This window comes from Nicotiana tabacum, chromosome 11 (assembly GCF_000715075.1).
Source record: "Nicotiana tabacum cultivar K326 chromosome 11, ASM71507v2, whole genome shotgun sequence".
Lineage (NCBI taxonomy): Eukaryota > Viridiplantae > Streptophyta > Magnoliopsida > Solanales > Solanaceae > Nicotiana > Nicotiana tabacum.
Genome location: NC_134090.1, coordinates 149,698,575 through 149,842,753, shown reverse-complemented (window position 1 = coordinate 149,842,753; position 144,179 = coordinate 149,698,575). Strand labels below are relative to the sequence as shown.

The 144,179-nt window shown below is 39.6% G+C and overlaps 3 protein-coding genes and 1 long non-coding RNA gene across 15 annotated transcripts; 1 reads left to right on the top strand and 3 right to left on the bottom strand.

The window, feature by feature from the left end:
• Window positions 1-21,053: 21,053 nt before the first annotated feature.
• LOC142166058 (uncharacterized) lies at window positions 21,054-22,834 on the bottom strand. Its single transcript, XM_075224470.1, has 5 exons — window positions 22,730-22,834; window positions 22,266-22,395; window positions 22,011-22,152; window positions 21,622-21,825; window positions 21,054-21,525 (listed from the first exon to the last, which is right to left on the bottom strand). Exons 1-5 carry the CDS (start codon window positions 22,832-22,834, stop codon window positions 21,054-21,056), a joined length of 1,053 nt encoding a protein of 350 aa, XP_075080571.1.
• Window positions 22,835-29,547: 6,713 nt separating this feature from the next.
• LOC142166395 (uncharacterized) lies at window positions 29,548-53,728 on the bottom strand. Of its 12 annotated transcripts, XM_075225555.1 has the most exons (7): window positions 53,353-53,726; window positions 32,054-32,209; window positions 31,861-31,983; window positions 31,520-31,798; window positions 31,327-31,437; window positions 30,034-30,161; window positions 29,548-29,940 (listed from the first exon to the last, which is right to left on the bottom strand). In XM_075225555.1, exons 3-7 carry the CDS (start codon window positions 31,942-31,944, stop codon window positions 29,817-29,819), a joined length of 726 nt encoding a protein of 241 aa, XP_075081656.1. In that variant the 5' UTR covers window positions 31,945-31,983; window positions 32,054-32,209; window positions 53,353-53,726; the 3' UTR covers window positions 29,548-29,816. The 12 variants fall into 12 exon arrangements, 9 of the variants coding, with proteins under 9 accessions (XP_075081656.1, XP_075081653.1, XP_075081650.1 ...); XM_075225552.1 differs by having other exon boundaries at window positions 29,548-30,161; window positions 32,054-32,240; XM_075225549.1 differs by having other exon boundaries at window positions 29,548-30,161.
• Window positions 53,729-68,441: 14,713 nt separating this feature from the next.
• On the bottom strand, window positions 68,442-73,709 carry LOC107777585 (uncharacterized). Its single transcript, XR_001646217.1, has 2 exons — window positions 73,363-73,709; window positions 68,442-68,981 (listed from the first exon to the last, which is right to left on the bottom strand). It is a non-coding gene; the product is annotated as an uncharacterized LOC107777585 (long non-coding RNA).
• Window positions 73,710-74,692: 983 nt separating this feature from the next.
• Window positions 74,693-75,193, top strand: LOC107777586 (SKP1-like protein 1). The gene has a single exon (XM_016597635.2). The coding sequence runs from the start codon at window positions 74,693-74,695 to the stop codon at window positions 75,191-75,193; it is 501 nt and encodes a 166-aa protein (XP_016453121.2).
• Window positions 75,194-144,179: the final 68,986 nt, after the last annotated feature.

Here is a 144,179-nt window from a genome sequence, read left to right as displayed (position 1 = left end):
AGGTCCAAACTTTGGCCATTGGGTGAGTTCTAATACAATATGTAGATCTTAGGTAAGTTGCCCACAAATATTCCCTCGTACAAAACTATTCATCACAAATGCGAATGAGCAGATGCGAACGCCAAGGAGAAAACTAGATGACAAATATTAGCTGTCCAAAAATAGAAGGAAATGGCCCGTAGCCAATCTGAAACACACCCAAGGAACCCGGGACCCCCTCTAAACACAAAAACAAGTTCAATAACATAACACGGACTCACTCGAGGTCTCAAATCACATCAAATCATGCCGAAACTAGGAATCGCACCACGAATCGAACTTATGAATTTCCAAATCTTGCAACTTCTAAAACTCGTGACGCAGCCTATCAAACTAACCTGGAATGACGTCAAATTTTACAGACAAGTCCCAAATTACATAATAGAACTACTTCAACTCTCGAAATTGCATTCCGACACCGATATCACAAAATTCAACTATGGGTCAAACTTCTCCATCTTTCTAACTTCAACTTTTCCAACTTTTGCCAAAATGCTTTAAATTACCCTACGGACCTCCAAATCCAGATGCGCGCCTAAGTCTAAAATCACCATACAAAGCTCAAGAAGTCCTTCAAATCTCATTCCGGAGCCGTTTACACAAAAGTCAAATTCCAGTCAACTCTTACCGCTTAAATTTCCAAAACCAAAATCTCTCTTCCAATTTGACTCCGAATCATCCGGTAATTGAATTTGACCAGCATGCAAATCAGTACACATAATATGAAGCTACTCAAGACCTTATGCCGCTGAAGGAACTCAAATTCTCAAAACGATCAACTGGATCATTACGTCCCCCCCCCTCTAAAACAAGCGTTTGTCCTCAAACATGCCAAGATTCGCCTTGAAGTCATCAAATCACTGAATGCACACTTCCAACATACACCTGCGGGTGATTCCATGCCATCCCAATCCACATAAACCTAACGACACTATCTCAACTGTGAATTAACCTTTCTATCAGCACAGATAAGCTTTATAGCCAAAATCCTCACCTTTTATTCATTTCCAAAAGGCCCGATTCGAAATCCATATCCGGTATGAGTCTCAATCAGCTTCAACAACTCATGCCTACACCCACAAGGTGCGACCACACAACATAACACACCATACATATGCCCATAATAACACTTCTGATCACAATAGCTACCCGAAATCAAACCTAGCACTGGCAATTAGCCTCACATCCATTAGAACTCCGTTTCAAACCTCCATAACACTCATAGCGATGCAAGGAACATGAATACCTCATAAATATACACCTGAATCAACAAGTCACAACTAACACCACCGGGTACACACCCCATAAGCTAAATCTCAACAAGCACAAACCAAAAATGACTGAATATGTAAAGAGAAATACATAAGAAAACTATCGGACTAGCCTGATAGGCACAACTCTCTATTAGTACTATTCTATGAATCAATTTACAAGGAAAATCAAAGTACATGAACAAATCACAAGGATCTCATCGTGATATAACTTTCCCGGGGTACATAACCCGGTTCGAATACATCAAATCACATGAATCACAAGGGTCCCACCCCCAACTTTGAATCACAAGTAATACATGAAACCAACTGGAACATTTCACTAGATAAATTCCGTCAACAAAATCACAACACATATTGGCTCCCACACTGGTGGAGCATAAAAATCACAGCTCATAACCAACATACTCAGGAATCACATCAAGCCTACCGTAATGGACAACATGACTTCAATACTAGTCTAGTAACTCTCAATAATGAATAAAAAAATGATAGACACGAGCTACCACTCATAGAATCTCCCAACAAGGAAAAACACATAAATAGAATACTAAGTCATGAACTCACCCATAGGTAGAGCAACAAATAGGGGAACTCACCCCGATAAACAGAACTGTAATGAAATACGGATGATGCTCCTCTACAACAAACTGAAAGCATACCTGTATGACATCATCTAGCGCAGCGGCCTTAAGCCTACTATATGAAACGCATCAACGGGTTGGGCCTCCCCCTCTTGGGAGCCCTCTACTCGCTTGAATACCCCTTTGTGACATATCTGCCCACAGTCTGGGACAATCTCTCACTATATGGCTGGTCTCTCCACACTCAAAGCAGCCTCTCTACTGACATGGATATAGAAACTATGCAGTACGTGTACACTAAGACCCATGAGCACCTAAAACACTGTACAAAGCCGGAAGTGCAAACAGAACTGGCTGACCCACAAAACCTCTACCATGTCGTACCCTGCCTCCAAAATAAGGACCAGTAAATCTCTCCGGTCAACGAGGCCTCCTCGCCTCCTTGTAGTCTATCTCCTGACCTCATATGCCCTTTCTCTCCTGGACCCTCCTATCCTCTCTCTCTTGTTCCTACATACCCTATATCCGGCGAGCAATACCTACTACCCGCTAAAACAAAACATCAGACTCCAACTCCCGAGCCATGCTAAAATGAATATCATGCCTGAGCCCTTCAATGAACCTATGGACTAGCTCCCTAACTGTAGCGACCAAAGCAGGGGCATGCATAGCCAATTCACTAAATCTAACGGCATACTCTAATATTGACATCGTGCCCTAGCGCAACTACTCAACTCCGCGCGCCATGCATCCCAAAGGGACTGAGGTACAAAATCTCTCAGGAACATCTCTGAAAACTGAACCAATGTAAGTGAAGCTGCATCGGCCGGGATACCCAACTCATACGCCCGCCACCACTGATAAGCCACTCCCTTTAGCTGGAACGTAGTAAAAACAACCCCACTCATCTCCACAATACCCATAGTGCGGAGAATGTGATGGCACTACTCTAGAAAACCCAGAACACTCTCTGAAACCAAACCACTGAATGTAGGAGGGTCCTACTTCTTGAACCTTGCAGGTCTAAGATGCTCTTCCTCAAATGCTGATGCCCTAACCACGGGCTGAATTGGAACCACAGAATGTGTCGCCATGACACCTAGAACCTGACCAATGTGAACTCGTTGCTATGGAGTGTGGGCGGCGGAAGTCTGAGCTCTTCCCCCGGTCTATGAAGTAGATGGTACAACCAGAATCAACCCCGCCTGAGCCAATGTACAAAACATGCTCAGGAACTGTGCTAAAATCTCCTGATGTCCGGGGGTAACAACAGGCACCTCCGGTACCTGTCCCCCAACTGGAGCTACTAGTGGCTCCTCAACTGCTACTCTGGTTGGTGCTCTAGCTGCGGTACGTGCTCCTCGTCGACCTCTGCCTCTGCCTCTAGTGACACCTGCTCCAGGAGCAGTGTCATAGGTAATTGCAACTCGCATCCTCACCATCTATAAGAGAATCGAACGATAAAGTTCAAACTTTAAGATCAATGAACTCGCTCAATAGGAACGAAGGAAGTGAAATTGTCCTAATAGTTCTGTAGCCTCTCGAAGATAAGTACATACGTCTCTGTACCTATCCGCAAGACTCTACTAAACTCGCTTATGACTCGTAGCACCTATGGACCAAGAGCTCTAATTTCAACTAGTCACGACCCAATTTCCCCTTCGTTGGGTATCGTGATGGCACCTAGTCTTAGTGACTAGGTAAGCCTAACATTTACGGAATAACAATAATAATAAATTGTCACGACCCAAACCGATGGGCCGCGATGGGTGCCCGAGTCCTACCTGTCAAACACCCCTAATAATGCGTCTAAGATATAAACCTGAATAACATCTGCTGAATGACAAAAGTAATATGTATGAAGGGAACCTGCCCAAAAAAAAGCATACGTATATATACGTGCAACATAAGTAGGGTCAGCCGACAAGGCTGCTATAAACAACTATGTACCTCAAAACTGGAAGTCGGCAAGGCCGCATACTATCCAACTAGACATATTGTCTACATACCTCTAATAGAAATATAACTGTACAAAGACAGGACAAAGCCATGTCATACCCATATATATACAAACATATCGCACCAAAATCAAAAGCAATTCCGGATCAAGTGGAGCATGCCAACTCTCGCAGATCAAGGATCTTAAGAAGGGAGACTCACCTTGCCTACCTGCACATGCAGGCATGAAACACATGCCCCGTGAAATAGGGCATAAGTGCGAAAAATGTATTGAGTATGTAAGTCATGAAAATCTATACGGAGAGACATAGATGAAACATGGAATAAAGAAATCCATCTATAAATCTGAATAACTTTATAAATCCTGAAACATTTATAATGTCATGCATATGCATATAAATGTCATGTAATGCATAGGTCTGTACGTACATAACATCATCAAGCCTCTGAGGGCATCCCATCATATCATCTCGGCCATTGTGGGTAAATGATCAACGTATACCAGCTGATCAGGTGGTGGTGCGTATATAACGCCATAACCTTTTCTCCATATCCCATATAAATAATATATATATATATGCGTATATAACGCCATCTAGTCATGGGTCAATGTGCATGTATAAATGCATGAAATGCATAAGAAATACGTCAATAAAATTTTCTCGGAATACCATAAAAATCAATATACCTTTCGGATAAACTTTATCAAATACGTATTTTTCCTGAGACCCATGAACAAGCTTCTGCTTTTTGAAATTCCTGAACAAAATTTGCTTCTGCTTCTTTGAAATTCATGAACGACATTTGCTTCTGCTTCGTTGAAGTTGTTTGAACGAATTTTAAGCCTCTATCCTTGAAACATTCAAACCAAGAAGGATAGGATATTACTTTAGGATAATGAACGTTTTTGGTTCTTCCTTTTTCCAATATGGAAATATAACAAGACTTGTTATAAGTCTTGTTTTATTAAATTCCCATTTATTCTTAGGTAGCCACCTAGGCATATATGATTAAGAGTCATTCTTAGTCTTGTGTCTTTATGCCACATTTTTGGGATGTAATTAATTAAGTTTTATCCACTTATTAGTTAACTGGGTAATGTCTCGTTCCCCAGTAATTAGCCAATTACCCGCATAATTTAAAAATTACCTCAAATTACTTAAAATTCTACTTATTTTTAATGTTCTTTATATATACTTTATACATTATACTATCATGGTCATATAAGGTACTAGTCCATAATTATCGGGTATTATAGCTCGACCCGTATTTTTTCCCTAAACTGGCCACCTTCAACGAAACTTATTTTCTTTAATTCGCGTATCTTTTATCCTTCATGGCACTTACTTATCGCTTGTTATAATTAGCATAACTACGTTAACCTCAAGATAATCTCATCCCCGAGTCTATTTCGATTAACTGAAGACAAAACTTTTAACTTACGAAAACTCGAGATGCAACATAAATAACATCTAACAGTCTTTGAAATAGAAATATCTACAAAATTTATAATTTCCAAAACCGGTAGTACAAGTCATAAGCTCTACAGAGTTCGCTACAACTTCTAAATACAACTGTTTGGAAATAAGTAAAAATAGCGTGAATACAAAATAGGAAGGTGACTCCAAAGCCTGCAAATGCAGCAACAGGTTTACCTTGAGTCTCCTGAGCAAGAATCCGCACAACTATTAATGATCAAACACTTGGATATGTACAAAAAAAATGTACAGAAGTGTAGTATGAGCATACCATAGCGGTGCCCAGTAAGCATCAAGACTAACCTCGGTAGAGTAGTGACGAGGAACAGTCAAGACACCCACTGGTCTAATAAACTTAACAAGTATAAGTATAGGGACGATAGAAAATGATATCTATGTAAAGACTACGCAATATGGCTAACAATACAGTAATTGCAATAAGAAAGGAAACAACAAGTATCAGTGAATACCATAAAAATGACATAGAAGAGTGAATGGAACACAACCTAAATCCAGAATCACATATACAACAAGGACAAATAATAACTCAGCAACTACAACTGCTTTCACATCATGTTTTATTCAACAAACTCCACAAGGTACCGAACATCGGACAAATCACAACTCACCGGTCTCAATACTTGAACCCTAACACTTGGCATCTTGTGCCCTCACAACACCTCATAACCACATTGACGACTCACTTGCCAATAAAGCCATTCTCACATAGGAGCCAAGTAACAAGGGTGTGCATCTATACTCAACAATATCAAGAAAACCTCTTATCCGATAAGAGTGCTTAACTACATGTATGCTTATGCAAGTGTCCTAACATAGTTCATACCAGCAAATAAACATAAGGAAAAGAACGGACAACACGTAGATTGTTTTCTCACAACTTTCACAAGATAAATCTCACACAGGTAAGTTTATAACTACACAAATATCAATAACAAGAATGCCCCCATGCCATCACAAATCATTATAAATCAATCCCTGACATAGCCTATTTTGTCTCGCCACGTGTTCAATAGTAAAGTAAATGCCCACCTTGTCTCGCCACATGTGCATAATAATGTTCCCACCTTGTCTCGCCATATGCGCAACTTACACACACACAAACACACACACACACATACACACACACACACACACACACACACACACACATATATATATATATATATATATATATATATATATATATATATATATATCGCCTTGTCACGTCGCATGTGCTGATATCAATAGTACCAACAGCACAGCAGAATCTTCATGCAACCTTGTAGCAACAACCGCATGGAAGAAACCTCATGCATCATAATGCATCATAACAAGTACAACAACAACAATGACGATAATACAAATTACGTTAAGTAAATCAACTCAAGAACTTCAAATCACAAAGAAACGATAGAACCAGTTCACAAGGAATAACCACAATAAAGAATGTTAGGCGTAAAGAGAACAACAAAACAAGGGAAAACTAATATGTAGCGACGATCCAACAGTATACAATTCAATAACAAGGAAGCTAACACGAGTCAAATAATTCCAAATAAAGACAATACAACTAAGATATATGATATCTAAACTTCTTTTAAGGTTGAGAAATTATGAAGGATATTCAACAATTCAATTAAGGATAAGCAGCAGAAAGATAATCATCACCTCAATTAATACTAAACAATTAAAGGATAAGGTAATAATAATTTCAAATAAAGAAAAAAGTTATGAAAAGATAGCATGACAACAGAAGAGGTAAAATCTTCAGTAAAGTCAGATAAGAGTCAAATATGCAATACGAGTGAATTCTAAAGCAATTAATTCTAATTAAAGCATGTAGAGGTGAAACTAGTAAATATGTCACGACTCTAAAACCGACCCGGTCGTGATGACACCTATCGTGAAACTAGGCCAGCCGACACAACTCCTGAATTAACCATTTAATCAAAAAACAATCATTTTAAGCCTTTAATTAATCAGATATCTTATAATGTAAAGCTAAATGAACAGTACATAATAAATACACAAGCCAGACATCGGGGTGTCACAAGTCACGAGCATCTACTAAGGTCTGAATACAATGAAGAGTCTAAAAATGTATTAAATACAGTCTAAGGAAGACAAGAGGGAGAAAAACAGTACTGAAAACTTCGAGCAACTATCTTGCTAACACCGATGACTCTGCCACTAAGCAATCAACACCTGATACTAGGTTCAGAAACACCTAGATAAGGTGCAGGGAGTAATGTGAGTACGCCAACTAAGTAAGTAATAAAAGTAAATGAAAGCTAAGCAGTAAGAAAACACGTAAACCACGTCATAACACTACAACAAATGTAGATCATTTCCAAAGCAGTACACAAATCATTTACTTCGTAAATCAAGCTCAATTTCAGTAAAAAGCTTTTAAAACAACTTTCAATGGTTTCAAACGAGTGATAAAATAGTGAGTAAAAATGATAGAAAACGTAAACAATACCTCGGCTAAAACATGTACCATAAACTGCCCCTCGGGCATAATATCAACAGAACCAGTCCCTAGGGCTACCTCTTAATCACTTAATCGGCCCCTCAGGCATAACATGAATCAAGAACCGCCCTTCACGCATCAATATAAATCAACAATAGTCCCTCGGGCAACAATATGAATCAACAACAGCCCCTCGGGCTACATCACATCACTCATACTAGGTACCTGCGCTCACTGGGGGTGTATAGACTCCGGGAGGGGCCCCTTACGGCCCAAGCGCAATAGCAAACCATCTCATGGCATAATCAAGCAGGCTCTCGGTATCATATCAAGCCACCTCGTGGCGTAACAAATCAGGCCCTCGGCCTCATAATCATGAATCAGTACAACATTACTACGGCGCGCAGCTCGATCCTACAGTATCCTCACAACCCAGGCCCTCGGCCCCACTCAGTCAGAAATCTCTCGAGCCACTCGGGCAACAGTAAAACATGATGGTCAGCCCAAAATATCATTTAAAATATAAAAACGGAGTAAATATGGCTGAGTTATGAAAACAGTAGAATACAACATGACTGAGTACAAATATGAAGTCAAATAAATAGTGAGGAATAATAGTAAAAATCCCCTAAGGGTCCAGAATAGTTGGCACGAAGCCAAATATGGCATTCAGCCTAAAATATGGTAATAATTTCCAAACACAATGATATCAAATAGTTTTCAATCAAATATGCAGTTTAATCGTCATACGGGACAGACTAAGTCACAATCCCCAATGGTGCACGACCCCACGCTCATCATCTAGCTTGTGTGTCACCTCAAAGTATCACAACGATGTGAAATCCGATCATACCCTCAGGACAAACATTTACAATCATTACTTACCTCAATTCGGTCCAAACTCTAGCGCGCGATGCCTTTTCCTCTTGACTCGGCCTCCGGATGCTCCAAATCTAACCAAAAACAGATTCATACCATCAAAATATGCCAAGGGAACAAAGCCCACTCGAAAATAACCAATTCAAACCAAGAATCCCGAAATTGACCAAACTCGGCCCCCGGGCCCACGCTTCAGAATCCGATAAAAATTACATCAATAAAATCCTTATCCTCTCACGAGTCTATACATATCAAAATCCGACATCAAATGCCCAAAAGAATTCTCAAACTTTTCTTATTTTTTTCCCCAATTTCCATTCTAATTTCTCAAATTAAATGATAAGAATCAAGACATAATCATGGGATTTAACCAAATTTGAGTGAAGAACACTTACCCTAATTGCTCCACTGAAAATCTCCTCAAATTCCACCTTCTCCCGAGCACTATAATGGTTTTTGTGATATTGGACTTAAACCCTCGATTTTGAACTTAAACATTCTGCCTAGATATTTTCTTCATCGCGAACGCGGCAGCTCCCTCGAGTTCGCGAAGCACAAAGCTTCACTGACCAAAATTCCTTCTACGCGAACGCGAGGAACCTCTGACGAACGAGATGCACAACTGACTCACCCCTTCACGAATGCGACCTCTACTACGTGAACGCATATAACAAATGTCTTGGGGTCCCAGCTATTTCACTTCCTTTATGTGAACGCAGCAAAACCCTCGCGAACGCGATGACCACTGACTTTAGCCCTTCGCGAACGCGGGACCACCTTCGTGAACGCAAAGGCCAACTCCATTGCCTCACATGCTAACCATTCGCCAACGCGGGACATCCATCGCGAACGCAAAGGTCAAAAATCTGCAACACCAATAGCAGTTTTCTACAACTTTTTCCAACATGAAATGATCTATTCAACCACCCGAAACTCACTCGATGCCCTCGGGACTGCAGCCAAACATGCCAACATATCCCATAACATCATTCAAACTTGTTACAACCTTCGGAACGCTCAAGACAACATCAAAACACCAAAATTACATCGGATTCAAGCCTAAGAATTGCCAAAAACTTCCAAATTCCACTTTCAATCAAAAGGTCTATCAAACCTTGTCTGAATGACCTGAAATTTTGCACACACATCACAAATGACACAATGGACCTACTGCAACTTCAGGAATTTCATTCCGACCCCTATATCAAAATCTCACCTACCAACCGGAAATCACCAAAATTTCAATTTCGCCAATTCAAGCCTAACTCTGCCTCGGACTTCCAAAACACATTCCGATCACGCTCCTAAGTCCCAAATCACCTAACGGAGCTAACTAATTCATAAAAACTCAAATCTGAGATCATATATTAATAAGTCAAAACTTGGTCAAACCTTTCAAATTTTAAGCTTCAAACTGAGAACTATTCATCCAAATACATTCCGATTACCTTGAAAGCCAAAACCGACGATTTACATAAGCCACAATACATCACACGGGGCTAATCATGCCCAAGAACTGGCAAGCAAAATTCAAAAGCTCAAAACGACTGGCCGGATCGTTACATCCTTCCCCGCTTAAACATATGTTCGTCCTTGAACGTGCCCATAGTTGTTCCGAAAACCATCAAATCGCTGTGTAACCTTACCATGCACATACCTAGGGGTGATCCCATGCCACCCTATATCATATAGGTCCGATAACACAATGTAACTATAATTTCACAATCCAACCTAGCCCATAAACCTTAGAAACATATTTCCACTTCTGAAATCATCTACAAGATCAGAATCTCACATCTATACTCTGAATAAGTCCGAACAAGCTGTAAGAAACCATATCTGCAACCTCGGATGTAATTACATGATATACCACATAACGCAAACACTTGTAGCGATAACTTTTTATCACAACAATTGCTCAAAACAACCGATTATCGATAATAAGCCTCTTATCAAATAAAGATTCATTCCCACACTTATGTATACTGCTAATGATAAATGAAACACGTAGAAAGTCATAACCATTTCTCAGATCAACCATTCGTGAATCCACTCCTTCTTTGGCAAGGACCATAGAAAATTTCTAAGCCGAACATCGATATTGCCCTTCCAACATGCAGAAACCGAATTCATTTGTATTCATTCTAGATTCAAACGATCTCATTTAATCCAACACAGCTACTCTGGTAACATGACACATCAATACAATCTAAAGCCACAAATCGTGCAATCCGCACACCAATAAGCAACAATCTGAACGTACTCAAATCTTGAAAAATGACTCAAATGAAAGAGATGTACCACAAGATCACCAGTACCACCACGACAAAATGTTGAGAACCCATCACACATCGTAGAAACAGAACACACGAATCCAACCTGAAGGGTCATAACTCCATATAATTTCTCTGCAATACGCGATCCTATCCAAATACTGATCCACATGAAACACCTCCAATCACTATGCTCAAAATCGACAACCACGTGCCATTTTATGTCTAGTACCCAAGAAAATCATCATAACCATGGCAAAGCAATTGACATAACATTACACAAACCCAAAAGGACACAACAGATACGCCATCCGCCGAGCAATACCTAATACTCTTCCTGCTCAAATTCCACTGAGAGACCCCAATAATAACCGCACCACATGTGCCTATAAAAAACAAATCCTAATACCTCGCTACATGGAAAGGTAACTCATAGATATCCCCAGATCACTAATAATCTCAATAACAATCAAATCAACACATCCCTCAACAATACAACTCGGAGTCAACCAAACCGACTCGATGTAGAACACACATCCATATTGGCTTACCAATGAATCCCTTATCAAGGAGTTCCTGAAGCTACTCCTTTAACTTTGCCGGTGCCATACGATACGGTGCCCGACACTAAATTAATACCACAATCAACAACCCTATCCGGCAACATACCGGCAATAGGAAACACATTCGGAAAATCCCTCACCATAGGAACTGAATCAATGGTAGGAGTATTTGCACTAACATCCATCACGAAGGCCAAATAAGAAAGACAACCCTTCCTAGCCATCCGCTGGGTCTTCCAAAAATGGAACCACCCTACTGGGAACATAATCCGTCGAACCTTGGCATTCAACCCGTGGCATTCCCGACATAGCCAATGTCACCATCTTAGCGTAACAATCTAGAATAGCACGAGATGGAAACAACCAGTCCATACCCAATATCACACCAAAATCTAGCATACTAAGCAACAAGGATCCACTCAAGTCTCCAAACCTCCAATAGTTACCATACAAGACCAATATACGCGGTTCACAACCACGACCTAACTTGTTTATGAGAACTCCCACTCTCCAATTCCATAAAGCACACGAATTACCATGTCCGATCCTAATTTCACCGTTTGAATATACAACATACCTCTAATAACCAATCATCCCATAAGGGTACTCCTGTAATTCTTCTATGCCACCTAGCAAACTCGAATATCAGCAGTCGATCTAACAAGAGAGCACTACAATACTAATAAAGTATCCTCAACTCAAACACATCGCCCTTTCTAAAATGTATACTCTCATCAAGCCACACCAATCAGTGATCTCATTTCTCTAGTCATCTGAAACTGTCCGTGCTACCCGAGAATTTGTGACCTTCCTTTCAAAACTGAACTGTGACCTTACACATGCCAATATCAATCCTACACAATATACCGCATATACTTACCCTCCTAGGATAACCGTAAGAACTTCATATCCATTCCGAGCCACAAGAAACTACATACTCAACTAGCCAAGAGCTTTACATTGACCCCATCTAGAAGAAAATCACCATACATCCCATGCTCCTCACGCTCGTAGAAAATATTCATCTCTAACCGTGGTAGAAACCATCAAGAACTCTCCGAATTCCATTTGCACAAAACTAAATTGTCACGATTTAATCCTTCTAACTCAACCAAGCTACACAGGCCACTAAAACCCAAGAGCATTGCTGCGAAACACCTGTAGAAACTTATTACCTCGTAAACACCCAAAAAGCTAATCATATCCTTACCGTGCCGATCCGGTCTACTACCAAGCTACCCTAGTTATCCAAGTTCCTTCTAAATTGCCTTCAAATTGATACTTCTCCTTGCCATAATATCGCAATTCCTCCACCCAGACCCACCAGACGAGACCCAAGCATAAAACCATACCGTCTAAGGCACATAAGCCGTTGAATACTCTCTTAAATATTTCCAAAAGCACCACATTCAAAATACCTACCCTGAAGAGACTTCCTGCGAATCCAAAGCAATTGCCTTCACCTTCCTGATACTGATATATAAAATCTCGTAATTGATATAGAAATGCCACAAGTCTTGACACTCTCCAATGCAGACCTCAGTTTCTAGCCAAATATACAACCTGAAAATCTCCAATTATTACATGTAAAATCTTAAACCCACTAGAACCAGTCTCGAGAGTCATCCACTCTACTCAAAACGCAATTAGACCTATCAAACGAACCGGACAACCTGTGTTCCATTAGCACTCTGACACCGCAGAATGTAACCTCACTCTAATGCAACCAAGAAACTTTCTGCTCTATGCACCGTACATCATTTACCAATAACAACTCAAGTCATTCCATGATTCTCATACACCCATAAAGCATAACATAACCTCTATTGAAATTTCCTTTGGTCGAGCCAACTTCGTTCTCAACCTCCGTAAGCTACAACGGATTCACCAGTACGCCTCAAACTAGAACCAACATAGCACATAACCATGCAGTCAACTAATCAATAGCAGACTCCCCCACTTGGCTTAAGGTCATAGATCAAAACACATAATAACTCATAATGCATATACTCTATTACTATCATAATACCATAGTGAGATTAAACTGAATCCTTCATAGGCTCGTGCAACACAGACCATCTAGTACTTCAAATCCTCTACAAATCTCGCATTTACCCTCGTGACAGTCAAGCCCACTTTCTAAGGTGACCCAAATTCAAATTGCATCACATATGTTTCACTGGTAAGAGAGATCTTCCAACAAACAACACAAGGATCACACAAACTTCAGAACACTCTGCAGGAGATAACCTACCTTCTTCGCCTCAAACTAACATCTCTTTACACCCTTCACGGTCATAAACATTATGCAGTCACTTAATCCTCCTAAGTCTGAACTCATAACACAACGTGAAATCTACTTCATTTCCCAGCTAGGCAACATGAAAAGATCCTTCAACATGCCCACAACTCGGGCCATACATCAACTCACGATGGAAATCAAGCACCAAATAGTTCTTACTAACCCCAAACAGACCCTTCTCATCTCATTCAAATTATATGAACACATCTCGCAGTCACATCATACTCATCACATAGTCATCCAGCCATCACTTCCACTAATAGGGACACTACCAAACATATAAATTCAAAAAGCATGTGCTCACACAATCAATGCCTCTGTGCTCAAGCTATAGGCAAAACCTGGCCTCAAGTTCTCCAGACTAGCCCAACATCAAAACACAGAGATCACACATGCCCCTCGATCAGGGAATCACAATCCATCGATGCACATAAGATACTAAGCACTCATGCGCACATACGAATGCATGGAAGGAATTCAAAGAGTTACATTTCAACCTGAATCAAGGACACAGGATAAGAATTCAAGAATGTGAAGTTTTTACTAAAGGTTATGCAGCCTCCCGAGGATAAGTACAGACATCTCCGTACTGATCCGCAAGACTCTACTAAACCTGCTCATGACTCATGAGACCTATGTAACCTAGGCTCTGATACCAACTTGTCACGACCCTAAAACTGACCCGGTCATGATGGCGCCTATCGTGAAACTAGGCCAGCCGACACAACTCCCGAATTAACCATGTAATCAATAACAATCATTTTAAGCCTTTAATTAATCAGATATCTCATAATGTAAGTCTAAATGAACAGTGCAAAATAAATACACAAGCCCAACATCGGGGTGTCACAAGTCACAAGCATCTACTAAGGTCTGAATACAATGAAGAGTCTAAAAATGTACTAAATACAGTCTAAGGAAGACAAGAGGGAGAAAAGCAGTACTGCAAACATCGGGCAACTACCTTGCTAACTCCGATGGCTCTGCCACTAAGCAATCAACACCCACTACCGGGTTCAGAAACACCTAGATCTGCATACAAGGTGCAGGGAGTAATGTGAGTACGCCAACTCAACAACAACAACAACCTAGTGAAATCCCACTAATACAAAAAAAATATGAACATGAAATCCAGAAGAAAGATGCAAATAAAAGCGATAGCTATTAAATACGTCATGCACTGAAATAGTAAGACACAACAATGACACTAACTATCTTAGGTAAAACCCCTACCAGACTAGTCTCGTAAAGGTATAAGTAAGGCAAGACTCAACTACCTCCTAGCCTACAACCTTAATACTCGACCTCCACAACTTCCAATCAAGTGTCATGTCCTAGGAAATTTGAAGCCTTGCCATATAATGTCTGATCACCTCTCCCCAATACTTCTTAGTCCACCCTCTACCTCTTCTCGTCCCCTCCACTTCTAGCCGCTCGCACCTCCTTACCAGAGCATCTGGACTTCTCCTCTGAACATGCCCGAATCATCTGAGCCTCGTTTCCCGCATCTTGTCCTCAATAGGAGCCACTTGCACCTTCTCCCGAATATCATCATTCCTAATCTTATCCATTCTAGTGTGCCCGCACATCCACCTCAGCATCCTTATTTATGCTACTCTCATTTTCTGGGTATGTGAGTTCTTAACAAGCCAACACTCAGCCCCAAACATCATTACCGGTCTAACCACCGCTTTATAGAACTTACCTTTGAGAATCGGTGACACTCTCTTGTCATACAAGACTCCAGATGCTAACCTCCACTTCATCCATCCTACCCCAATACGATGTGTGACATCCTCATCAATCTCCTCTCCCCCTTGGATAATCGACCTAAGGTACTTGAAGCTTCCTCTATTTGGGATGATCTTTGATTCAAGCCTCACATCCACGCCCACTTCCCCCGGCTCAACACTAAACTTACACTCCAGGTATTCCATCTTTGTCCTGCTCAACTTGAAACCCTTAGACTCAAGAGCTTGTCTCCAAACCTCTAGCCTCTCGTTAAGACCGGCTCACGACTCATCAATCAAAACTATGTCATCGGCATATAGCATGCACCATGGCACCTCCCCTTGAATATGGTGCATTAACGTGTCCATCACCAAGACGAATAAGAATGAACTGAGTACAGAACCTTGGTGTAACCCCATTACAATCGGAAAATGTTCAGAGTCTCCTCCTACTGTCCTAACCCGAGTCTTAGACCCATCATACATGTCCTTGAGTACGCCAACTCAGTAAGTAATAAAAGTAAATAAAAGTTGAGCAGTAAGAAAACACGTAAACCACGTCATAACACTACAACAAATGTAGATCATTTCCAAAGAAGTACACAAATTATTTACTTCGTAAATCAAGCTCACTTTTAGTAAAAATCTTTTAATACAACTTTCAATGATTTCAAACAAGTGATAAAACAGTGAGTAAAAATGATAGAAAACATAAACAGCCCCTCGGGAAAAACATGTACCATAAACCGCCCCTTGGGCATAATATCAACAGAACCAGCCCCTTGGGCCACCTCACAATCACTCGTAATTGGCCCCTCGGGCATAACATGAATCAAGAACCGCCCCTTGGTCAACAATATAAATCAACAATAGCACCTCGGGCAACAATATGAATCAATAAAAGCCCCTCGGGATACATCACATCACTCACACTGGGTACCCGCACTCACTGGGGGTGTATAGACTCCGAGGAGCCCCTTACGGCCCAAGCGCAATAGCAAGCCATCTCGTGGCATAATCAAACAGGCTCTCGGCCTCACATCAAGCCACCTCGTAGCGTAACAAATCAGGCCCTCGACCTCAAAATCATGAATCAGTACAATAGTACTGGGTCACGCAGCCCGATCCCACATTATCCTCACAACATAGGCCTTCAGTCTCACTTAGTCAGAAATCTCTCGAGCCACTCGGGAAACAGTAAAACATGATGCTCAGCCCCAAAATATTATTTAAAATATAAAAAATGGAGTAAATTTGGTGGAGTTATGAAAATAGTAGAATACAGCATGACTAAGTACAAATATGAAGTCAAACAAATAGTGAGGAATAGAAGTAAAAATCCCCTAAGGGTCCAGAACAGTTGGCACGAAGCCCAAATATGGCATTCAACCCAAACTATGGTAATAATTTCCAAACACAATGATAGCAAACATTTTTCAATCAAATACGCAGTTTAATAGTCATACGGGATGGACTAAGTCACAATCCCCAACGGTGCACAAACCCACGCTCTTCATCTAGCATGTGTGTCACCTCAAAGTAGCACAACGATGTGAAATCCGAGATTTCATGCCTTCAGGCAAACATTTACAATCATTACTTACCTCAATCCGATCCAAACTCTAGCCCACGATGCCTGTGCCTCTCGACTCGGCCTCCTGATGATCCAAATATAACCAAAAATAGATTCATACGATCAAAATATGCAAAGGAAACAAAGCCCACTCGAAAATAACCAATTCACACCAAGAATCCCGAAATTGACAAAACCCGACCCCTGGACCCACGTCTCGAAATCCGATAAACACATCAACAAAATCTTTATAGTCTCACGAGTCCATACATATCATAATCCGACATCAAATGTGCAAAAGAATTCTCAAACTTTTCTTTCATTTTTCCCCAATTTCTACTCTAATTTCTCAAATTAAATGATAAGAATCAAGACATAATCATGGGATTTAACCAAATTTGAATGAAGAACACTTACCCCAATTGCTCCACTGAAAATCTCCTCAAATTCATCTTCTCCCGAGCTCTCTAATGGTTTTTGTGATATTGGACTTAAACCCTCGATTTTGAACTTAAACATTCTGCCCAGATATTTTTTTCATCGTGAACGCGGCAGCTCCCTCGCGTTCGCGAAGCACAAAGCTTCACTGACCAAAATTCCTTCTATGCGAACACAAGGACCCTCTCGCGAATGCGATGCACAACTGACTCACCCCTTCTACCTCTACTACCCAAGCGCGTAGAACAAATGCCTTGGGGTCCCAGCTATTCCACTTCTTTTACGCGAACGCGATGACCATTGACCTCAGCCCTTCCCGAACACGGGACCACCTTTGAGAATGCGAAGGCCAACTCCACTGCCTCACATCCTAACCCTTCACGAACGCGGGACATCCATCACGAACGCGAAGCTCAAAAACCTACAACACCAACAACAGTTTTTCTACAAATTTTTCCAACATGAAATGATCCGTTCAACCAGCCAAAACTCACCCGAGGCACTCGGAACCTCAACCAAACATGCCAACATATCCCATAACATCATTCAAACTTGTTCCAACCTTCGGAAACACCAAAATTACATCGGATTCAAACCTAAGAATTCCAAACAACTTCCAAATTCCGCTTTCGATAAAAAGGTCTATCAAACCTTGTCCGAATGACCTAAAATTTTGCACACACATCACAAATGACACAACGGACCTACTCCAACTTCCGTAATTCCATTCTGACCCCTATATCAAAATCTCACTTATCGACCGGAAATCGCCAAAATTCTAATTTCGCCACTTCAAGCCCAACTCTACTCGGACATCCAAAACACATTCCGATCACACTCCTAAGTCCCAAATCACCTAACGAAGCTGAAAAATACATAAAATTTCAAATCTGAAATTATATACTAACAAGTCAAAACTTGGTCAAACCTTTCAAATTTTAAGCCTCAAACTGAGAACTGTTCTTCCAAATCCATTTCGATTACCCTGAAAACCAAAACCGGCGATCTAGATAAGTCATAATACATCACACGAGGCTAGTAATGCCCAAGAACTAGCGAGAAAAATGCAAAAGCTCAAAATGACTGGTCGCGTCGTTACAAAATAGGAACTCAATCATATCAAGAACAACTTGATACTCGATGAATATAAGGACCTAAGACCCCTAAAAGGCCAACTTTCCACAAATAATTCTGAGCACGCACTCGTCACCTTGCGTACGCGAAATACTATCAACATAGAAGACTCAAATCCTAAGGGGAACACCCCCACAAAAGGTTAGGCAAGATACTTACCTCAAAGAAGACAAACCGATACTCAAAAATATACTTCTCTGGTGAAATGACTTCCGGACGGCTCAAATTTGACAAAACAAACTTCAAAGCACAAATAAAACTCATAAGAAACTATACCAGATCATAAAGACTCAATCTTTATCAAAATATAAAAATCGACCCCAAAAACCGACCCCCTAGCCCGCACCTCGGAACCCGGAAAATTTTACAAAACCCGAATGCCTATTCTGATAAGAGTTCAACCATACCAAAATTATCAAATTCCAACACCATTTCGTCCATCAAATCATGATTTTTCATTTTGGAAATTTTCTTCAAAAACCACCATTTTCCTCAATTCAAAACACAAATTAAATGATAAAAATAAAGATAAAATCATGGGATGTATTAAATTCTAGGTGAAGAACAGTTACCCAATTGATTTTCTTGAATAACCCCCAAAGAATCGCTCAAACCTGAGCTCTACAAGTCAAGATATGATAAAATAGCCTAACCCTAGATTTGAAGATCTTATATTCTGCCAAGGTGTTTATGCATCGCGAACGCGGAAGAACAATCACATTCACAAAGAAGGAAAATGAAAGCTGCTCAGTTGTGCTTCGCGAACGCGACAACACATTTGCGAACGCGGAGAAGAAAAGTCTGATGGCCCAACGAGTTCCCTTCACAAATGCATGAAGTAGAACACGAACGTGAAGAGTGGAATGGCATAACATGCGACCGCGTGGCTTGAACGTGAATGCGATGAGGGAAAAGGATGGCTTCTGCGATCGTGGAATGAGGAATACGAACGCGAAGAATAAATATTCTCTACTCCAAAATTATTCATCACGAACGCGGAGGAGCAGACGCAAACGCGAAGGAGAAAACCAGATGACAAATATAAGCAGTCCAAAAATAGAATGAAATGGCTCGTAGCCCATCCGAAACACACCGGAGGCCCCCAGGATCCCATCTAAACAGACAAACAAGTTCCATAACCTAATACGGACTCGCTCGAGGTCTCAAATCACATCAAACAATGCCAAAACTACGAATCACACTACGAATCAAATTTATGAATTTTCAAATCTTCCAACTTCTAACTCACAAAAGTCAACTATGGGTCAAATTTCTCCATCTTCCAAACTTCAACTTTTCCAACCTCCGTTGAAATGCTTTGAATTAACCTATGGACCTCCCAAATCCGGACGCGTGCCTATGTTTGGAACAACCATACGAAGCCGTAGAAGTCCTCCAAATCTCATTCTGGAGTCGTTTACACAAAAGTCAAATTCTGGTCAACTCATACTATTTAAACTTCCAAAACTGAAATTTCTCTTCCAATTTGACTTCGAATCATGGTAACAAAATTTGACCACACACACAAATCAATACACATAATATAACTACTCAAGACCTTCTGCCACTGAACGGAATTCAAATTCCCAAAATGACCAGACGGGTCGTTGCACCTGCCTTGCCATCCATTCAACCTTTTGACAATATTGGTGACCATGGAGTCAAAATGAGAGAGTTTCTTCCACCCCACATACAAAGAGAATCCTAGTTAATTGAACGGAAAGTTTTTCTCCATGAAACCTGTTACCTCTATCATTCTATTAATTCTTTGTGCTCTAGCTTTACGATATGTGAGGAAGAAACTTTTATCATTGTTCACTTTTTACCCTGAAGCTTTTTCATAGTTGCGAATTTGTTTCATAATCAGCCTCACTGACTTGTTATTCCCTCCACTGAAGATCACTATATCATCTACATATTCTAAATAGTTAATTTTAGGGGCCCTTTGTTGCATGTAGAAAGGTGTGAAATCTGGATCAGAGTGAATCTGGTTAAGGGAGCTGGAAAGGACTTCAGCTGCTATTATGAATAGAGATGGGAAGAGAGGGTCCCCTTGTTTAAGTCCCTGAGATGAGGTTAAAAAGCCACTCCTGGTGCCATTGATGACTATTGAGTACCATACGACTGAGATTAGTCTCCAGATAATATCAGTCCATACCTATGCAAAGCCAAACTTTCTCATGACTACAGCCAAGAAAGACCAAGACAATCAATCATATGCTTTGTCCATATCTAGCTTAGTAACAATATTACCCCTCTATTATCTTTGCTTTTACCTTGAATGATCTCTTGAGCCAGCATCATGTTTCCAGTAATGAGCGTACCCTTCACAAAACTACTTTGATTATTAGAAATTAAGTTGGGTAAGAAGGTGTTGAGTCTACTAGCCAGTATTTTAGAAATGATCTTGGTGGTAAATTAGTCAAACTTATTGGTCTCAGTTTAGAGAAGTTGGATGGAGACTCAACCTTAGGAACAAGGACTAAGCAAGAGTGGGAGTAGAACTTGGTCAAATTTCTTCCATTAAAGAATGCCTGCACAAAAGCCATAATATCCTCTTTGATAACCTCCCAACAAGTCTGATAGAATACCCCATTGAAACCGTCTAGACTAGATGCACTTTGTGCACTGAGGTTGAAAACCACTTCTTTAACCTCATGGATGTCTGGAATATATGCCAAATAATCATTATCATCAGTTGAGATACAACTAGGAATGCAATACATCAAGGAGATATTCATGATAGGTGCCTCTAAGTCGAACAATCTTTCAAAGCATTTCACAGCCGCCTTGGCTATCTTTTCATCACCTTGAACCCATCGGTTCCTGTGATTTTTAATTCTTTATAAACAAAACCTTCTTCTTCTATTTCTAGGTACACTATGGAAATAGCTACTGTTATAATCCCATTCCTAAAAGCACTTGATCTGAGACTTTTCTCTTAGGAGGTTCTCTTGTACATATAGCCACTTTATATACTCTACATGAGCTTTGTTAAGTTCCTCTCTGCTATCTTCAGTGTTTTGATAGAGGTCCAATTCTTCTAGTTGTTGTACTTTAGCTTCCCAATTGTTGAATTGTTCATAAATATCCCCAATCTTTTCCCTCGACCCTTTACTCAGATATCTGTTTAAGTTTGAAGTTTGCTTTTCAGTCTCCACATGTCATTACTAAATACCTGCTTGTTCTATGAATTCTGAACCACCTCCTAAAAGTTTTGTTGATGTACCCAGAAGTTGAGGAACCTGAAGTATTTAATAGTATCATGTTGATCATTGTGACACTTCATGAGGAGGGGTCTATGGTCTCACCCGGTTCTCACTAAGTGTCTAACATAATTATGTTGAAACTTCTGAGTCCATTGATCGTTGACTAAGATCCTGTCGAGCCTTTTCCATATTCTCTTTCTTGGCCTTCTATTATTACTCCAAGTGTATCTAGCTCCCACATAGCCTACATCAATAAGACCACAAGCTTCCATTGTAGTGACGAAATCAAAGCTTTTGTAGGCTCTGTGAGGTCTACCACCCAACTTTCTTCTTGGTCCATTATCACATTAAAATCACCTCCAATGCACCATGGACCACTAACATCACTGCTAATGTTTTCCAAACTCTCCCATAGATCTTTCCTCTCTTTGGCAGAGCACTTTGCATAAATAACTGTGACATAAACATCTTCATTCATATCATTCCCCTTTATGCATAAAGTAATCTATTGTTCTTGGCTGGTAGCTACCTGAAAGATAATTCCAAAATCACCAAATTTGCCATTGTCATTTTCTAGGAAGTGTTGAAATCCCAAGAACCTTTTATATCCTTGTATTTAGTTGTTGTCTATGAAATGTTCAAAGATAACAACAAAATCACTTTTGTTAATGTTGACGAGATTTTTCAATCTGTGGATGGCCTTCTTAGACCTCACACCCTAAGGTTCCAAAATATTTCACTAATCATGGAACTTTTGGGTATCTTATCTTTTTTTTCCTTCCCTATGAGAGAAGGTGTATGTTGTTCTCTGGTTTTCTTGCCTTTGTTTTTCTCTCTGCTTCATCCTCTTCCATTTGTTGACCATGTGTCTTCTTCTTTTTCCATTTCCTCTTATGGGTTCTCAGAGTTGTCTCTTTTTGAGCCATTCTTTGAATCTAAGGATGTTGAGTTTATTTTTTTGTTGGCCTACACTCTCTTCTGACTTGTTTGTAGTTCCTTCTCTAGCTTTCTAATCACTGAATAAGTCCACGACCGATTCAATTGGAAGTTGGTTTCTCACCTTTGTGTCTGTACTGCTGGACTAGTAGTGAGAACATTCTTGATATATTTTCCTTTTCTTAAGCCTATCTTCTTCATTTTGCTCTCATCTATCATACATTTCATCTTGCTCATTTTCGTGTCTTGTGGGTTTTGAATTGTCACTATTCTCTCCTGATTCTGTAATTTCCTTTTTGTTCGTTGACATGTTGTTGCCTTTGCCTTTCTCCTAGGATAGAATAGTAGATTGTTGCTTAGTATGTGTCACGACCCTAAAACCGAACCCGGTCGTGATGGCGCCTCTCGTGAAGACATGGCCAACCGACACATTCCCAATTCATTTTTAAGCAATTAAGTAATAAAACTAAGTCTTAATCATAATCATAAATCCCAAAATAAGATAAATAATACAGTTTGTGGAAAAAGACATAGCCCGACATCGGGGTGTCACTAGTCATGACCATCTATAATAATACTACAAGTCTGAACGAGTCTACTCCACTATTACATAACTAAAATAGAAGGAAATAAGATAGAGGGATAACACTGGGCTGCGAATCGCCGTGTAGCTACTTAGTGAATCTCTAAAATCTGGTGGACAATTCTCAACCCTCGCAAGCAGGACCTGATGCGCCTGAATCTACACATGGGGCGCAGGGAGTAAAGTGAGTACTCCAACTTAGTGAGTAATAATAATAAATGCAGATTGAGTAATAAGAAACCACGTAAAGGCATATCAAGAGACTATAAAGAAGCAGTAAAGGCAGTAAAAGCAACGAAACAGTGAAAAATAGGTAAAATCACTTTAATTTAGTTAAAACTTCTTTGGAATGCCTTTTTAACAATTAAGCAAGTAAATGACATGCAATTAGGTAAGTAAACACATAAAGAACCTCCCCTCGGGCACAACACCAACAGAATCAGCCCCTCGGGTAACACATGGAACAATACCAGCCCCTCGGGCTATATCTTACATCACAATGGGTATCCGCGCTCACTGGGGGTAGACTCCTGGAGGGGCCTCTTACGGCTCAAGCGCAATATCAAGCCATCTCGTGGCATAATCACAAAGGCTCTCGGCCTCATATCAACAAGCCACCTCGTGGCGTATAAATTTTAGGCCCTCGGCCTCATAATCATAATCAGTGTTTCCTCACAACGTAGGCCCTTGCCCTTACTCAGTCAGAATCTCACAAGCCACTCGGGCAACAGTAAAACATGATGCTAAACATGATTGAGTTATGAAGAAAGTAGAATATAGCATGACTTAGTTCAAGTATAAAGTCAAAACACTGAGGAAAATATCAGTAAAAAATCCCTTAAGGGTTCAAATAGTTGGCACGAGGCCCAAGTATGGCATTCCGCCAAAAACATGATGATAGCAAACCGTTTTCAGTCAAATACGCGGTAAAATAATCATTCGGGATGGACTAAGTCATAATCCCCAACAGTGCACGACCCCACGCTCGTCATCTAGCGTGTGCATCACCTCAATATTGCACAATGATGTGCAAATCCGAGTTTCATACCCTCAGGACAATATTTACAATCATTACTCACCTCTACCCGGTCCAAATCTTTAGCTCGCGATGCCCTTGCCCTACGAAACGGCCTCTGAATGCTCCAAATCTAACCAAAATCAGTGCAAAACCATCAAAATATGCTAAGGGAACAAAGCTCACTCAAAAGAAATCAAATTACAACACAAATCCCGATATTGGCCAAACACCACCCCGGCCCACATCTCGAATTCCCATAGAAATTACATTAATGGGCTCCTTATCACTCCCCGATTTCATTCATATCAAAAACATCAAAATACAACCACAAACGACCCCTCAAATCCCAAATTTTATGTCTCCAAATACAAGCCCTAGTTCTTCAATATTAGGCTTAATTTCCACGATTAATTAGGTATAATTCACATTAGAATTGAGTATTAAGTCCATAAATCTTACCTCCAAGTGTTTCCCCTTGAATCCCTCTTCAAAAAGCTCCAAAATCGCCCAAAAATGGTGGAAGTTAACCCCAAAATCGCGGACAAGATGACTATTTAAACATTCTGCCCATGCCTCAATTCCTTCTTCGCGAACGCGATCAATGCCTTGCGTTCGCGAAGCACAATCTAACTTTAACCAAATTTCCTCTTACACGAACGCGTCCAGTTCCTCGCGAACGTGATGGTTCCTCAGCCTGACCTTCGTAAACGCGCTCCCCTTCTCGCGAACGCGATGAACAAATCAACCTCAAACCCAGCTGCCCCACTTCTTCTACGCAAACGCAGAGCCTCCCTCGCGAATGCGATGCACAACAACCCCATCCCTTTGCGAACGCGAAGGTTAAATCTCAGCCTCACCAGCTAACCCTTCGCGAACACGAGGGCCTACTTACGAACACGAAGGTCATTTCTCTGCAACACTGAACAACAATTTTTTCCACTTTTCCAAACACATGAAATGGTCCGATTGACCATCCCAAACTCACCCGAGGCCCCTGGTACCTCGACCAAACATGCCAACCTATCCCATAACATCATTCAAACTTGTTTCAACCTTCGGAACGCTCAAAACAACATCGAAACACCAAATTCGCATCGAATTCAAGCCTAAGAATTCCAAAATCTTCTAAATTACGCTTTTGATAAAAAAAAAACCCTACCAAATCACATCCGAATGACCTGAAATTTTGCACACACATCCCAAATGATACAACGGAACCACTGCAACTCTCGGAATTTCATTTCGACCCCTATATTAAAATCTCACCTATCAACCGAAAAACGCCAAAAATCCAATTTCTCCAATTCAAGCCTAAATCTACTTCGGACCTCCAAAATACATTCCGATCATGCTTCTAAGTCCCAAATCACCTGCCGAAGCTATCCAAACCATCGGAATTCACATTCGAGCCCTCTAACACATAAGTCAACATCCAGTTGACTTTTCCAACTTAATCTTCCTCAAAAGAGACTAAGTGTCTTAAACCTTACCAAATGCTTTCCGGACCCAAGCTAACCAACCCGATCAGATATAGAACCGATAGACAAAGCAATAAGAAGAAGAAATGGGGGAAACAGAGTGGTAACTCATGAGACGACTGGCTGGGTCATCACATCCTCCCCCTCTTAAACAAACGTTCGTCCTCGAACGAGTCAAGAAATATACCTAAATCCTCAAACAGGTGAGGATATCTACTCTGCATCTACCACTCAATCTCCTAGGTTGCCTCCTCCACGGGCCGACCTCTCCACTACACTTTCACTTAATCTATATCCTTTGATCTCAACTTTCGAACATGACGCTCCAAATAGCTGCTGGCTCCACATCATAAGTCAAATCACCATCCAACTGAACCGTGATGAAATCCATAACCTGAGATGGATCCCCAATAAACTTCCGGAGCATAGAAACATGAAATACCGGATGTACACTCAATAAGCTGGGTGGCAAGGCAAGCTCATAAACCACCTCCCCAATTCTCCGAATCACCTCAAAAGGCCCAATGAACCGATGACTCAATTTACCCTTCTTCCCAAACCTCATAACACTCTTCATGGGTGAAACCTTCATCAGAACCTTCTCACCAACCATGTAGGACACATCCCGAACCTTCCTATCTGTATAAATCTTTTGCCTCGATTGCGTTGTACGAAGCCTCTCCTGAATTACCTTCACCTTTTCTAAAGCGTACTGCACTAACTCTGTCCCCAATAGCCTAGCCTCACCCAGCTCAAACCAACCAACTGGAGATCTATACCGCCTCCCATACAAAACCTCATATGGAGCCATCTAAATACTCGCTGGTAGCTATTGTTATAAGCAAACTTTACAAGCGGTAGAAACTGATTTCATGACCCTCCAAAATCAATGACACAAGCATGCAGCATATCCTCCAATATCTGAATAGTGCGCTCGGACTGCCCGTCCGTCTGAGGGTGAAAAGTTGTGCTCAACTCAACCTGAGTACCCAACTCTCACTGCACCGACCTCCAAAACTGTGAAGTGAACTGAGTGCCCTTATCTGAAATGATGGAAACTGGGACACCATGCAAACGAACAATCTACTAGATATAGATCTTGGCCAACCGCTCTAAAGAATGGGTAGTACACACAGGAATGAAGTGCGCGAACTTGGTCAGCCAATCCACAATCACCCAAATAGCATCGAACTTTTTTAAAGTTTGTGGGAGCCCAACTATAAAGTCCATAGAGTTCCGCTCCCACTTTCACTCTGGAATATCCATCTACTGAAGCAAGCCACCCGATCTCTAATGCTCATATTTCACCTACTGACAATTGAGACACCGAGCTACAAATCCTACAATGTCTTTCTTCATTCTCCTCCACCAATAATGCTGCATCAAATCCTGATACATCTTTGCAGCACCCGGATGAATGGAATACCGTGGGCTATGGGCCTCTTCCAGAATCAACTCCCGAAGCCCATCCACATTGGGCACACAAATCCCGCCTTTCATCCTCAACACCCTATCATCACCAATAGTCACATCTATGGCATCATCGTGCTGAACTCTATCCTTAAGGACAAGCAAATGCGGATCATCATACTGGTGCTATCTAATGCGATCATATAAGGAAGACCGAGAAATCATACAAGCCAATACCCGATTGGGCTCCGAAATATCCAACCTCACAAACCGATTGGCCAAGGCTTGAACATCAACTGCAAGAGGTCTCTCCCCATCTGGAATGTATGCCAAACTTCCCATACTCACCGCCTTTTGGCTCAAAGCATTGGCCACTACATTGGTCTTCCCCTGATGGTACAATATAGTGATATCATAATCCTTTAGCAACTCCAACCATCTCCACTGCCTCAAATTAAGATCCTTCTATTTGAACAAGTGCTGGAGGCTATGATGATCAGTAAACACCTCACAAGATGAACCATATAAGCAATGCCTCCAAATCTTTAACGCGTGAACAATGGAAGCCAACTCTAAATCATGAACGAGGTAGTTCTTCTTATGGGGCTTCAACTGACGAGAAGCATAAGCAATAACTCTACTCTCCTGCATCAGTACACACTCAATACCAACTCTCGAAGCATCACAATACACGGTATATGAACCTGAAGATGATGACAAAACTAACACTGGAGCCGTGGTCAAGGCTGTCTTGAGCTTCTGAAAGCTCTCCTCACACTCATCTGATCATACAAATGAAACAACCTTCTAAGTCAACTTGGTCAAGGGCGTTGCGATAGATAAGAATCCCTGACAAACCAGCGATAATAACCCGCCAAACCAAGAAGGCTGGGAATCTCTATGACTGAGAACTGTCTGGGCCAACTCTGAACCACCTTTATCTTCTTCAGATAAACCTAAATACCCTCGTTGGATGCCATGTGCCCCATGAAAGCCACTGAACTGAGCCAAACCTCACACTTGGAGAATTTTGCATAAAGCTTCTCCTCCATCAATCTCTGCAACACAACTCTCAAATGCTCTGCATGCTCCTCCTAACAACGTGAATACACCAGAATATCGTCAATGAAGACTATAAAAACGAGTCGAGATAAGCCAGAACACGTTGTTCATCAAATTCATGAACGCTGCTGGGGCATTGATCAACCCAAAAGACATCACCAAGAACTCATAATGACCATATCGGGTCTTGAAAGTTATCTTAAGAATATCCGAGTCCCTGATCTTCAACTGATGATAACCTAAATGGAGATCAATCTTGGAAAACACTCTCGCTCCCTGAAGCTGGTCGAACAAATCATCAATACGAGGCAAAGGATACTTGTTCTTAACTGTTACTTTGTTCAACTGCCTATAATCAATGCACATCCTCATAGTGCCATCCTTCTTTTTCACAAATAGAACCGGCGCACCCCAAGGTGACACACTAGGCCGAATGAACCCCTTATCAAGGCGTACCTGAAGTTGCTCCTTTAACTCTTTCAACTCCGCTAGTGTCATACGATACAGTGGAATGGAAATAGGCTGAATGCCCGACACCAGGTCAATACCAAAATCAATATCCACTACTAGAAACACAAACTTTTCCCATGGACTTATCAGTGGGAAATCCGTGGGAAATTTGAATATTCCCACGACATTCCCAGGGGAGACGCTTAGTGGGAAAAGGGTTGGTGGGAAAATAGTTTCCCAGGGATGTCATGGGTAATTCCCAGAGAATTTCCTAGGAAGAATTTTACGTGCACGGTGGGGTCACATAGTAGAATTTCCTACGACTACATTGGGAAAACTAAGAAAAAATAATAATTTAATTTTCTTAAATTTTCCACCAACTCTGTGGGAAGTATTAAAATTAATTTAGCAATTTTTTAGTTTACCCATGATAGTAGTGGGAAATATGGAAATATATATATGAACATTCACACGAGATTCAGTGGGAAATACTGGAATTCTGGGAAAAATGAACAAATATTCCCACAACATCGGTGAAAAATCCGAGGAAAATCTAAAAAATATTTTCATGACCAATTCTGTTTTTAGAACTATCTGCCAAACTGAATGTACACCACTTGCCAAACTGAATATACAACCAACAATATAAGACTAAATACAACTCAACATTCAAATACCAAACTCAACATTCAATCCAATTCATTTCATAAACAACATCCAATTCAATCCATTTCATAAAAAATATCCAACTAAACAGAGTAGAACAAAAACTCAAAAAATCCAACATTCAATATTCAACATCCAAAATACCATCCAAGACAAATTAATACAAGAAACTACTCCTTAATGATCATCAGATGGTGTCGGAGAACGGGGCAGAGGAAATACACCAGATGCTAAGAGAGAATTTATCTGAGACTTGAGGCTTTCAACATCATTAGTGACAAGTCTTAATGCCTCGTCCTTTCGCCTCATTTCTTCCTCCCATTGCCTTTATTCTTCTTCTCTTCGCGTATCTTTTTCTTCCCTCCGCTTCGCCTCTTCCTCCCTTGCAGCACTTTCTTGCATATACAACTCAGTAATGTGCGCCACTTCCTATTCAATTGCTCAAACTCATCCACATCAATCGAGCAATGTGAAGAAGAATAAGAACCACACAATTCAGAAGTAAGATGATTGAGACTAAACTCTGATCCAAGGCCGTAGGCTCTCCCCTTATGCACTCCACCAGCTGCCTTAATCCACATGTCCATGAACTTCTCTTGGGTTGGTTGGATTGACCTACCTTGATCATCAGTCGGTTGACTTTGAATGAACTTCTCCAAGATTTGTTTGAAAATATTCAGTAAAAATATTATAATTATTATAAAAGTAAATTTTTATTAAAGAAAATTATGCAAGTGTAATGTACAACATTGTTATCTTGGATATTATTTTGGAAAATATTATGAGTATCAATAAAATATGGAGAAAAAGGGTCAGAAAAGAAAGTGTTGTCAAATACAAATAATTCAGAAGACGTTGAAATTGAAATCTTGGAAATGATAAAAATGAACTTTCCCTTTTCTTGTTCCTTCTAGTGTGGCTATAATAGTAATACACAAAGTTATTGAAACATGACTAAAATGTACAAAAAAGCATTACACTTCATTTATTTCCCCTTTTAAGTTAAGAATTAGTACAAATGGCCTTCTCTGTAGGGAAATGTTTTGGACTTTCCACAACATTTGATCCGGTGCATCAAAATATTTTTAGTTCTAAACCTTACGTTTCATCATTTTTCTCCAAGAAAATTACCCTGCAAAAATGTGTCAAGGCCAATATTCTGTCCCAAAAACCTCTGTATATTTCAGCAGTGAGTGGATTTGGACATGTTGATGAATCAAAAGAGTCAAAATCTGGGGACAATTTGGTCCACTGCAATGCCTATGAAGCAAGCAAGCCACATTCAATACCAATTAGCATTGATTTTGATCAAGAAACTCAAGTTGTTGTAGCTCAGAAGCTCAAGATTGGGATTTATTTTGCAACATGGTGGGCTCTGAATGTGACGTTCAATATTTATAATAAGAAGGTTTTAAAATATATCTTAATTATATTATGAAAGTACAATCTGAAAATTACTATATTTGATGTTATGTCATATTTGTTTTTATACCTATTTGAATGTACAATCTAAAAATTTTGATTGCTGACTTTTGCTTGAGTAAGAAAAAGGAGATTAAAATATATCTCTGATAGCTACACAAAGTGGCAATCACACTTATGCTAAACATAGAAAAATTTCAACAGCACAACTAATTCACATATAGAGACACAGGGATTCATAAGCTCTAATTTATACTCAACTTTTGTTTACCGACAGATCTTGTTATCACCAAGTTATATAGCACAAAATAATAAGCTATCTTTCCACGATAGGTTTTGCTTAAGGATTCAAAAGTAAAAACAGATCTATGTGAATAATATTGTTAATCTTACATGGGTTGTCTCTGCTCGCGTCTCGACCCAAGTTATTTTTGTTCCATCCTTCAACTTCTTCATGTGGGTCTCCTCAAACACCTCATCATGAGTAACTGGTCTTCCTTTAGCCTTTTCTTGAAAAATAAAATATATTAAAAAAAATGATAACTAAAGCAGTTATAAATCAAGAAAAATATAATAAACACATTACCAATCTTCTTCGATGAGTCTCCATACTAATTGAACCCCCCGTGTGCATAGAGCTACCCTTCTCGGACATACGGGCTTCCCTTCCCTGGCGGCTCTTCTTCTCAAATTCCAGAGATTTCCAATATTCAAGAAGGTTAACCCATAAATCATCAAGAATCCAAGTTGGCCTCACATTATTTTCTCGAGCAGTCCGAAGCAAATCAAAAAACCTATCGGAACATTTCTTAAAGAAAACAGTCCATACCTCTGCCTCAAGATCATGTGACCATGCACACTTTATCTGCAAATAAAACATGTTAGATTGAATAAAGCGAGCTAAAATAAAGTAATGATTAATTTTACCCTAAATTCAGTAAACATTCTGTCCCTAATGTGACATGGAACTTCTGACCAGGACCTCCATGGTTCGTGATAAAATGAACACATTGATTCAACCACGGCTTTTGTAGCCGAGGAGGATAAAAGCTACAACAAATTTAAACAAGTTAGAAACTATATTTATAATTTCTTAGAAATTAAAAATATTAATACTTACCTTGCTCCATCGGGAACAATAATCAACCTCCGAAGATCATCATACTTTCCAACATTTGGAGGAGCATGCCTTTGTGTAGAAGTCTGTGTAGCTGTAACACTATCAGTGTATGGGAATGTCGAATTACTATCGACTCTAATATGTGGCCTAGAAACGCTGGAGTAGTTTCAGATGAAGGCATTGAAGACTGGGCATAATCGATGGGAATTTAGCTAAAAATATAAGGCAAAGAATGTTGCAATCTAATTTGATTGTAAATTAAATACATTACTAATCATACTTGCATATTATTCGTTCTTCTGTTACTAGATCTTTTTGATCAAATAAAGTTCTTGTATAACAAGATTTTAAGCTATTATCAAGTATATAACATCAATACGCCGGCTTATATGCTCCTTGTTCCTACTATTTTTTACAGAAAAATTTAGGCGAGTGAAACAAATTGCAGGGAAGTCTATCTGCTGCAAGACAAGTGCCTTTGTGCGCGGGGATGATGTCATTCATAAGCTATTTACTTAATCGGCTTACAGATACAAGTGAGCCTCAAACCAATAGATTTCTTCTCTATTTTGTTATAGAAATATGGTTCTAAATATCTTGAAACTTCTATATTACAAAGATAGAGCTGGTGGATACACGAGAATGCTCCGAACTCGAATTCTGTAACGGTGAAGCCAAAGATAGTAAAAATGTTACGAATTCACTTCTGTGCGGTGAAAATCGGGGGTGCGGTGAAATCTGGGGGACCGATCTCCCCTTGACATAATGCTTCGAAGAGTGACCCCGGAAACACGGGATCTCGGGTCAGTCGCTTCCCTCGAAACCTGTCGATGCCCTGCCAAGAATAACATCGGCTGACGCTTTGACGAACGCAGGAATTCCCCGAGAAATGCAACCGGGGTCGATCAAATCTATTCAAGCGGCACGTCGCCAGCCCTCATGCGACGTAAAACTAACGGGCTATTACATCTCATACTTTTTTGTCATTCTAAGTATTTTGTACTAAGTTTGGGCGTCTCCTTTCTATAAAAGGGGGATCGCCAACACCTTGCAAGGCAAAGCTCCATTGATCCTACTCAAGTGCAATAATATCTTCTCTCTCTCTCTCTCTGTTCTCTAATTTTCTTATTCCCCTTGGTTCAAAGTTGTTTATCTTCGGTCATTCTCCTTACCACTTGGTACTAGGCCGCCCCCGTATTCATTGCTTCTTACCCTTTTCTTCATTTTATAGATTAATATTGGCCGAAAGAGCCCTATTTAATTATACCTTTAACTGTTATCCCATACCCAGTTGTCCCCGGTAGTTCGAGATCGATATCAACGCCGACCCCGAGGTCCCATCGACCATCTCTGCACTCGGATAACAGGCCCCTTTGGTTTGATTACTTCCCCGTCTTAGCTCGCATTTTATTATTATACTTCACGTTCTTAGCATTAACTGCTTTAACAACTAGCTCGAGAATAGATCATGTATTTTTAGAATCCCATTTACAAATTTAATTATTGTTACCATTTTTACGGTAAATAGTTTGGTGCCCACCGTGGAGCTAAAAATAATAGTGATTATTTTCTTGCAAAATGGCGTGGCTATCCCGGCCGCTGGAGCACCACCGCGGAATCCTAATATCGCTCCCGGACCGATCCTAGTGGGCGCAGATTCACAGGACACACAACAAGTCGACGAAACTTCTCACACCGACAGGAGCGTACAACACAGCGACCAACAGGAAGCACAAAAAACTCCCGCCTGGGAAGAACAAGAAGTTAGTCTTCATATTATTTTTGAGATGTTATTGGTAAAACAACTGGCCACCGCTCAGCTACAAAGCCACCCAAGAACCCCTAGCACAGCTGCACCAGAGACAGCTCCTCCCATCGAGCAAGTACTCGAAAGGTCAAGCAACAACGATCAGTGGCAGACCCCGCCATCGTAAAAATGCTCGAGGACCTCACCAAAAGGATTGAATCAGGTGATAAAATGATCGCAGCCAACGATAAAAAAGTCGAGACCTACAACTCTAGGGTCGATCATATCACAGGTGCGCCCCCAGTCCTCAAAGGTTTGGATTCAAAGAAGTTCATTCAGAGGTCGTTCCCCGAGGAAGCAGTCCCAAAGCCCATCCCAAAAAAGTTCAGAATGTCGGAACTCCCTAAGTACAACGACACCTCTGACCCTAACGAACACGTCACTGCTTACACCTGCATAGTAAAAGGCAACGACATAAAAAATGACGAGATCGATTCTGTGTTGCTGAAAAAATTCGAAGAAACGCTTTCAAAAGGGGCCATGATGTGGTACTATAACTTGGCTCCCAATTCCAGAGATTTGTTCGTCATGCTAGCAGACTCCTTCGTAAAAGCACATGCCGGAGTCATCAAGGCAGCAACAAGGAAATCCGACATTTTCAAAATCAAGCAAAGAGAGAACAAGATGTTACAGGAGTTCGTATCCTGCTTCCAGATGGAATGGATGGAGCTGCCACCAGTCTCCGACGACTGGGCAGTGCAGGCCTTCACCCAAGGCCTGAACGAACGAAGCTCGATGGCTTCAAAAATGCTAAACAAAATCTAATCGAATACCCGGCCGTGACTTGGTCAGACGTTCACAACTGATACCAGTCAAAGATCAGGGCCGAGGATGATCAGCTGGGAGCCCCTTCGGGCTTAGTAAACCCAAACAGAATCCTAGCAAAAGAGACGAAACCAAGCAAAGAAAGGTACCAACCGTACCTTGAAGACAGAAAGAATGCCCCGAGGCGCAACCAACCCCGCAATGATCGGAGGATAGATCGAGGACATGACCCTCAGGGGCTCGTCAACAGAACCAGGTTCGATCGAAACATGGCACCAATGAACGCTCCCCACTTATCGGAATACAACTGCAACATCGACATATCAGAAATCGTGTTCGCTATCGGCAGAATCAGGGATGCCAAGTGGCCCAAACCAATACAGTCAGACCCTTCGCAGAGAAATTACAACTTAGTGTGTGAGTTCCACAACACACACGGCCACAGGACCGAGGATTGCCATCAACTGCGAGAAGAAGTGGCCCGGCTACTCAACAAAGGGCACCTTCGGGAATTCCTTAGCAATCGGGCAGAAAATTAGTTTTGGGATAGGGAGACAACCAAGAAAAATGAGGCAAACGAGCTGCAACACGTCATCCACATGATCATGGGGGGCGCCGATGCCCCGCAGGAACCCATGATGAGGAAAACAAAAATATCCATCACTAAGGAAAAACGAACACGGAGAAATATCCCTGAAGACGCCCTCATGTTCAGCGAAGAAGATACTGAGGCTCTGTCTCGACCCCACAATGACGCCCTGGTAATCTCCTTTCTTGTGAATTCTTTTTAGATAAAACGTGTACTTGTGGATACAGGTAGCTCGACAAATATTATCAGGTCAAAGGTAGTAGAACAACTCGGACTAACTGGACGGATCGTGCCCGCCACTCGGGTCCTTAATGGGTTCAATATGGCGAACGAAACAACGAAAGGAGAAATCATCCTTCCGATTACCGTGGTCGGCACAACCCAAGATACCAAATTCCATGTCATCGAGGGAGAAATGAGGTATAACGCCTTGTTTAGGCGACCGTGGATACACTGCATGAGAGCGATACCATCCACTCTCCACCAGATGATAAAATTTCTGACAAAGGACGGGATCAAAATCGTCTATAGGGAACAACATGCGGCAAGGGAAATGTTCGCAATACACAATGTGTTACCATCGCCCGTACCTCCGCTCCTGAAAAAGCCAACGGGTGAATCAAGTCTCAACCCCGATCGGGTTTTACAACACAAAATAGAAATCCGCATCGCGTGTCCGCCCTCGAGCGATCATAATAAGCCAAACCCAAGGTGCCACCAGCCTATCTCGTTTTAAGGTACATCCATTCCTTTGTTTCATTTCAAATTCAAAACTAACCCTCATGCAGGCACTCAATCGAAGATACCAGTACACTAACACTATTAGGAGACCTCGAAACCCCCAAAAGCGCTCCCGTTGCACTCTTTTCCTTCGACCGGGTTTTTTATCCCAAAAAAGAATGGTTTTTACCGGCAAGGTTTTTAACAATGCAACGGCTATGAAGCTGCTCAAAGGGGAAAAACTCCACATAACTGCTCGAAGCTACCCTTATGGCCAACTTTCAAGCGGCGAGGGGCATTCCCCTGGAAGCCACCCAATTAAAAGAAGGTGGAGAAACACCAAGCAAAGGTTCCTACGGGGAGATGATGTATAGGGCCAAACGGTCGATGTAATCAGATCCCGCCAAAGCGAAAGCATGTATTATCATATCGGGCAATCAAAACTTCCTTTTTATCAATGAAAAAAGAGAAGGGATCCTTCTCGGAGTAAGGCAACATGAAAATCACCGAAGTAACCGCAATCGACCAAAAATAGGTCAACTCAGCACAACAACACAGGTATTGCGCCAATGGATCGGAGAATATCTTCCAACATCTCACTCTCCAAAAGGTAAAGTCGCAGTATACTCTCGACAAAAACCTCTCCGCCAAATACGTCCCGAGACACTCGGAGACTTAAAGGGTTCAGCGCCAACACGACCCCAGGGTCGGAACCCTGGGCTTACAAAGGCCCCACAATGCAACTCCGAGTACACGAGAAGTGGTCTTCAAAACTAAGCAAACTCGATAACTCAGAAACTGTCTCCAATCGCCATCCACTGGAAAATCCGAAACTGTAAGACCCTAAAGGGCAGACTCGGCATAACCAGATCTATTCTACGAGCTGTAAGACCTCAACAGGCATGACAAACTGTAAGACCTAAACAGGCATGGAAAATCCCGAAGGCTATATATCACATTTGTAAAAATCCCTAAAGGGCATACGCTTGATGTAGACGCCTAAACGATCACTAGGGATCAAAAATGGCTACAACCAAATGCATATGACTACGGTCAAAATGGCTGATATAGCCAAAATAACGCGACTCGAGGATGCCAGACTGTCGCTAAAAAATTGCAGGCCACTACTCCAAATATACTTCGAAAAGAACCGGTTAAAACAGGCTTCCCTCAACAGGCAAAAACGAGCTCTAACAATGTCGGCTCCAAAATGCAAAAGCGTCGATCTACTCCACCTACGAGCTATGAACCTTACGAGGTGCTCGAAACATCATCGACAACGACTTGAAATTGAGGTTCCTCTAGGAACCGACGATGGGTCAGGCAAAGCCTACAAAAAAGCCCACGAGAAAAAACAGTGTAAGAGCCATTGTCGCCAGCTAAAAAATCTTGACAACTTGAGGATTAAAATAAGCTTGAATCGTAACCCGATTCGGAGACCGAATCCAAAATAGTTGAGGTAAGCCTGCGTGTCACATACTAAAAGGTCTCAACGACCAAATGGCGTAAGTGCCACTATCGCCGGCAAGAAACTCAAGGAAATTTGAGGGTCGATTACAGCTCTAATAGCAATGTGAGTCGGAGACTAGACCCGAAAATTGCAATATGCCAAGGGCGCGACATAAATGCCACTATCGCCGGCAAGAGAATCGGGGAAACTTAAGGGTCGATTACTCGAATCGCGACGCAACTCAGAGACTGGACCCAAAATAGTTGAACTGCAGGATGCCTAAGGGCAGGGCTCGAAAGATACCGTCGTCAGTCGATTAAATTTCCAGGCCACGCGCCCGTGAGGTCACTTCGACCAAAAGCACAATGAGCCATCATCATTCGCCCATGCAGGTGGGAGAGAGCTTGAGGGTCGATTGAAGCACCAGTCACAATGAGACTCACAAACTAGACCCAACAACCAATTGGAGCGGCGAATGGCCAAGGGCAAGAGATCAAAACAAATACTACCTACCCTCAGGGGCACCAAAAATTCAAAGAGCAAGAAAGCTCGAGTCGGAGCCTGACTCAGAGACCAAGCCTAAATAGCAAGGCCAAGCACGGAGGCCCCGGCACCTGCTCACGTCATGCTTAAGAGCCCCCGATCTGCCCGATCAGTTTCGGACCTATGAGGATCCCATCGAACAACAAAACCAGCCCGCCCGGTCAAAAGCAATAACAAAGAAAAAGGTACAGAAGAAACAAAGCTTCAAATTACTTCTTATATATTGCATGTGCAAAAAAGGCGCACTCTCCATCTACAGGCATATTCTGCATATATCAGAAACAAAGTGACAATAAATGACAAAATCTACACTCCGCGCTAAAAGGGATACAGCTTGTCAAAAATCGCCCTCCGTAACTTCAGCAAGAAGTGACCAAGCACCACGATTATTCGCCTGGCTCGAGCCAATTCCTTCGGGAAAACGGAACCCCTTACACCAACCTGCTCGAGTACATCTCCTAGGGACCTGCAACGAACATATTTCTCGAATTGCCATCTCCTGACCCGCTTTGGTTCGGCTTAGTGTCACTTTGGCCCAAGCATCAATTATCTCGGCTCTAAAACTTCGAAAGATCAAATTCGAAGTTTCCCAATCATACCCGGCTAAACTTTGGCACTGTCACAAGTCAAAAGAAGTTGGACCTCGAAAAGCAGAGACCTTGGCCGAGACATTCACCCCCTTAGAATCTTGAGCCTGCACTTGAGCCCTTAGCTCCTCATGATTCACTCTGGCGAAGCTTGACGTCGCCCATAAGGTACTCCGAAACCTCCAATTTTTTCTGCAGCTAATATAACAAAAAAGGGGTTAGCCCTAAAAGTAGAGGGGGGCGAAGCGTGTACTACGGGAAGACACCTGCTCCATCAAATAGCTCCCATAATTTGGGCCTATCACCCCGGAATCAAAGGCTACGGAAACACCCGGCTCAATTGATGCATTTTCTTCAGGGGCGTGAAACGGCCTCGCCTTGATAAAAGGCTCTATCACATCACATATCTCACTATCGTTGTTTCCCTCCTGGAAATCAACAACCCCCCAGAGGGGGTACATCCATGCCCCCAAGGGACCGTCCGACACCAACAACGCCCGCGACAAAGAAAGAAAAGAACGACTGTTGGACTCGCCATCATCACAGATAGAGCCGGCGAAGCGCGGGGCGTACCGCCTGAAGGACATCCTTTCATCCCTTCAAATAACTGACGAGAGTTTCGAAGGTGTGGTACCAACACCTAGGAGGAACGATTCACCTTAGCCTAGTCTCTGCCTTAAAGACAGCCATTAAAGGTAGGTTCCGACGACCCCCGAGGAGGCGAAAGTAGCCTCACATTGCATGTGAGAAAAATGGGGACAAATTCAAAAACAACCAAGGGCACCATCCATTAGCATCGTATCCGGCGTAGATATGATAGCCAACCCCAGAAGCCTCTATCGCAGTAAGATAAAGCCCCAAAAGGCCAGCAATGCCTTCGCCAACACGAGATTAGCACACAAAGGCCTCCGCCAAAGGAAGCCAGCTAGCAAATATAGTTGCATCTTAACATACACTCATACGGAACAGTCCCCGGATATCGATCTAGATGATCCAAAGGTAGGCAGATCTCTGCCCGGAGACTACATTCGAGAAGCCACCGCGTCCCTAAACCCTTCGACCCTCGGTCAAGCCTCCTCTCAAAGGCAACTACGAAGTTCGAAGACACCACCCACGCCTTCACAGTAAGGATCTGGCGGGCCGATGTTATTGGTTTTATTTTGGGCCAGGACACAAAGAACCCTACGCGAAGCCATTTTATCAATCAAAAGCTCCACGAAGGTCCGAGGAAGTACCCAAATACAAGCAAACTCCTCAGCAACAGTCAATCCTATACATTATAAAAGGATTATCTACATCGAGATCAATAGGGACCCCCGGGTACCCGAAGATGACCTTCATCCGGATGACATTCCCAAAGGCCCCGAAATTTGGTGCATGACCTCCAAACAATTTAGAGGACCATGATAGCCTGGAACTGTCAGAACGATCCAAGATTGGTCCGAAGTACGATGGTAGGTTGGAGGAGAACCATGTTGATCAGCAGGAGATCAGAATGAATGCACACACTCAAGTCAGATATCGGCGATCAACAAATAAAAGAAGGCATTCAAAGAGCCTTTAAGGGCATGGGAGCATACAGAAACAAACCAAAGTAAGGAAAGCAGAAGTCAGAGAAAGTATATTCATAATCATAAGAAATCCATAAAAAACAACCCTCAAGGGGTCCTTACATATGATTATAAAATCCTGCGAGGGGATCATCACGCAAAAAAGAAATCCAAAGATATACATACAGCAAAAGCCAAAGAGTCTAGCCTACTTTTTGTGCGGCATCTCTGTCGTCATCCCCTCGAGCATATGACCTCAAAGAATATCTTCCAAGTCCGAGGCCCTCAGGGACCTCATCTCGATTCCTTGAATGGCATCTTCAAAAGGAAGAGAGGTGAGGGAAGGACACAAGAAGTGGTTGGGTGAAAAATCTGGCTATCATGAATCCTTACTAGTATCAAACCCACCAAGCCACTTTTTAAGACGTTGCCTCGGCCCGGGAAGCAACAACCGCGGAAACCGCCGCCACACCCCCCAAGAATCCAAAAGGGGTGTAACGCACCAAGCCAAGGGAGGAGGGTGAGCAGCGGTGTATAATCTGAGCCCCATCTTGAGAAGCGGTGCATAGTCAAAAAGATACCCCCAGGGTCGGAAGGAATCAGCCCTCTGCCTCATCGGCCCAAGCTGACAACGACTGTAGCAACAACAATAACAGCAACGTCAATAGCAGCAACATCACGACGGCACAATTCCGTCCAATCAAAAAGAGATCAAGAAAGGAGTCAAGGCGCATATAGCGTAAAATCTTGAAGCATGTGGCCTCGAACACGGTAAGATGGTTTAACTTCAAGATTGCAGAAAAAGAAGGAGAGATAGGTATCGAAGAAAGTCTAAGTAGAAAAGCTAGCCACAAGGAGCCCCATTTATAGGGAGGGCAAAGCAACCGACGGCGCCATTACCTCCCTCAAAATTGCAACAGCAGGCATAGTCAATGCGTTCATAGAAGCTGAACCGATAACAACGATATCACTCCAAAGGTCGTAACATTTAGGGTGATCCCGAAGAAGCAAAAAGGCAAAGTACCTCGATACTTTTCAAAGAAGGGCTGCATCATCGGCATAATACCGCTATAGGGGATCGGGAAATGATATGTCTATACTGTTTCTTATCACTTCCCTCTAAGAAACACGGAGACTATCTGTGTGTGATGAAAACCGGGGAACCGATTCCCCCCTTCCCCCCGACTAATGCTTAGGAGAGTGATCCAGGAAGCACGGGATCTCGGGTTGGTCGCTTCCCTCGAAACCTGTTGATACCCTACCAAGAATAAATATCGGCCGAGGCCCCGACGAACACAGGAATTCCCTGAGGAATGCACCCAGGGTCGATCAAATCTATTCAAGCGGCTCGACGCCAACCCTCATGCAACATAAAACTAACGGGCTATCACATCTCATTCTTTTTTGTCATACTAAGTATTTTGTACTAAGTTTGGGTGTCCCCTTTCTATAAAAGGGGGGTCGCCAACACCTTTCAAGGCAGAGCTCCATTGATCCTACTCAAGTGCAATAATATATTCTCTCTCTCTTCTCTTATTTGCTTATTCCCCTTGGTTCAAAGTCATTTATCTTCGGTCATTATCCTTACCACTTGGTACTAGGCCGCCCCCGTATTCATTGCTTCTTAACTTGTTCTTCATTCTATAGCTTAATATTGGTCGAAAGAGCCCTATTTAATTATACCTTTAACTATTATCCCATCCCCGGTAGTTCGCGATCAATATCAATGCCGACCCCGAGGTCCCATCGACCATCTTTGCACTCGGATAACAAGCCCTTTTAGTGTGATTACTGCCCCGCCTTAGCACGTATTTTATCATTATACTTCACGTTCTTAGCATTAACTGCTTTAACAACTAGTTGTGGTATAGATCACGTATTTTTGGAGGTCCTTAATAGATTTAGGCTTGAATTGGCGAAAATGGATTTTTTTAGCGTTTTTATGGTTGATAGCCGAGATTTTGATATGGGGGTCAAAATGGAATTTCGGAGGTTGCAGTAGGTCCGTTGTGTCATTTATGACGTGTGTGAAAAATTTCAGGTCATTCGGATTGAGGTTTGACAAACGTTTTGATCAAAAACGGAATTCGAAAGTTTTTAGAACCTTAGGCTTAAATCCGATGTTATTTTGTTGATTTGATGTTGTTTTAGGTGATTCGAAGTTTGGTATGAGTTTGGATAGTGGTATATGAGTTGTTTGTTCTTTTAATTGAGGTCTTGTAGGCCTCGATATGATTTCAGGTGGTTGACGTGAAGTTTGGAGTTGGAAATTTGCAACTGAAGCTGATGAAGTTCCTGTAATAACCGCACTTGTGGCTCGGGACCGCAGAAGCAGACTATTAGCCGCATATGCGGAATTGGGTGTGAAGAGCAGAAGGCGCAGGTGCGGAAGTTGGGCCGCACCTACGAGACCGCAGATGCGGTTTTGAGGGTTTAAGTGGAAACCACAAAATCGGTTGTCTAGCCGCAGAAGCTGTCGTCTAGCCGTAGAAGCGGCTCCGCTGGTGCGGAAAGTGGGTCGCATGTGCGAAAACCCTGGGCCAAAAAGTATATAAGGTTTCTTTCGCGAATTTTTGGTTATTTCATCATTTTCTCATTCGGGTTTGAGCTTGAGGGGGCAAATTGAAGAGGGATTTCAAGAGAATTTCATGGAGGTAAGGTTTTTGGACTCTAAACTTGTTTCTATGATGGTTTTTGAGTGATTAAGCTTGAAATCTATGGAAACTAGTAGCAAGAATTGGGGGGTTTAGGGCTTGGAAATTGGAGACCTTAATATAGGGATTTGAGGGGTCATTTGTGGTGGGATTTTGGTATCTAGGTATGTATGAACTCGTGGGAGGATAAGGAGTTTATTGATGTAATTTTTATCGGATTCGGAGACATGGGCTCGGGGGTCAAGTTTGGCCAATTTCGGGATTTGTGTTGTAATTTGATTATTTTCGTATGGGCTTCATTCCCTTAGCATATTCTAATGTTATGATTCTGATTTTGGGTCGATTCGACGCGAGTTGAGGCCGAGTTGAGGGGCAAGGACGTCGCGGAGTAGTATTTCACCCGGTTTAGGTAAGTAACCATTGTAAATCTGGACCTGAGGGTATGAAACCCTGGTATTTCGTATTGTTTTGATAAATGAGGTGACGTGCATGCTAGGTGGCGAGCGTGTGCGCGTGCACCGGTAGGGATTGTGACTTAGTCCATCCTGTAGCTACTATTAAGCCGCGTATTTTGACTTAAAATCAAATGATATTCCGTGTTTTAGAGATTGATACTATATGTTGGGTTGTACGCCGTGTTTGGGGCCATGTGCCGACCTGTTTAGACCTTAGGTGTATTTTTACTAATTTCCTCACTCTGTTTGATTTGAAAGCATATCCTTAGTCATGTTTTACCTGTTATTTGTTTTAAACCGGTTTCATCACTCCATCTCTTAATATATGAAAACTGTTTGGGCTGAGTTCCTTGATTTTTATTGATATTCCCAAGTGGTCGTGAGGTTAATGACTGAGAGAGGTTTAGGACCTAATGGTGAGGATTATATATCTATTATGGATTGGGCTGCACGCCGTAATGATATTATATATATATGGATCGGGCTGCACGCTGTGGTGATATATAGATGGATCGGGCTGCACGTTGTAGCGGTATATATATTGGATCAGGCTGCGCACCGCAGCGATATGAAGCTAGGGCTGTAGGAGCCCCTTCGGAGTCTGTACACCCCAGTGAGCGTAGTCAACTATAAACTATGGATCTGGCTACACGCCACAACGATTATTATGATTATTATCTTTATGAGATATTATTGAGCAGGAGTGCTGAGTGTGAGTACTGGTTGACGAGAGCTGAGTCACGAGTGACTGAGAGGCTTGCCCGAGACGCTATATTTTACGAGTGACACCTTGCCCGAAGGGCTTGTTTATGACTTTTGTTGTTTTCATTCTTCTTTTATACTGAGCCTCTGTTGAAAATGTTTTCAAAGGATTTGTAATCGAAACTGAAGTTTTACGAGATGACTATATTTTAAATTGCAGAATTTGACTTGATATTTTTGTTAAGACTTATTATATGATTTTAACTGTTCGTCACTACACTCAGACCTTATTTACTTTAGTTACTTACTGAGTTGGCGTACTCACGTTACTCCCAGCACTTTGTGTGCAGATCCAGGTGCCCGGACATCAGAGTGAGAGCTTCCAGCACTCTTAGAGCTTTACCGGAGACTACAAGGTAGCTGCACGACGTTCGCAGTCCTGCTTTCCTCCTTCCTATCTTAGTATTATGATGTATTATTCACTCAGTGCAAGTTGTATTTAGAGACTCTTGACTAGTGACACTGGATTTTATGGGCTGTGTTGGTATTTTGTACTGATTTTCCGCATATTCTATTTTATTCATCTATTTCATATGACGAATTTGAGACTTATTCGGTACTAGAAAAATGATTTTTTTATAAAAGACTTCGTTGTGGTAAGTATTTGGTTGGCTTGCCTAGTACTGTGATAGGCGCCATCACGAACGGGATATTTGGGGTCGTGACATTTAAACAACACTATGCTCTCTTTTTTGGCATTTTCTTCTTTTTCTGATTTCTCCTTTTAGTATTGGTTTTGTGTTTGATGTTATGAAATTCTTCATGATCCTGCTCTTGCACCTCAACGCTGTTATTTTCTTTCTGCTCTACTGCTTTAGCTTCTAACTTTTTTCTTTTTCTATTTCTCTTTGTATTAGGGACTTGCCATTGCCCCTTATTCCCCCCTTCTTGTACTTCTTTGGCATTGTTCATAACTTATTTTCCTTTACTTGATTCTCCAGATTCTTTTGTTGCTTCTTTCCCTTGAACGCCATGTACTCCATGAGTAGTATTTTCCTTCTCATCCCTTCCTTTGTTTTGATCCTTGTGTGTCCCTGATGTGTTGTCCTTCTTATTATCTCCCTTAGCAGCTTGTCCTTCATGTTCTTAACTCTTAGACTCTTTCTCTTTTTTCTTTTCCTTTTCTAAAACTCTGCATTGTACAAGAGAGTGGCCAAGAATACTACAATGTTTACAATATCTTGGCACTCCCTCATACTCCAGCTTTTGTGTGAATCCTTTTAAGGGGTTTAACTTATCTTCCTAACCAACCCATAAGGAATTGAGAAGCGGCTTAGTAAGATCAACCTCCACCGTAACCTTTGCCTTTATTACTGTTAGAATATACTATAAGCCATGCGTATTGTTATAGTATTCTTTATGAACAATTATTTATTTACTTGTTTAAATTCAATAAAGTTTCATTTTAAATAGATCATGTGTTGGTTTGTGCGTCCATTGCTTACATAGTAGATGATTTAGTGTATAGAGTTTAGCTTATACACGGAAGATTAAATCATCGGTTCTTGTAAGACATAAAAGTTAATGTTCACAATCTAATGATGGAATTGGACAAATCATCGGAATGATTGTAGCACAAGATTAAATATAATTTATCTTGATTATGGGAATGGTTTAATTCCAACTTCTTGTGCTAGTACATTTTGTATGTATTGAACGGATCAATTAGAGATGAGTATTTTATACTGACTTTATAAAATAATTTCTCTAGTCCATTTAATGTACTTATACTCTTAATCCTGATATAATTATTATTAGCTGTGTATGTCACTTGTTGTTTTGATTTATTAAAAGGCGAGATTCTTTCGCGAGTCAATAAGCCTGATAAATTGGATAACAATGATATACATTGGCGAAGTAATAATTAGTTGATGGAATCCATGTCTCAATTTTGAGATTGATGATACTCCTTTATGAAAGCTTATAAGTTTTCATGTGTAAACCCGGCCGGTGGATTTTGTATCCGACACATGAAATAAGTTAAGTGTAAGTCTAAAGGAAGTAATCAATAAATTAAATAGTCAGTAATTTAATTTGATTGATTAGTATCTGAATCTTAACATGGGGAGTTAAATAAGGTTTTATGGAAGAATTTCGAAATTGAACTAAGGAGTGCAATTACGAATTTTTAGTGGAATAATTCGTAATTTATTATGATGGAAATTAGTTTCAGAATTTCGAAATTAATATCATAATAGGAAGCCTTGTTAATTAAATTATGTGGTCCCTACTGTGCCTAAATAATAGAAAATAGTGGAAACTGTTGCTTAGTGGGAAAGAAAACGTGGAAACCGTCCCTTAGTGGGAGAAGGAAACCTAACAGGTTTTGAAAACGGTTTTGACCTAAAAACGCAGCTATATATATGGATATAAGGGTTGGACGTTTTTTTGATGATTCTGACTGTTGTTTCTACTAGAATTTTGCCCACCCAAAATTCTCTTTTTCGGTTATTGTTTGGGTAACACAGTAGAAGACTGTGGAAAGCTGCTAGTGTGTTTTCAACTGAGGAACTGGAGAACGACCTAGATTTGTTGTGTTTACGCTTCAAGAGGTAATCCTAAAATCTCCATACGTGCTAGTTGTTTAGATTACATGTGAATAAGATTCTGTTATTGCTTCCGCTGTGGTATATATTCCATCAATTGGTATCAGAGCTTACTCACGTCTAATTAAATAATTAGGATAAACCATAAGGATTAATATCATGTTCTATATGCAAGTTTTGAATTACATGCAAAGTTTGTTTTTCTGAAAACCTGCACTGTTTTTTTTTGTGTGATTATCCGTTATGGGTTGTGTTGATTATTCTGAAAACTTGATGTATCCTTTTAATATTGGTGATGTTGAGTTAGAATAATCTGAAAATTGAATTTTATCATGTAAAACGGAAAAACACGTTTTGCTGAATTAGAGCAGAAAATCGGAGGTCAAAAAGTTGACGGACTCCGATTGACCTGAAACTTGGCAGGTCCATGCAAAACGGCCCAGTGAGCAATACTCATGGATTCATGACTGAAGTCGTTTTTTGGGCGTTCAGGGTCGTTTAGATGGTGTTTTTGCTGTTTTTCTAAAATTTTGAAATTTTGTTTTAGTTGTTTTTAATTCCAGAAATTGTGGGGATCAATTCCCTTGGTCCCCGGGCTTAAAAAATCAGTGATATAATGTTTTTACACGTTGACGTAGGTCTTCTTCCATATCGGATAAAAATATTATGAATAATCACTATGTTATACTAGTCATTGATTATTTGTATTTACTCTCCATCTAAGTATGCATGTTGGTTCAATGGGACTAATATATGTTGAATGTTGATATTCACTTGGCTTAAATTAACAGTTTACTCTCCATCTGAGTATGACATGTTTAAGTTTATGGAGTGAAAATCTGTCATTATATATGTATATTGCAAGAATAGCTTATTTCTCATCGAAATTTGTTGTTCAAGGTGCATAGATTGTATATATATAATGTGTTTTGAATTTTAATGTTCATAATACAAACTGATTTGATCTATTTAAATATTTAATGTCTCCCAGATTAACAATGACTGCTTTTAATCCCCTTACTGCAATTCTTACCCAAAACAAACTTGAGGGTCCAAATTATGTTGATTGGAAACGAAATTTGGATATTGTTCTAATTGCTGAAGAGTACAAATTTGTGCTCGATGAGGTGTGTCCAGAAAAACCTGGAGATGATGCCACAGATGATGAACAGAAGGCTTACCAGAAATGGATTAAGGCTGATGAGATGGCGCGGTGTTACATTTTGGCATCCATGTCGAATGTTCTGCAACATCAGCATCAGTCGATGGAGTTTGCTTATGACATTCTGGAAAATCTCAAAGAAATGTTCGGAGATCAGAATCGTGCGGCTAAGCAGACTGCCATGAAAGCCCTTCTGAATACCAAAATGGTTGAAGGTTCATCGGTCAGGGACCATGTTCTGAAGATGATGAGTCTTCTGAATGAACTGGAGGTCCTTGGAGCTAACATTGATAAGGACACGCAGGTTGAAATGATCCTGCAGACTTTGCCTGACAGTTTCAGCAATTTCGCCTGAATTATAACATGAACAAAATGGATTTGTCCCTTGCGAAATTGTTGAATGAGCTGCAGTCGGCAGAGACTATTATCAAGTCCCAAGCTCCTCCCGTGGCATTGAATTTTGAGGCAGGTTCTTCTTCTAAGCCGAGAGGCGGGCAGAAAAAGAAAAAGGCTCAAAAACCCTCTGTTGGTGGCGCGACTGCTGGTGTGAAAAAGGCTAAGGGCAAGTGTTATCACTGCAAGCAGCCCGGGCATCATAAGAAGCAGTGTCCAACTTATCTGGCCAAGCTGAAAAATAAACCAGGTGATTTACATCTACTTGTCGTTGAAACATTTTTAGCGGCTGTTTCTACCATGTCATGGTGTGTAGATTCGGGAGCCACTAATCATATCTGCACTTATTTGCAGGGGTTTCAGGTAACGCGGCGGCTAAGTAAAGGAGAAATCAATGTTTATCAAGCAGACGGTTCAGCAGCCCCAGCTTTAGCATTAGGAAATATTAGTATTTCGTTTGGTAGTGGTAGAGTTTTAGCTTTAAAAGACACATTATATGTACCTTCCGTTATAAGGAATTTAATTTCGGTTTCTAGCGCTATGAGAGATGGTTATAATTTTAATTGTCATGACGTTGATAAATGTGTTATTACTCATAATAAGCGTTATCTCTCTTCGGCTACATTGATTAATGGTCTTTTTGTTGTTGACTCTATTCCTAAACCGTTACCACCTAAAGAACTGAATAATATTGATTTACCAAGCAAGAGAAAACGTTCTTCTGAATTGAATGAAACATATTTATTTATGGCACTTGCGTTTGGGTCATATAAATCTGAACAGAATTTCCAGGTTGGTCAAGGATGGACCTTTAAGTTCATTGAAAGTGGAGGCACTACAAACTTGTGAATCTTGTTTAGAAGGGAAAATGACAAAACGAAATTTTCCCTCAAAAGGAAATCGGGCAAGTGATAAATTAGAATTAATTCATTCTGATTTGTGTGGTCCAATGAATGTCCAAGCAAGAGGTGGTTTTGAGTATTTTGTGACTTTCACAGATGATTACTCAAAATATGGATATATTTATTTGTTGCGTCGAAAGTCTGAATGTTTTGAAAAGTTCAAAGAATTCAAGACTGAGACTGAAAAGCGACATAATAAACATATCATGACACTAAGATCTGATCGTGGTGGGGAGTACCTCTCTACAGACTTTATTGGTTATTTATCAGAATGTGGAATTACATCTCAATTATCTGCACCTGGAACTCCACAACAAAATGGTGTAGCTGAAAGAAGAAATAGGACTCTTATGGAAATGGTTAGATCAATGATGAGTTATTCCGATTTGCCTTCGTCTTTTTGGGGACATGCCTTAGAAACGGCGAATTATGTTCTGAACTTAGTTCCTTCAAAGTCAGTACCCTTGACCCCTACAGAATTGTGGACTGGGCGCAAGCCTAGTCTGCGGCATATTCGAGTTTGGGGTTGTCCGGCACATGTGCTAAAGAGGAAAACGGATAAATTGGAGGCAAGAACGGATGTATGCGTGTTTATAGGCTATCCAAAAGGGACGAAAGGTGGTTTATTCTATTTTCCTAAAGAGAAAAAGGTAATTGTTAGCACAAATGCTAAGTTTCTAGAAGAGGACTATTTGATGAACCATGTTCCTAGAAGTAAACTCGTTTTACAGGAACTCAGCAAAGGAATGGAAACTCAGTCATCTGAAAATCAAAACGACCATATCCAAACCCCAGAAGTCGATTTTGACATACCATTGCACTTTAGTAGTGGGAGAAATGTCAATAGACTTAATGTACCACAAGAACAAGTGCCCGCAGTCATACTACCACAAAGTAGTGGGAGTCATGTTGATCAGACTACACAACAGGAAGAAGTCGTTGATATCCCTGTGGATAGCATGGAGACTCAGGTTCCTGATGATGTTGTGGTTCAACCACAAAATCAATGTGATGTAGTTGCAACTGATGTAGTGCGTAGTTGTAGTGGGAGAGAAATAAGACAGCCAGTTCGTTACACGCTCTTGGGAGAATCATATGATAGGATCCCTGAGGAGCCTACCTCCAAACCTGTCAATTACGACCAAGCACTACATGATAAGGATGCCGATAAGTGGGTTGCTGCTATGAAATCAGAGATGGAGTCTATGTACTCTAATCAGGTTTGGGATCTTGTAGAACCAACTGATGGGGTTAAACCCATTGGATGCAAATGGATCTATAAGAAAAAGAGAGGTGTAGACGGAAAAGTACAAACTTTTAAAGCAAGGCTTGTAGCGAAAGGGTTTACTCAGAAAGAAGGGATTGACTATGAGGAAACCTTCTCGCCGGTAGCCATGCTTAAGTCTATAAGGATTTCTTATCCATTGCTGCTCATTATGATTATGAGATTTGGCAAATGGATGTCAAGACAGCTTTCCTTAATGGAAGTCTTGATGAGTGCATCTATATGATGCAACCAGACGGTTTTATGGAAAGTGGCAAAGAGCACATGTTGTGTAAGCTTAAAAGGTCCATTTATGGACTAAAACAGGCATCTAGGGCATGGAACACTTGTTTTGATAATGCGATTAAAACTTTTGGTTTTGATCAGTGTCTTAACGAATCTTGTGTATACAAAAAGTGGGATGGGAACAAAGTGGCATTTTTGATCTTATATGTAGATGACATACTGCTCATAGGAAATAATGTGGGCATGTTGAATTCAGTTAAGCAGTGGTTGTCCACACATTTTGATATGAAAGATTTGGGAGAAGCGGCTCATATCCTTGGGATCAAACTCTTGCGAGATCGCAAGAAAAGGATATTAGGCTTGTCCCAAGGTCTTTATATTGATACAATACTCTCGAGGTTTAGCATGCATGATTCCAAGAAAGGATTCCTTCCTTTCAGACATGGAATTTCTCTATCTAAAGATCAGTCTCCTAAGACTGATGAAGAGATAGAAAAGATGAAGGCGGTCCCTTATGCATCAGCTGTGAGGAGCCTCATGTATGCTATGTTATGCACTAGGCCTGATATCTGCTTTGCCGTTGGCGTTGTTAGCAGATTTCAGTCTAATCCTGGGAAAGAGAATTGGACGGCGGTTAAACATATAATCAAGTACCTGAAAAGGACTAGGGATTACATGTTGATCTACCAATCGGATGACCTGGTACCTATTGGGTATACTGATTCGGATTTCCAATCAGACAGAGATTCTAGAAAGTCTACCTCAGGTAATGTGTTTACTTTTGGAGGTGGAGCCATAAGTTGGAGGAGTATCAAGCAAACTTGTGTTGCTGATTCCACCATGGAAGCCGAATATGTGGCAGCCTCTGAGGCAGTCAAAGAGGCAGTTTGGCTCCGTAACTTCCTGAGAGAGTTGGGTGTGGTTCCTTCGATTCAAGCACCAATTATGCTTTACTGTGATAATAGTGGTGCGGTTGCAAATTCAAAGGAGCCACGAAGCCATAAGAGGGCAAAGCACATTGAGCGTAAATATCATTTAATTCGTGATATAGTGCAGAGAGGGGATGTAGTGGTCACCAAGATTGCGTCAGAGAACAACTTGGCAGATCCGTTTACTAAGAGCTTACCACAGAAGACTTTTGATAAGCATATAGAAGGAATGGGTGTCAAAATTGTAGACGCATGGTTATTAGTCTAAGTGGGAGATTGTTAGAATATACTATAAGCCATGCGTATTGTTATAGTATTCTTTATGAACAATTATTTATTTACTTGTTTAAATTCAATAAAGTTTCATTTTAAATAGATCATGTGTTGGTTTGTGCGTCCATTGCTTACATAGTAGATGATTTAGTGTATAGAGTTTAGCTTATACACGGAAGATTAAATCATCGGTTCTTGTAAGACATAAAAGTTAATGTTCACAATCTAATGATGGAATTGGACAAATCATCGGAATGATTGTAGCACAAGATTAAATATAATTTATCTTGATTATGGGAATGGTTTAATTCCAACTTCTTGTGCTAGTACATTTTGTATGTATTGAACGGATCAATTAGAGATGAGTATTTTATACTGACTTTATAAAATAATTTCTCTAGTCCATTTAATGTACTTATACTCTTAATCCTGATATAATTATTATTAGCTGTGTATGTCACTTGTTGTTTTGATTTATTAAAAGGCGAGATTCTTTCGCGAGTCAATAAGCCTGATAAATTGGATAACAATGATATACATTGGCGAAGTAATAATTAGTTGATGGAATCCATGTCTCAATTTTGAGATTGATGATACTCCTTTATGAAAGCTTATAAGTTTTCATGTGTAAACCCGGCCGGTGGATTTTGTATCCGACACATGAAATAAGTTAAGTGTAAGTCTAAAGGAAGTAATCAATAAATTAAATAGTCAGTAATTTAATTTGATTGATTAGTATCTGAATCTTAACATGGGGAGTTAAATAAGGTTTTATGGAAGAATTTCGAAATTGAACTAAGGAGTGCAATTACGAATTTTTAGTGGAATAATTCGTAATTTATTATGATGGAAATTAGTTTCAGAATTTCGAAATTAATATCATAATAGGAAGCCTTGTTAATTAAATTATGTGGTCTCTACTGTGCCTAAATAATAGAAAATAGTGAAAACTGTTACTTAGTGGGAAAGAAAACGTGGAAACCGTCCCTTAGTGGGAGAAGGAAACCTAACAGGTTTTGAAAACGGTTTTGACCTAAAAAACGCAGCTATATATATGGATATAAGGGTTGGACGTTTTTTTGATGATTCTGACTGCGGTTTCTACTAGAATTTTGCCCACCCAAAATTCTCTTTTTCGGTTATTGTTTGGGTAACACAGTAGAAGACTGTGGAAAGCTGCTAGTGTGTTTTCAACTGAGTAACTGGAGAACGACCTAGATTTGTTGTGTTTACGCTTCAAGAGGTAATCCTAAAATCTCCATACGTGCTAGTTGTTTAGATTACATGTGAATAAGATTCTATTATTGCTTCCGCTGTGGTATATATTCCATCACTGGCCTCGTCCGATAATCAGTGGCTATATTTATCGACAGTGGAACATCAACTGGGCCATGAACCTATTTCACATAGTACCAAGTATGACAGTGGATTGGTAGTCCTGGTAGGAGAACCTATACAGGTACAATTGGTGAGTCCTACTCCGGCTTAATGTTCGGAGTCCATTTTTGAAGCCACATAACCATATCATCGATTTCAATTGATCATATATACCATACGGTTTTACAGACTTCATCATTGGTGACATCAGTAAAAACATTTCGAAAATCATAGACACCAATTTTAACTTCACCTTTAAGCTAAACTTTTTCAGCAAAGACCAATCTAATGCACTCAATGTTTGGTTGAGTTCTCAGAAATTTACCTGTAATTGTGTATTTGCACTCCTATTCCACCACCCTATAGTAGTCGCTTGTCTTGAAGATGAACGCAGGCATTCCATTGAGGGTGGTAACTCTGCCTTTCACATTTGGGCCCCCAAGTCTATTTCCTTTGGGTTTTGCCGGAGAAGCTATTGCTGAGGCATAGCCATTTTTAAAAGGAATTACTTCTTCTGGGCTGTTGGCAGTAGCCGGAGGAGCAAGGCTTTTACTTGGACGCGCCACTATATGGCCGGCCGGCAGAGGGGGATATAATGTTACTGTTAGACAGAGGGGGTACGGAGAGCTTTTTTAGCTTAGCTTTTAATGGAAGCTGATTTCCATATAATAAGTGTTGTCCTGAAAAGTAGGATTATTAGCCTTGATGGATTACTAAAATCTTTGGTTCTTTACGTTACTCCTTCTGGGTAAAGTAACATAAGTAGTAAAGTAAACACAAAAAATTTTACGGGAAAAATTACTCGGCTCAAAAGATACAAAAACCATGTCATACTACGTAGAATTTTTAACTTTAACTTCACTAGTAGAATAATGAGCCAAATGTATTGATTACAAATCTATAACTCAATACCCTCTAGTACTCGTACTTCAGCTATATAATTTACAAGTTACTCTAACTTGTAAAACAAACATTCACTCAACTCACTAATTGTTTATGACACTTTGATTACAGCTCAATTTCCTAAAATACATTTACCAAGCGATTTTAGGGAAGAAGCGATGACCTGTTTTTATTGGAAAACAACTATTGTAATCTAGCAGACCATGAAATTCAAAGTTACTATTAAAAATCAGCTTGGGACTTCTAAATCTCATTAGCAATAGTCAAGGATTGAGGGACTTTATGTGCCATAGGTGTCCCTACGTGCTAAGTAAGGTGATTTTTTCTAAAGAAACACCTTTAGCACCTTAGTTTGAAAATACTTACTTAAAGTGGAGAATATTTTTCATCTCCCTAATAACGCACTTTATGGATCAACTAGATTTCCGTCGTTGCCTACTATCTAGCCGCAATCCCTTTCTTAACCCTAATCATACTTAAGACACGGAATTGAACGCTTCTCACCCCAGAGTCAATAACTAGAAGAATGAGGATGAATTTTTTTCGCAAAGCAAGACTGAATAGTTCATTTACATAATGCGCATTTCTATTCTTTATAGCCCGTTGTTTGGAAATATGGACTACATGTCCTCTATGCTACAAGAACGCAAAATTTTCATCCAGTGACCACCTTAATTATAACATTGTAATAAATAATAAGAAAAGCTTCATAAAATGCACTATCGTGTTTCAATTTATATAAAAAATGAGATTGTTATACGATTCATCAATTGATAACCAAATTACATTGTGATGCATGCAAATTTATAATTAGCAAAGAATCTGTAGGATAAATTTATAGCAAAGGGATTTCCTTCCATGATAACATTTAGTGTTTAATCCGATTAAGAAATTTTTTTGTGTCATTATTATCAGTTACCATTTAGTTAGTTATTTAAAATGGAAGAATTTCGAAAAAAGATTCTCATGAATTTCTTTTAAATGGTAAGAGCGGTAGGTTTAGCAAAATGTCATCCTAGTTTATAAGTACGTGGTAATATATAAACATGTAATTTTTTTCCAACTGTCTGGTAGTACATTTTTAATTTTGGAAACTTCCAAAAATGTTCCAAATAAATCTCAACTTACCAACCTCTAGCCATTAATCATAGACTTACCAAAACTAGCCAACAAAAATTGAAAAACCAAATAATAGGGTTCTTTCTCTCAAAGAATCACATGCAAAAATCACCTTCCATATTTTTATGCGTGATTAGCAACACTAGATACAAGATAGAAAGAAAATTTTATGAATGAGGTAGCAAATAAGGTGATGAAATACCAAAAATATATACAATATTCTAAAAATCTAAACAAAAAAGGAACTTTTTCAATGGGTATAGTTGAAATTCATTGAAAATATATAGATAAGTCAATATACAAAATTTGAGGAATATTGGAGGTGATTTGTACTGGTTTTGTATCAAAATTTGTAATTAAATCGAGTTCAAAAAAGTCTTCTGCGACACATGTATCACGCATGTATCTCACACATATGTATACATGGATATACATGTCATATACAATAGATACAAATATGATAGATCGGAGATACACAAATGATAGACATATTATTATTTTTATGTTCAGTTTTTACCGATTTTTCAATTCAAACCACCTCAAAACTTCACCAAATCATCCATTCTAAAACTAAGATTCAAGCTCCGTAACTTGTGCCCAATCTATTCTAATAACACTCACTCAAAACAAAGCAAAAATTTAATATTTTTTTTGCTACAAATAGCTAATTGACTAATTTGGCTAATATTAGTAATATTTTATCAATTGGCTAATTTTATAATGAGCTACCTATAAATGGACATAACTGGTAATTTTCCTTTAATTTTAACTTCATTTATTGAAGTCGATATGCTGTTGATTGACCCTATATATGATTTGAGTCCAAAGAACTGCTTATTAATGAATTAAGTAAGTTAAAACCTTTAATAGCACAAAACTCACGAAATGAATTTAATGAATGAGATTGGCTTATAACTGTGAGACCCCATGTGTTTTTTTTTTCCTCTCTTCTCTTACGTAATATACGTAATGTGGCGTGGTTATATTAGGTATATATAATTGGGTATAGTACATTGGGAGAATAGGACTGAAAATGTGTGGTAATATCAAGAAACTAAGCTAAAGCTTTAGGTCAACGGAATCCCTTAAACAAAGGTTCGTGGTTAAAAAAATGGCTCGGGTAGCACCTCACGCGTTCGGAAGGTTTAAATTAACTTGTATCTGTGGGATAAGACTAAGAGTATCTAATATGCTAAGAATAATGTGTTATGAGGTATTATAATATTTCACTGGTCACATGTTAAGTTTTGGAGTCAAGCAAGTTGCGAAATAAAGGTCGGTAAAAGTTATAGTCAATTTCTCTAATAATTTTTTAAACTTTGGGTCAAATGTATCAGACCATTTCTCCCAATATATAAAGAGTTATCGGACCCACAACCTACCTAATTGAAGGTCTACGCGTCTAGTTCGCAACCAAAAAAACCTCATATAAAACCGACATTGAAGTAAAATATTATGACTGTTTTACCGTGGACTGTCTGGGCTGAAACTGGGTCGCGAACCGGGTCGGGTCGGCTCAAACAAGTAGTATAAATCGGTAAATTCGACTTAGGCCTCAAAACATTTCATTTTAGTCCAAAAACAGTGAGCAAGCTAAAGAGAAGGTTCCATGGTGTCCTTGAGTGATTAAGGTGCATTTTTAACGATTTCTATCGTTAAAGTTTGCCCCCGTGCCTAGAAACGCAATCTCTACGCTTTGCAATCGTTTCCCCCTTCTATTAGCTGTGTTTGGAGCTATTCTTGGAAGATATGATTTTGTTGTTCTTGCTGGTTCTTCAGGCTTTATAATTGGTTTGCCAAGGTAATCATCTTGGGACTCTTTTATGATCGTTTTTACAAAGTTCTACGGACGTTTCGTCAAGTTAGGGTCATATGGAAAATCTTCCGAATTAAACTCAATTATGAACTGTTTATAGGTGCATATAAGCTATATATATATATATATATATATATATAGTGTTTGCGAAGCTTAGGATGCAAGGAACAACTTTTGTGAAGGAACTACAGGCATTCAGACGTTCGTTGGAAAGGTATGTTAAGGCTAAGCTTCGTCCTTCCTTTTAGCACGAATTCTGGGAAATTTCTAAGACGTCAAATGTGATATTTTACTATTCTACTACTAGAAAGACCTTCTGTGAAAGGAATTAAGATCGTAGCTGAAGTATTTTCATGATGCTATTAGGTTGATATTCCACTCATTCGGTTAAATAGGGTATTCGACATCTATATATGTCATTTTATCGGCTTTCTTAACTATATGTATATATATATATGAATTCTTATTCGTCTTTGGGTTGTGTGACTAAAAAAAATAAAGACATTTAGTATTTGCGATCAGTCCTTCTTCCTTGTTAAAGTGTATTTTAAAATCTCTAAAGTGACACGTCGATTTCCAAAAATCTCAAATATGATTTTTATGTTTAAACTGCTAAAATACTTGATTTTTGAAATACTTTCTTTTACTAAATATCAAGAAATCAGTATAAGGATTAAGTGAAGCACCTTAAGCTTTTTATGAACATCTTCAGAGTTAAGTTATCTTTCTAAATGTCGAGTTAAGTTTTCAAGCTTATTCAAAAAAAACATATAAGGTTCCACGAGACAATTGTATGCGATACGAAGGTGATTATGAGATTATGAGAATAAGAGTACCAATGAGCCAAGATTGGCTAAGTTCTTGTTATGTCCTATTATGTGAATTCAAATACATGGCATATTATGCATGGACTTTGAGCTATAATCGGAGGTAAAGGGCCTATTTTCCCGAAAAACTATATATATTGTACAGATGGCCACAGGTTTGCAATATGATACCGGTTAGCTACCGGTAGAGACCGCCATTGCTAGCATTTGGTTGGGTATGTCATGCATTTGCATCAATATATATGTATTCATGACATACGATTACATGAGCATACCATGCATATTTGATTACTATGAGGTCAGATGTCGGCCATGGAGGCTATCAGAGTTTCAGTGTTAGGTGGTATCTCTATTACTTTTTTTACATCAGCTATGTAGGATCCTACTTTCTGCCTTACATACCAGTATATTTTTATTCACACTGATGTCCCGTTGCCTGGGGACACTGTATTTTTGTTTCATGCGTACAGGTCCAGGTAGGGACTCTGATCGACCCCTCCGCTAGGATTTCAGGGTTTAGCTGTGAGTTGGTAAGCTCCACCTCTTCCTGTAGCTTTCATAGGATGATTACTTTTGTTGTACAGTTTGGGTATAGTTGGGGCCTTGTCCCGACAGTGCTTATGACACTCTTAGAGGCTATTGTGGACAAAGTATTCTGGGTTTCTTTTTGCAGCTTTCAGTCTCCAGCCCATAGGCTTGGTATGTATATATTGTCGCACCCCCTTTTCCTCGTGGAATCGGGTTTATGACATTTGGAGAAAAAACTCGTTCTTTGTGGAAACTGGTTTTGAATTTGAAGAGTCACCACCTAATGATTAGGGTGCATTAGGACATCAAAAGAATTTGATTTGAACAACCAGAGATTGGGTAAGGGCTTGAAATTATTCCAAGGGGAAGGTGTTAAGCACCCCTCATAATCCACTAGTGTGGTTCCCGGCCAGACAATTATTGTGAATTTGGTGCAGATAACATGTAGACAAATAAGACTCAAATAAGAGAGGATTTCACATATAAAGGCTTAAAAAATAGACAAAGTTCGGAAGAGCAATTAGAAAAGAAAGCTGATTTGTTAAAGAAAGAGTTGAAATGATAAAAGAAATGAAGAAATAAGGGGAAAGGGGGTCCTAGGTTTATTAACATTATGGATCACCCCACATAATGTCCGGTAATCACTCCTCAATGAGGGGCTACACGTGACATTATCGCGTGATCATTATATCTATATCTACCCTTCCCACTCCATTAAGGTATTGAAGCGCGGGTTGATCTCATTTACTTATTGCATGCTATTACCCATCCCAATCCTATCAGTCCCGAAAGCATTTAGGACTACCAATCCTAAAAGGGAGGGATATTGGGTTTATTTGTAGTTTCAAAGGTAAAAACTCTAAGGCTACACACAAAACACGTATTGCAAGTTGGAGAATCCACATAACAAGCAGAGGCTCAGATATACCTCCTTGAACAATGAAGAACGTAATTAGTATGACTTACACATACTGTTTTATGTCTGATTTTAAAAAAATATTAAAGACGAGGGAGAGGAAATTGTTGAGACAGTTTTAGCTTATCACATAACTCAGATAAGAAGTCTGAATCAGGCCTGCCTGTTGGTTGTAATTATTAATAGAAACAGATTTAGCTTATAATTATCAGCCTAAGGCTTGCCTAAGTATTGGACAAGGATCCTATAGGCATGGTATCTACTAGATTCAGAAAACAATGAAACAACAAGACTCTAAGTAAACCGTTTTGAATGCATACTCGTTAAACTTGCTAAGTGATAGAATCAGATTGTTAAAAGAGAGGCAGGATTTGACTAATTGATTAAAAGTCCTGCGGCTGATAGTAGCCATTATTACTGGGTGAATCAGATTTTTTATTAGAAACCCCTATAGGCATGCTTTCTATACATTAGTGATTTTTTCAGACCTTATAGATATGGTTTCTAGATGCAGAATTGGTTTTTAAACCTATGAGCATGGCATCTAGATGTAATGGAATATACATAATTGAACAATCTTATAGGCATAATTTCTATATGAAGTTAAATATGCAGAACCCTATAGACATTTTCTAAGTAAAGTTTGAACATGTAGAATTCAGAACATCCTATAGGTATAATTTCTATATGCGTTTGAGTATGCAGAATTCAAAATACCTATAGACATGGTATCTACGTGAGATTGGGATATGCAGAATTCAAAATGACCTATAGGCATGATTTCTATATGCATTTGAGTATGCAGAATTCAAAATACCTATAGACATAGTATCTACCCTTTGCATACATAGTTACCCACCCTTTTCACTAACCATCCCCAAGCGTGTATTAAAAATTATTACAGCCCGGAATAAATAAAACTACATCAGAAACTATAAAGGAAAAATACAACTAGAGGAAGCCTGATTCTTGGCTTCCTCTCTGAGTTAAGAGATAGACCAACTCAAAGAGACCATGATCCAAAGCCTTTCTCCCATTTGAGTGTGTCAAAGTTCCCTAAGAGCCTCAATGGGACTCCGGGCACTCACACCCAAATTGCATTATCAGAATGGGGGTCAGTGCAGTGTGGAAGGGCCAACCCTCAAGTGTCCAAGTTCAGAGGGAGCTCAGTGGATCCCAAGGCAAGGCTCACAAGAGGGAGGGAGGCAGAACTAAAAGGCTAAGAGAGAGTGTAAGTGCAGAAACAGAACTTGAATAACTAGGGGAGTAAAGGGAAAAGGGAAAGGAGCACAACAGAAATAATAACTCCACACAAAAGGGATTTAGGGGTTGGGAACTGATTGCAGAGAGCCCTTGTGCCTAGGCATTAATTGATCCTGGGCATATGCAACAATATGGAATGTTGTTATACCAACAGAATATACAACATACAATGGTAGCATGAGGTTATGATCCTAGGGGATCAAGTTTGAGTCATAGACAACAATATTTTAATGATGTCATGCCTCAAACAATCATCGTTATCAAACACACTTAGAATACACAATAGAAGCAGAACATGCAGAAAGAAAATACTAAATAAGTATTGAACTAAACACAAGCAGTAGGCAGACAAGAGGAAAAAATGTTAAACAAACACATTTTTGTGGTGCTGAATCTTAATTAGAACATACCAGTTCAACGGAAACAAATAGAGAGAGAAGCAAGCAGCAGGATTTGCAAACAGGCCACAAGTAACAAGAGAGAATACTTTTAAGTATGAGTTTAGAAAACTACGAGTGTTGGTTGTTGTGTTAATGAAAGAGTCATGTATTTATAGTGTAAAAAACAGGCAAAAATAAGGTAAGAAAAATAATTATGGAACTGGGTATCAATAAAAACAATCAGTATAAGATTTCCTTCAATTAAGGAATTCAGACTCAAACGGTAATGAGCGAAAGTTATTTAAGGAAAGAAATCAAATAAGCATCTTGTGCAAAGTAGGCAATTAGGGGTAAATACATCGGAGTTTAATTAAGGGCGGAGTTTTAAAATACACGGTTAAAAAAATAAGGTAAGAATCAATTAGTATACAGTAGATCAAGGAATCAGAGATTTGTAACTATTGGTCCATTAATAAACCAATTCAGAAAGGCTAAGAAAAGCTTTCGACTCAAACCAAGTAACAGGGCAATCAACAAACAAGGAAAGAAATCAATCAGACTTACACAAAAGGAAGTCTGAAATCATTCAAAAAATTGAAAGCCATTTAGAGGGGAAGTTCAGCACATATAAAGAGTACACAAGTATTAGGCATGCGAGGCTCAATTTAGGACGAAGAAAAAGTGTCATGCAATTGCACAATCAGTAAGTAGTAGACTATAGGAACATGGTAATCATATGGTAACTCAGCAATGGAGAAGAGAGAGTATCAAATAGCATACAAAGGGTCCAGTAGAAGGACCTTAGAAAAGTTTAGCAGGGAATCAGAATCATATAAAGAAACCAAGGTTTAAACAAAGATTTCAAGACTCAGTTGAGCAACAGATGAAACAATCTTCAAAACCTCGAAATAGGTCCAAAGAAAGTTAGGGTTTTTGAAATCAAACAAGTTCAGAGATGAAGAACAAGCAAATCACATAGCAACTGGTCTCAAAACTCGGATGAACCCCCAAATTCTAGGGGTTTTACCATTAATCGAGTGTAAAGACGAAAACAAGTAAATCAGGCGAAAATACTAATGAAATAAGTTCATAAATCTCAGAATGGAACTGAGACCTTTAACATGCATCTTCCAGTAAAAGAAACTCATGAGAAACATAGTAAAAGAACACTCTGCGAAACACAGTAGAAGAACTCATAAGAACATGGTATAAGAAACACATAGGAAACACAGTTGAAGAACTCGTAAGAACACAGTAGGAGAGAAACAAAGTAGAAGAAACTAATAGTAGAAGAAACACACAAGAAACTTAATGAAAATTAGAGAAGCATCTCGACAAAACCCTAAATCGAAAAGATAAAAGTTTGAAAGCATAGTTTTTGAAAGAAATCTCGAGAAACCGTTTAAAAGCTCAGGGAAAACATGGATCTAAAGAAATAAGAAGAACCTCAAAACTAGGGTTTCAAAGGAACCCAAATGGTGAGAAAGACTTGGAAAGTCATTGATCTGAGCAGGAGAAGTCGAGATCAGTTTCGAACAGCCATGGCTTGCCGGAGCAGCCGAAGAAGCCATAGAACTCAAATCAAACGAAGCCTGGACCAAGATTCTTCATGGTCAGGCCTTGAATCTTCAATAACCCGGCGTGTAGGAGTTGTAGGAGGTCGGTATAAGACTTCAGTTGCCTTGGAAACCATAGATTCCGGTGGTTTTAGGGTGGAAATAAAGGGAGGCGGCTAGGGTTTCTGAGAGAGAATTTGGGAGAGGGGGAATCCAGGGGCAGCTACCGGTGAGAAATGAATAGGGTTTGGGGGGTCTTGGGGAACTAAAAAGGAGAGGAAGAGTGTGAGCCGTTGATCTGTTAGATCAACAGCTAGGATAAAAAAGTGGGCCGGGTGGGTTATTTTAAAGGGTCGTGGGTCGGGTAATTTTAGGAATTGGTCCAGGTAATGAGATCTGAAATTGGGTTTAATTGGGGTGCCAAATCCGGCTAGAAGTGAAATGAAATGGGCTAATATTTAAATAGCCACTTTTTTCTTTGTTTAATTTATTAAAAAATAGTAAAATAATTTTTGGGAGTAATTAAAGGTACTAAAATGATTAATAATATATAATAATGAAAATAAAAATATTGGAGTCAATTTTATAAATATAAATACAATTAAATATTAAAAGAGGCCAATATTGCAATTATATGCAATTTAGCTTTAAAAATGCCAAATAAATTTGTAAAAACATGCAAAAATTATGTTAGCTATATTTTAGTATAAATATATGAATACCATTAATTAATTACCAAAATGATAATTTTGGGAATAAATATTTGATTTTTCTTGATAAGATAGGGCAATAAATTGATTTAAAAATACTTAAAAATTAAGAGAAAAATATTAAAACCTTGGGACATACTTATATATGCATATATATGCTATTTTGAAAGTATTTTGCATATTAAAAATATAGGAAAAAATTGGGTATCAACAGCTGCCCCTCTTTACCCGGGAGGGATGAAAGAGTTGTCGGGTAAAGATATGATGGCCAATTTTGATCGAACAAAATGGTTCGAGGAGACTTAGGCCGTATTCTGACTTTTGAGCTTCCCACATATCCCTGGTCTTACAAGAATCAGGTCATATGTAGTTCAGGATCCGTCGACGGAGTACGCCGATGGAGACCTTTCAAGAAAGAACGTAATATTCAGGTTGGGATGAATGGTTAAGGTCTAATAGGGTTGCGGGAACTGGAGCAGGATTGCTCCTGCTAAGATGACCGTTGCTCGCTGGTTTACCTGCAAATAAGCAATACAAGCGTATATTGTGCAGAAATTTAAACATGATGCAAATTCCCGTTGGACCATGAAAGTTGTCTTTGGACGGTTAGGATGACGTCCTTAGACTATGACGTCCTGAGCCATGAAGCGTATAATAAGGATTTGCAAGCCATGAAATGATGCTCTCGGTTTATGAGAATGATGCCTCCGAACTATGATGCCCTTGAATAATGATATGCAAAAGATAAAAAGGGTCCTCAGGCCATAAAATGGTGTTCTCGGGCTATGAGCATGGTGCCTCCAAACAATGATGCCTTTGGACAATTTGGCGATCTTTCAGCCTATGAGATACAGTAGGTGGCGATCTTTCAGCCCATGAAATGCAAAAGGTGGCGATCTTTCAGCGCATAAGATGCAGTAGGTGGCGATCTTTCAGCCCATGAAATACAAAAAGTGGCAATCTTTCAGCCATGCAAATAATAAAGTGGCGATCTTTCATCCATGCAGATGGAGGTAGAGCTTAACCTCGGAAGGTAGAATGGCAGCCTTATGCAATGCAGAAATGCAGATGGAGGTAGAGCTTAACCTCGGAAGGCAGAATGGTAGCCTTATGCAATGCAGAAATGCAGATTGAGGTAGAGCTTAACCCCGGAAGGCAGAATGGTAGCCTTATGCAATGCAGAAATGCAGATGGAGGTAGAGCTTAAACTCGGAAGGCAGAATGGTAGCCTTATGCAAGAAGTAAAAGGGCAAATGATAATAGAATTTTCTTAGCTGATAACGGATTGCGATATTGCGACTGCTGGGGATACTGTGTCTGCTGGGGGACACTGCGGGAGGATAGCAGCTGTGAGTAAGTGCAACGGTTCTGAGAGTTGTATTTCTGAGCAATGTAAGTCTCGTGAGTGTATGGTATATTTGATGATTTTGCAACTCAAGTGTCTGCATCCAAAGAAAAATCGTGAGTTTTGTAAAGGGGGAGGTTAGTTCGTATCCCCGCTGGCTCTTCTTGACTTTCTTGGCTTTGATCTGGTGATACTGTATGTATCATTGGGGTAGCGTTGCTAAACAAAGCGACTTCAGAAATAGACATGCATGATTTAGTAAAATATAATATAAATACATGATTAAGAGTATTTTCTTTAGATGAACCGATGACTGCGAGGTGGTTCAGGACATTGCAACCCTTCTTGTTACAGAATTTTGAGGGTTCTCCTCAAAATTCTACCCCAGTTTAATGGATTGATGCTTTCAACTGCTACTAGTGATGATTGGCTGAAATTAACTTCGAAATTTTGAAGGTCCTCCTCAAAATTCTACCCCAGTTTCCAATTGCGGGGGGAAATAAAAGTTTTATTGAATTGTGACAGAACCCATAGGGCTGCCTACGTATCCCCTCTTAAACGGGAATCATGTCAGGCATAGTTCAATTTACATCATATAGGAAAGCATAAAGATTACACGTAGAAACGCTTGACTGCATCTGAATTGATCAGATTTGGCCAGACTTCTCCGTCCATTTCTGCAAGTATGAGGGCTCCTCCTGTTAGAACCTGGTGAACCATGTACGGACCTTGCCAGTTGGGAGGGAATTTCCTTTTGGCTTCATCTTGATGTGGAAAGAATTTCTTTAACACCAGCTGCCCCGGTGTGAACTGTCTCGCCTTGACTCTTTTGTTGAAGGATCTGGACATTCTGTTCTAATAAAGTTGACCATGGCAAACTGCATTCATCCTCTTTCTGTTTATGAGGGATAGCTGTTCGTAATGATTTTTCACCCACTCTGCATCGTCGAGCTCAGCTTCTTATATGATCCTTAGGGAGGGAATTTCTACTTCGGCCGGAATGACTACTTCTGTACCATAAACTAGCATATAGGGGGTTGCCCCAGTTGATATGCGGACTGTGGTGCGGTACCCTAGAAGAGCAAATGATAACTTCTCGTGCCACTATTTTTGCTTCTCTATCATTTTCCTCAATATCTTCTTGATATTCTTATTGGCGGCTTCTACTGCCCCGTTCATCTAGGGTCTGTAGGCTGTGGAATTCTTATCTCTAATTCTGAAAGTGTCACACATGGCTTTCATCAAGTCATTGTTGAGGTTGGATCCATTGTCGGTAATGATTGACTCTGGAATCCCGAATCGACAAACAATGCGATCGCGGACAAAGTCTACCACGACTTTCTTAGTCACTGCTCTGTAAGATGCTGCTTCGACCTATTTGGTGAAATAGTCGATTGCTACTAGGATAAACCTGTGCCCGTTGGAGGCAGTGGGCTCGATTGGTCCAATAACATCCATTCCCCAAGTGGTGAACGGCTATGGTAAGCTTGTTGCATTAAGCTCGTTTGGGGGTACCTTTATCATGTCTGCATGTATCTGACAGCGGTGGCATTTCTGGACATACTGGATGCAGTCCATCTCCATAGCCATCCAAAAGTAACCAGCACAGAGTATCTTCTTGTCTAAGACAAAACCGTTCATATATGGACCACAGGTCCCTGCATGAATCTCCTCCAATAGCCTGGATGCTTCTTTCGCGTCGACGCACCTTAGTAATCCCAAATCAGGAGTCCTCCTATGCAAGATTCCTCCGCTGTGAAAGAAATTATTGGATAACCTCCGAAGTGTGCACTTCTGAGTAGGATTTGCGAGCTTTGGGTATTCTCCTTTCATAAGATATTCCTTGATATCATGAAACCAAGGTTTTCCATCTGCTTCTTCCTCAACATGAGCATAATAAGCTGGCTGATCATGGATTTTTATCGGAATAGGGTCAACAAGGTTCTTGTCTGGATGTTGTATCATGTATGATAGGGTAGCCAGTGCATCGGCGAACTCATTCTGGATTCTGAGAACATGTTGGAATTCTGTCTTTGTGAACCTCTTTCTTAATTCCTGTATATGATGCAAATACAGGAGTATCTTGGAGTTTTTCATTGCCTATTCTTCTCGGACCTGATGTATAAGTAGGCCCGAATCTCCGATCACTAGCAACTCTTGAATGTTCATGTGAATGTCCATCTTGAGCCCTAAGATGCAGGCTTCATACTCGGCCATGTTGTTGGTGCACGGGAACCTGAGTTTGGCAGACACCGGATAATGCTGACCAGTTCTTGACACTAGGACTGCTCCTATGCCAACTCCTTTGAAATTTGCTGCTCCATCGAAAAACATTCTCCAACCATCATAGGATTAAACAATACCTCTTTGTCAGGAAAATATGTTTTCAGGGGTTCGTACTCTCCATCCACGGGATTTTCAGCAAGGTGATCTGCCAATGCCTGTCTCTTGATTGCTTTCTGAGTTACGTAAACAATGTCGAACTCACTTAACAGGATTTGCCACTTGGCTAGCTTGCCAGTGGAAATGGGCTTCTGAAAGATTTACTTCAAGGGATCCAGCCTTGATATGAGGTATGTAGTATAAACACAGAAGTAGTGTCTCAGCTTCTGAGCACAGCAAGTACGCTCTAACAGAGAATACCAGGCCTCGTACGGGGTAAACTTCTTACTGAGGTAATAAATGGACTGCTCCTTCCTCTTCATCATGCTGCCCCAGAACACAACCGAATGCTCCATCCAATACTGCAAGGTAAAGTAATAAGGGCCTACCTGGCTTAGGCGGAACTAAGACTGGTGGTGTTGACAGGTATTCCTTGATTCTGTCGAAAGCTTTTGGCAATCATCAGTCCACTTGGTAGTGGCGTCCTTCTTCAGTATCTTAAATATCAGCTCACAGATAACTGTAGATTGTACTATGAACCAGCTGTTGTAGTTAAGTCTCCCTAAGAAACTCATCACGTCCTTCTTGTTCTTTGGCGGCGGCAATTCTTGAATAGCTTTGACCTTTGATGGATCTAGTTCTATTCCTCGACGACTCACAATAAACCCAAGTAGTTTTCTGGCAAGAACCCCAAATGCACACTTTGCGGGATTCAGTTTCAGGTTTTACCTCCGTAATCTGTTGAAGAATTTCATCAAATCTTCCATGTGATCAGTGGATTTCTTGGACTTGATAATAACATCATCTACGTACACCTCTATCTCCTTGTGTATCATATCGTGGAAGATGGTAGTCATGGCCCTCATATAGGTGGCTCCTGCATTCTTTAGGCCGAACGACATCATTTTGTAATAGTACATTCCCCACGGCATAATGAAAGCTGTTTTCTCAGCATCTTCTTCATCCATCCAGATCTGATGATACCTAGCGAAACAATCCACAAATGATTGCAATTCATGTTTGGCGCAATTGTCGATCAGGATGTGTATGTTTGGCAAGGGAAAGTCATCTTTCGGACTGACCTTATTGAGATCCCGGTAGTCAACACAGACTCTAACCTTCCCATCCTTCTTTGGTACTGGCACAATGTTGGCTAACCATGTTGGATATTCTACTACCCTGAGAACTTTGGCTTTGACTTGCTTAGTGACTTCTTCCTTGATTTTCAGACTCATGTCCGGCTTAAAATTTCTGAGCTTTTGCTTTACCGGCGGACATGTTGGATCGGTTAGTAGTTTGTGAGCCACAATAAATGTACTCAGACCAGTCATATCATCATACGACCAAGCGAATATGTCTTCATATTCCCTTAGAATTTCTTTGTATTCCTTCTTTTCTGATGGCGATAAGTGGACACTGATTCTTGTTTCTTTGACGTTCTCTGCATCTCCCAGGTTAACAATATTTGTCTCATCCAAGTTGGACTTAGGTCTGTTCTCAAAATTCTCAACTTCCTTAACAACCTCTTATGGTATTTCATCTTCCTTTGAATTTGTGTCCGTTTGTTGCGTTGTCTCGTTGCATGTCACAGTGATTGGTTCATCAAGATAAGTGATAGTAATGTTGTGTAAGTAAAGTAATGATAGAAAACAATAGTAATAAGTGTTGATTCATAATCAAAGTCAAAAATGTTTTGATAAATTGCATAATCGTTTTGAACATTGGAGATCTTATTGCGGGAACTAAAATGCGGAAGGAAAATTAATTGGTAAATAAAAACAGTGCATGATGCTTGTTTAGCCTTGCTACCCCGAGGCTCGTCGGGCTCTAATTGTCCTGATGGTCCAGTTATTGAAGCGTTCCCCTCTGCTTATGGCCTATATGGAAGGGCCTGCCTCCCCCTCCTCCTCAAGAACAACATAACAGTCCATGTCATTATTTTTCAGGAACAAATTCCTCATTGCTACAAGTGCTTCTTCTTCCTCTGACCCATAGATAGCATCGGCCGGTTGGAAAGTCTGCTCCAAGTGTGGTATTGGCTACTCCAACGGGTAGCGGGGGGCTTTATATTCAGCCTCTGCAGAAGATAATGCTATAGTAGGCTGCTTCTTGGATTTCCAGGAAACAGGGCAACCACCAATTAATAATAGAAACCCAGAAACTGATTTTCTACTATCAGAACAACTGGCCCAATCAGAGTCAGAGTAACCTTTCAAGGAAAAATCAATGACATTATTCAAAAATAGCACCAAATCAGAAGTACCAGCCAAATATCTCAGTACATGATAACCAGCCTCTAAATGAGGTACCCTAGGAGCAGACATAAACTGGCTGAGGTGCTGAACAGTGAAGGAAATATCAGGTCGAGTATGTTGCAAATAATTCAGTTTACCAACTAATTGTCTATAGATGGAAGGGTCAGGAAGTAGGGCACCAGAATCAGCTGAAAGTTTAACATGAGGATCCAAAGGGGACACAACAGGACTGACAGAAGAACAATTGTATTCTTGGAGCAAATCAGTAGTAAACTTATGCTTTCCAACTAAGAAACCATCAGGAATTTTGAGGACTTCAAGACCAAGAAAATAATGAATTTCCCCAACATCTTCTATTTTGAATTAGGCATCAAGAAAGTGTTTCAGGGCAGTAATTTCAGACATATCATCCCCAGCAACTAATATATCATCCACACATACGGTTACAATAGTAAGATGGTCCCTTGATGACTTCCTAAATAGAGAATAATTATTTAAACTCGGCTGAAAACCCTTAGACTACAAAGCAGTAGACAGTTTAACATACCACTACCTAGAGGCTTGTCTTAATCCATAGAGAGACTTATTTAGCTTACAAACTAAAGAAGAAACAAGGACAGAATCAGAAGAGGTGACTGAAATACCTTGAGGAATTTTCATGAACACTTCCTCATCTAAATCACTATGTAGAAAAGCATTATTCACATCAAGTTGATAAACAGACCAGCCCCTCTTAGCAGCTATAGATAAAAGACATTTAACAGTGGTCATCTTAACTACAGGGGAAAAGGTCTCATTAAAGTCTACACCCTCCTATTGAGTATCCCCCCTAATTACTAGCCTTGCTTTATATCTTTCAATAGATCCATCAACTCTTTGTTTAATTTTGTATACTTATTTACAAGGTATGGCCTTTTTATCAACAGAAAGAGCGACGACGTACCAAGTGTTTTTAGCTTCCAAGGCTTGAAATTCCTTCATCATAGCCTCTTGCCAAACATGGTGAGAGGCAGCCTGATGATAGAACTTAGGTTCTTGCAAGCAAGCCTCAGAAGACACAGAAAGTACCTTAGAAGTAGAAGCAATATTGCAAACATAATCTCTAAGATATGTAGGAGGATGAGAGGTTCTGGTTAATATTCTGAGAATAGGAGAAAAATGAGAAGGTGTAAAGACTGGAGAAGATTGCACGTGAGAAGAAGAAGAAGAAGAGTGAGGAGATGAAACATGAGGAGGTTAAGAATCAAGAGATGTATTAGAGTGATCAGGTGACATATGAGGAAAAGAAACAGTAGGAGAAACAGAAGGAACAGAAGGTGGAAACAAGTGACTAGAACTAGGAGCAGAATAAGGAAATACATGTTCATGGAAAATGACATCTCTAGAAAAGAAAATACTAAAGTTAGACAAAGTAAGCAACTTGTAGCCTTTCTTGCTAGGACTGTAACCAATGAAAACAGAAGGAATGGTTCTAGATTTTAGTTTATCCCTATATGTCTTAGGCACAACAGCAAAACAGAGACAACCAAAAGTCTTAAGATGAGATATGCTAGGTTCAGTTCCATGGAGAAGTTCAAAAGGTGATTTGTTTTCAGTAATGGAGAAGGAAATCTATTGATAAGGTATGTGGCAGTTAGTATACGCTCTCCCCAATATTTAATAGGCAGCTTAGATTGGAATAGGAGTGCTCTAGCAATCTCAAGGAGATGTTTATGTTTCCTTTCTACAACATCATTTTGTTGAGCTATATGTGGGCAGGATGTTTGATGTAATATACCATGGTCAGAAAAGAATGATATAGCTGTGGAACTGGACACAAGCTCAAAAGCATTAACAGACCTAACCACTTGTATTAAGGAATGAAATTGAGTTTTTACCATAATAATGAAAGATTGTAGGACAGTAAAAACAGTTTCTTTAGAGGATAATAGAAATGTCCAAGTTGCTCTAGAGTAATCATCCACAATAGTCATGAAATATTTAAAGCCATTATATGTTTGAGTATGGTAAGGACCCTAAAGATCTACATGTATAAGTTGAAAAGGGAAAGTGGATTGTATTTCACTTTCAGAAAAAGGTTGTCTTTGCTGCCTAGCCATAGGACACAAGAAAGATTGTTTCTTAGGCAATTTAGCACACAGGAAAGGGATAGTTTTCATTTTACTAAAGGGCAATTGTCCAAGTCTAAGATGCCATGAATGGTCAAAAGATAAATCTGGAGAAGAAACACAAACAGAAGACTCTTCAGCATTTACTGAATTAGAAGAAATGAGACAATAAAAAAAACTATTGCTCTTATTCATATCATTGATGGAATAGGCTGTAATGGTATTTACAAATGAGGTATTGCAAAAAGAGTTGCAATTAGAATTGAGAGTAGTAGGGTTGAGAATATAGAGCCCATTCTGAAGACTACCAAGTGCCACTAGCCTCTTCAGAGAAGGGCCCTGCAAAACACAAGCAACAGAAGAGAATAAGGCTAAACAATTTATTTGTAGAATTAATTGAGCAAGAGAAATCAGGTTATATTGAAAAGAAGAAACTAGAAGCACATTCGTTAGGGAAATTTCATGGGTTAGGGTTAGAGTTCCGGTGCATGTCACTTTTACTTTGTATCCATTAGGCAAAGTAACTAGGTAAGGAAAAATAAGAGGTTTAATATCAGATAAGAATGAAGAGTGTGGTGTCATGTGATTAGTTGCACCTGAATCTATATTCCAAGGACTATTCTCTATCTTAGAAAAATTACAAGCAAGAAACCTAGAACTATTGAAAGTAAGGTTACCTATCAAGCCTGCAAAGTTGGCAGAGCCAGTAGTGATTTCCTGAGGACCAGAACCAGTAGTGATTTTGGACTGTTGGAGAAGATTCATCAATTGATCAAATTGCTCCTTAGTAATGCTTGTACCTCCGGAGTCTAAAGACATTTGCCTAACATCTCCACCACCAGCTTCAAGCTGACCTTGAGATTGAGTATTAGAAACTTGAGCAAAAGCTGCAACCCTTTTGAACTTAGCTGGGAATCCAGGTGGAAAGACATGGAGTTTGAAGCATTTTTCAATTGAGTGTCCAGGCTTTTACAGTATCTACATATCAAATTATTTCTCTTGGCTATGTCAAAGTTAACTCTCTAGTTGTAAGGTTTTTGTGTGCCAGTGGAGAATGCCACAGAATCAGAATTGAAAGAAGGAATAGCAACTTGTAGGGCTTTCATCATTCACAAGCATAGTGCATACACTGTCCACATTAGGTAGGGGCTTCATCAAGAGAATACTACGTCTGATTGTGGAGTAGGACTCATTGAGTCCCATTAGAAACTGATGTACCTTTTGATCTTCATCTAGTTTCTAAAATTTCTCCTTGAAACAATCAGGATAAGAAATAGAAGATGAGAGTTCATCCCATAGCTTTTTTATTCTATTGAAATAGGAGGAGACACTGGATGTTCCTTGAAAATGGATGAGATTTCCTATCTAATCTGATATATTTTGATTCCACTGGCCTGCAAACCTCTTTTCAATTTCATTCCATAACTTTCAGCAGATTCTGTGTACATGACAATTTCCCTAATTTCTCGATCCAAACTGTTAAGAATCCAAGTGACTACCATGTCGTTACATCTGGTCCAAGGCTCAAATAGTGGGGAATTAGGACTAGGTTTCGGAATTGTACCCTTAATCATCCATAATTTGTTCTTACAAGATAAACCTAGTAACATTCCCCTTCGCCAACTCGCATAACTAGTTCCATCAAATGTGCTAGAAACCAACACCATCCCAAGAGAATTGGACGTCAAAAGATATAAAGGAGAAGAGGGATGTACAGTAGTATCATCACTACCAACGGTACTGTCAACCGGAGTCGAGGTTGAACCCATAGCAATTCACTCAAGGTTTCAACAAAGAGAAGATTATATCGACACTCAATTGAATTAATTCAAAAAAAAAAAAAACAATAAGAGAACAATACTTGTCTGAAAATAAATGCCTTTAGAAGAAGAAATCGCCGATGTACACCACTGGAACTGTCGAACCACAACCTCCTCGCAACAGCTCAACGTCAAAACCCTAACTTCTCAACAAAAATTGTAGAAATCCGGAGGAAATACCAACAAACAACAGCGGAAAACTCAGCGAAAACAATATAACAAAGATAACATCCAAACGGATGCAAATCGCCGGAAATCGAGTCTCGTCGGAAAATAGAACTCCAGCAAACACTAATGACGTTAGGATCGGTCGATAGGAAATCGTAAGAGCCACACGAATCTATGCTCTGATACCATGTTAATACACATATTTATTAAGTAAAAGCCATAGATTGAAGAAAACATACCTTGAGAAGAAGTTCTGAGAAAAATCCCCTTTTTTCTTCCTTTTTTTTTCCAGAATGTTCTGTACAAACTTGTTCCAAATTAACATTCTCCTATATACAATTTGGGTCGGGTTGACTTAAATTATATTTGGGCCTAAACATAAATTGGGCCTGCTACTTAACCGGGTTATCACAATTTTCAGCTTCAACAGCTTTCCCTCGTTGCCTATTATCTAGCTGCTATCCTTTCTTAACCCTAATCATACTTGAGACATGGAATTGAATGTTTCTCACCCCAAAGTTAATAAATTCAAGAATAAGGAGGACTTTTTTTGGCAAAGCAAGACTGATTAGCTCATTTATACGAATTGTCGGGTACTTCTTATGGAACCTTTTCCTTACTGTGATTGGTTTCACTTTCCCTTAATGCAGTATCCAAACATAATATATATCAATATCAATAAAATATTGATTTTAAATAAAGCGCACTTCTATTCTTTATAGCCTTTGTTTTGAAATGTGGACCACATGTCATCTATGCTATAAGAACGCAGAATTTTCATCCAGTGAACCACTTTAATTGTAATATTGTAACAAATAATATGAAGAGATTCATAAAACTCACTATCGTGTTTCAATATATATAAAAAATGAGATTTTTATACTATTCATCTTTTGATGACCAAATTATATTGTGATGCATGCAAATTTATAATTAGCAAAGATATCTTTAGGAAAAATTTATACCAAAGAGATTTCCTTCCATAATATCATTTGGTGTTTAATCCGATTAAGGAAACTTTCTGTATTATTATTAGCTACCATTTAGTTAGTTATTAAAAAATGAAAGAATTTTCAAAATTTCTTTTCTCATGAATTTCTTTGAAATCGTAAGAGCGGTAGGTTGAGCAAAATGTCATCCTAGTTTATAAGTATATAGTAATATATAAACATGTAAAAAATTTCCCACTGTCTAGGAGTACATTTCTATCTTTAGCTTCAAATATCAAAGTCGATATGTTGTTGATTGACCCTATATAGGATTTGAATCCAAAGAACTGATTATTAATGAATTTAGTAAGTTTAAATCTTTTAGAGAACAAAACTCACGAAATGAATTTAATGAATGAGATTGGCTTATAGTATTCAATCACCTACTTATATTGTGATCCATAAGTAGATTTCATGTAAAGATAATTCTAGTAAGAAATTTATACCAGAAAGAATACTTTCCATATCCTTTAAGTATGATCCGACTAAGAAAATCTCTTGTACCATTATTTGTACATCATCTAGTTCCCCAAATGTTTCATCCAAGAAGAAAAAAATAAAAGGTTGACAAGTTCTTATCATGGCATCATCATCATCGTCAACAACGGGAGAGAAGAAGATGTTGACACTGAAGAGCGGCGATAACGAAGCATTTTACCTTGAGGAATCTTTGGTCTTACAGTCTGACCTTATCAAGACCATTGTGAAAGAGGAATGCATTTCCAGCATCCCATTGCCTAGTATCAAAAGCAAGACACTGGTAAAAATTATTGAATACCTCAAGAAGCACGCGGAGCTCACTGCCTCGAACAAAGAAGACTTCAAGAATTTCGAGAAAGAGTTTGTGAATGTTGCGTTGGAAGAGCTGCTTGACATAACTGTGGCAGTAAGTTATCTGAAAATTAATGGTTTGTTGGAATTCTGTTGCCAGGCTGTGGCTGACAGAATAAAGGACAAGAGCGTTGAAGCCGTTCAGAAGATTTTTAAAATTGAAAGTGATTTTACCCCAGAAGAAGTGACAGAGTTTAAAAGGGAAACTTCTTGGGCCTTTGAAGGTGACCTTGATGATACCACCATCTAGGGTTTTATGGTAGTGAAGGGAAAAATTATATTTGATCTGAATAAACATATAAAATTAATTTCTTTCGTGTACCGATTTGGTGGATGTCTATTTGATTTTGAAATAAAGCTTTATGCTAAGAAAAAGGTAGAAAGGAAAATACTATCTGATATAGTGAAGGGTGTTTGATAGTATTTATCTATTCCTTGAAAACTAATTTGTATTCGATCATTTATATGCTATCTATAGCTATCTTTGTCTTCGTGTTGGTTGGAGTGATATTTGAGATTAATCATAATAGATCTGCTTCTTGTATCGAACAAGCTAATACCATTTGAATTTTGAGAAAAACAATTATGCTAATAAAAGAAAAATCAGAAATAATTTCTTAATGAAAGATGGTTGAAAATATTCAATTCTAGAGAAGCTTTGATATGTTCAGTATACTGTAACTATTTTTTGTTTTCATATTTGTTCGATTGATAAATTTGAAGTAGCTATCATTTGTTAATGATTAAGCAATAATAAGATTATTCTTGCTCTTTTATATATGAGATGGCATTAGTTTAAATATAATCTCGTTATACGTATAGTACTTGAGCACCAATTATGTTTCACTAACTTGATTTAACGGTGAATAAAACCAAGAAAAGATCCAAAACCTTAATTATCAATTTTTTTGACACATTAAATGTCAACAGATCAGCTTGGTGTTAACTCCAATTGTCATGACCAGGAATTCTCACCGTCGAGACCGCAAAGCGCCTAACATTTCCACTTTCCAAACAAGCCAACGTTAGAATATTATTAAGCCAAACCTCATTCAATTCAACAATTAACAGTAAACAACTAAAGTGAAATACAACGAGTGTGGAATAATTTAATAACTTCATAATTTACTACTACCCGGATCTGGTGTCACAAGTTCACGAACATTCTAGGATTTACTACAAGTAATAGTCTGAAAGAAATACAATTGTTTGAATGAAAGAACCAGTAAAACAAATAGGAACAATTAAGCACAATGAAGAAAATTGCACGGCATCACCCTTCGTGCTCTTACTCTCAACCTCATCATATGAATCTAATAGAAACAGCACGGCATCACACTTCGTGCATTAACTCTCTCACAACATGGCACGACATCACCCTTCATGCATTAACACTCACAATATGGCACGACATCACCCTTCATGCATTAACACTCTCCCTCACCAAAACAATGAACAATAATAACAGGGAGATAATCAAGAACAAGTCTTACTTCAACATTTGGTTCCACAATACCAACCTCAACTTTAAATCAATACTCAATCAATACCAAAATCCGTAAATATGAGAGAACGATCAACATAATGATTAACTAGTCTAAGCATGCGTAATATGATCATGGAAAGCTACAATTACATGAATAAAACTCACTCGCATGCTATAACTCAACAACAATGCATCGATACCCGTCACTTCACCTATACGTTGTACTCAACATTCAAACACGTAGCAAATAGGCAAATAAGACCTAATCTCTCAAACCAAGGTTAACCACGACACTTACCTCGCTCCGCGGTCAATTCAAAGCTCTACCGAGGCTTTTCCCCTAGAATTTGCTTCCGAACCACTCGTAGCTAGCCACAATTAACTCAATAACATCAAATACTGTTAAAGGAATCAACTACAATGCATAAATTTGAATTTCCCAAACTTTTCCCAAAAAGTCAAAAACCAACCCTCAGCCTGCTTGGTCAAAACCCGAGGTTCGTACCAAAATTTATTTACCCATTCACCCCCCGATCCCAAATATATAATTGATTTTGGAATCCGACCTCAATTTGAGGTCTAAATCTCCAATTTTCCAAATCCCAAGTTTCTACCCTAAAAACCCCGATTCTACCATGAAAACTCTAGATTTTAGGTTTAAAATTCATCAAATGTAATAGGTAATTGAAAGAAAGTAGGTTAGAATCACTTACCAATAATTTGGGGAAAAATAATATCTTGGGAGAATTGTCTATAGGCTTTCTCGCTTTAGAAAATTTGAAAGAATGGCCATAATCCCGTACTGGGACTATTTAATAGTTGGGCGACAGTGTTCATCGCGTTCGCGTGAACACTGTCGCGTCAGCGACGAGCAAGGCCTATATTATAACTTCTATTTTTACAACCGGACGTCTGAATCACGTCAAACCAACTCCGTTTTTCACCAAATTTCACAGACAAGTCATAAATATTATAATGGACTTATATCGGGCTCCGAAACCAAAATACGGACCCGATAACAACGAAACCAAATATTAACCAAATTCTTAAAATCATAAAATTTTGTTTTTATCTTAAAATTCTTAAAATTTTCAAGATGGCAAAAATTCTTGTTTTTATCAGTTTTTAGCATATAAGTCTTCCGGAAAAATACCTCATCCGCGCACATAAATCGAGAAAGACTAAATTAAGATATATAAGGCTTCGAAACACATAATTTAGTTCATCATCTGCATTTCTGTCTTTTTTTGTTTTGTTTTTGCTTTGGTTCCAAACCAAAAAAAAAAGAGATAAGATCAAGTGATGTTTCAAGAAAGAAAATCTGCATAGATATTGGTGTTACGAAGAAAATACGAGATTTGTGAAGCCAATGGTGGCTTCTTCACCCCACTGACTATGCTCGTGTGTCTGTGAGTATAAGACCGTTGAGGACAGTGATTGGGTTTTTTAATTGGCAGTAATATATTTACGGCCAATTGGTGTAGCCTTAATTGTCAGATCAAGCTGAAAATATTCATCGCTTCTTCATTGTTTGGAGTGGAAGGCTTTTAAAAAATAAAACCTTGGTCTTTTCGCGTAAAACCAAGGATGACTTGTTGGCACTTGACCAATTAAGATGGAAAAAAATAAGAATCTTGAACTAATGACATATAAAAAAATTCATATCCTAAATGCTGGACGAGTGTTATGTCTTCCATCGGTTCACAACCGAATGAATTTAGTGAATATTTTGACTCTGTTCCACATGATTGCAAAGAGACTGCCCCATGCACAAATTTAAGAGTCTCTAAGGCAGAAACTTCAAACTATTTAAATGGCCTGCAACGGTGAGTAAGCCAGAGATGTGGAGGTACTCGAGAAACTGGAAGGAACTGCTAATTTTCTTGGAATTCAGCAATTCTGTGGATGTCCGAGCCCTCACCAAGAAGAAAGTAATATGTGATAACCCGATTGGTCATCTAGAGTTTTAAACCTTAATTTTGTGTTTCAAAGTCTCCAATAGCTTCTTTAAGTCTCCCGCAATTTGCGTGCGCAGTGCGGGTATTTTTTCGGAAGACTTTTATGTTAAAAAGTGATAAAATATGAATTTTTGTCTTAAAAATTCATTTGAATTGACTCCGATCAACGTTTCAAGCAAACAGATTCGGATACGTATTTTGACGGTCTCGGTGGATCCGTATCGTGATTTAGAACTTGGACGTATGCCCGAAATTGAATTCGGAGGTCCCTACCTCGAGTTATAACTTTTTGTTTAATTTTCAAAGTTTAAAGGTTTAAAGAAATCAAAGATTTGAACAATGTTTGACTTTGTTGATACCGAGTCCGTATCTTGGTTCCGAAACTCGGTATATGTTCATTACTATATTTATGACTTGTCTGCAAAATTTGGTGAGAATCAAAGTTGGTTTGACGTTATTCGGACGTCCGGTTGTTGAAATAGAAATTTTAAAGTTTCATTGAAAATTCCACTTGATTTGGTGTCCCATTCATAATTCTAGGTGCTATTTTGGCAATCTGATTGCGCGAGCAAGATCATATGATATGTTTAAACTTTTGTGCATATTTGGTTTGGAGCCCCGAGGACTCGAGTGAGTTTCGGATAGGCTACAAAGTGAATTTGGACTTAAAAAATAGCTGGTGCAAGTCTGTTTCTGGTGCAGGCCTTAGACTTCGCAATTGCTAGGTCTGGTTTCGCATTTGCGATGGGGAAGACTCCTTGTCAGACATGCATTTGCGAGCTACTTCCTCGCATTTGCGAAAAAGTAGTTGGGCATCAATGATTCGCAATTGCGACATCTGCACCTGGACTTAAGCTAAGTTAGACGTGATTTCTCTCATTCTTTTAAGTTTTAAAACTTTGAAACCCTACTGGCAATTTTTTCAAGAGCTCTTCTTCACAATTCATTGGTGAGTGATTCTAACCTACTTTCTTTCAATTTTTCATTCCATTTCATAAGATTTCAACCTAAAATCTAGTATCTTCATGGTGAAATTTGGGGGTTTGGGTAATCAGGCTCGGGGTGAATGAATAATCAGGTTTTGGTGTGACTTTCGGGTTTGGACATCCGGGAGTTGACATTTGTTGACTTTTTCAATAATGGCCTAAATTGAACCTTTGTCATTCGTTGGTAGTTCATAAGGCTTATTTTGAATCGTTTGGTTGATAATTTGCTAGATTTGGTTGGTTCGGAAGCTTGTTTGAAAGGCAAAGACGTGGTTGAGCTTTGAATTGATCGTTCGAGTGAGGTAAGTGTCGTGATTAACCTTGACTTGAGGGATTAGGACTTGTTTGATTATGGGCTACTTATTTAAATATTGGATACAACGTATATGTGAGGTGACGAGTACTTATGTTTTGTTGTTGGGTTGAAGCATGCGGGTGAGACTTGTTTCTTGTCATTTATTTTTTTCTTTGATCATGATATCCATACTAAGAGATGTCAGTATTGATACCCCTACAGTTGATTCAGTCCCAGTAGTGCAGGATTTTCCTGATGTGTTTCCAGCTGATCTTCCAAGCATGCCGCCCGATAGAGATATTGATTTTGGCATTAATCTGTCGCTGGGCGCTCGGCCCATTTCTATTCCTCCGTATCATATGGCCCCTCTTGAGTAAAAGGATCAGTTACATGAATTGTTTGATAAGGGTTTCATTTGGCCTAGTGTATCACCTTGGGGTGCTCTTGTCTTGTTTGTGAAGAAAAAGGATCGTTCTATGCATATGTGCATTGACTATTGCCAGTTAAACAAAGTTGCAGTGAAGAACCGTTGTCCTTTGCCTCGTATTGATGATTTGTTTGATCAAATTCAGGGTGCACGAGTGTTTTCTAAGATTGACTTGCATTCAGGTTAACATCAGTTGAAGATTCGGGAGCCAGATATCCCGAAGACTGCTTTCAGGACTCGGTATGGTCATTACGAGTTCCTTGTTATGTCATTTGGGCTGACCAATGCCCCAGCAGCCTTTATGCATTTGATGCACAGTGTGTGCCGGCGATATCTTGACTCATTCGTCATTGTCTTTATTGATGATATTCTGGTGTATTCCCGGAGTCGGGAAGATCATGACCAGCACCTGAGGATAGTGCTTCAGACCTTGAGAGAAAAGAAGTTATATGCAAAGTTCTCGAAATGTGAGTTTTGGTTAGATTTCGTGGCATTCTCAGACCACGTGGTATCGAGTGAGGGTATTCAAGTGGATCCGAAGAAAGTGGAAGCGGTACAGAGTTGGCCCAGACCATCCTCAGCTACAGAGATCCGTATTTTTCTTGGCTTGACGGGTTACTATCATCGTTTGTTGATTGGTTTTCATTGATTGCATCCCCTATGACCAGGGTGCCCTGGAAGGGTTCTCCATTCCAGTGGACTGAAGAGTGTGAGGTGAGCTTTCAAAAGCTCAAGACAGCTTTGACTATAGCCTCAATTTTGATATTGCCTACAGGTTCGAGGTCTTATACTGTCTATTGTGATGCCTCGAGGATTGGCCTTGGAGTGGTATTAATGCAGGACGGTAGGGTGATTGCCTACACGTCCAGACAGTTGAAGGTACATGAGAAGAGTTATCCTGTCCATGATCTCGAGTTAGCTGCTATTGTTCACGCCTTGAAGATCTGGCTTCATTATTTATATGGTGTGCCTTGTGAGATTTATACTGATCACCGAAGTTTGCAGCATCTGTTCAAGTAGAAGGATATTAATTTGCATTAGAGGAGGTGGTTAGATCTGCTGAAGGACTATGATATCACTATCTTGTATAACCCGAGCAAGGGCAATGTGGTGGCCGATGCTTTGAGTCGCTGGGTATAGAGTTTGGGGAGTTTAGCTTATCTACCAGTAGCGGAGAGGCCCATGGCTATAGATGTTCTAGCCTTAGCCAGCCAGTTTGTGAGATTAGATCTTTCAGAGTCTAGTCGGGTTCTAGCTTGCGTGGTTTCTCGGTCTTCCTTGTTTGATCGTATCCGGGAGCAGCAGTTTGATAACCCTCATTTGATTTTCCTCAAGGACAAGGTTCAATACGGTGATGCAAGAGATGTGACTATTTGTGATGATGGGGTATTGAGGATGCATGGTCGACTTTGTGTACCCAATATAGATGGGCTTCGAGAGTTGATTCTAGAGGAGTCCCATAGTTCACGGTATTCCATTCATTTGGGTGCCGCGAAGATGTACCAGGATTTGAGGTAGCACTATTGGTGGAGGCAGATGAAGAAATATATAGTTGGGTTTGTAGCTCGGTGCCTCAATTGTCAGCAGGTGAAGTATGAGCACCAGAGACCGGGTGGGTTGCTTCAGTAGATAGAGATTCTGGAGTGGAAGTGGGAGCGGATCACCATGGACTTCGTAGTTTTACTCCCACGGACTTTGAGGAAGTTCGATGACATTTGGGTGATTGTCGATCGGCTGACCAAGTCTGCACACTTTATTCCTGTGTGTACTACCTATTCTTCGGAGTGTCTGGCTGAGATTTATATTCAGAAGATTGTTCGTATGCATGGTATTCCAGTTTGCATCATTTCAGATAGAGGTACTCAGTTCACATCACGGTTCTGGAGGGCCGTACAACATGAGTTGGGTACTCTGGTGGAGTTCAGTACAACATTTCACCCTCAGATGGACGAACAATCTTAGCGCACTATTCAGATTCTTGAGGATATGCTCCGTGCATGTGTGATTGAGTTTGGAGGGTCTTGGGATCATTCTTGCCATTGGCGGAGTTTGTCTACAACAACATCTATCAGTCCAGCATTCAAATGGCACCATACAAGGTTTTATATGGTAGGCGGTATAGATCCCCGGTGGGTTGGTTTGAGCCAAACGAGGCTAGATTTTGGGGCACAGACATGGTTTAGGATGCTTTAGAGAAGGTTAAGGTGATTCAGGATAGACTCCATATAGCCCAGTCCGGACAGAAGAGTTACGCATACCGGATGGTTCGTGATGTTTCCTATATGGTTGGAGAGCGGGTTTGCTTCAAGTTTCACTTATGAAGGGCTTTATGAGATTTGGGAAGAAAGGGAAGTTGAGTCCGAGATTTATTGGTCCTTTTGAGATATTGCGGTGTGTTGGGGAGGTTTCTTATGAGCTTGCCTTTCCTCCCAGCGTAGCAGGAGTTCACCCGGTATTTCATGTTTCGATGCTCCGAGGTATCACGGTGATCCGTCACACGTGTTGGATTTCAGTTCAGTTCAGTTGGACAAGGATCTATATTATGTTGAGGAGCCAATGACAATATTGGACAGGAAGGTTCAAAGGTTGAGGTCAAAGTACATTGCAACAGTGAAGGTTCAGTGGCGGGGTCAACCGGTCGAGGAGGCGACTTGGGAGACTGAGCAGAATTTGAGAGTTTTTGGAGTTCTTAGGCTTGAATCCGATGTTAAGTAGTTGTTTTGAGCAATACGAAGGTTGGAACAAGTTTGAATGATATTCTAGGATTTGTTGGCATGTGTAGTTGAGGTCTCGGGGGCCTCGGGTGTGTTTCGGATGCTCAACGAACCATTTTTGGACTTGGAGAAGGATCAGATTTTTGCTGGTATTTGTTGCAAACTTTTCTTCATCGCAATCGCGTGAGGAGGCTCACAATCGCAAAGGCTTAGATAAGGTAGAAGGTATTTTGTTCTACGCGATCGCGGGATGGGGAATGCGAACGCGTAGTAATAGCAGGAGTTGAATCGTGAACGCGTGGGCTACGCCGCTTTCGCGAAGAGGAAGAAGTGAGACAGCTGAGGATTTGGAAGTTTGCTCTTCACGATCGCGTGAGGCCAAACGCTATCGTGTAGATTTAATTTAGGGGTCAGTGATGTTTCTCTTCGCGATCGTGTGGGTGCTTTCGCGATCGCGATTGAGGAATTGCCTGGGCAGAATATAAAATTTCAAAGTCGAGGGTTTAGCCATTTTTATCAAAACTAGAGCTTGGGAGCTCGGATTTGAGCGGGATTTTGAGGTATTTTCAGAGATATCGATTGGGTAATGATTCCAAAATCATTTTTGCTTAAAACCCATTAATCTAAACGTGAATTCATCATCTAATTTCGGATTTGGGGTGAGAAATTGGGGAAATATTTGGAAAAGTTCTTAGACCTAATTTTCAAGTTTTGATTGGGGATTTGATATTGGATTTGGATAATTTTGGTATGGTTAGACTCGTGAGTGAATGAGGGTTCGTAATCCGTAACTTTTACCCGATTTCGAGACTTGGGCCCGTTGGGTATTTTTGTCATTTTACGTAATATCGCATATTAGCTTAGAATTTATTTGTGGAATATATTACTTGAAGTTATATTTACATTATGCAATTGGATTGAATAGATTTGAGCCATTTGGAGTCGAGTACTCGTGGCAAGAACGTCGTTTCAGATTGATTTTGAGCCGGTTCGAGGTAAAAGGCTTGCCTAACCTTGTGTGGGGTAAACTCCCCTTAGGATTTGGTATTATTGATATTTAAAATGCCTTGTAGGTGAGGTGACGAGTGCGTACTTGTGCTAATTGTTGAAAATTCGGTTTTTATTAAATAACTATAATCATGTTTCTTTCCTGTTTATACTACTTGTGATCTAAGCATGTTGTTAGTTTAGGAAAGCATGTCTAATTGACTTAATTGCTTTAATTTCTCAAACTGCCTTATTTGGATTATGTGCAACATGCTAGGCTAGAAATACTTATTTTACCTTGGTATGGAATTTGAATTGAATTGTCTATTCTTCGTGTGATTGCTGTGTGTCTACTTTGGGACTACGGGATGGCATTCCGGGAGATCCTCTGCACTTTTATATTGAAACTACGGGACAACACCCGGTAGATTCCCCCAGTACTGAGTATTTACATTTGGGACTACGGATTGGTATTCTGGGAGAACCCCGAACATTATGAGTTGAACTATGGGACGGTATTTCGGGAGATCTACTGGATATTTATATTTGGGACTACAGGACGATATCCTAGGAGATCCCCGATTGTTATCTCTGTGTCGAGCTGTATTCCTTTCCATGATTATATTGTCTCTGTTGTAGTTGTTGTTGTTCTTTCTATCCTGTGTTACTTTTACTGTTGCACTTAATTATACTGTCTTATTCTATATTGTTATACCTTGTATTTCATTTAACCTCAGTAGGGCCCTGACTTTCCTCGTCAGTACCCGACCGAGGTTAGACTTGGCACTTACTGAGTACCTATGTGGTGTTCTTATGCCCTTTATGCGCATGTTTTTTTTCATGTGCAGATCCAGGTACGTCGACTCAAGTCCTACCACCCCTTGAGCCGAGGCGAGTTTTCCCTAAGACTTTGAGGTATATCTGTCGCGTTCGCAGACCAAGGATTCCCTTTCTATTCTCTTTTTAAGTATTAGCCCTTCTGTATTTCCTTTTGTTAGACATTCTGGAGTTAGATACTTGTAGACATTCAAAAGCTTGTGATTTCATGAGATTCTGGGTTTTGGAAAATGTAGTTCCAGTTTGAGAGTTGTATTGTATATTCTGAGCGGCATCTTAAATGTTTCATTATGATATTTTTCTACAGTTTTGGCTAGCCTTATTCTGTTATTTTCTGTTTTCCGCAATTTGTTAAGCTTACCTAGTCGTAGAGACTAGGTGCAGTCACGGCAGTTCACGGAGGGCGAACTTGGGTCGTGACACTCGCATTTCCACCTAGTTTATCAGCAGTCCATCTGGTGTTCAATGTGTCCATGCTCCATATGTATCATGGTGATCCGTCTCATGTGTTAGATTTCAGCTCAGTCCAATTGGACAAGGATTTGACTTTTGAGAATGAGCAGTGGCAATTTTAGCCCGGTAGGTTGATAGTTAAGGCCTAAGAGTTATCCTGCAGTTCAAGTGCAACGTAGAGGTCAGCCCATTGAGGCAACTACTTGGGAGTTTGAGTCGGACATGTGAAGTAGATATCCACACCTTTTCACCAGTCTATGTACTTTTCTATGTCCGTTTGAGGATGAATAGTTGTTTTATAGGTGGAGAATGTGATGACCTGATAGGTCATCTGGAGTTTTAAACCTTAATTCTATGTTCAGAAGCCTCTAATAGCTTATTTAAAACTTTCTCGATTTGTGTGCACAGTCCGGGTATTTTTCCAAATGGCTTTTATGTTTTAAAAAATCGATAAAATATGAAATTTTGCCTTAAAAATCCATTTGAATTGACTCCGGTCAACGTTTCGAGCATACAGACCTGGATACGTATTTTGACGATCTCGGTGGATCCGTATCGTGATTTAGAACTTGGGCGTATGCCTGAAATCGAATTCGGAGGTCCCTAGCTCGAGTTATAACTTTTTGTTTAATTTTCAAAGGTTAAAGGTTTAAAGAAATCAAAGATTTGAACAATGTTTGACTTTGTTGATACCGAGTCCGTATCTTGGTTCCGGAACTCGGTATAGGTCCATTACTATATTTATGACTTGTCTGCCAAATTGGTGAGAATCGAAGTTGGTTTGACGTTATTCAGACATCCGGTTGTTGAAATTGTAATTTTAAAGTTTCATTGAAAATTCCATTTGATTTGGTGTCCGATTCATAGTTCTAGGTGTTATTTTGGCAATCTTATTGCGCGAGCAAGATCGTATGATATGTTTAAACTTGTGTGCATATTTGGTTTGGAGCCCCGAGGGCCCGTGTGAGTTTCAGATAGGCTACAAAGTGAATTTGGACTTAGAAAATAGCTCGTGCAAATCTGTTTTTGGTGCAGGCCTCAGATCTCGCAATTGCTAGGTCTGGCTTCGCATTTGCGACGGGGAAGACTCCCTATTAGATTCGTATTTGCGAGCTACTTCCTTGCATTTGCCAAAAAGTAGTTGGACATTAATGGTTCGCAATTGCGACCAATTTCTTCGCAATTGCAAAGTGGGTTGGGGAAAGCAGTGTTCGCATTTGTGATCAAAATGATCGCAAATGCGAACAAACATTGCAATTGGGATGGCAGCGGAGGTGTGAGAACTTCGCATTTGCGAAGATTTTTTCGCATTTGCGGGGTTCGCAATTGCGAACCCCAGGTTGCAATTGCGACATTTGCGCCTCGACTTAAGCTAAGTTAGACGGGATTTCTCTCATTCTTACGAATTTTAAAACTTAGAAACCCTATAGGCGATTTTCCCAAGAGCTCTTCTTCCCCAATTCATTGATAAGTCATCCTAGCCTACTTTCTTTCAATTTTCCATTATATTTCATAAGATTTCAACCTAAAATCTAGTATCTACATGGTGGAAATTAGGTTTTGGGTAGAATTAGGAATTTTTGTAAAACTGAAATTTGGACCTCAAATTGAGGGCGGATGTTCAAAACAAATTACATAACCAGCCTCGGGGGTGAATGGGTAATTGAGTTTTGGTCCAAATTTTGCATTTGGACACCCGGGAGTTGACATTTGTTGACTTTTTCAGTAATGACCTATATTGAACCTTTTTCATTTGTAGGTAGTTCCTAAGGCATATTTTGAATTGTTTGGTCGATAATTTGCTAGATTTGGTTGGTGCGGAGGCTTGTTTGAAAGGCAAAGCCGTGTTGAGCTTGGTGTTCATCTTTGGAGCGAGGTAAGTGTCGTGGTTAACCTTGACTTGAGGGATTAGGACTTTTTGCTTATGGGCTACTTGTTTAAATGTTGGGTACAACGTATATGTGAGGTGACGAGTACTGATGCATTATTGTTGCATTAAAGCATGCATGTGGGACTTGTTTCTAGTAATTTATTTCTTTCTTTGATCATGAAATCCATGCTTAGACTAGTTAATTACTAAATTGAACATTCTTTCTGCATTTATAGGCTATCTGTGATAATTCAGTATTGTTTACAAAGTTGAGATTGGTATAGTGGAACCATTGTTGACGTAAGGTCTGTTCTTTCTTATTCTATCTCCCTATTGTTATACTTTCTTTGTTACATTGTAAGAGAGAGTGTTAAAGCACGAAGGGTGATGTCGTTTCGTATTTGAGTGTTAAAGAATGAAGGGTGAAGTCGTGCCATATTTGAGAGTTAAAGCACGAAGGGTGATGCCATATTGTATCTATTGTTTCCTGATGAAATTGAGAGTAAAAGCACGAAGGGTGATATTGTGCCGTATTTATCATTTTATAGAGAGATCGAGAGTAAAATCATGAAGAGTGATTCCGTGCCATTATATTCTGTTTCATGGTGAGGCCGAGAGTAAATCACAAAGGGTGATGTCGTGTAGTTTTATTCATTATGTTTGCTCATTTTGTTGGTTGAAGGTTTATTGACTGTTCCTTATTATCACTCCCTGCTGTATTTACCATATCTTGTACCTCTTTCGCATCTCCCCTCACAATAGTACTTATTAATTATTGTCACGACCCCAAACCGGACCCGGTCATGATGGCACCTCTCGTGAAACAAGGCCAGCCGACACAAACCCCGAAACCAATTAACAGTTATAATAATTCATAATTAATTCATTAATAAGTGATTAATCCCAAAATAGAGTGAAATAGAATAAATGCAGAAACAAACACAGCCCAACATTGGGGTGTCACCAGTCATGAGCATCTAAACATCCGTCTAAGAGTATGAAAAGGACTACACAGTTTATTATAGAGCTAATACAAAGGAAAGTAAAGATAGGAGGGAGAAAATGCGAACGCTGAGCAGCTACCTAGTGAACTCCAAATAGCCTGCTGGAAGCAATCAACCCTCTCTAGCGTGACCCGAGACTTCTAAATCTGCACACAGTATGCAGGGAGTAATGTGAGTATGCCAACTCAGTAAGTAATAAAAGTAAAGGCATCTAAGCGATAGGAAAACACGTAAAACACAGCAAAATACTACAAAGAGGCAGTATAAAATAAGAGTAATGCAATAAAATAGTAAAAGCTCGTAGAAAGCACCTTAGTTCAGTAAAAACCTCTTTTAAACATATTTTAGCAGTTGAAACGAGTGAATGAAAAGTAGTGAGAAAAGATAAACACATAAAATCAGCCCCTCGGCCAATAACATGGAACAACATCAGCCCCTCAGGCTATATCACACCTCACACTGGGTAACCACGCTCACTGAGGGTGTACAGACTCTGGGAGGGGCCCCTTACGGCCTAAAAACAAAATCAAGACATCTCGTGGCATAATCAAACAGGCACTCGGCCTCATATCAAGCCACCTTGCGGCGTACAACTTAGGTCCTCGGCCTCATAATCATGAATCAGCACAATACTACTGCAGAGCGTAGCCCGATCCCATAATAACCTCACAACACAGGCCCTCGGCCCTACTCAGTCAGAAATCTCTAAAAGCCACTCGGGCATAGTAAAATATGATGCTCAGCTCAAAATATCATTTAAGATGTCAAAACAGAGTAAACATGGCTGAGTTATGAAAATAGTAGAATATAGCATGACTGAGTACAAATGTAAAGTCAAAATAGTGAGGAATAGTAGTAAAAACCCCCTAAGGGTCCAAAACAGTTGGCACAAAGCCCAAATATGGCATTCAACCCAAAACATGACGATAGCAAATAGTTTTCAATCAAATACGCAGTTAAACAGTCATGCGGGACGGACTAAGTCACAACTCCCAATGGTGCACGACCCCACGCTCATCATCTAGCTTGTGCATCGCCTCAAAATAGCACAATGATGTGAAATCCGGGGTTTCATACCCTCAGGACAACATTTACAATCATTACTTACCTCTATCCGGTCCAAACTCTAGCCTGCGATGCCCTTGCCTCTCGAATCGGCCTCCGGATGCTCCAAATCTAACCAAAATCAGAACATAACCATCAAAATATGCTAAGGGAACAAAGCCCACTCGAAGGAAATCAAATTACAACACCAATCCCGAAATTAACCAAAACCTAACCCCCGAGCCCATGTCTCGGAATCCGATAAAAATTACATCAATAAACTTCTTATCCTTCCATGAGTTCATCCATATCAAAAGTACCAAAATCCGACCACAAATGACCCCTCAAACCCTTACTCAAAGGTCTCCAATCTCAAGCCCTCGTTTCTTTAATATCTACCCACAAATTCCCATAAATTTCAAGCCTAATCAATGAAATAACAACATAGGAACGAGTTTTATGATAAAAAATCTTACCTCAATGAAGTTCCCTCTGATTCCTTCTCCAAAATCCCCCCAAAAGCTCCAAAATCGATTTAAAAATGGTAAAGAAAGGCTGAAAATTGCGAAGGGGGGTTTATATACTTTATGTCCAAGAGTTTTCGTACCTGCGGCCAAATTCCTCTTCTGCGCTACCGCTTCTGTGGTCAAACGCACCGCATCTGAGGTTTTCACTTAAAACCTCAACTCCGCACCTGCGAACGAACACCTGTACCTACGACACCGCAGGTGCGCTCAAATATCTACTTCTATGGTTCCAGCTCCCATGGCTATTTCCGCATCTGCGACCCACTGGGCACTTCTGTGAGCCCGCACATGCGGTCCCCTAGCCGCACGTGCGGTTATGACAATAGACTCAGCTTCAACTGCAAATTCCCAATTCCTTACTTTCCGTCAACCATCCGAAATCACCCCGAGGTCCCCAGGACCTCAACCAAAAGCACAAACAAGTCATATACCACTATCCAAACTTATACCAATCTTCAAAGCACCTCAAACAATATCGAATCAACCAAAACACATCGGATTCAAAGCCTAAGGTTCCAAAAATCTTCTGAATTCTGCTTTTGATCAAAAAGTCTATCAAACCACGTCCAAATGACCTAAAATTTTGCACACACATCCCAAATGGCACAACAGACCTACTACAACTCCAGGAATTCCATTCCGACCCCTATATCAAAATCTCAACTATCAACCGGAAAACGACAAAATTCCAATTTTGCCAATTCAAGCATAAACCTACTACGGACCTCAAAACATGTTGTGATCACACTGCTAAGTCCCAAATCATCTGCCGAAGCTATCCGAACCATCAGAATTCATATTCGAGCCCTTTTTCACATAAGTCAACATCCGGTTGATGTTCCAACTTAAGCTTACTCAAAAGAGACTAAGTGCCTCAAACCTTACCAAAACCTTTCCGAACCCGAGCCAACCAACCCGATAACATATAATACCGCTGAACAAGACAATAAGAAGCAGAAATAGGGAAAATGGAGTGGTAACACATGAAACGACCGGAAGGGTCGTTACAATTATTTACTTGTTGTTATGTTGTTCGTATATTTCCATCTTTACAGGTTTATTTACATGGGTGTCCTGTTATAGCCTCGTCGAGGTTAGGCTCAACACTTATGGAGTACATTGGGTCGGTTGTACTCATGCTACACTTCTGCACTTTTTGTGCAGATACTGGTATTGGTCCCAGCTGTCCGTGAGGCGTATCAACTCGTATTGGCATTTGGAGACTCGAGGTAGACCTGCTGACGTCCATAGACTTTGAAGTCCCCTTCCTCATTTCCTATATACTATTCTTTTCTTTCAAGACAGTTGTATTTATTTCAAACCATATTTGTAGAGAATGTCGAAGCTCGTGTACTTGTGACTCCAGACCCGGGTTGTACTTAGATATTATTGGTAGTTATCTTATTTCACACCCCGTTTTAATTTCATGTCGGTTTAATTGATTTTACCCAGTTGAATTGATTAAAATTGTCTTAAAGATCCTCTAACGTTGGCTTGCCTAGAAAGTGAAATATTACGCTCCATCACGATCCCGAAGGTGAAAATTCCGGGTCATGACATAATAATATCGTGTTCTAATTTCTTAAGTATACTTATTATTTATTTATATAATTCTACCCATGCGATTTTGGTGTAATTGAAGCTTCAATAAATGTCAGGTTAGATGTTTATTTGATGATCCCAAATATATTCGATTTGCCTACTGTGAAATTAATTAGTGAGTATACAATTTGGTAGCTTGGATGAAATTATGTGATATTATTTTCAGATCATAAGACATAGAGTAGTCTTACACTAATGCTTGAAAGTATTTGTGCGATCATAGATATAATATGTAAAGATCTGCATATTATATTGGTTTGATTAAAGAATGAGATCAACTATTCAAGTGTTATAATGGTTTAGTTAGAAAACCATTTTTTAAAAAAATTAGAATATTCGCGATTTTCTAACCCTATTTTGGAGACTAAAATCTACATGATTTACTATAGCTACTTCTTGATTAAAATATACGTGATTTACTACTTGATCTGGAGATTAATGTCGTTGGTGATGTTCTACTCATTTTCTGGATAATAAAGTCTAAGTAACTTCTTACTCATTTTGGATATTAAAATCTACGTGATTTTCTACTCTGATTGATTGCTTGGTTTGACGATAAAAACTTCAGTGTTTAATAAATCTGATTATGTCATATACTACTTCGTTTGAAGATTAAAAATGTCATTGTTTATTATATCTAGTTGTGTCAGATATTACTCCATTTGAAGATTATAAATTTCACTATTTATTAGTTCTGGTGGTGTTAGATCGGTTTAAAGATTAAAAACTTCATAGTTTATTTATTTTTATAGTGTAATGACACAAACAACAGTTCCTACTAATGGCTCTGCAAACTAATAGGGGTAGCGAATATGATTCTCTTGTTGAAGAAATATATTTGGAATATGGCATTATTCATCAAACAAATGCCCCTTACTTGCCACATTCTAATGGAATTGCGGAAAGAAAGAATAGAATGTTAAAGGAGATCATGAATGCCTTGTTAATAAGTTCTAATTTACCAAAGAACCTGTGGGAGGAAGCTATCCTTGCAGCTCACAGAATACTCAATCGAGTGCCCCATAGCAAAACACAACCTATTACAGATGAAAAAATAAAAAGGAAGGAAGCCTAACTTGAATTATTTCAAAAGTGTGGGAGTGTTTGGCTAAAGTACAAGTTCCTAAAACCAAAAGCATAAATATAGGACTAAAAATTGTTGATTGCGTTTTTATAGGATATTGTAACAACCCGGCCAGTCGTTTTGAGAGTTGTAGCCCCGTTCCTCCATTTACTGCTCCTTTTGTATTCTACATCTGTTACATGACTTATCGGGTTGGTTCGGGTCCGAAGTAAGTTTGGAGTAAATTGAGATACGTAGTCTCTTAATTGAAAACTTAAGTTAGAATTGTTGACTGGATGTTGACTTATGTGTAAACGACCTCGGATTTGAATTTTGATGGTTCAGTTAGCTCCGTTAGGTAATTTTGTACTTAAGAGCGCGTCCGAATTTTGTTTGGAGGTCCGTACTAGAATTAGGCTTGAATTAGCAAAAGTTAGAATTTTGGAAAGTTGAACCGGGAGTGGAATTTTTGATATCGGGGTCGGATTGGATATCCAAAAGTTGAAGTAGGTTCGTGGTGTCATTTACAACTTGTGTGCAAAATTTGAGGTCAATCGGACGTGATTTGATAGGTTTCGGCATCGTTTGTAAAATTTAGAAATTTTAAAGTTCATTAGGCTTGAATCCATGTGTAATTCGTTTTTTGTTGTTATTTGAGGTAAATGAGGATTCGGCTAAGTTCGAATGATGTTTGATACTTGTTGGTATATTTGGTTGAGGTCTCGGGGGCCTCGGGTGAGTTTCAGGTGGTTAACAGATCTTTTTTGGACTTAGGTTGTTGGCTAATAACTGTTGGTGTGATTCTTGTGGTTTCCTCTTACGCGTTCGCGAGAGGAGCCTCGCATTTGTGAAGGGTGTTTGTGAGCTGGGATGATTTTTTTCTTCATTTTTGTGAAGAAGAGGACGCGAACACGAAGGTATGGATGTGTGTGCATCAAGAACGTGGGAGAGGTGTCGCATTCGGGAAGAGATATTGAGGCAGCTGGGGACCCCATCCTTTTGGTCTACGCGTTTGCGGGGCAAGGGGTGCGTTCACGAATAGTAGAGTTGGTACAGCTTCGCATTCACGAAGCTTTGGTCACATTAGCGAAGAATTAAATGGAGAGGCAGACAGATTGGTCTAATCGAACGCGAGAGGATGGTCGCGCTCGCGAAGAAGGAATAACTGGGCAGTAGTGTTAAATTAAAAAAACAAAGGTTTGAACCCATTTTTCATATTTTGAGCTAGAGACCACAAATTTGGGCAATTCTTGAAGGGGTTTTCGAGGAGTTGATTGGGGTAAGTGATTCTTACTTGGAGTAGAATTTTGCCCGAATTGAGGTAAGTAACACTTTCAAACTTGGTTTTGAGGGTTCGAAACCCCGAAATATGTGTTATATGATTGGTATTGAGGTAACGCACATTCCAAGTGACGAACGTGCGAGTGTGCATTATGAGAATTGTGACCTGGTTGGTTCTATGGCACTGTATAGTGATACTATCTTGTTGATATCCGTGTTTTAATCATGCGATAAAATAATTGAGATGTCAATCATGCTAGATATATTGTTTAGGCTTTATGCCAGTATTGTTGGGACCCATATTGGTCATTTCTTGCTGTGACTTTACTGATTTTTTATTGATATTTCGCACTCAGTCATATACATTCATTTCATATCATATCTCAGTCTCAGTTGTTATTTATTGATTCATCATATTATTGTTTCGGGCTATTTTTCATGATATTTTTGAGCTCGTGAGTGAGACTGGAGAGATTAATGACTGAGTGAGGCCGAGAACCTGATTATGCGGGACAACTATGGGATCAGGCTTCACTCCACAACGATTATACTGATGTTATGATAACGTTTGGGCTGTAGGAGCCCCTCCGGAGTCTGTACACACCCCTAGTGAGCGCAGTTGATACTATTGAGGGATGGATCTTCCCTGGACATGGTTCTTGTCCGAAGCTCTTGATACCTGGAGATGGATCTTCTCCACAAGGCTAGATTGGCCTTCCTCGGTACTAGGTAACTTATGGTCAATGATGTATATATTTCAGGATGGATCTTTCCTGGGCCATATACAATACCAAGTGGTTGAGCATTTGAGAGTGTGAACACATGAGGCTGACAGCATGGTGCATCACATACAACATGTGCATTGGCATATAGAGATAGAAGAGTTATATTCTTTACATTGTTCTGATCTGATCTACTTTACTGTTTTGAGCTGTCGATTTATTTAGAAAGTATTCCTACATTTTGCATTGTTATTTCTATTGTTAACTGTACCGGTTGAGTTCGTCACTACCTTTCAGTCCAAAGGTTGGACTTGTTACTTACTAAGTTGGATGTACTCACGTTATTCCCTGCACCTCGTTTGCAGATCCAGGCACTTCTGGTCACGACGGATGCTGATTGAGGTATCAGAGTTCGGAGACTATCGAGGTAGCTACACGGCGTTACCAGGCCTTGCCTCTCCTTCTTTATCTCTATCAGTATTTCAGTTTTTTTATTCTCTAGACACTGTAGTGGAATATTTTCTGGTTTAGACACCCATGTACTCTGTAACACCCAGGTTTTGGGATGAATTGTGTCGTATTTTGGATTATTTCCATGTTCAAAAAAGCTTTTCTTAAATATTAAACTACTTTCTTCTTTTTGTTAAAAGATTTTACTGTGTTCAAATGTTGAGTTGTAACTTGCCTAGTTCCACGATAGGCACCATCACGAAGGTTAGATTTTGGATCGTGACAGATATGCAACTAATTATAAGGCATATCGTTTTCTCGTTCATAAATTAGAATATCACATTCAAATTAACACGATGATATAATCAGATAATACTAAATTCTTTGAAAATATATATCCGTATAAAAAAGAATATTAGTCATCTAGTGAAAAATCTGAATGACCTCGAGAAAAAGCAAAACAAAGTACACCTAATGAGGAGAATCCAAGATGTAGTAAACATCAAAGGGCAACTACTTTCTTTGGATCGATTATCCAATATTGTTGTTGGGAAATGAGCTTCAAACTTTTAAGGAAGTTATGTCTTCCTCGGAAAGAGGCAATAAATAGTGAGATAGTATTCATATTAAATAACCATACTTGGGAGTTAGTTGATCTTACTTTAGAGAACAAATTGTTGGGTTCTAAATGGATTTTTAAGAAGAAATTAAAAGTTGATGGCACTATTTACGTGTACAAGGAAAGACTTGTTGTCAAAGGTATAGACAATAAGACGGCCTTGACTATTTTGACACATACTCGTCGACTATGAGTACTATATAAATATGAATATTAGTAGCATTTCCTTCGGTGTATGGTCTTGAAATCCATCAAACTGATGTGAAGACAACCTTTTTGTAACGATCCGACTGGTCATTTTGAGCATTAATACTTCGCTCGATAGTTTAGGGGAACAAATAGATCTGTATGATGTATTAGGACTTGTGTGCAAATTCCGAGTTGATTTGATATGTTTCGGCGCGAGTTTCTGGAAGTCGAAAGTTCAAAAGTTCATTAAGTTTGATTTGAGGTGCATTTCGCCGTTTCGATGTTGTTATTTATGATTTGAGGCCTCGAGTAAGTTTGTGTTATGTTATGGGACTTGTTGGTATGTTTGTATGGGGTCCCGAGGGGCTCGGGTGAGTTTCTGATACATTTGGGGTGTGTTGCGCTCGTTTTTCTTATGTTTCGACGTCGTTTCTTCAAGCATAAATGGTACCGCATTGAACAAATGAGCTCCGATTTTTGTTTTTATTGAAGCATTAGATACATATCATAATTACGGAGCCATAGCAAAGAGAGTTGTCGAATTTGGACATCATATGAGGATTTTATGGTCATTTTACTATGAATTGGGTTGCCATTTTTCAGATTATTTATGAAATTGCCACTAGCTTCGTATTTAAAAATCTTTACTATTTTCAAATATTGAAACCAACCTATCTCCTTCATTAGAAGGTTAAATGGAGTGATTCAAAAGCCTAACTTGACTGAAATTTCATAAGGAATCCATTGGAGGAATCAAAAGAAAGTTTTGGGATTTTTTGGCATGCAAAACGAGGCAGAACAGCTGGGCAAAAATACTTAATATCGAAGGTTTGTTCATTTGGTCACATTTGAGTTTGGAGCTCGAATTCGGACAATTTTTGTAGGAGATTTTCACCATATGGATTGGGGCAAGTGTTTTATAATCGATTATGGTTATATTTCATTAATCCATCATCAGTTCTGGCATTTGATTGATGATTTCAAAGTGAAATTTGGAGGTTTTTTCTAAAATTTCACAAAGTGAATTTTTATGTTTTGAACATCGAATCAGAGTCAGATTTGAGTGAAACTGGTATGGTTGGACTTGTAATTGAATGAATTGTTAGATTTTGTAGGTTTTGTCAAGTTTTGAGGCACGAGACCGAGTTTGACTTTTTGGTCGATTTTTGTTCAAGATTCGACCTTTATAGATTGGGTTTGTTCCCTTTGGAATTATTTAATGTATTTGAATTTATTTTGGCTAGTTTAGAGCTGTTCGAAGGTCGGTACGTGCATGATGACATTTTTTGACATTGTTAGGCTTGCTAGGTATTGGATTTGGCATGTTTAAGGTAAGTAACGCTTCTAAACTTGGTGTTGAGGGCATGATGCCCCAAATTACGTGTTATGTGATTGGTGTTGAGGTGATACACATGCTAGGTGACAGACATGTGGGCATGCACCGTGTGAATTGTGACTCCGTTATTTCGATGGTACTGTGTAGTTACTTTATCTTACCTGTAACCATGAAATTTCTGCGTACTTGAGCTATTGAGTTGTGATCCATGTTAGAAACCATGCCTAGGCTACATGCTTATCCTGTTGGGGCCCACTGAGGTATTTCCATTGTTGAGTTATCTGCTTTCATTGCTTTATATACTCAGTCATACGCATTCATATGCATATCATATCTCAATCTCTGTTACCATTTATTGATGCATCATATCATTATTTTGGGCTAGTTTTATGATATTGTGAGCCCGAGAGACTAGAGAGATTAATGACTGAGTGAGGCTGAGGGCCTGATTATGAGTGACATTTGTGGAATCAGGCTATATGCCGCATTAGTTATACTGATTTATGATAGCTCTTAGGCTAAAGGATCCCCCCCGGAGTCTGCATACACCCCAAGTGAGCATAGTTGATTATATTGAGGGATAGATCTTCCAAGGACATGGATTTTGTTCGAAGCATTTATATACCTAGGAATGGATCTTCCCCACGGGCTGGATTTTGCCCTACTTAATACTGAGTGACTGATGGTCAGTTGATGTATATATTCCGGGATGGATCTTCCCTGGGCCGGATTGGCCGTATATAGCACTGAGTGATAGATCCTGATGAGTGGAAAGTGGGAGACACTGAGATTGAGTACTCTAAGAGCGTGAGTATACCAGTTCATCTCTGAGATACATTGCATTGACATGCACACATGACATATAGGCATAGAGATGCATTTTCCTCATGTAGGACCATATCACGTCATACATGATTTCTCACACATATTGAAAGAGGTATTTTACACTTACTATCTGGAAAGAAAATGAAACATCTTATTTGTTGTTGAATGGATTTTTTGGAAAAATTACATATAACGATCCGGCCAGTCATTCCATGAGTTACCGCTCCGTTTCCCCCATTTTTGCTTCTTTATGTGTTGTTCAGTGGTATTTCATCATATCGTATTGGTTGTGTTGTGTTCGGAGTGGTCTGAGAGTGGAATGAGACACTTAGTCTCTTATTTGGAAGCTTTAGTTGAAAAAGTCAATCGAAAGTTGACTTGTAAGTAAATGATCTCAGAATTTGGTTTTCATGGTTTGGATAGCTTCATTATTTGATTTGGGACTTAGGAGCATGATCGGAATGTATTTTGGAAGTCCGTGGTAGATTTAGGCTCGAATTGGCAAAATTAGAAATTTGACATTTTTTGATCGACAGTGGAAATCTTGATATCGGGGTCGAATTGGAATTCCGAAAATTGGGGTAGGTCCGTTATTTTATTTGAGACGTATGTGCAAAATTTCAGGTAATTGAGATGAAGTTTGATAGGTGTTTGCATCGTTTGCGGAATTCAGAAGTTTTGGAATCCTTAAGCTTGAATTCGAGGGTGATTTGATGTTTCGACGTTGTTTTGAGTAATTTGAGGTTTGGAACAAGTTTTGGGTAGTGGTATATGATTTGTTGGTAGGTTTGGTTGAGGTTCTGAGGGACTCGGGATGATTTCGATGGGTTATCGGAGAGTTAGAAAATGGAGTTGCAGCTGAAGCTGCTATATTTCTATCATAACCATACTTGCGGATTGGGGACCCTAGGTGTGAGCCATAGAAGCGGCATTTTGATCGCAGGAGTGGAGGTTGGTTGGTTGGGGATGCATCGTAGATGCAGAAGGTAAGTCGTACCTACGAGCCCGAAGGTGCAGTGTATTGATCGCAGGTGAAGATAGGGGATTTAAGTAAAATTCCGCAGATGCCGATGTTTGGTCGTAGGTGCGGGGGCCACAGATGCGGAAGCCCGGGGCAGAACATATAAATTCTTGCCTTCACGAAATTTGGTCATTTTTCCACCATTTGTGTTTGGACATGGAGCTTTTCGAGAGGATTTGAAGAGGGATTCGAGCGGTAACACTTAGAGGTAAGGTTTTTGAATTCAATATTCGATTCTATGGTGATTTATAACTAATTAGACATGAAATTGGTGGGACAATTGGGGTTAAATTGGAGAATTAGGGCTTGTGATTGGATAGTTCAATTTGGCGATTTGAAGTTCCATTTGAGGACTGATTTTGGTGATTTTGGTATGTATAGACTCATGAGGGGATAAGAATTCTTGTGATGTAATTTTTATCAAATTTCGAGACGTGGGCCCGAGGGTTGGGTTTGACCAATTTTGGGATTTTTGAGTTAATTTGATTATTTTTGTTTGGGCTTTGTTCCTTTAGATTATATTGATGATAATATACTGATTTTGGTAAGATTTGGAGCATTTTGAGGCCGAGTCGAGATGCAAGGTCATCGCGGGTTAAAGTTTGGACTGGTTTGAGGTAAGTAATGACTGTAAATGTTGTCCTGAGGGTATGAAACCCTTGATTTCATATCTTTTCACTACTTTGAGATGACGCACATGCTAGATGACAAGCGTAGGGGTGTGCACTAGGGATTGTGACTTGGTCTATACCGTTCGACTAATAAGTCGCGTATTTGATTGAAAACTTATTGATACTATTGTGTTTTGGAAAGTAGTACTATGTTTTGGGCTGAATGCCCTATTTGGGCCTCGTGCCAACTGTTTTGGACTCTTAGGGGATTTTTACTACTATTCCTCATTATTTTTAATTTAATATCAGTACTCAGTCATGCAGTGTTTTACTGATTTCACAACTCAGTCTCATTTACTCTGTTTGGTATTATAAATGATATTTGGGGCTGAGCACCCTGTTTTACTGTAGCCCGAGTGACTTGAGAGGTTTCTGACTGAGTCAGGCAGAGGGTCTTTTTTTGTGAGAATATCATGGGATCGTGCTATGCACTGCAACGTGTTGTACTAATTTGTGATATATGAGAGGCCGAGGGCCTCGTTTATTATGCCACGAGATGTCTTGTTATAGCGCTTGGGCTGTAGGAGCCCCTCTTGAGCCTGAACACCCCTAGTGAGCGCAGGTACCCAGTGTGAGTGATGTGATATTGCCCGATGGGGCTGTTGTTGATTCATGTTGTTGCCCAAGAGGCTGATTATGAGTGATTCCGAGGTAGCCTGAGGGGCTGGTTCTATTGATATTTTGTCCGAAGGGGCGGTTTATGGTACATGTCTTGCCCGAGGGGCTATTTACGCTTCTACCATTTTTACTCACTATTTCATCACTTGTTTGAAAATATTGAAAGATGTTTTTAAAAGAAAAAGTTTTTACTGAAACTGAGTTTGTTATATGAGATAATTGATTTCAGTACTGTTTTTGGGAAATGTTTTGTATTTGCTGTGGTGCTATGACGTGGAATTATCTGTCTTCTTACTGCTCAGCTTTCATTTACTTTTATTACTTACTGAGTTGACGTACTCATATTACTCCCTACACCTTATGTGCAGATCCAAGAGTTGCGGGTCTTGATAGCGAGCACTGATCGTTCATTCAGCAGGCCTTAGAGTCGACAAGGTAGCTGCATGGCGTTCACAGCCCTATTCTTTTCCCTCATATCTTCCCTAGATTATATTAGTATTATCTTCCAGACTTTGTTAGCCTTATTGTACTTAGACAGATCTTGTAGTTGCTTGTGACTTGTGACACCCCGATGTCGGGCTTGTGTTATTTTCTTCTACACTGGTTAGTTTGACCTATGTCATGAGATATTATCAATTAATAGCTTAAAACTTTCTTTTATAAATTTATAGTTTGAATTGGGATTCGTGTCGGCTGGCCTAATTTCACAATAGGCGCCATCACGACCGGGTCGGTTTTAGTGTCGTGACAAGTTGGTATCAGAGCCTAGGTTACATAGGTCTCACAAGTCATGAGCAGGTTTAGTAGAGTCTCGCGTATCGGTACGGAGACGTTTATACTTATCCTCGGGAGGCTACAGAACCTTTAGGAAAAACTTCATATTCTTGAATTCCTATCGTGCGAATCTTTTGATTAAGGTAAATAAACTTTTGTTATTCTATTCTCTCACAGATTGTGAGGACACATGCTACTGGTTAGGACGGACGACCACCAGTACCACTAGTTGGGGCCACTAGAGGCTGAGGACGCGGTCGAGGCCGTGGTAGGGGTAGGGGTGTAGCCCGCAGAGTAGCTAGGGCAGCACCTACAAATCCACCAGCCGCCCCAGTTCAGGATCAAGTTCCAGTTGCGGATGCTCTAGCAGTACCAGCTCAGGCACCGGTAGTGCCTATTGTTACTCCAGGCCTTTAAGAGGCTCTGACCCAGATTTTATTAGTGTGCACTAGCCTGGCTCAGGCGGTCTCAGTACTACGGTTGTAGCTACTTCTCAGGCCAGGGGAGGCACTCAGACTCCCACCGCTCGCACACCTGAGCAGGTCGTGCAGGGACTTCAGACACCGGAGGCACCTCCAGCCCAGCTGGTTGCAGCTGCTCAGGACTATGTAGCTCCTATTATGCCAGAGTACGAGAAGCAAAGGTTGGAGAGGTTTGGTAAACTTCAGCCTCTGTCATTTAGTGGTGCTGAGGGTGAGGATGCATAAGGTTTCTTGGATAAGTGTCAGATGATGCTTCAGACCACAAGTATTCTGGAGACCAGTGGGGTCTCGTTCACTACTTTCCAGTTCTCCGGGGCTGCACTTAATTGATGGGAGGCTTACGAGAGTCATAGGCCGGTTGGCGTAGCGCCACTTTCTTGGCAACAATTCTCCGTTCTCTTCCTGGAGAAGTTTGTACCTGAGTCTTGCCAAGAGAAACTACGCAGGCAGTTCGAGTAGCTTTATTAGGGTGATAGATCTGTTACATAGTATGAGATGCGGTTCTCCGAGTTGTCTCATCATGCGGTCTGGTTGGTTCCCACAAACCGAGAGAGGATTAAGAGGTTTATAGTTGGCCTCGGTTTTCAGCTTCGGTTGCTCATCACCAGAGAGAGAGTATCCGATGCTACCCTTGATGAGGTTGTTGACATAGCTCAACAAATTGAGATGGTTTGTGGTTAGGAGAGGGTTGAGAGGGAGGGTAAGAGGCCTCGTGGTCAGGGTGGATTCAGTGGTGCTCCTCATGGGGGTTAATTTCAGCACGGTAAAGGCCGTGTATTCAGGCATGCTCAGTCGGCTCGCCCAACTTATCGTGGGCCATCATCAGGCCATAGTTCTCACAGTTCTCATCAGGGCCATTCCTCACTTAGTGCCCTTCCAGCCTAGAGTTTGTCCCGTGCTCCATCAGTTTAGAGCTCTTCCATGCCAGGTTCTTCTGCTAGTCATCCCATGCTAGGGGTTCCCTTCAGTCCCCGTCTCTATCACAAGGGGGTTGTTATGAGTGTGGAGAGTTGGGGAATATGTGGAGGCAGTGTCCTCCTTATCTTGGGGGCCTGTCTCAGTAGAGGAGTCAGCCATAACCTCTAGCACCAGTTACTTCACCACCTAGCCAGCAAGCTAGGGGTAAAAGATAGTCAGGTAGAGGTCGCCCTAGAGGGGAAGGTCGATCAGGTGGTGGTAAGGCCCGTTTATGTGCACTCCCAGCTAGAGCCGATGCTATTGCTTCAGATACAGTGATTATAGGTATTGTCTCAGTTTGCCACAAAGATGCCTCTATGTTATTTGATCCTGGTTCTACTTTTTCATATATGTCATCATATTTTGCTCGTTATTTGGATACGCCCCGTGAGTCTCTTATTTCATTTGTTTGTGTATCTACTTCGGTGGGCGATACGGTTGTTGTGGACCGCGTATATCGATCGTGTGTGGTGATCATTGGGGGTTTGGAGACCCAAGTGGACATTCTTTTGTTTTATATGGTCAATTTTGATGTGATATTGGGCATGGATTGGTTATCTCCGTATTGTGCTATTCTGGACTGTCATGCTAAGATAGTGATGTTGGTTATGGAAGATGTGCCATGGATTGAGTGGCGAGCTATGACTAATTTTGTCCCTAGTAGGGTGATATCATTTTTGAAGGCCCAGCGGATGGTTGGGAAAGGGTGTATTTCATACATAGCCTATATGAGAGATGTCAGTGCAGAGACTCCTACCATTTTTTTTGTTCCAGTAGTGAGGGACTTTCGGATGTGTTTCCTACAAGCCTGCCACCGGACAGGGATATTGGCTTTGGTATTGATTTGGTGCCGGGCACTTAGCCCATATTTATTCCACTGTATCGTATGGCACCGGCGAAATTGAAAGAGTTGAAGGAGCAGCTTCAAGAGCTCCTTGATGAGGGGTTTATTTGGCCTAGTGTGTCACCTTAGGTGCTCATGTTTTATTTGTTAGGAAGAAGGAAGGTACGATGAGAATCTGCATTGATTATAGGCATTTGAACAAAGTTACAACCAAGAACAAGTATCCATTGCCTCGTATTGATGTTTTATTTGACCAGCTTAAGGGAGCGAGAGTCTTCTCCAAGATTGACCTCCGGTCAGGGTATCACCAGTTGAAGATTGGGGACTTTGTTATTCTTAAGACGTGTTTCAAAACCCAATATGGTCATTATGAGTTCCTTGTGATGTCTTTTGGGCTGACCAATGCCCCAGCATCGTTCATGTATTTGATGAACAACGTGTTTCGGCCTTATCTCGACTCGTTTGTGATTGTTTTCATTGACGATATTCTAGTGTACTCACGTAGTCTGGAGGAGCACGCTGATCATTTGAGAGCTGTGTTGCAGCGGTTGAGGAAGGAGAAGCTTTATGCAAAGTTCTCCAAGTGTGAGTTTTGGCTCATTTCAGTGGCTTTCTTAGGGCACATGGTGTCTAGTGAGGGTATTCAGGTTGATCCAAAGAAGATTGAGGCGGTTCAGAGCTGGCCCAGACCATCCTCAGCCACAGAGATTTGCAGCTTTCTTGGTTTGCCAGGTTATTACCATCGATTCATTTAGAAATTTTCGTCTATTGCATCACCTTTGACCAAATTAACTCAAAAGGGTGCTCCATTCAGGTGGCAAGATAAGTGTGAGGTGATCTTTCAGAAGCTCAAGACTGCCTTGACTACAACCCCAGTGTTAGTTTTGCCATCAGCTTCAGGTTCATATGCAGTGTATTATGATGCTTCGAGAGTTGGTATTGGGTGTGTGTTGATGTAGTAGGGTAGAGTGATTGCTTATGCTTCTCGTCAGTTGAAGCCCCATGAGAAGAACTACCATATTCATGATCTAGAGTTGGCTGCTATTGTTCACGCGTTAAAGATTTGGAGGCATTATCTTTGTGGTGTGTCTTGTGAGGTGTTTACTGATTATCGTATCCTCCAGCACTTATTAAAGCAGAAGGATCTCAATTTGAGGCAGCGAAGATGGTTGGAGCTGCTAAAGGACTATGATATCACTATCTTCTACCATCCGGGTAAGGCCAATGTAGTGGCCGATTCCTTGAGTAGGTAGGAGGTGAGTATGGCAGTTTGGCATATATTCCTATTGGGGAGAAACCTCTCGCAGTTGATGTTCAGGTCTTGACCAATCGGTTTGTGAGGTTGGATATTTTGGAGCCCAGTCGGGTCTTAGCTTGTGTGGTTTCTCGGTCTTCCTTGTTTGATCGCATCAGAGAGCACCAGTATGATGATCCCCATTTTCTTGTCCTCAAGGACAGAGTTCAGAACAACGATGCCAGAGATGTGACTATTAGTGATGATGGGGTGTTGATGATTCAGGGTCGGATATGTGTGCCCAATGTAGATGGGCTTCGGAAGTTGATTCTACAAAAGGCCCATAGCTCGCGGTATTCCATCCATCCAGGTGCCGCGAAGTTGTATCAGGATCCAAGATACCATTATTAGTGGAGGAGAATGAAAAAGGATATTATAAGATTTGTAGCTCGGTGTCTCAATTGTCAGCAGGTGAAATATGAGCATCAAAGACCGGGTGGCTTGCTTCAGCGGTTAGATATTCCAGAGTGGAAGTGGGAGTGGATCACCATGGATTTTGTTGTTGGACTCCCACAGACTTTGAAGAAGTTCGATGCTATTTGGGTGATTATAGATCGGCTGACCAAGTCCGCGCACTTCCTTCCTGTATGTACTACCTATTCTTCAGAGCGGTTAGTAGAGATTTATATCCGAGAGATTGTTTGCTTTGATGGTGTCCCAGTTTCCATCATTTCAGATAGAGGTACTCAGTTTACTTCACAGTTTTGAAGAGCTGGGCAGCAAGAGTTGGGTACTTAGGTTGAGTTGAGCACATCTTTTCACCCTCAGATGGATGGGCTGTCTGATCACACTATTTAGATATTGGAGGACATGTTGCGCTCTTGTGTCATTGATTTTGGGGGTTCATGGGATTAGTTTCAGTCGCTCGCGGAGTTTGCATATAACAACAGTTATCAGTAGAGTATTCAGATAGCTCCATATGAGGCTTTATATGGGAAGCGATGTAGATCTCTAGTTGGTTGGTTCGAGTCGGGAGAGGCTAGGCTTTTTGGTATAGACTTGGTGCAGGATGCTTTGAACAAAGTGAAAGTGATTTAGCAGCGGCTTCGTACAGCGCACTCGAGACAAAAGAGTTATGTTGACAGGAAGTTTCGATGTGTCTTACATGGTTGGGGAGAAGATTCTACTGAAGGTCTCACCCATGAAGGGTGTTATGAGGTTTGGGAAGAAGGGTAAATTGAGTCCTCGGTTCATTGGGCCTTTTGAGGTAGTTCAGAAGATTGGGGAGGTGGCTTATGAGCTTGCTTTACCACCTAGGTTGTCGAGTGTGCATCTGGTGTTTCATGTTTCTATGCTCCAGAAATATATTAGTGACCCGTCACATGTTTTGGACTTCAACACGGTTCAGTTAGATAGTGATTTGACTTATGATGTGGAGCTAGTGGCTATATTGGAGCGGCAGGTCCAAAAGTTGAGATCAAAGGATATAGCTTAAGTGAAAGTGCAATGGAGAGGTTGGCCCGTGGAGGAGGCTACCTAGGAGACCAAGCAGAAGATACGGAGCAAATATCCGCACCTATTTGGGGGTTTCAGGTATGTTTCTTGACTCGTTCGAGGACGAACGTTTGTTTAAGTAGGGGAGGATGTAACGAATCAGGGTGTCATTTCATGAGTTACTGCTCTGTTTCTCCCATTTCTGCTTCTTTGTGTGTTTTTCAGCGGTATTTCATCATATCGTGTTGGTTGTGTTGTGTGCGCAGTGGTCTAAGAGTGGAATGAAACACTTAGTCTCTCATTTGAAAGCTATAACTAGAAAAGTCAATCGGAAGTTAACTTATAAGTAAATGATCTCGAAATTCAATTTTCATAGTTTGGATAATTTCGTTAGGTGATTTGGGACTTAGGAGCGTGATCGGAATGTATTTTGGAAGTCCGAGGTAGATTTAGGCTTGAATTGGCAAAAGTCGAAATTTAGCATTTTCCGGTCGGCAGTGAAAATCTTGATATCGGGGTCGGATTGGAATTCCGGAAATGGGGGTAGGTCCGTTGTGTCATTTGGGATGTGTGTGCAAAATTTCAGGTATTTCGGATGAAATTTGATAGGTTTTTGCATCGTTTGCGGAATTCGGATGTTTTGGAATTCATAAGCTTGAATTCGAGGGTGATTTCATGTTTCAAATGTTTTGAGTATTCCGAGAGTTGAACAAGTTTGGGTAGTGGTATATGACTTTTTGGTAGGTTTTGGTTGAGGTCTCGAGGGCCTCGGGATGATTTCGACGGGTTATCAGAGAGTTGGAAAATTGAGTTGCAGCTGAAGCTATCGTATTTCTGTAATAACTACACCTGCAGATTGGGGACCGCAGGTGCAAGCTGTAGAAGCAGCATTTAGATCGCAGGAGAGGAGGTTGGTTGGCTGGGGATGCATCGTAGATGCGGAAGGTGAGTTGCACCTGCGAGCCCGCAGGTGCGGTGTATTGATCGCAGGTGCGGATAGGGGATGAAGTTCAGCATATGTGGATGTTTGGTCGCAGGTGCTGGGACCGCAGATGCAGTATTTGGACCGCAGATGCGGAACCCCTGGGCAAAACATATAAATTCTTGCCTTCGTGAAATTTGGTCATTTTTCCACCATTTGTGTTCGGACTTGGAGGTTTTTAGAGGATTTGAAGGGGGGTTCGAGGGGTAACACTTGGAGGTAAGGTTTTTGAACTCAATACTCGATTTTATGGTGATTTCCAACTGATTAGACATGAAATTTGTGCGAAAATTGGGGATAAATTGGAGAATTAAGGTTTGCAATTGGAGAGTTTAAATTGGGGATTTGAGGGGCCATTTGAGGTCCGATTTTAAAGATTTTGGTATGTATAAAATCGTTAGGGTATAAGGATTCTTGTGATATGATTTTTATCGAATTCCGAGACATGGGCTCGGGGGTCGGGTTTGACCAATTTCGGAATTTTTGAGTTAATTTGATTATTTTCGCTTGGGATTTGTTCCTTTAGCGTATATTGATGATAATATACTGATTTTTGTTAGATTTGGAGCATTTGGAGACCGAGTCGAGAGGCAAGGGCATCACGGGTTAGAGTTTGAACCGGTTTGAGGTATGTAATGATTGTTAATGTTGTACTAAGTGTATGAAACCCAAGATTTCACATCGTTTCACTACTTTGAGGTGTCGCTCACGCTAGATGACGAGCATGGGGACATGCATTGTTAGGGATTGTGACTTGGTCCGTCCCGTACGACTAATAAGTCGCGTATTTGATTGAAAACTAATTGATACTATTGTGCTTTGGAAAGTATTACTATGTTTTGGGCCGAATGCCATATTTGGGCCTCATACTAACTTTTTTGGACCCTTAGGGGCTTTTTACTATTATTCCTCATTGTTTTTGATTTAATATCTATACTCAGTCATGCAGTGTTTTACTGATTTGATAACTCGGTCTCATTTACTCTGTTTGGTATTATAAATGATATTTTGGGCTGATCATTCTGTTTTACTGTAACTTGAGTGACTTGAGTGGTTTCTGACTGAGTGAGGCCGAGGGCCTTTTTTGTGAGGATATCATGGGATTGTGCTGCTCCTCGCAACATGTTGTACAAATTTTTGATATATGAGAGGCCGAGGGCCTGATTTATTATGCCATGAGATGGCTTGTTATAGCACTTGGGCTGTAGGAGCCCCTCCAGTGTCTGAACACCCACAGTGAGCGTGAGTACCCAGTGGGAGTGATGTGATGTTGCCTGAGGGGGCTGTTGTTGATTCATGTTATTGCCCGAGGGGCTGATTACGAGTGATTGTGAGGTTGCCCGAGGGGCTGGTTCTATTGATATTTTACCCGAGGGGCAATTTTTGGTACATGTCTTGCTCGAGGGGTTGTTTATGTTTCTACCATTTTTACTCACTATTTCATCACTTGTTTGAAAATATTGAAAGATGTTTTTAAAAGAAAAGGTTTTTACTGAAACTAAGTTTGTTTTACGAGAAAATTGATTTCAGTACTGTTTTTTGGAAATGTGTTGTATTTGTTGTAGTGCTATGACATGTAATTATCTGTTTTCTTACTACTCAGCTTTCATTTAATTTTATTACTTGCTGAGTTGGGGCACTCACATTACGCTCTACACCTTGTGTGCAGATCCAGGAGTTGCGGGTCTTGATAGCGAGCACTGATCATTCATTCAGCAAGTCTGGAGTCGACAAGGTAGCTGCATGGCATTTGTAGCCCTATTCTTCTCCCTCATATCTTCCCTAGATTATATTAGTATTGTCTTCCAGACTTTTTTTAGCCTTTATTGTACTTAGACGGATCTTGTAGTTGCTCATGACTTGTGATACCCTGATATCGTGCTTGTGTTATTTTCTTCCGCACTCGTTATTTAGACCCATGTTATGAGATATTATCAATTAATAGCTTAAAACTGTCTTTTATAAATTTATAGTTTGAATTGGGATTCGTGTGGGCTGGCCTAGTTTTGCGATAGGCGCCATCACGACCGGGTCGGTTTTAGGGTCGTGACATTGCAATTTTCAAACTTACTCGTATTTTCAACGATTTCGGTAAAGGATTTGGGTTTTCACTGATATACTTGAAAATGGAACTATTTTTCGGGAAGCTATGAAAAAGCTGAGCATTTTATCTCTCAGTTACTTCTTTTATTACTTGCTTTACGTTGTTATGAACTGTTGTTGGCTATTGGTGTTGGACCCGATCTTTGTTCCACCTTATCACTACTTTTAGCCTAAGATTAAATTTGTTACTTATTGAGTACATAGGGTCGGTTGTACTCATACTGCACTTCTGCACCTTGCATGCAAATGTTGGATGTTGATGTTGCTGTGATCGACTGGAGCTGGAATTGAAGACGTACTTGTGTTCCAGTTGTAGCTGCCTCTTATTCATGGTAACCTTAGAATATAAAAATCTGTTTGTGTACTTTTCGAACAGATGATTTATTTATTCCATGCCATCTTTGTAAATTCTAATCTTAAAGGCTCATGATTTGTACTACCAATCATTGGGTCTATTTAATTGTTTTATAAATTTATTAGAATTTGATAGTTGTTAATTGGCTTACCTAGTGAGTTGGGTTAGGTGCCATCACGACTAGCCGGATTTTGGGTCATTGTCGCACCTCCTTTTTCCGCCCCCGCGAGGGTGCGTAGGGAGTTTTCTCTAATTAAAGGACAGTCGAAACGGGATTTGTTTGTTTGTTTCAGAGTCGCCACCTGGGAATTTTAAGGCGTCCCAAGTCACCGGTTTTAATCCCTGAATCGAGGAGAATATGACTCTGTCTATTTAACAGTCTGCGCACCAGAAATCCGGATAAGGAATTCTGTTAACCCGGGAGAAGGTGTTAGGCATTCCCGAGTTCCGTGGTTCTAGCACGGTCACTCAACTGTTATATTCGGCTTGATTATTTTGATTTGCTAAATACATTTTTTATTGCATGATTTTATTGTTACCGCTTCTATTTAGATTTAAAGTCCCTTCTTTGAATCGAATCACGCGTACGTATATTCGTGTTATAAATTATATTTTTTAAAACATGCGGAGTTGTGTCACGCGCACGTGTACACAATAATATAGATAATATTTTTATTAAAATAATTATTTTCGAAATTATGCTTTAAATAAAATCAAGAACATTCGCCCTTTTGGTATAATTAAGTAGTGAACCTCACATCTCAGTTTTTTATGAAATTAATAATGATATTCTCCGAGAAATCCCTTTTATTAAATATTCGATCGAAGTTGCGCGAACGCATAATCCGAATTGCCTTTAGAAATATAATTAGGTTACGCGAACGTATCCCTAATCACAAAAATATTCTTGATGGTAGTATTAATTTGTTTACAAATTGTTTATTATATCCACGTATTTTTATGTGAACATCATGAGAAATAAATATTCTTTTAGTCTCTAAATTCCTTAAATAGAATTTACAATTTATTGGACGTTGATCGCAGTTTATGTTTTTCGCGTATGAATTATATTCCTCAAACCATTCGAATTTGTGGAGTAAAAATAAACGTGTGATTAATACTACCATTTAGTGAATACAATATTTGCCTACCCAAATAGACAACATACAAATTACGTATAAAAATTGGGAAAGAATGGATGTAAGGAAGTGATATTTTTGAAGAATTTTCATTGTTCTATTTGAAGCGAATGCTAAAAAAAATGTTATAATCTATAAACCTAATCACCTTCTACATTAATTGTTTTTAATCCAAAGTTATAATCGTTTGATTAATTTGTTTATGATGGTAGATAGGCATCAAGTTGATAAGAAAGGGAATTATTATACAAATCGATTGAATAAAATTGCCTTACATGCAACACAATTGTCCGTCTAAAACATTCATAACACTCTAACATCGTAACGAGCTATATCAAATCACCTTCCATATATGATTATATATATACTCATCATCATGCCATATATGAACATACAACTTATATCAATCTAAACCAAAATCAGATTTTTTACAAGATATACTAATAATGTAATTTCTTGATACTTCCATTCTACTTTACATTTAGCTAACAATATTACGGGATGTAATTAATGGCCCATTTTATGTCATGTTCCCTACCTTGATAATTCAATCATGACTTCACTTAATGAAAATTCCGAAATAGGTGATATTATTACAATACCTATACGAACTTTAAGAGGTAACAATTATCTTATATTCATCACGACAAACATACTATTATATTAATCAACTGAAACAAAACCAAATTTTAAACTAATGAACTTGAACGAATGGAAAACATAATTATAATTCCCGAACTTCATTAATATGTCATGTTGAAGCTTTTCATGACATGAATTTACAGATATGTACCTGATATTGGAAGCAAGAAAATGAAGATGAGAATCAGCGGCAGTAATAACAGTACAACATCAACAACTGCCCAGCAAAAATAACAACTCAGTACAGATCGGTGGAGTAGTAATCCCAAAAAACAAAAGCTTTAAGCTTTAAATGAAACAACAACCATTAATACTAATTTCAAACAAAGAAAGAAAGCAGTAGATTTTTTAGCTTTTATTTTTATTTTTGAAAGCTTAAATATTTTTCGGAATTTTTCTCTCTTCTATTCTCTGTCCGCTTTTTTTTCTCTATCTGTGTGTGTATTTTTTCTCGTATCTTTTCTGTTCTCTCTGTATTGTCTTGTGTTCAAGACTTCATATATATATAATCCCATCCCATAAATCTTTTAATCAATTAAATCAATACTTTTTCTCTACCCAACCCATTATCTTTCCACTCATCCCCATTACATTAAATAAACATATCACACCACCCCATTATATTTTGTCCCCCATGCTTCATTTAAAATAATGCAAGATTCCCCCTTTAAATTAAATCTTGTCCCCCCTTTATATTAAACAACTATATCACAACCCACCCCATTTCATTTTGTCCCCCATGCTTCAAATAAATAATTTCAAAATGTACAATTCCTAAACTACCCCTCACGACCTTACTGAAATTACCAAACTACCCCTGAACGTACTACAAATTTACCAAACTACCCATCAGCTATAACACATCAATTAATCAAACTTAACCAAAATATAGACAATATGATCAATTTCTAACAATGTTCAAACAACAATATGAACACGGATGAACATCATAACAACAATATCACATGAACACGATTTTAACAATATTTCAACAACAAATCACATGAACATAAATTGAACAACAAAGAACAACTAAAATTTGATTGAACAATATTTTAGCAACAAACAATCCTATTTTCGGATTCAACAACTACAACAAACAAGTATATTTAGATTTCTAACTTCAATCATATTGAACTTAAAATCAATTCTAACAACATTACAACCAACAATTCCTATATTAAACTTTATGAGATAAATTCAAGAAATAATCACAAATGGTAAACAAGAAATCAAGCTATACAAATTTCGGATTCAAGAACAAACAAAGATAATATGAACATGAATTAAATCTAAAAATAAAAACGATGGATTCAAATGATTAAAACCAACATACTTCCCTTATTACAACTAAATTCTTTAGACAAATAACAAGATCGACGAAGAAACAATTATGAACTTAAACTTGAACTTAACAATATTAACAATTTCTAACAATACACAAACATATGAAACAAATTGAAGAAATAGTTAATTAAATTTCAATTTGAATCTAACAAACATCAAACTAACAAATATTCACTTAAACAATAATACAAACATGAAATGAATATGAAAACAACTAATTAAACTTCTATTTTGAAATTTGAAAATTAATTTAACAAACAACATGAACATGAACAAAACCAAAAATCAAATATCTAAGCATAGACATGAACAAAACAAACATTCGCCGATTTTAGATTCGAAAAATATCAAAACAAAATACGGACAAACATAAAACTCAAAATCTACTAACCGGATCGAACGACATACGTACGGACTGTTTTGACGACCCAAGCATCGAGCGAATGACGATGAACTTGGATGGAAACAATCTGTCCGGAAACGAATCTCGCACCAAGATAACTTGACGCCGAAGACGACCACGAACGGACGACCAAAGAAGGTGGTCGTTTGGCATCGTTGCCCATCACGAAAAATGGCAGCCCGTCACAAGCAGAAGGTAGCAGCAGCTTGATTAGCGAAGAAGACGCATCTACGGCAGCCATGGATGGAGGTCGAAGCTCGAGCTTTGACGAAGAACGGAGAAGATGAAAGCAACCACCATGGATGACGATGGCAGAAGCTGTGACGGGCAGTCGCGGGGAGCTTGGTGTTGAAGATGATGAGTGCGATGCAGCAGCTCGGAAACAGAAGTAGTCGCGGAAATCTCAACTGTGAGCTTTCATGGTGGAGCTCGACGGATTGGTTGTTGGTTCGGTCGCGTTTGGAGGTCGTTTGGTTGAGCCGGGGTCGTGAGGGTGACGTGCGTGTGTGTGTGAGTGTGACGTTGGGCAGCCATGGTTGAGCTTTGAGGGGGAAGCCATGGATGACCTTGGAGAAACTTGAGGAAGAAGAAGAAGATAGGGGGGGGGGGCGGATGACTTCTTAGTCTTTTTAGGGTTTTTTCTTCTTTTTTCTTTTGTTTTGTGTTGTAAAATGTAAGACAAAGGGGTTTGGGTCTTTTGGATTATGGACTGGGTCGACCCAGTTCGAAATGGACTGAGTCGTAGGGAAGATTGGACCATTTTTTGGGCCTATGGCTTGAAATCGAAGAAGAGACCTAATTTCGACTTTCTTTATATTTTCGCTCTTTTTTCTTCTTTTATTTCTCTAAAACTAAATTATAAAAATACTTAAACTATTATTAAGAATTAAATTAAGTTATAAAAGCGCAAATTAACTCCCAATAACAATTAACGCACAATTAAGTAATAATTAAGCAGAAAATTGTATATTTGGACATTAAATGCTAAAAATGCAAACGATGCCTATTTTTGTAATTTTTATTTTTTGTAAAACAAATTTAATTACTAACAACTATAGAATTAAATCCTACATACAAAATGCGACATATTTTTGTATTTTTTATTAATTTATCAAATAAACACGCACAGACAAATACAAATAATTATTCAAAATATCACAAAATATCACAAAATTGCACACCAAAGAAAAATCATTTTATTTTTGGATTTTCTGGGAGTAATTCTCATATTGGGCAAAAATCACGTGCTTACAGTCATGACACTTTTCAAATTGAGATATAGAGGAAGAAATTTATATGGAAAAACTCGAAGAGATTGTGGTCCTGGAAAAGAAAAGAAAGTGTGTAGGCTTCTTAAGTCTTTTTATGGACTAAAACAAGCACACAAATAATGCATGTGAAATTTGACCAAATAATATTTTCAAATAGTTTCAAAATTTAATGTGTAAAGAAATGTGTTTACATTAAGAATACTTCAAATCATATAGTCATTGTTTGATTATATGTGGAGGATATGTTAATCACGAATAATATAAAATGCACATGAAATATTTAAAATGTGGGGGCGCTTAGCTTGTGCATGACAAAAATAAATGTTAGATGTAATGTCCATATTATTTAGAAGAACTAGATGATATAATATTTGCACCGCACGAATCTTTAGTGGATTTTGATATGGTAATCGGCGAATTGATTACTTATTTAATCTTAGTGATCACTAGTTTATGCAAGTACTAATTTAAAAGTTTTTTACGTGCTTTTCTAGAAAGGTGTTCTTTGGTATTTAGTTTGTTTATGAAAGCGTGTCACTTGGAAGGTTGTGACTTTTCAAGAAAAGATATGTCGGTACATTTTTATAGACATGGCCATTCATGAACGAATGTATTAATACATTGGTCTATAATGAGGTGAACCAATTGATGAAGATGACAAAAATCCATAGCAAGCTACATTTTCTTCATAAATAAAGGTGCTATAATTTGCATATCATATAAGCGTACGAATAAATAGCATATAAATGCTAGAAAAATACAGAGTAGTTGCGAAATGTGCTATATGTTAAAGAGTGACCACAACTGATGCCAACCATTCTAGTCATTATTTTTATGTAATGTTGATATATTAATTGTAGTCAATAATCGGATATGCAATAAAAAGTCGAGACGTGCTAGTCTACGACAGAAGAAAGTTTGCATTGAGCTATCATGAGTTTGGGATATTTGAAACATATCCAAGACTTTGCTTTGCACTACAATAGGTATCCCGTGGTTATTGAGGGATACAATGATGCAATTTGAATTACCAGATCAACTTCAACGAAATCCGCAAGTGACTTCTTTTACTATAAGTGGAGGAGCGATGTAACGACCCAACCAGTCGTTTTGAGCATTTACAGTCTGTTAAGCTACGTGAAGTTTTGAGCAGCATCGTATGATGTATTATGACTTGTCTGAATCCTCTCCTTTGGTTTTCAGGTGATCCATAGTTGATTTGGAAGAATGAATTTCATGTTTGAAGCTTTAAGTTGAAAGAGTTGACCAAGTTTGACTTTTTAGTATTTGACCTCGAATTGGAGTTTTGATGGTTCTGTTAGGTCCGGATGGTGATTTTGGACTTGGGAATATGCCCGAAATTTCGATGCTTATTGGCGAAAGTTGGAAATTTGAAAGTTTGGAAAGTTCATAAGTTTGACCGAGAGTTGACTTTGAGGATATCGGATTCAGATTATGGTTTCGGAAATTGGAATAGCTTTGTTACGTCATATGGTACTTGTGCATAAAATTTATTTTATTCCGAGTTGATTTGATATTTTTGGCACGAGTTTTTGAAGTTGAAAGTTCGAAGTTCATTATATTTGATTTGAGGTGCGATTCATCGTTTTGATGTTGTTATGCATGATTTGAGGCCTCGAGTAGGTCTGTGTTAGGTTATGGGACTTATTGGTATGTTTTGACAGAGTCCCGAGGGGCTCAGTCGTGATTCAGATTGTGTTTAGATCATTTTTCTTCATTTTGGCATTGCTGGATTTTGCTGAGTTCTGGGCATCTGGTTTCCTTGTTCATGATTGCGTCGAGTTAATCGAGATCATGTAGAGTTGTTTGATGGCTGGGGAAAATTATTAATCGCGTTCGTGAGTCCACAGATGCGTTTGCGAAGGTTGAGGCGAATGTTCAGCGCATTCGCGAGTCTAGCAACGTGTTCGCATAGAAGGAAGGAAGGCCTGAGGAAGTCAGGCATTTGTTTTGCACGATCGCGTAGCTCTAGGAGAATGACCATTGCATTATCGACTATGATGGTGCGTTCGTGAAAGAGGAAATTTCAGTTTATGGGATTTGTTTTATGCGAACACATGGGATTGTCCGCGTTCGCTAAGGTAATAAGCGATTTTCACCATATGGATTGGGATAAGTGTCCTCTACTCAATTTTGATTTTATTTCATGAATCTATCTTCGTTTTGGCATTTGGATGATGATTTCAAAAGAGAAATTGGGAGTTTTTGTCTAAAGTTTCATAGAGCAAATTTTCGAGTTTTAAACATCGATTCCGACCAGCCATTTTGAGAATTTGCACTTCGCTCGGTAGTTTATGAGAAGGAGTTGCTCCATATGATGTATTATGACTTATGTGAATCGTCGATTTTGGTTTTCAGGTTATTAAGAGTCGATTCAAAACAATGAATTTAATTGTTGAAGCTTTAAGTTGGAAGAGGTGACCAAATTAGTCTTTTTAGCATTTGACCTCGAATTGGAGTTTTAATGGTTCCATTAGGTCCAGATGGTGATTTTGGATTCGGGTGTATGCCTGGATTTTCATTTAGATATTTCTAGAAGGATTCAACACTAATTGGCGAAAGTTGAAGATTTGAAGGTTTGAAAAGTTCATAAGTTTAACAGGGAGTTTACTTTGTGGATATCGGATTCGGATTGTGGTTTCGGGAATTGGAATAGCTTCGTTATGTCAATTGGGACTTGTGTGCAAAATTTGAGTCCTTTCTAGGTCGATTTGAAATGTTTCGACGCGAGTTTCGGAAGTTAAAAGTTCATTTAAGTTTGATTTAAGGTGTGATTCTTTGTTTCAATGTTGTTATGTGTGATTTAAGGTCACGAGTAGGTCCATGTTGTGTTGTGGGACATTTTGGTATATTTGGATGGGGTCCCTAGTGGCTCGGGTAAGTTTCTGATGAGATTCAGATTTATTTGGATCATTTTTGGCTAAGTTGCTGGTGGAAGATCTGGTGTGATCGCACCTGCAGCTGGTTTGCGTAGGTGTGATGGTCGCAGAAGCAACAGAGGAGTTGAATGCGCGAGAAGAGTCTGGGTGAGGAAGATCGTAGAAGCGGAGAATTGAGCCCATGTGCGAGGGATTGGAAGCACATATGCGAAGGTCTTCGCAGAAGCAGAGTTTGTTACCTGCAGGTGCGGGGGTTGCTGGGCAAGGCTATTTTTCATAGAAGCAAAGTTTTCCCGCAAAAGCGAAGGTCGCAGATGTGACCACTTGTCCGCAAATGCGGAATCTGCTGGGCAGAAGCTATAAAATCGAGGTTTTGGTTCTTTTGTCATATTTTGAGTTGTGGGACTCGGATTGAGGCAATATTTGGAGCAATTTTCATCATAAGGATTAAGGTAAGTGTTCTATACATGGTTTTAATTTTATTTCATGAATCTGTCTTCATTTTTAGCAATTGGTTAATGAATTTTAAAGAGAAAATTAGGGGTTTTGTCTAAAACTTCATAAATCGGATTTTCGAGTTTTGAACATCGATTTGTTGTCGGGTTCCGAGGCGCGGGCCTGGGTGTGACTTTTGGCTGGTTTTGGATTTTGATTATGTATTCGACCTTTATCATTTGGAATTGTTTCCTTGGGCTTTATTTGATGTATTTGAGTTGCTTTTTGCTAATTTTGAGTCATTTAGAGGCCGGTACGCATGGGACGGATTTTTGGAACATCGTTTGGCTTCCTCGATGTTGGATTTGGCTTGTTCGAGGCTAGTAACACTTCTAAACTTGGTGATGAGGGTATGAAAACTCGAATTACGTGTTTTGTGTTTGGTATTGAGGTGACACACATGCTAGGTGACGGGCACGTGGGCGTGCACCGTGTGAATTGTGACTCCGCTATTTTTGTGGTGCTGTATAGTTACCTGACCTTATTTGTAACCACGAACTCTCTATGTACTAGAACTATTGAGCTGTGATCCATGTTAGAATCTATGTCTAGGCTACATGCTTATCCTGTTGGGACTCACTGAGGTGGTTTCTGCTGTTGAGCTATCTATTTTAATTGCATTACATACTCAGTCATACACATTCATATGCATATCATACCTCAGTCCATGTTACCATTTATTGATACATCACTTTATTATTTTTGGGTTGATATTTCATGACATTGAGAGCCCGAGAGACTGGAGAGATTGATGACTGAGTGAGGCCGAGGGCCTGATGGTGAGGATGTTTATGAGATCGGGATGCACGCCGCAACATGTTTTTATTGATTTATGATTGGAGCAGGTTGCACGCCCCAGCATGTTTTACTGATCTATGCCATGATTGACTTGTTATAGCACTTGGGCTGAAGGAGCCCTTCCAGAGTCTGTACACATCCCCAGTGAGCGCAGGTACCTATTGAGTGCGAGTGCCGAATGATTTGGGAGGACTGAGTGACTGTGAGGACTGAGGGACTGGGAGGAATAAATGAATTGATACTTTGAGAGTATGTATATGGTTTTATCACTGAGTTTAGTTGCATTTGACATGCACACTTGACATACATGCATAGAGATGCATTTTCCTCATGCTGTACGGTATCACGTTGTTCATGACTTGTCACACATATTAACATATAGTAATAGAGATATATTTTCCTCATGCCATTTGAAAATGAAACATTTACCTGTTGAAAGCTTTTGGAAAAGAAATCAAAGTTTTCAAACTTACTCATATTTTTGGTAATTTTGGTAAAAGATTTGGTTTTCACTGATATACTTGAAAAGTTGGCCTATTTTCTGGAACTGTGAACGAGCTGAGCATTTTATCTCTGAGTTACTTCTTTTATTACTTTCATTATATTGTTATGAACTGTTGTCGGCTATTGGTGTTGGACTCCGATCTTTGTTCAACTCGTCACTACTTTCAACCTAAGGTTAAATTTGCTACTTATTGAGTACATGTGGTCGGTTGTACTCGTACTACACTTCTTCACCTTCCGTACAGATGCATGATAGTGATGTTTCTGAGATCAATTGGAGCTGGAATTGAAGATGTACCCGCTTTCTGGTTGCAACTGTCTCTTGTTCATTGTAGCCTTAGATTTATATTTGTTTATGTACATTTCGAACAGATGATGTAGTCATTTTATACCATCTTTGTAAATTCTAATCTTATAAGCTCATGATTTGTACTACTACTCCTTGGGGGACGTGTCAAATTCAGATATTTTTTTATTTAATTGACTTATTAATTTTAATAGAATTGGTGTTGATACCCAATTTTCTCCTATATATTTTCAATATGTAAAATACCTTCAAAATAGTATATGTATGCATATATAAGCATGTCCAAGTGTTTTATTATTTTTCCATATTTTTAAAGGGTTTTTAATGGATTTATTTCCCCTTCTTTATCCATAAAATCCCAATAATTATTTCCAAAATTATTATTTTTGACAATTGTTCTATTGGATTTTTATATTTATTCCAAAATATGTCTTACGTATTTTTACAATTTCATTTAGTATTTTTTTAGGTTAAATTGCACATAATTGTAATATTAGCCCTTTTAAGGTTTAATTATGTTTTATACACATAAAATTGGATCTTGTATTTTTAATTTATTATTTATGTGTTATAAATCATTTTTGCCTTTTAAATTAATTTTTAGAAACCATTTACTATTTTTTTAAAAATTAAAAAGAGAAAAAATGGCTATTTAAATTTTAGCCAAATTGGCTTTCAAATCTAACCCAAATCAAAACACATTCCCCAGCCCAATTTCTAATTAAACCCGACCCTAACCCTTTTAAACCCTACCTACTCCATCTAATCTGGGCCATTGATTATTCAGATCAATGGCCACCATTCCACCTGCCTAAAATAAACCCAAACGACCCCCTTAACCTAATTCATTTCCACTAATCTGCCGCCATTGAATCCCCTTCCTCTCCAATTCTCTCTGCAACCTCACCCAAACCCTAGCCTCCACCACCCAAATTAACCCTAATCCCCTTCGATTCTCACTCAATCCATGGACTCCCATGGCTGTTTGAGACGTTTACCGGTCTCCTATGTCTCTTGGTTTCCTGTTTTCGTGATTTCATGAAAAGATCTCGAAGAGATCTAATCCAAACTTTGCTCAACATCTATCCATGATCTTTTTCCGGCTATCCATGGCCGTTCAAGTTAGATTCATGGCTTTTCCGGCTAGATTGGTAACTTTTCAAAGTTTTTCTCACTTTCTCTGGGTTCTCTGAAACCCTAGTTTTAAGAGCTTTCCGATTTTCTTTCAGATCTGTCTTAGATCTGTGCATGTTATGAATCTTTTGGTGTTTTTCTCAAAAAGTTTTTCGATTTCTTTCAAAGTGACTCTTCGTCTTCAACGATTAGGGTTTTCTTAACCTCTTTTTTTTTAAAAAAAGACTTCTTCTCCGATTTTCATTGTTGTCTTATGATTTTACTGTGTTTAAACGATTTGTTTATGTTTTTCTTCTACCTGGTTTGTTGTGTTGAAAACCCTAAGTATCTTTAGTTTATCCGGGGTTCTGGAACTGTCTTTGCTTGTTTTGTATGTATACTTGTTTTGATTGAGTTCCTTGTGTTTAGATCCTTTTTTTGTTGACTGATTCTGAGTTCTTACCATTTGCTTTAACTCAACTTTGTTAAACCCCTAATTCCTTAAAGGTTTTCCTCACTTGTTACTGAGAGTTTTTTTTAAAAAAAGATCTCTTGTACCTGTTACTATATGTTAGATTGGTTTCTTCATTTTTGGTTCTATATGACTACTTGACTTGTTGATTACTATGCTTCGAGAAGTTCTTAGCCTGCTCATGTCAACTTTGTATGATTGTGTTCATCCAGTTTTCTTCTTTTGTCAATATGTTTGACCCTGCACGTCTAATACGCCTGTTCATTCTTTTCTATTTATATGCCGAAGTGCATAATCGTGACTCCTTCGTGATTGATCTTGATTTCCTTAAGTTACGATTTGATTGCAAGGTTTTCTTATAAACCCTTAATGTTACTCATTTGTTTAAATTGATTGATTCCCTTCTTTTATTTGCTGTGATGCTTCACCCCCGCTGAATCGTTTCCCCAAATTAAGTATATTCTGTACCTAGACTCAATTGTATACTCTACATTCTTACTATCCCTTATATGGATAGAAATCAATCTTCCTCAAATTTATTTTCTTTCCTTAATTATCCTTGTTGGTATACGTTAAGCAGTACTTCCATGATTAAAGGGAAGTACTTGTATTAATGGGATTCTGATTGTGATTATTTCCATATTTGTGTTAAACCTTTACTTGTTACCTTATTTTATACTCATTTTCAAAGATATAAATACCCTAACCTCTCTTATCTAAAGACACGAACAACTGAGTTTAAAAACACACTTACACATTCAAACTCTCTTTCTTTCTCTACCACTTGTGCTACAGCTTTGTCTAGCCGGCTGAAGGCCAAGGCTAGACTGTAGAACTCTCATTGCTTTACTTTTTTGCACTTTGCTCCTTCAACTGGTATGTTCTCAATTTAAATTCAGAAACTCAACTCTATGTGTTCCCTTGCTTGTCAATCCATGTCCCTTTCTCCATTAACTTAATGACTTATGCTGTTATATTGCACCTTTCGTTTACTGCTATACTCCGCATGCTTAAAATTCTGCCTCCTTTGTTCCAAATGTGATCAACATGTTTTCTTGTTCCTGTTTATGTCCCTCAACTAGCATGTCTCCTAAAGTACTTGATTCATGACTAATTATGTGTTTCAGATGTGGGTCCTCTATGTCCCCAACCCCCCTATTTCCCTGTTTGTAACTGCTGAAGTTGTACTGTGGACATATTCTGCATGTGCTGATTCCCTGCCCCTTTTCAAAAATATTTTACCCTAAGCAACTCTTCTGTTGCTGTTGCAAATTTACTTCAAACCAATCATTTTTCAAAACTATTTTCCAACTCAACTCTCTTGAATCTATGTCAAGTACTCTCACATGTACTCTTAGAATACTAAGTTCTGCCCCTTTTGTGTGAGCCTTGCTTTGTGACCCTTGATCTCCCTCTAAACCTTGACAGATAAGAGCTGGCCCTTCCATACTGCACTCACTCTCTTGGTTATGCAATCTGGGTGTGAGCACTGCCCGTGATCCCTTGAGGTCCTTAGGGAACTTTGACACACCCAGATATGAGAAAGGCTTGAAAACAATATTGGCATTTGAGGTGGTTTATACATAACTCAAAGAAGAAGTCAGAATCAGGCTTCCTATAGTTGTAACTTATTGTTTTTCCTTTCTTATGTAATTCTATCACATGGTCTGTAATAATTTGTAAGCAAGTATTGGGGTGGCTAGTGAAAAGAGATGGGAAATTATGCATGTTATAGTTGTCAAAGGGTAGAAAGCATGTTATTAGGTTTATATTCCTATTTGTGCAATTGAAACCATGTTTAGGATTCATACCTACATTAGAAAACCATGTTCTTAGGATCTATGTTTCTTTATTCAGCACTTCATTCATTAGTGCATGCTTTATGCCTATCTCTTAGAAATCCTGCTCCAAGGGCAATAACAACACTGGTATAAAAAGCTGTTAATTCAAAAATTCTACAAATCTTGTGTACATTTAGAAATCATGCCCTAGGGATTCAGTTTTCAACAACCTTGTAATTTGCATGTGCATATTAGATATCATGTTCTAGGATCCTGTTTGCATTCTGTTTAAAACACTTTGATAACTACTGATTCATGAAAAGGATAGTAAAGCAATAATTTTCACACTGTGATATTTTCAGAATAAAATTGGCAACAGTCTCTACAACTAGAACAACATGTTTTAGGTAATAAAATAATCTCCAAACTGTCTTAATGACTTGAAACAACTACTTCATCTCGCTTTGCGCCTAGACAAGCCTTAAGTAATAACTTAAATAAACCGGAACTGCCTTTGTTTAATTATCAACTGTTAAAAATCATAAGGCAAACCTGATTCGGACTTCTTTTCTGAGTTGTGTGATAAATCTGGTTATGATGTTACCACTTAAACACACTACTTAGCATTTTAAATTCAGACCTTAACTGTGTATAAGTCATGATGTCAATGTGCATTGTTTGTGGAGGTATAACTGAGCCTTCTACTTGCTTATATGTCCCCCCCCCCCAATTGTAGTCTTGTATGTTTTTATATGTCGCTTTAATATTTTGCCTTTAAACCTGAGGGTCTGCCTAGAAGCTTCTTCTTATAGGAATAAGAGTCCTAAATTCCTCCGGGACTTATAGGAAGGGACGGGTAACAACATGTAATAAGAGTCGAGACCAACCCTCACTTTAATTACCTTTACTGGGTGGGAAAGGGTAGATATGGATATGATGACCGGTGCGATAATACCACATGTATCCCCTCTTTTGAGGAGTCTCATACCGGGTATTGCATTGATGTGATCGATATTACAAACAAACCTAGGACACCCCCTTTTTTAATTAATAATCATGCTTAGATTATAACTCTTTTTAAAACCTTGCTTTTTATTAATCGTCTTTCAAACACTTGTGAATTTAAACTTAAATCCCCTCTTATTTGAGCCTCACTTATTTATTTGCTAATTGCACAAATTCACAAAACAACTGTTGGGCCGGGAACCACACTAGTGGATCCTGAGGGCTGCCTAACACCTTCCTCTTAGGATAATTTCAAGCCCTTACCCTATCTCTGGTTATCAAATGTAGTTATAGATAAACCTTATAGGTGTCCTAACGCACCTTAAAAATTGCTAGGTGGCGACTCTTCAAAAATGCAATACCCAATTCCCAAAAAGGAAATGAGTCATCACACCTCCATGAATGTCGAAACCTGGACTCCTCTCCGCGGAAGGAAAAAGGGGGCGCGACAGCATGGCGACTCTGCTGGGGCTTTTAGGCTATTACCATTTCAGATTGTTCTTGTGAAATTTTACCTCCCTATGTGTAATTGCTTGTTTAATTTCTTTAAAGCATTTAATTGCTTATTCAAAAGAGAAACTGACATATCTTCCTTGTTTATTTCCTTTATTGTTGCTTTAAATTATGAAACTGTTGTATTTATCACTTTCTTAACGTGCAAATACATGTCAACATGCTTTTAATTACTGCTTGATCATGCTCAACATCATACTCCCCTCGTGCCAAACAAATACTATAGCAATGCTTGATGAGTAGTTGCACTTTCCTATATCATTACCTCTAAATTCAAAAAGGCATATTTGTGGTAAAATTAGTCGATCAGCGGTGCAGTCGACAGTTCCGTGCCTTCACCATTGAGTTGTTCGCTCAAGGGTACTAGTCTAAAATCCCATAGAAACCTTACTCTGTTCAAATTGTGCATGCATCATGGTCAAACCTAGCCGGGTCAGTTATGTTATTCACATAATGATCCTTTAAGATAGCCTTGTCCAAAGTCCACTGGTTTTCCCTAAACCCAAACGGACATCATCACGTTCTATGCATTTATTTGGAGAGCTAAATGCTTCATTCTAATTGGTGATATTAAAGAGTCTAGTTTGGCGAGGGTAAGGGCCTAAACATATTTGTTTTGCAGAAATATAAGGCACGAAGTCCCCAGATTCGGCATGGTCACCAACATCTACCCAAGATTGCTAAGCTGGTGGAGAGACTTACACTCTAGTGACCAAACTCTCGTTAGAAAATATTTGGGAAATCTGTTGTTCCTCATGGAGATCCAACCTAACAACATGATCGTAGAAGCTGCTACACTGTTTTGGGATTGTGAAAGGGTCGTGTTCCACTTTGGGGACATTGAAATAACACCTTTTCTAGAGGAGATAAGAGGATTGGCCGGTCTAGTGTGGGAAACTCCGGGTCTGCTAATGCCTGAGAACCGCAAAGGCAGGGGTTTCCTTAAATTGATGGGTTTTAAGAAGAATTCAGAATTGACATGCCTGAAGGAATCATACGTCCCTTTTGACTACCTATATAAAAGGTACGGTCACAGCAAATCCTACTGTACCTACCCTGACGAGTTTACCATCACGTCCTTGGGACACATCCATCGTAGGGTTTTCATCTTCATGTTTTTCTTCCTAGGTATGATCGTGTTTCAGATGAAGAAAGGGAGAATCCATACTAGGCTGGTTACGGTAACTAAGACCCTAATGGAGGGACTGGTGGGAAGACATTCAGCATTGTGCCCATGATCATTGCAGACATATACCGAGCCTTAGAGAAGTGTCAACGAGGAGCAAAATACTTCAAAGGCTGCAATTTACTACTTCAACTCTAGCTCATGGAACATCTCCAAAGGGCGAATACTGATAAGAAATTCAGCGAAGGTACTAGGATGATCACATCGCTTTCTACCATCCAAAGTGAATGAATTATATCCCCACATGTTCGCTCAGCCTGAGAATGCCATAGGATGGGTTGAGCTATTTGATAATCTGACCGAAGAGCAAGTTCAATAGATGTTCGAGTGGTTTTCGATAGAGGAGTTCATCGCCCAATGCAGAGATGCACCTTTCATGATACTAATTGGTCTAAGGGGAACATACCCTTATGTCCTTCTTCGAGTTATGAGGCAAGCTGGTAGGAAGCAAGTTATACCCAGGGTCGACAAGATGAACCATTTCAGAGCTGACTTCCAAAATGATGATAGTTCCTACAAGTGCCAAGGCCAGCATATGTGGCACTGCAAGATCGTAATGGGGAAAGACACCATAAAGCCAAATAGATATCATGTCGGTTGTACTCCTTTCTATTTGGGTTAGCTAGAAGACAATCATGATGGTTTGGGCCAGCCAAGGTTTGTTCGAGGTCAAAAAATTATAGATGAAAAGGTCGAGGCACAAGTCAAGTACAACCAGCTGTGAAAAAAGATCCGTGAGTATGAGAGCGAACACCGCGAGATACAAGAGTCCAACCAGAAGCTGATTGAGGAATGGAAGGACATGGCTGCCAGAGCTAACAAAAGGCTAGGATACTTGGAGCGAGGCATAGTAGAACTGGAAATAAGATTTCTCAAAAGGGTTGAAGATTGTCAAGAGGCTGAAGGGACGGAAGGTGGACATCTAGCCAGAACATACCTGTTGCTGGGACTTCACGAGTTAGGGAAGTTGTTCGATGGATCCAAGGATGCCGAATCTAGGGAAGGTCCTTCTGGGACCAAGTAGATAGGAGTTTATCTTTTTTGCTTTATAAATGTAATAAGGCCAATGGCCATTAGTGACTTTTATTTCTTATTTATTTAATGTCATTTCAGGATTTGTTTATCTTTTATCAATAAAATGAGACATTTAGCATTCTAAGTTCCTCAAATCAATTTGTCGCTAGGCCTACCTCGGACACAACGAGGTTCCCAATTAGGACACGCTTTACATTCCCGCACTATGTGTTTAAATATTGCAATAATTTTTATGATCCTTACTGACACTGTTACCTTTTATTTTAATTTTTGTTTTTATTATTCCCCTCCCTAAAGGTTAGTTCGTACACTCTGGCATCATCATCTTATTCCACGAGATTCAGGGGCCCTCCACCCACTCCTCCCCTTAGTCCTGTTAAAAACAAGAACAAAGGCAAGATGGAAGATTTGAAGAACATCAGGAAGGAGAACCCAACTGAATGGGTTGAGGCCACTGGTGGCCATGGTATTCGAGTTCCTAATGAGAATATGTCACAACTTGAGCAGAAGCTGTTGAAATTTCAGGAAGAGCTCGATCAAGTTCGGATTCTGGCAAGCTTGTCATTTTCCCTCAGCACTCCAGATGTCAACTTCCCCAACACTCAAAACCCTACACCTCCTCAAAATATCCCAAAACAACAGAATCATCCCGCGCCTCACCATCACGTTTCTCCACCAAAGAATCAATGCAACACCTGCCATACCCCAAACAACGCTCCACTACTCATCCCAGAACCACAAAACTACACAAACGATCATTTCCACACCCACACACCAGGCCACCATAACACTCCTATCTAAGTGGAGACCAAGCCACACTCCACCCAACCTATCTCAAGCATACATGAGCCTGATGAAAAGGATCTTCTTATCAGGAACTTGGCTGAGGAACTTAAGAAACTGACCAGCCGGATTCAGGGCGTTGAGGGAAGCAAAGGAATCGAAGGGGTGAACTATAAAAATCTTTGCATACAGCCTGATGTCGAACTTCCCGAGGGGTAAAAACCTCCTAAGTTTGAGATGTTTGATGGTATAGGTGATCCAAGGGTCCATATGAGGACATATTGCAACAAGCTGGTTGGAGTAGGGAAGGATGAAAGGATATGCATAAAGCTGTTCATGAGGAGTTTGATGGGAGATGCGTTATCTTGGTATATCAGTCAAGATCCCAAGAAGTGGTCAAGATGGGTAGGCATGGCATCTAATTTTTATGGATAGATTCAGGTTTAATACAGAAAATGCACCAGACGTGTTCTATATCCAGAATTTGAAGAAGAAGCCCACTGAGACGTTTCGCAAGTATGCTACTCTCTAGAGGTCCGAAGCTGCTAAGGTCAGACCTGCCTTAGAATAGGAGCAAATGAACAAGTTAATTATCCAGGCTCAGGACCCACAGTACTATGAACGGCTGATGATGATTGAGAACCACAAGTTCTCTAGCATTATCAAATTGGGTTAAAGAATTGAAGAAGGTGTCAAAAGCGGTATGGTTACAAACTTCGAGGCCTTGCAAGATACAAATAAGGCCTTACAGTCAGGTGGTGTGTCCAAGAAGAGGGACGTAGGGGCCGTGATGGTTGCACAAAGGACCAAGTCTCCCCTCAAATACCAAAATTACCCAACACCTCCACTCATATATCAGCCAACCCCAAATTACCAAGCACCCTCACCCTCATCCAGATACTCCCAACCAGCTCATGTCTACCAAACCTATAACGCTCAGCCATCCCATTATCAATCACCCCCTGCATGACAAAATTTCCCTAGACCCGACCTAATTTTGATCGCAGACCTCCAAATTAATATACAACCATCGCTAAACCCAATGACCAGCTGTATGAGAGACTCAAAGCTACTGGTTATGTTACCACCCATCCCTACTACAACCCCTAAGAATCCTTCTCGGTGGGTTAACCGAAACAAATCCTGTGTATACCACTCTGACATGAAAGGGCACACCATCGATGAGTTCCGTTCTTTGAAAGACAAGATAAATTCTTTGATTGATAACCAGATCATTGTGGCAAAAGAACTCGCTCCAAACATCTGAAACAACCGTCTACCAGACCATAAGGGTGGAGGTATCCACATGATTGAAGTAGAAGATTACTGGGATCCCAAGGGCTCAATCGGGCTGATCACAAAAGGTGATGACCCAAAAAAACCAACAATTACTCTCAATCCAATCATAGTCCAGATTCAACCGTCTAAAGACGCTGAGGAGAATATGTCTGTACCACTTGAGTTTGAAGCAACATCATCCGCAAAGACACCAGTACTAATTGAGGTTGAATTTGTGTCTCCGGTAAATGCACCTGCACCATTTGAGGTTGCAGTCTTGCCACCCAAGGCACATGTTTCGTTCGGAGTAAGGATAGCCATGCCGATCCAAGTGGAAATATCAATCATGACACTATTCCATACAAATGCTATACCCTGGGACTACATAGCCGAGGCAAGAAGGAAAGGCAAGGTCAGGTTCAAAGAAACTGTCGCTGCACAGGGTATGACAAGAACCGGTATAGTCTATACCCCTGAACACCTAGCTGAATCAAGCAAGCAGGACTCCAATCGGCCGCCCCTCATTGAGATAGATCCAGACGACCTTTGGAAGAAGATACAGGCCAAGGAATATTCGGTCATCGACCAGCTAAACAAGATGCCTGCACAAATATCCATTCTCTCCTTGTTACAAAATTCTTAGGCGCACAAGAATGCTCTGTTCAAAGTGCTAAGTGAAGCATACGTACCAAGTAACATCACTGGCGGGAAAATAGCTAACATGGTAGGACAAGTGCTAGAAAGCCATAAGATCACCTTTTATAAGGACGAGCTGCCACCTAAAGGGTTGGGGAACAACAAAGCACTACACATCACCATGCAATGCGAGGATTATTTCATCACTAGAATCCTGATCGATGGAGGTTCTAGTCTTAACATTTGTCCGCTGGTAACACTCAAGAAGTTGGGTAAAGGGATACATGAGATAAAAGGCGGAGCAATCAATGTTAAAGCCTTCGATGGTTCTCAGAGGTCCACCATTGGTGATATTATTCTATGCTTGCAGATGGGACCAATATGGTTCGAGGTCAATTTCCAGTTGATAGATGTGCCCGCATCTTACAACTTGTTGTTGGGATAGCCATGGATTCATTTTGCTAGGGCGGTAGTATCAATGTTGCATCAGGCAGTAAAGTTCGAATGGAATCACCAGGAAGTGATCATTCACAATGACGGTAGCAACCCTATATACAGTCGCCTGACCATTCCAGCGATCGAGGAAAGAAGTAAGCTGGGTGGAGAGACTTACCAACACATTGAACGGGTCAATTCTATTGACAAAGACAAATGGTGGGATAGCAAAATCGAGAGTATTCTGAATTGGAGTGGGTATGAACCTGGCAAAGGGCTCCGCAAGAACCTCCAAGGAATCTCTAAGCCCATAAAATTCAAGAAACATGGCACTACCTTCGGTTTGGGATATGAATACACATGGGAAGAATTCAACAACTGGTCGCCACCATGGCATGGTCTTTACTATCCACTAGAGCAGCCGATACCGCATCTGGAGTAGACTTTCCAACAGGCTGACATTATTTATGGGTCAGATGAAGAAGAAGCACTTGCAGCGATAAAGAACTTGTTTCTGGAGGACAATGATATGGACTGTTGTGTTGTTCTCGAGGAGGAGGGGGAGGAAGGCCCTTCCATATAGGTTGTGAGCAGAGGGGACCATATCAAGAATTGGACCATCAGGACAACCAAATCCCGACGTGCCTCAGGGTACCAATGCTAAAACAAGCATTATTCATTGTTTTTACTAAATGATTTTCTTTTCACATTTTCAATTCCCGCAATAAGACATTCAATGTTCAAAACAGTTATTTAATTTATCAAAAACATGTTTGATTTTTCTTATGATTTAATATTTATTGTTAATTCTCTTTACTTTACCCATACATCATTACTAGTACTTATCTTGATGAACCAACGACTGTGACATGCAATGAGACAACGCAACAAATGGACATTGATTCAGAGGAAGATGACATACTTGATGAGATTGTCAAAGAAGTTGAGAACTTTGAGAATAGACATAAGTCCGACCTAGACGAGACCAAAATTGTCAACCTGAGAGATGCAGAAAACGTCAAGAAAACACGAATCAATGTTCACCTATCTCCATTAGAGAAGAAAGAATACAAAGAATTTCTAAAGGAATATGAGGACATATTCGCCTGGTCATATGATGACATGACTGGTCTAAGTACGTCTATTGTGGATCATAAATTGCCAACCAATCTGATGTGTCCACTAGCAAAGCAAAAGCTCAGAAAGTTCAAGCCTGATATGGGTTTGAAAATCAATAAAGAAGACAACAAGCAGATCAAAGCTAAGGTTCTCATAGTAGTAGAATACCTGACATGGTTAGCCAACATTGTGTCAGTGCTAATGAAGGATGGGAAGGTTTGAGTCTGTATCGACTACCGGGATCACAACCGGGCTAGTTTGAAGGACAACTTCCCTTTGCCAAATATACACATCCTGATCGACAATTGTGCCAAGCATGAACTACAATCGTTCATAGATTGCTTCGCTGGTTATCATCAGATCTGGATGGATGAGGAAGATGCTGAGAAAATGGCTTTCATTACACCGTGGGGAGTGTACTGTTACAAGATGATGCCATTTGGCCTGAAGAATGCAGGAGCTACCTACATGAGAGCCATGACTACCCTTTTTCATGACATGATACACAAGGAGATAGAGGTATATATGGACGATGTTATTATCAAATCCAAGAATGCCACTGACCATATGGAAGATCTAAGGAAGTTCTTCAATAGACTGCGGAGGTACAACCTGAAACTAAAACCCTCAAAATGTGCATTTGGGGTTCCTACTGGGAAATTGCTTGGGTTTATTGTGAGCCGCCATGGAATAGAACTTGATCCATCTAAAGTCAAATCCATTCAAGAACTACCACCGCCGAAGAACAAGAAGGATGTGATGATTTCCTAGGAAGGCTTAACTACATCAGCCGATTCATAGCACAATCAACAGTTATCTACGAGTCAATCTTTAAGATATTAAAGAAGGACGCCGCTACCAAATGGACCGATGACTGCCAAAAGGCCTTATACATAATCAAGGAGTACATGTCAACACCACCAGTCTTAGTCCCGCCCGAGCCAGGTAGACCCTTAGTACTCTACCTTGCAGTGTTAGATGGAGCTTTCGGCTACGTTTTGGGGCAGCACGATGAAATAGGGAGGAAGGAATAAGCCATTTATTATCTCAGTAAGAAGTTCACCCCATACGAGGCCCGGTATTCTCTATTGGAGCGCACCCGTTGTGCTTTGACTTGGGTAGCTCAGAAGTTAAGACATTACTTCTGTGCTTATACTACATATCTCATATCAAGAATGGATCCATTGAAGTACATCTGTTCGAAGCCCATGCCCACCGACAAACTAGCCAAGTGGCAAGTCCTATTGAGTGAGTTCGATATTGTTTACATAACTCAGAAAGCGGTCAAAGGACAGGCACTAGCAGACCACCTTGATGAAAACCCCATGGATGGAGAATACGAACCCCTAAAAATGTATTTTCCTGATGAAGAAGTATCATTCATAGGAGAAGACATTGTAGAATCCTATGACGGTTCAAGAATGTTCTTCGATGGAGTAGAAAACTTTAAAGGAGTTGGCATAGGAGCAGTCCTAGTATTAGAAACCGGTCAGCATTATCCAGTGTCTGCCAAACTCAGGTTCCCCTGCACCACCAATACGGTCGAGTATGAAGCTTGCATCTTAGGACTCAAAATGGCCATTGACATGAACGTTCAAGAGCTGCTAGTGATGGAGATTTAAACTTATTTATACATCAGGTACGAGAAGAATGGGCAACCAAGAACTCCAAGATACTCCCATATCTGCATCAAGTACAGGAATTGAGAAAGAGGTTCAAGAAGACGGGGTTCCAGCATGTTCCCAGAATCCAGAATGAGTTCGCCGATGCATTGGCTACCCTATCATTTATGATACAACATCCAGAAAAGAATTTCATTGATCCCATTTCGGTAAAAATCCATAATCAGCCAGCTTACTGTGCCCATGTTGAAAAAGAAGCAGACGGAAAGACTATGTTTCATGATATCAAGGAATACTTGGCAAAAGGAGAATACCTAGAGCTTGCTAATCCTATTCAGAAATGCACACTTCAGAGATTGTCCAACAATTTCTTTCACTGCAAAGGAATCCTGTATAGGAGGGCTCCCAATTTAGGATTATTACGATGTGTCAACGCAAAGGAAGCATCCAGGCTACTAGAGGAAATTCATGCTGGGAACTGCGGTCCACATATGAACGGTTTTGTCTTAGCAAATAAGATACTCTGGGCTGGTTACTTTTGGTTTACTATGGAAACGGACTGCATCCAGTTTGTCCGGAAATGACACCGCTGTCAGATACATGCAGACATGATAAAGGTACTTCCAAGCGAGATTCACACAACAAGCTCACCGTGGACGTTCGACGCCTGGGAACTGGACGTTATTGGACCAATCAAGCATGCTGCTTCCAACGGACACAGGTTTATCCTAGTAGCCATAGGCTATTTCACCAAATGGGTCGAAAGAGCATTTTATAGAGCAGTAACTAAGAAAGTTATGGCAAACATTGTCCGCAACCGCATTGTTTATCGATTCGGGATTCCAGAGTCAATAATTACTAATAATGGCTCCAACCTCAACAACTATTTGATGAAAGCTATGAGCGAAACTTTCAAGATCAAACACAAGAATTCCACAGCCTACAGGCCTTAGATAAATGGAGCTGTAGAAGCCGCCAACAAATATATCAAGAAGATATTGAGGAAAAAGATAGAGAAGCATAAAGAGTGGCACAAGAAGTTATCATTTGCTCTTCTGGGTATTGCACCACAGTCCGCACATCAACCGGGGAAATCCCCTACATGTTGGTTTACGGTACGTAGGCTGTCATTCCCACTGAGGTAGGAATTCCTTCCCTAAGGATCATACAAGAAGCTGAGCTCGATGACGCAGAGTGGGTAAAAAGTCGTTATGAGCAACTAGCCCTTATAGACAGAAAGAGAATGAATGCAGTCTGCAGTGGTCAACTTTATTAGAACAGAACGACCAGAGCCTTCAACAAAAGAGTCAAGCTAAGACAGTTCACACTGGGGCAGCTGGTGTTAAAAAAAAATTTCCACATCAAGATAAAGCCAAAGAGAAGTTCTCTCACAACTGGTAGAGTCCATACATAGTTCACCGGATTTTGATAGGAGGAGCCCTCATACTTGCAGAAATGGATAGAGAAATTTGGCCAAAGCCGATCAATTCAGATGCAATCAAGCGTTACTATGTGTAATCTTTATACATTCCTTATATGATGTAAATTGAACTGTGCCTGACTTGATTCCTGTTTAAGAGGGGATATGTAGGCAGCCCTATGGGTTCAGTCACAACTCAATAAAGAATTTCATTTCCCCCGAAATTGGAAAATAGGGCAGAATTTTGAGGAGGACCCTCAAAATTCCGAAGTAATTTCAGCCGATCGCGCACGAACAACAGTCAGAAACATCAACCCATCAAACTAGGCAGAATTTTGAGGGGGACCCTCAAAATTCTGTAGCAAGAGAGATTGCAATGTCCCGATCTACGTCACAGTCGTCGGTTCATCTAAAAATTATTTTTATTATACACTTATGTTATATTTTTACAAAATCATGCATGTGTATTATTTAAACTGCTTTGTATAGCAACGCTACCCCAATAATACAGACGGTATCACCATATCGAAGCCGAGCGAGTCAAGCAAAGCCAGCAGAGATACGAACTAACTTTCCCCCTTGCAAAACACACGATTTTTATTTGGATATAGGCACTAAAATTGCAAAATCATTAAATATATTGTACGCCCATAGAACAAACATTTATCAAGAATACAACTTTCCGAACCGTTGCACTTGCCAACATTTGCTATCAGTACACACAAGAAATGCTCCGTAGTCACAATGCTCCCAGTAATCACAATGCCGCAATCTGCCATCAGCTAAGAAAAATCTACTATCATTTGTTACTTTATTTTTGCATAAGGCTACCATTCTGCCTTCCAATTTGCATAAGGCTACTATTCTTCCTTCCGAGACTAAACTCTATCTCCATCTGCATCTGTATTGCATAAGGCTACCATTTTGCCTTCCGATTTGCATAAGGCTACCATTCTTCCTTCCAATTTGCATAAGGCTACCATTCTGCCTTCCAATTTGCATAAGGCCATTCTGCCTTTCGAGACTAAACGATATCTCCATCTGCATCTGCATTGCATAAGGCCACCATTCTACCTTCCAATTTGCATAAGGCTACCATTATGCCTTTTGAGACTAAATGTTGTCTCCATCTGCATCTGCATTGCATATGGCTACCATTTTGCCTTCCGATTTGCATAAGGCTACCATTTTGCCTTCCAATTTTCATAAGGCTACCATTCTGCCTTCCAATTTGCATAAGGCTACTATTCTGCATTCCGAGACTAAACTCTATCTCCATCTGCATCTGTATTGTATAAGGTTACAATTTTGCCTTCCGATTTGCATAAGGCTACCATTCTTCCTTCCAATTTGCATAAGGCTACCATTCTGCCTTCCAATTTGCATAAGGCCATTCTGCCTTCCGAGACTAAATGATATCTCCATCTGCATCTGCATTGCATAAGGCCACCATTCTACCTTCCAATTTGCATAAGGCTACCATTATGCCTTTTGAGACTAAATGTTGTCTCCATCTGCATCTGCATTGCATATGGCTACCATTTTGCATTCCGATTTGCATAAGGATACCATTTTGCCTTCCAATTTTCATAAGGCTACAATTCTGCCTTCCAATATGCATAAGGCTGCCATTCTGCCTTTCGAGACTAAACACTGTCTCCATCTGCATCTGCATTGCATAAGGCTACCATTCTGCCTTCCAATTTGCATAAGGCTACCATTCTGCCTTCCGAGACTAAGCGCTGTCTCCATCTGCATTCTTGCATAAGGCTACTATTCTGCCTTAAGAGACTAAAATGATGTCTCCATCTGCATTCTTGCACAAGGCTATCATTATGCCTTCCGAGGCTAAGCTCTGCCTTCCATTTTTATTCGAAACCAAGCATTATCTCAAGCACTATTTGTCTCGCTTTTATTACAGGCTAAGCTCTACCATTAAATTCGCAAAACTAAGATCTGTCTTGTCTGCATCATACTACTGCATCTTTCATGGGCTGAAATATTGCCAACTCATCCAAAGGCATCATCGTTCGGAGGCACCATCTTTATAGACCGAGAACACAATGTCATGGCTTGAGGATCTCTTTCAATCTTTCGCATGTCATTATTCAAAGGTATCATAGTTCAAAGGCACCATCCTCATTGACCGAGAGCATCATTTCATGTACTGCGAATCCTTTATCATACGTTTCATGGCCCAGGACATCATGGTCTAAGGAAGTCATCCTCATAGTCCAAAGACAACATTCATGGTCCAATGGGAATTTGCATCATGTTTAAATCTATGCACAATATATGCTTGTAATGCTTATTTGTAGGTAAGACGGCAAGCAACGGCCAACCCGACAGGAGCGGTCCGCTCCAGTACCCACAGCCATACCAAACTTAACCATTCCCGTAAACCTATCACTCACCCGGCTGTAGATATTACGTCCGTTCTTAAAAGTCTCCATCGACATACTCCGCCGACGAATCCTGAACTACATACGACCTGATACCTATGAAACTAGGGATATGTAGACAACTCAGAAGCTAGGGTGCGGCCTAAATCTTCTTCAAACCATTTCGCTCGGTCAAAATTGGCATCATTTCTTTACCCGGAAACTCTTTCATTCTTCCCGAGTAAAGAGGGGCAGCTGTTGATACCTAATTTTTCTCTATATATTTTCAATATGCAAAATACCTTCAAAATAACATATGTATGCATATATAAGAATGTCCAAGTGTTTTATTATTTTTTCATATTTTTAAGGGGTTTTAATGGATTTATTTCTCCTTCTTTATCCATAAAATCCCAATAATTATTTCCAAAATTATTATTTTTGATAATTCTTCTATTGGATTTTTATATTTATTCCAAAATATTGATAAATTAGTTTTTACGTATTTTTAAAATTTTATTTAGTATTTTTTAAGCTAAATTGCACATAATTGCAATGTTAGCCTTTTTAAGGTTTAATTTTTTTATACACATAAAATTGGATCCTATATTTTTAAATTTTTATTTATGTGTTATAAATCATTTTGGCCTTTTAATTAATTTTCAAAAACCATTTACTATTTTTTATAAATTAAAAAAGAAAAAATTGCTATTTAAATTTTAGCCAAATTGGCTTTCCAATATAACCCAAATCAAAACCCATTCCCCGACCTAATTTCTAATTAAACCCAACCCTAACCCTTTTAAACCCTACCCAAACCCAGATCCCCACCTACCCCATCTAATTTGGGCCGTTGATTATTCAGATCAATGACCACCATTCCACCTGCCTAAAATAAACCCAAACGACCCCATTAACCTAATTCATTTCCACCAATCTGCTGCCCTTAAATCCCCTTCCTCTCCAATTCTCTCTGCAACCTCACCCAAACCCTAACCGCCGCCACCCAAATTAACCCTAATCCCCTTCGATTCTGACTCAATCCGTAGACTCCCATAGCTGTTTGAGACGTGTACCGGTCTCCTATATCTCTTGGTTGCCTGTTTTCGTGATTTCATGGAAAGATCTTGAAGAGATCTAGTCCAAACTTTGCTCAACTTCTATCCATGGTCTTTTTCCGGCTATCCATGGCCGTTCAAGTCAGATCCATGGCTTTTCCGGCTAGATCGGTAACTTTTCAAAGTTTTTCTCACTTTCTCTGGGTTCTCTGAAACCCTAGTTTTAAGAGCTTTTTGATTTTCTTTCAGATATGTCTTAGATCTGTGCATGTTATGAATCTCTTGGTGTTTTTCTCAAAAAGTTTTTCTATTTCCTTCAAAGTGACTCTTCGTCTTCAACGATTAGGGTTTTCTTAACCTCTTTTTTTTAAAAAAAGACTTTTTCTCCGATTTTCGATGTTGTCTTATGATTTTACTATGTTTAAATGGTTTGTTTATGTTTTTCTTCTACTTGGTTCGTTGTGTTGAAAACCCTAAGTATCTTTGGTTTATCCGGGGTTCTGGAACTGTCTTTGTTTGTTTTGTATGTATACTTGTTTCGATTGAGTTCCTTGTGTTTAGATCCTTTTCTTTGTTGACTGATTCTGAGTTCTTACCATTTTTTTTTAACTCGACTTTGTTAAACCCCTAATGCCTTAGTTTTCCTCACTTGTTGATTCTGGTTCTATATGACTACTGGACTTGTTGATTACCATACTTCGAGTAGTCCTTAGCCTGCTCATGTCACCTTTGTTTGATTGTGTTCATCCAGTTTGCTTCTTTTGTCAATATGTTTGACCCTGCATGTCTGATACGCATGTTCATTCTTTTCTATTTATATGTTGAAGTGCAGAATCATGACTCCTTCATGATTGATCTTGATTTTCTTAAGTTACGGTTTGATTGCAAGGCTTTCTTATAAACCCTTAATTTTACTCATTTGTTTAAATTTATTGATTCCATTCCTTTATTTGATGTGATGTTTCACCCCTGCTGAATCCTTTCTCTAAATTAAGTATATTCTGTACCTAGACTCAATTGTATACTCTATATTCTTACTATCCCTTATATGGTCAGAAATCAATCTTTCTCAAATTGATTTTCTTTCCATAATTATCCTTGTTAGTATCCGTTAAGCAGTAATTTCTTGATTAAAGGGAAGTACTTGTATTAATGGGATTCTGATTGTGATTATTTCCATATTTGTGTTAAACCTTTACTTGTTACCTTATTTTCTACTCATTTTCAAAGAAATAAATACCCTACCCTCTCTTCTCTAAATACACGAACAACTGAGTTAAAAAAATACACACTTACACATTCAAACTCTCTTTCTTTCTCTACTATTTGTGCTACTGCCTTGTCTAGTCGGCTGAAAGCCGAGGCTAGACTATAGAACTCTCATTGCTTTACTTTTTATGAACTTTGCTCCTTCAACTGGTATGTTCTCAATTTAAATTCTGAAACTCAACGCTATGTGTTCCCTTGTTTGTCAATCCTTGTCCCTTTTTGCACTAACTTAATGGCTTATGCTGTTAAATTGAACCTTTTGTTTACTGTTTTACTCAGCATGCTTAAAATTCTGCCCTCCTTTGTTCCAAATGTGATCAACATGTTTACTTGTTCCTGTTTATGTCCCTCAACTAGCATGTCTCCTAATGTACTTCATTCATGACTAATTATGTATTTCTTATGTGGGTTCTCTATGTCCCCACCCCCCTATTTCCCTATTTGTAACTGCTGAAGTTGTACTATAGACCTATTCTACATGTGTTGATTCCCTGCCCCTTTTCAAAACTATTTTCCCCTAAGCAACTCTTCTGTTGCTATTGCAAATTTACTTCAAACCAATCATTTTTCAAAACTGTTTTCCAACTCAACTCTCTTGAATCTATGTCAAGCACTCTCACATGTACTCTTAGAATACTAGGTTCTGCCCATTTTGTGTGAGCCTTGCTTTGGGATCCTTGAGCTCCCTCTAAACTTGGACACATAAGAGCTGGCCCTTCCACACTGCACTCACTCTCTTTGTTATGCAATCTGGGTCTAAGCACTGCCCGGGATCCCTTGAGTTCCTTAGGGAACTTTGACACACCCAGATATGAGAAAGGCTTGGGAACAATATTGGCATTTGAGGTGGTTTATTACATAACTTAGAGAGGAAGTCAGAATCAGGCTTCCTATAGTTTAACTTCTTATGTTTCCTTTCTTATGCAATTCTATCACAGGGTCTGTAATAATTTGTAAATAAGTATTGGGGTGGATAGTGAAAAGGGATGGGAAAATATGCATGCTATAGTTTTTAAAGGCTAGAAAGCATGTTATTACGTTTATATTCCTAATTGTACAATAGAAACCATGTTTATGATTCATACCTGCATTAGAAAACCATGTTCTTAGGATCTACGTTTTCTTTCTTCAGCACTTCATTCATTAGTCCATGCTTTATGTCTATCTCTTAGAAATCTTGCTCTTAGGGCAATAACAACACTACTATAAAAAGCTATTATTTCAAAAATTCAGCAACTCTTGTGTACATTTAGAAATCATGCCTTAGGGATTCAGTTTTCAACAACCTGTTAATTTGCATGTGCATATTAGATAACATGTTCTAGGATCCTGATTGCATTCTATTTAAAACACTTAGTTAACTAATGATTTATGAAAAGAGTAGTAAAGCAATAATTTTAACACTGTTATGTTTTATGAATAAAATTGGCAACAGTCTCTACAACTAGAACAACATGTTTTAGGTAATAAAATAATCTCCAAACTGTCTTAATGACTTGGAACAACTGTTGTATCTCTCTTTGTGCCTAGGCAAGCCTTAGGTAATAACTTTAATAAATTGGAACTGCTTTTGTTTAATTATTAACTATTAAAAATCAGTAGGCAAACCTGATTCGGACTTCTTTTCTGAGTCATGTGATAAATCTGGTTCTGATGTTACCACTTAAACACCCTACTTTAGGATTTTAAATTCAGACCTTAACTGTGTATATGCCATTCTGTCAATGTGCATTATTTGTGGTGGTATAACTGAGCTTTTCGTTTGTCTTTCATGCTCCCCTTAATTGAAGTCCTACTTGTTATTGTATGTCGTCTTAGTATTTTTCCTTTAAACCTGAGGGTCTGCCTAGAACCTCCTTCTTATAGGAAAATAATGACTAGTGCGCTAATACCACGTGTATCCCCTCTTTTGAGGAGTGTCATACAGGGTATTGCATTGATGTGATCCATATTACAAACAAACCTACGACACCCCCCCCCCTTATATTCATAAACATGCTTAGATTACAACTCTTATCAAAACCTTGCTTTTTATTAATCGTTTTTCAAACACTTGTGAGTTTAAACTTAAATCCCCTCTTATTTGAGACTCACTTGTTTATTTTTTAATTGCACAAATTCACAAAAACTTGTCTGGCCGGGAACCACACTAGTGGATCCTGAGGGGTGCCTAACACATTTCCCATAGGATAATTTCAGGCCCTTACCCTATCTCTGGTTATCAAACGTAGTTATAGATAAACCATGTAGGTGTCCTAACGCACCTTAAAAATTGTTAGGTGGCGACTCTTAAAAAATGCAATACCCAATTCCCAAAAAGGAAATGAGTCATCACACCTCCATGAATGTCGAAACCTGGACTCCTCTCCAAGGAGAGAAAAAGGGGGCACGACAATTGGTTAGTTGTTAATTGGCTTACCTAGCGGGTTGCATTAGGTACCATCACGACTAGTTGGATTTTGGGTCTTGATATATTCAGAGTTGGATTTGGATTAAACTATTATAGTTAGACGCGTAATTGAATGAGTTGTCAGATTTTATAAGTTTTGTCGGATTTTGAGGTGCGGGCCCGAGTTTGACTTTAGGGTTGATTTTGGGCTTTTCATTAAAAATTCGTCCTTTATCGATTGGGTTTGTTCCCTTGGCAATATTTGATGTATTTGAGTTACTTTTGGCTAGTTTCGAGCCGTTCAGAGGTCGGTATGCACAAGATGGCATTTTGGAGCATCGTTTGGCTTGCTCGATATTGGATTTGGCTTGTTCGAGGTAAGTAACACTTCTAAACTTGGTGATGAGGGTATGAAACCCCGAATTATGTGTTATGTGATTGATGTTGAGGTGACACGCATACTAGGTGATAGGTGTGTGGGCTATTGAGGTGACACACACACTAAGTGACGGGTGTGTGGGCATGTACTATAGTAACAGTGATTTAGTTAACTACATGGAACTGTGTAGCTATCTTATCTGAACATTTTTAGTGTACTCTATGTGTTATAGCACTTGAGCTACGATTTATGCTAGAAACTATGTTTAGGCTATATGCTGGTACTATTGAGACCCACAATGGTCGTTCCTTGATGTTGAGTTATTTGTCTAATTGCAGTTATGTACTCAGTCGCATTCATCATTTCATATCATATCTTAGTCTTTGTTACTGTATATTGTCACATCTCATATCACTGATTTGGGCTGCTTAACTTGAGTGTTGTCATCCCGAGAGATTGGACAGATTAATGATAGATGGTCTGCTATAATTACGTGGTTTAGTCACTTATTGCACTCTAATTTACTGTACTTTAATTGTGTTTGAGCTGTAATCGCTAGTGTTTTGCACTTATTGTGTGTTTTATTCCTTGTATGAGTTATTCCAAGTGATGTAGATGTTACAGAGCTGATTCGAGCTATTTGGAATTTTGAAGTCTTAGTATAATCCAAAGGGATTAAGCCGGGATCACGTTCGTGGTTGAGAACCACGTCTGGATATCAAAAATCAAGAAAAAATCTATACACTGAGAAATGTCCATAGCTGTGGCGCATGGGGCGTTGCGGCTGCCTATTTTTCTGTTGTTGTCAAATTACAATATCCCTTATAAGTCCCACTAATGCCTCGTTTAGCATGTCTCCCCATGAGGCGCACCTGTGCAATTGTTATAGAGTAAAAGTCCTATTTTGGCTAGGAAAAGGTGTTTTTGTCTGGGCCCGACCCTACTTGGTATAAATACATGAAAAAATGTTATTTTATGGATATTTGACATACTTCAGACCTAAAGAAGCTAAGGAGGAGTGGGAAGAGCAAACACGCGGTGCGTCTGTGCAATTTTTATAGAGTGAATGTTCTATTTTGGCTAAGAGAAGGTGTTTTCGTCTGGGCCCGACCTTATCTGGTATAAATACATGGAAAATGTTATTTTATGGATATTTGACATACTTTAGACCTAAGGAAGCTAAGTATGAGTATGAGGAGCAAAAACACAAGGATTTCATCATTCCTTCCTCACTCAAGACCCGAGTTTGGATTGAATTTATGTTTTCCTATCTTTTTATCATATTTGTGATGAATTACTCCATGTCTATGAAGTAGTTTCCTGTTGGGTTTGATGGATTTGGTGAATTGATATTTGATTGTGGATTATAACTCTAATTTTATGTATTGAAGCGTTTTGGATGACTTAACTGTTGCATTTATATTCTCTTGTTCATGTAATCGAGAGAGGCATAACTTGTGATGTCATTGAATTATAATGTAGGTTGAATTCCTTAATTCTTCTTAGTAATCGAAATAAGCTAGTTGAATCATTAATTAAACCTAGCGAGGAGGATAATCGAGAGAGGTTCTCCTAAATACCAATCCACTACGCATTCTTGCATATCTTTACCGAGTTTAAATTGGCTTATCTTGTGAGGTTGAGACTTAATCAAGAGAGGAGTTTCTACTAAACGTTTGAAGTAATAATTGATTGAATTCAAGAGACTCATTTGAATATTAGAAGTGAATTATTTAAAGATAGCTCTCTGATAATTATCGTGCACCAATCCTATCAAAACCCTATCTCCCATTGATATCTTTCTGTGATGATTCCTTGCATCAATTGTCACTAGTCAACAGTTTAGACTCTTAGTTAAGTTTAGTTATTAATTATATAATTCTCAACTGTTGGTCATCTTGGATAGCAATTAAACTAGAAACTACAAAAATATTATTTAAATTCAATCCCTGTGGATATGATATTATATTATACTATATTCAACTAGTGTGTATTTTACGCTCGTAAAATTTTGGCGCCGTAGCTGGGGATTGGCAATCAATAGTGTTTGATATAGTTTGTAGTGCTAATTCAGGAATTTATTTTCTTTTTATTTTATTTTTTCCTTTATACGGTTGGTGTTCTTAGGTTGAGTGCAGGTTACAGTTTAAGAGTGGTGCATGACTCGATCTTTTGCGAAAGAAGTGAAACCATACGAGCTAGAGATAGAAAAACAACTGCGACAGTTGAGGAAAGAGAAAGATCTCACCGAGAAGTTATTCAGATTTACAGTTGGATTTCTTTATTCTATGTTTCATCTATGTCTTTTATGTACTGATTTTCATGCCTTACATACTCAGTACATTTTTGTACTGACGCCCTATTTCATGGGACCTACGTTCTATGCCCATAGGTGCAGGTAGGGAAGCTGACGGTCCCCCTTCTTAGGATCCTTTATCAGCGAGAGTTGGCCTGCTCCACTTGATCTAGAGCTGCTTTTGATTTTGGTACGATATGCTTGTATGTATATATATGGGTATGGCGTGGCTCAGTCCCATTTTTATATAGTTGTATTTCCATTAGAGGTCCGTAGACAGTTATGTGTAGTTGGATGGTATGTGGCCTCGTCGGCTTTCAGTTTTGGGTTTTTAGTTGTCTATGGTGGCCTTGTAGGCTCGCCTACTGTAATCTGCACGTATATGTATATAAGTCTTTTGGACAGGTTTTCCTCGCACATGTTATTCTCATAATTCAGCAGATATTATTCACATTTATATCTTAGTCGCATGCTTAAGGGTGTTCGACAGTTAGGACTCGGGCACTCATCGCGGCCCATACAAAAGTGGTATCAGAGCAGTTCTATCCTAGGATTGTCTACAGACTGTGTCTAGTAAAGTCTTGTTTATGGGTGTGTTGTGCACCACACTTATAGACAGGAGGCTACGAGACATATAAGATGTTATTATCTCTTTTTATCTTAGATCGTCCGATATAAGAATTCATGTTCCTAACGATAAGCTATATTTTTAGGGATGCCTCCAAAGACTACAGCCGCAAGAAAGGAAAGTCTGTGGCTGGTGAGACTATAGTCGAGTGCCACGTGTTACCAAGGCTCGAGAAGAGTCTCATTGTGATATTCTATCTCATACTTCACATACCTCTCCCTTTCCAGAAGAGCTCCGAGGGGCACCCGCCCCAGCACCCGCCCTTGTATGTTTAGCACCTTAGCCAGATGCATCGGGTCCGGAGATGAGAGATGCAATTCAACAATTAACTCGATTAGTAGCCACATTGGCTCGGCGTCAGGAAGTAGGTATTGGTCATGCCAAAAGATCTATCAGTGCGAGGGTTCGTGACTGCATTAATT

Bases quoted from the DNA above. Each gene is read 5' to 3' on its own strand.
- LOC107777586 (XM_016597635.2), top strand. From the start codon at position 74,693: ATGGCATCATCATCATCGTCAACAACGGGAGAGAAGAAGATGTTGACA.
- LOC142166395 (XM_075225552.1), bottom strand. From the start codon at position 31,944: ATGTGTTCATTTTATCACGAACCATGGAGGTCCTGGTCAGAAGTTCCA. The intron at 31,799-31,860 runs GTAAAATTAATC...TTTTATTTGCAG, and splicing joins GAATGTTTACTGAATTTAGG to ATAAAGTGTGCATGGTCACA. The intron at 30,162-31,326 runs GTAAGATTAACA...ATCTTGGAGAAG, and splicing joins CGCGAGCAGAGACAACCCAT to TTCATTCAAAGTCAACCGAC.
- LOC142166058 (XM_075224470.1), bottom strand. From the start codon at position 22,834: ATGGCTCAAAAAGAGACAACTCTGAGAACCCATAAGAGGAAATGGAAA. The intron at 21,826-22,010 runs GTGAGACCATAG...AAACTTAAACAG, and splicing joins AGACACTTAGTGAGAACCGG to ATATCTGAGTAAAGGGTCGA. The intron at 21,526-21,621 runs GTGCTTTTAGGA...TAAAAATCACAG, and splicing joins AGAGAAAAGTCTCAGATCAA to GAACCGATGGGTTCAAGGTG.